Genomic DNA, 108,451 nt, shown 5'->3' on the forward strand with positions numbered 1-108,451 from the left:
AAATACAATGTATATTTATATTTTTGTCACAGGTTGTAGAGTTGAAAATATGAATCGAGGTAGAAGGTAGAACATTTTCACAATTAAAGGAAGGGATTTCAGAGCTGTGGAAAGAAGTCCATGCAACTGTAAGTTATGTCATAGTTATGTTGACATATCATATTTTTCACAATATTTAATTTATTGCATACGATAACCTCCTAATATTGTGTCCGGGCATATTCCAGAGACTTGCAGTTGAAGCGGCGGTCTCTCACACTGAGGAGGGGTTCCTTAAAAGAAACATCAGGATACCTTGAATCTTCATGAGGAAAACAAAGAGTATGAACTGGAGATTGAGGACTACAGCAAAAAGATCTAGTGAGAGGTTTATCACTTCGTTCATATCACAATATTTATATTTATCTAATACCAATCACTAAGGAAAGGAATCTGTAACACAATTATACATTGCAGTATCAAGAACTTGGTCAGTGTTGCTCTGATGGTGGGTCCCTCTGGTGTGTGTGTGTGTGTGTGTGTGTGTGTGTGTGTGTGTGTGTGTGTGTGTGTGTGTGTGTGTGTGTGTGTGTGTGTGTGTGTGTGTGTGTGTGTGTGTGTGTGTGTGTGTGTGTGTGTACCTACGTACGAGTGTGTGTCTCTGTATGTGTCATTCAGTGAACAGGCAGTGAAGCAGCTTCAGAAGAACAGGAAGCACATGCAGCAGAAGTTCAGTGTGAACGAGGACCGGAGAGCAGAGGCTAAGGAGGAGCTGTCCCAGATGGCTACGCTGCACCCCAATGCCAGGGTCAACTTGGAGGAGCTGGAGCAGAAGACCTTCATGGTGGAGCAGAGGATGCGAGTATGTGTGAGAAGAGCCATGCACTTAGCTAGACATCCATGCACTCTAACCTGTAGTAAATCCATCCTAGATATAGAGGTGGCATATCCTTATTGACACGTCTAATGTTTAGATTCAGCGCTTTGACCATTAGATATTGCCGATCACATAATCTGCACTAGTTGTCAGTGAAATAAGCACATACTTTTAGAGATTCATCCATGCATGGAGACTCACTAACAAGTTGGGTTTGTGAAAGGAAAGGAGCACTTGAAGATAGACGTTCAGATAGATCCATGTACAATGATGGAATGGGCTTCTTTACTAGTGTTACTGATGCAACACATCAGTATCTCCTCAGAAAGTGACTGAGAATCCTAAGAAAGACGAGCGAGATGAAAGCCCTGGCCATTCTGAAGGTAAATCTCTTCTGTCTGTTTTCTTTACAGTTTTGAGTTTCACAGGTTGGTTCTGTCGAGTATCTTTTTACTCTCAGGTGTGTTATAAAAACAGTGTGACAAGAGACTGATATGATTCGTGTAGAACAGTTTCTTCAGTTTTGAACTGTATTTCAGGATAAAAGAACAACTATTGAAGCAGAATTACACCAGGAGCAAACCAACACAGGAAACGCCAGATGGGAACTTCATAAGGAATTTGAGGTAGGCGTTATCAGCGACAAAACAACTGGAAATTGAAACGGAAAAACTGAGAAAGATTTACAATGATAAATCTGAGGTAATCTAACGTTTTATGTTCAGTTTACCGTATTTCTATTTTAGTGAGAGATGTTGAGTATTTCAAATTCAATTTCTTATTCATATCTCTGTTTCAGAAAGTGTGAAGTTTAAGGGAGCAACTCAGTGATTTTCCTACGGAACACAACAACACTTCAGTTTGTCTGTAAAAGGAACGGAGGCTAAAACTTGCCCATCTAAATACAGTCAAGGTATGATAAAGCAAGGGTTTACACAGAGTCACTTACCACTGTGTTTAATTTTCAAAATAGTGAGAAATGTAATGGATAGCACAACACATTCCATAACATCTATTACATCTAATAGACATGCATCATTTTCAAGTTATACGGTCATGTATTTTGAATCAGAAGGTGGGTGGGACTTGTTGAAAGTTATCGATGTTGAAATCAGGCTGCCAATTTTCTTTGTGGCTCATGGTTCGTTCCTTTCAATCTCATTTATCATTGATAGGAATTACACCAAGCTGTTACCGACGGGTGTAACCATGCCTTGAGTAGGATCGCAGACCTCCGTGCTAAGTCCAAAGAGTACAGAACAGGCCCTTACATGGTGGAGGAAACAGCAGCCGCTATGCCAGATGTCATTGAAGAACTACAGTAAGAATCTCTCCTCTCTTCACAACCACCCTCTGTTCTGCCAATATAATATAATAGGCCTTCTACCCTATCTAGAGTATTTGGAATTTATTATCATTGTAAGCCTGTTGCACCAGAGACCCTGGAAAGCTTGAATGTATTAGTTTGATTCATGCTGTTCTCAGAGCGTGAAGCGTCACTATTAACTTTGAAGTCTTGGCTTTTCCATCATTGATATCGCCACAGGAATCAGCTTGGCATTATTCCAAATCAATTGATTGCCGTTCACCTGTATTTCACATTTATCAGGTTCGTCTTTGATGCCGTAGAGTTTCAAAACCAAACAGCTATGTTGATCATGAACACCTTGGAACGTGATATCACCAACTGTCAACAACGGATGGAGCCAACAGTGGAAACTCATACTACTCTGTTCACAACCAGACAGGAGAAAATGGAGGAAACCAAGGTAACTAAACACTGGGTCATTTGGTTGAATACAAGGTGGTTTGGTTTATGTTGTACTCACTGTATTTGACTTTAGTATCACTGTTATTCCTAATACAGAGCATTTAGCTGGAATTGTGGATTTTATCTCTTGAGACCATGTACAATTCCGATTCCCCTGAAATGTTGACTTGCCACTTGTTTTAACGTCAGGTAGGCTGAGTGCTTGAAACTAACAATGTTTTGATTTCCAACATGCCCATTGGCATTTGTTTTCAGAGTGGTACTGTATATTGGTAGCAAACACAAGAGAAAGTCTGAAAGGGTCTTCAGCTTATTGTGTAGTTATTTGTGGATTAGCGTCAGTAGAATTACTCACCACAATCCGTTGTGAGAAGACAACAACAGCAATTAAAATTACAAGCCAAGGCCAATCATTTTATTTTATAGGAGTCACAAATAACTGATGAGTGGTTTTAGGTCTCTCCTGTATTGGTGAATCTTTCTTGGTTAGACATTTGCCGTTTCCAGTTACCTGTATGTTAAAACATCATATTCATTTCAACAAAAAGGCTATTATTTTCAACCTCACACCATTGACAGCACAGTGATAAAAACACCTTTTCATCATTCTAATATTTTTTGGTATTCACCTCAAAAAGAATATGAGTGGGGAAAAAAATACTAGATTTTCTGTCTTGTACATTATTGGATATTTAAATGCTTTGTTTTAAAGCCTTATACATTGTAAGGATTTCATCTACAGCATGCAGGATAGGATGATCAGCCCAGCCAGGGCCTCGTGGCTGATGGGAGTCTCACATGGCTTATCTAATGTGAAATCGCCATGTGGTATAGAGTTTCATTAAACGGTGATCAAGAATGCATTAGTTCAAAACAAGAAAAGGCAATGGAGCTTAGGCCGCCATGCATCCGCGAGCGCAGCAACTTTTAAAGAAGTTGTTGGCGTGAGACAATTTAAGAATTAGGAAGTCTTCCTTATAGATACAAGTCCCATTAGCCTGATAAAAGGCAGTCATGCAAAAAGAGCTTTATCCTTTTTCACTTGAAGAAATCAAATGGAAACAACAATAGACCTATAGTCCCTCTCACCAAATGAAAAGATCAAGAGTTAGAGAGAGTGCTACGTTATAAGGAAATGGGTTACTTTGATCATTAGGTTCAATATAAAGCACTCACATAATATCCACATTAGCGTAACATAATAAGCACACTAAGCATTTGGGAACCGCCGTGCGTGACTCAGAGAATGGCGCACACACTGTAATGGCTGGACACATTTGAGATATGAAATTACACAGGAGAAAGATACTGACCTCATATCATTGGAAGGCCCTGGAGGTCACTATGGATGTTGACTGTTGGGATGTTAACTGTCAGGTAGAGCCAATTAGCATGGCTATCAGCTCAGAGGAGGAGTGTGTGTGTGTGTATGTGTGTGTGTTTTTGATGGCATGCTCATCGGTTTACCTCAGCATCAACAAACATAATTCACCTCTGTTGCTTGTATATACTGTAGACACATTAACAAAGAGTAACACTGAGTCAGTTTAAATTAAATTAAATGGAATCAGCTTGTCTTGTTGTCCTGCAGGTAAGCTGGCTGCCATCTCCAGTCCCCAAACCCAAACATTTCCGAAGCGTTTCCACCATCAATACAGAGTCGTCCTTCGTTAATTTAATCAAGCGGTTAGCTGACGTTCGACGTAGTCACTGTGGATAAAGTAAACAATGCAAACAAACCGCAGACGCCATCAGTTTCTTATGGGCAATGAAGTGTAATTTGTTCAATTTACACTTCAGAAAACAGCACCCATCAGATGGGCTTTGTCAGTAGTGCTGCATGCCTTGCCTGCTGTAATTAAACCTGAAATCAATAGCAGGCATTTGTCATGTTTACGGCCCGTCTCTCTCCCTCTCTTTCTGCTGGGTTAAACTCATCACTTTAGTGCTGCTGCTGTTGTGTTTTACTGCAGAGACACACTTCATTATGTTCCTTCGTTCTGCAGGTACAGTATAGTACAGTGCAGTCGAGATAGGCACCAGGATACAGGGGGGGAGGAGCGGCGAGAAGAGGAGAGAGAGAGAGAGATTGTTATTTATTTGCTTGATTCCCCCAAATAGTGTCCAGTTTAATTGTCTGTGTTTGTCCCTGTGTGCCCTAGTTTGTAAGACTCACGCGTACACCGGTATACACTTACGAGCACATACAGAGACAGTCTTACAGACATGTACACGTTCCATCTCCTAAACAACCTATGACAAAATATGTTATTGGAAATCAATTGTAAGCTCGTCATAATGCTGAGTATTTCCTAAATACATAGATCTATGACTTCACTCCCAGGCCTATGGGATCATAAGAATGCGTATCTCTCCTGTCTGTAGGCCCAACCTGGGACAGTGATCCATATCTTTGATGACTTATATAGTATCTGACATCCAACGTGTACAGTATTAAGTACAGTATAACTTCTGCTTCAGCATGTGTTGTTCTTTGGTAGAACTGTAGCAGCTCTCCTCCACTAGGGCTTGATGGAACCAACCACCATGATGGAACTCCTCAGGCATACTGTACTCACTTAGAAAACTACAACCTGCCATGTCTCCCCATTACTCTCTGTGACCATTCTCATAAGCCCTGTCAACTGATGTGACAGGAAACCTTGTTATCAAGATATGTGAAACCTGGTTTAAAAAAAAGTATAACTGAACTTGTGTTTCTCTGTGTGTGTTGTAGGCTGACCTAAAGGTAGCCCTTAAAGAGAAGGTTGAGTTGGCCCATGAGTACAGAGAACTTAAGAATGCCTTCATGATCGCCAAGCGGGAGGCTGTGTGTGTGTTTGACAAAAGGAACCAAACAGAGGCTTTTTTTAATGACCATTGAATCATACATTTAAATCATGAAAAGATAAGATATGAAATTACACTCACCGGCCAGTTTATTAGGTACACTCATCTAGCACCAGGTCTGACCACTCTTTTGCCTGAATTCTTCGGGTCATAGATTCTACAAGTCGGAAATGGTCCACAGGGATGTTTTATCCATGCTGACGCGATGGCATCACACAGTTACTGCAAACTGGATGGCGGTACACCACCGCCACCAGCCTGTACGGTTGACACCAAGCAGGATGGGTCCATGATGCAACAGGAACCAGGATTCGTCCTACCAGGCAATGTTTTTCCACTCCTCAATGTCCACTGGAGCCGCTTCGTCTTGTTTTTATCTGATAGGAGTGGAACCTGGTATGGTCATCTGCTGCAATAGCCCATCCGTGACAAGGATCGAAGAGTTGTGCATTCCAAGATGCCGTATTGCACACCACATATGTACTGCGCCTTCATTTGTCTGTTTGTTAACTTGCACGATTCTTGCCATTCTCCTTCAACCTCTCTCATCAACGAGCTGTTTTCGCAGCCCTAGACAATGTCATGCGTGAAAAGCCCAGGAGGACTGCCGTTTATGAGATACTAGATCCGGCGTGCCTGGCACCGATGATCATACCATGCTCAAAGTCGCTTGGGTCACTTGTTTTGCCCATTCTAATGCTCAATCGATCAGTAACTGAATGCCTCAATGCCTGTCTGCCTGCATTATATAGCAAGCCAAGTGACTCACTGTCTGTAGGAGCGATCCATTTTTGTGATTGGGGTGGTATACCTAATTAACTGGGCGTTAAGTGTATATTATATTCAGTTTGCCAGTTGATTGGATTGTTTCTTTGCATGGTCAGTTATTTTTGGATGGTTTTAGTTGGGCAACCAATGAGGAGGTTACTGCAGTAATCTGATCTTAATGCGATAACTTTAGTGTAGGAGGATTATGGATGTGATATAGTAGTATTTCTGCCAAGGGGGAGTTGAGAGAAGCGATGGGTGGATGGAATTCATGCAAACGCATAAAGACTAAGTTCACTATGCAGTCTTGAATGGGTCTCTGAATAAGGATGCATCCGAAATCGCACCCTATTCCCTTTATAGTGCACTACTTTTTCACCAGGGCCCATAGGGCTCTAGTCTGAAGTAGTGCACTATAAAGGGAATATGGTGCTATTTCGGATGCATCCTTAGTCTTTATGCGTTTGCATGAATTGTCTTTCAAGGTGTTCCAAGGTGACATGTTTCATTATGTTTATGTTACACATTAGCTTCTGTTCACTAGGTGGTCAATGGGAGAGAGAACCATAGCAAGCACAGGTAAAGAATAGAAAAAGAGAATGCACTTGCAATGCTAATACTCCCAAAGGTTTTAAATGAGAAACTACAGAACAACTTATACTCCCAAAGGTATTGAATAGTTGTGAGACCACAGAATCGTTTTGGTCTTTATGGTCCGGGACGCAATTTAACTTGATCTTGAGAGGAATTGCAGATGACAACCATATTCTATAACCTAACCAGGAAATAAAACATGCACTGCCCGGCACTGCACTGGCAATAAGCAATAGACATGATTTGTTTCCCAAAATGACTAATACCTTTACTTGAGCAATTCGTCATCTGACTGCATGAATGTTATCAAGTGAGAAATGCATGCAGAAATAAAATCCTGTGGACAGGATTCTCCACGCTCATGATCAAAGCCTGATTTTCTTTTACTCTGGATTCAGCCTCCCTCAACCATTTCTGTTTGTTTCAAACTCTAGACAGGTTTAGAATAGCACCACCGTCCCAGCATTCACGTTCTCTACCCAAATTAAGCTTGATAATATGCCTGTAATTTACTTAAATTGACTATCATTATAGAATAGACAATGTTTCTCAGTGTTGTTTTTTAAAATCTCATCTAGACTTATTAATGTGTTTACCTAGGTAACCAAAATCTCAAATGTTCTCATTAAAAATACAAAACAGATTTAAGGTAATGTAGTGAATTGTTGGTTTTTGATTGATTTGCTGATTTTCATATCCCTCTGCTAATCTCATTTCTATCAGTTGCCATTCTCAATACACAATGTGACACGTTTTTTTTCTCCATAGTAGCTAGCTGGCTAACAGAGAAGAAAGACTAGTTGCCAAGGACACAGCACACTGGTGGGATCATATCATGGCAGACATTGTTTGACAGCCCATAGCAATACTGTGTACAGGAATGACATGGCTCCCTCCAAACATGTTACAAGTTCTCAGTTGTTTGAAGAGCCGGTAAAATGTTAGATATTCAGCAGAGGGAGCCAATAGAAGCTCTGACTCATCAAACCATGGTTTTACAGGCATTGGCCTGTTATAATACAAACACATGTAGCACCATGGTAATAAGACATTGTACTCACACAGATACCTCACCCATTGTTAAGACACCGTACACATTCTGAATGTAGGCATTTGTAATTAGTTGACATAAATAGTAAGTTCATGTTAGCGTTGGGTTTATTTTTTGAATCACCTGCAAATAGCTAAATGCTTCAATGCTCCAACCAAACACTTTTTCTCAAGTGTTAACCTAAAAATGGTTTGTGTTATTTCTCCTCCAATAGGATCAGTTACTTTATGGTTCATGTAAGTGTCCTCTTATCACTGCATTTAAGCATTGTTTTGTTTATGTGGATGGAGTTCTCTGCACAGGTTTTTAACAGGGTACGCCATAAAGAGCATTCCTGTTATTGTCTTTCCTTCAGCAGTTGATGGCTGAGCTAATTTGCTTTAGTTTCTCTATGCACTGGGGAACACATTGCCAAGCAATGATAAGCTTTGTAGGGAGAGAAGAGAAATGGAGGGAGGAAGAAAAAGCAATGGCATCTATCAGAATTGAAAGAAACCATTTTGCTTGAAACTGTGTTCAAATAATAAAGCGAGCAGCATGTCTTTCCAATAGACTAGGAATAATTTCTAGTTTCGGTGGGGGGTTCATGACTGTGTGTATGTGTAAAATATGTCTTGAGGGGATTGGTATAAAGTTAAACTGGGTGAAGTAGAAATATTTTACTCATCAGCTTTGCAGTCACAGAGTTTGCCTCGGCTAGAACAAAACTGCTGAAGCATTTAGAGAAAATTAACCCCCCATCCTGGCAGCCAGATGTGACTGGATTCTGATGACTGCACACGAGTGAGCAGAGAAACCAAGAGACTGTGAAATTCCTGTCAGGCCCGTGTACTGCAGAATGGGCTATTGACTGCGTTCTCTATTCCCCTCCATCATTCTTCTTGAACACTGCCATTAATTTCCTCTCCTGCCTTACCAATTCCTTTTTCTCTCTTTTCCTTTCCTTTCCCTTCCCTCTTTCCTTCTTTCTCCCTGTCTCCCCCACCCTCCTAGCTTTCTTTGTTGCAGAAGAGGATGCACAGAGCTGTGGTGAAATACTTCAGACAACGCAGCCTCTACAGCCTGGCTGAACTGGCCCGCTTCCAGAACCTCTCTAACGAGAACAACCAGAAAATAAAAACCATCCAGGTATGTATGTGTTCCATAGAACTTCTTTCCCGTGTGGATCCACACCCAGACAACATTATAACCATTCAGTTTAATGGGTTTTTCTTCCATTCTTCAATCTGCCTGCCTAGTCCTACAGTATATTTAAAGGGTTGGGAAGATCCATGGGTTGAGTAGATGTTTTAATTGAATGGGAGTATAATCATTTATAACGGTATAATAACTTCATATAATGCTGAGCATGTGTGGCCTCCCACATCTAAAACACGGCGAGCTGAGCGTCATGCCTTCATTTGCAAGGAACTAACCAGTGCACTAACCCACAGTAAAACATTCACCGGTCACCGTGACCCTCTGTGGTGTCATCACACTAGAGTTAAAGACGCCGCCGCCATACATCCAGTCGTCACAACGCCAGCACAGTGACGTGATTGATGATGTGTCGGCGAGAGCGCCAATGGCATGCGGTGACCCGGTGTCTGAGGCTAGCTCTTTCTCCTCTCCAGATAACTATATCTATACATTCACACCATTAGGTCACCTATTTATTCACTACATTACATTTGGCTGTGTAGCTAGCCTACCTTCTGTTTTTTTATTGTGTATAGGCTACGTTATGAGTTTACCTCATTTCTCATTCAGGCTTTGGCTGTGTTGGGTGTTACTGCTGGGATACCTATCTATGGTAATACCCCAAGCTACCTTTCTCAAAAAGAGTAGGCACGTATTCTGAATCTGCAGGGTTGCATGGAGAAGTGGAGATCTTCAATTACTGGATAATGGGTGGCTAATATGTGGTGGGACGTGAGAGGAGGTCAAAGCGGACAGAAGGAGAGTGATGAATCTCTATCAAATGTCCTGTCCTGTAGCACCCTCACCGACCGTCATACTGTAGCAGGTAGGTGCCATTCAACCATGGAACCATTCACATTTTCTCATAGCCATTATATATTTTATGCAGAGGTGTTTACAGTTAGCATTGTTTCCTTCCCCTTGCTCTCCCGGTGTGACAATCAGCCATGTCGATCGGCTGTTCCCAATCTAGTACTACTATTACCTAGGTCACAGTCCCACAGACCTAGACAATACAAGTATTGCGATTCAAATATAATTCAACTGATTTGATTCGATCAGACTTATTCCCAGATAGAATTGATCTCATTCAACATAATTTCAGACCCTCTGTCTCTGTTCTTCTCTACACAGTGAGCAATAACACGTTTAGTGATGATTTTCCTCTCCATCCATTCCTTCCCCATTTTTATTGCCAACATGCTTTTTGATGGGTCTTGTCCAGCCAGACATTACAGCCAGTCAGTCATTCAGAGAGGAAGGGTGCAGTCATGTCTCCCAGGCCTAGCCCCGAGGAGCAGAGGGGAGGCTGAGGGGAGGCCCAAGGCAGCTGAACACAGAGCAGAGCAGAGGGGAGAGCAGAGCAGGGAGGAGTGGAGCATGGAGGATGAGGAAAAGGAGGAGGGGGAGGAGGGAGGAGCTATCAGGGAGCTGCAGAGTGTGAAGGACAAAAGAGCTGGTGTATTGAAGCGCAGCGCACCGTCACCCGTCACAGCCCAGCACAGGGTCCCTCCGAGCAGAGCAGAGCAGCTCCTCACTTTAAACCCCCAACCCGGCTCCTCCAGACTAGAGCAGAGTTTTACTACGCACTACGCACAGCTTAGACTCAGGGTCCTTACTAAGAGTAATGCACAATTTAACAGAGTCCCCTTAGAATAGTCCACACTAACAAAGAGACATGCCGAGTTGTGCATGAGTAGTGGACACTTAAAAATAAAGGCCGTAAGCAATGCATACTTGTAACACAAAGACCCTCTGAGAAGTGTACACTTTAAAACCAAATCCCCTCAGAGAAGCACATGCTTTGTGCCCAAAACATCCTTCCACAGGAGTTTTCAAACTTTTCTTGCCCAGGGACCCCCCGCCCACGCATATCAGCGACCCAGGGACCCCCCGCCCACGCATATCAGCGACCCAGGGACCCCCCGCCCACGCATATCAGCGACCCAGGGACCTACATCGTTTGTTAGCTAACAATAAATAAATAATGTCTTGTCTTATCATCAGGTGAATAATAATGGCAAGTAAATTAATAGATTTTCTAGACAGTTTCATTATCCTGACCTCCCCACAGTCAATTGGAAGAGGAGTGTAAACTAACATAGAAAGGTCAAGGTATCTTGGTAGAGAAAATGTTGCTGTTCAACAAATGATTCAATTGAACTGAGAGAACATTTAGCCGTTTTGAAGCAAATTTCCGGCAATTCTACAGTTTGGCAATTTCCTGCAATTCTATGCATTGTGCTATCGCTAATGCTGTGTTTCTCTGCTCAAACTTTGAACAAAATCTATGGGCATGTGCCCTGTATGCTGTTTTCTTCTCTCTTCTCTCGATTCTCCCTGATTGTCAAGCTTTTATTTGATTGTTAGTTCTCAAAGATGATATTATTAAAAAATATACAGTGCCTTCGGAAAGTATTCACACCCCTTGACTTTTTCCACATTTTGTTACGTTACAGCCGTATTCTAAAATGGATTATATATACACTACCATTCAAAAGTTTGGGGTCACTTAGAAATGTCCTTGTTTTTTAAAAGAAAAACACATTTTATGTCCATTAAAATAACAACAAATTGATCAGAAATACAGTGTAGACATTGTTAATGTTGTAAATGACTATTGTAGCTGGAAACGGCTGATTTTCAGTGAAATTTCTACATAGGCATAAAGAGGCCCATTATCAGCAACCATCACTCCTGTGTTCCAATGGCATGTTGTGTTAGCTAATCCAAGTTGATCATTTTAAAAGGCTAATTGATCATTAGAAAACCCTTTTGAAATTATGTTAGCACAACTAGACACTCTAATGTAAATGTCTTCTTGCTCAGTAGTGCACCGGAGCCTTCCACTCCTCTTTCTATTCTGGTTATAGCCAGTTTGCGCTGTTCTGTGAAGGGAGTAGTACACAGCATTGTACGAGATCTTCAGTTTCTTGGCAATTTCTCGCATGGAATAGCCTTCATTTCTCAGAACAAGAATAGACTGACAAGTTTCATAAGAAAGTTCTTTGTTTCTGGCCATTTTGAGCCTGTAATCGAACCCACAAATGCTGATGCTCCAGATATTCAACTAGTCTAAAGAAGGCCAGTTTTATTGCTTCTTTAATCAGAACAACAGTTTTCAACTAAAGTAACAGATATGGACTCATGTAGTAACCCCCCCAAAAAATCTAAGTAGCCACCCTTTGCCTTGATTACAGCTTTGCACACGCTTGGCGTTCTCTCAACCAGCTTCATGCAGTAGTCACCTGGAATGCATTTCAATTAACAGTTGTGCCTTGTTAAAAGTTAATTTGTGGAATGTATTTCCTTCTTAATGCGTTTGAGCCAATCAGTTGTGTTGTGACAAGGTAAGGTAAAAGACAAAGTCCATATTATGGCAAGAACAGTTCAAATAAGTAAAGAGAAACGACAGTCCATCATTACGTCAAGACTTGGAAGGGCAGTCAATCCGGAAAGCAGGCTCAAAAACCATTAAGCGCTATGATGAAACTGGCTCTCATGAGGACCGCCACAGGAAAGAAAGACCCAGATTTACCTCTGCTGCAGAGGAAAAGTTCATTAGCATTAACTGCACCTCAGATTGCAGCCCAAATAAATGCTTCACAGAGTTCAAGTAACAGACACATCTCAACATACACTGCAAGAGGAGACTGCGTGAATCAGGCCTCCATGGTCGAATTGCTGCAAAGAAACCACTACTAAAGGACACTGATAATAAGAAGAGACTTGCTTGGGCCAAGAAACACAAGCAATGGACATTAAACTGGTGTAAATCTGTCCTTTGGTCTGATGAGTCCAAATTTGAGATTTTTACTTACTTACTTACTGACTTCATTGTCCCTGTGGGGAAATTCTGTTGCAGTGTCATGTACACATTCAAAGTGGCGTTTAAATACAAAACACGATTGACAAAACAACTTTCATAACAGTTACGCACCAATTAATATAATAATAGTAAGAAATAAGAAATAAAACATTTAAAAAAATATTAAACAATCTTTTTTTTTTTTAAGAAATAAAGACTAGCCTGCTGGCCTTACGGGGTCAATGGGAACATTCGCCCGAGCTATTTAGGAGGGATATCACACCTGGTACAAATGATTGTCTCGTTCTATTTTTCCTGCTGAGGGGTGCCCTATACCTGCGCCCAGAGGGGAGTAATTCAAAGTCCAGGTACAGGGGGTGGCTTGGGTCTAAAATTATTTTGTGAGCCCTACGGAGGGCCCTGACCTTAAAGATCTCACCCAGGCCTGTCTGTTTGACAGTGGCATTGCCAAACCAACAAACAATACGAAAAGTTAAAATATTCTCAATAAAGGATTTGTAAAACAGAGTCAATATAGTACAGTCTATATTAAAAGAACCCAACTTTTTTTGGTTCCATCCACCGTGTCTTAGTGAGATGCAGAGTAGGTGAGGGATGATGTCCGTATGTGTGGTTCCCACCATGAAGCATGGAGAAGGAGGTGTGATGCTGTGGGGGTGCTTGCGCTTAGTGGGACTATCATTTGTTTTTCAACAGGACAATGTCCCAAAACACACCTCCAGGGTATGTAAGGGCTATTTGACCAAGAAGGAGAGTGATGGAGCGCTGATGACCTGGCCTCCACAATCACCAGACCTCAACCCAAATGAGATGGTTTGGGATGAGTAAAGGAAAAGAAGCCAACAAGTGCTCAGCATATGTGGGAACTCCTTTAAGACTGTTGGAAAAGCTTTCCAGATGATGCTGGTTGAGAGAGTGCCAAATGTGTGCAAAGCTGTCACAAGGCAAAGGGTGACTACCATGAAGACTGTATAATATAAAATATATTTTGATTTGTTTAACACTTTTTTGGTTACTACATGATTCCATTTGTGTAATTTCATAGTTTTGATGTCTTCACTATTATTATACAGTGTAGAAAATAGTAGAAATAAAGAAAAAACCCTGAATGAGTAGTTACAGTTGAAGTCGGAAGTTTACATACACATACACCTTTAATACATTTAAACTATAAAAAAAATCCCTGTCTTAGGTCAGTTAAGATCACCACTTTATTTTAACAATGTGAAATGTCAGAATAATAGTAGAGAGAATGATTTATTTCAGCTTTTTTTTCTTCCATCACATTCCCAGTGGGTCAGAAGTTCACATACACTCAATTAGTATTTGGTAGCATTGCCTTTAAATTGTTTAACTTGGGTCAAACGTTTCAGGTAGCCTTCCACAAGCTTCCCACAATAAGTTGGGTGAATTTTGGCCCGTTCCTCCTGACAGAGCTGGTGTAACTGAATCAGGTTTGTAGGCGTCCTTGCACGCACACGCTTTTTCAGTTCTGCCCACAAGTTTTCTATAGGATTGAGATCTGGGCGTTGTGATGGCCACTCCAATACCTTGACTTTGTGGGCCTTAAGCGATTTCGCCACAGTTTTGGAAGTATGCTTGGGGTCATTGTCCATTTGGAAGACCCATTTGCGACCAAGCTTTAACTTCCTGACTGATGTCTTGAGATGTTGCTTCAATATATCCACATATTTTTCCCTCCCTCATGAAGCCATCTATTTTGTGAAGTGCACCAGTCCCTCCTGCAGCAAAGCACCCCCACAACATGATACTGCCACCCCTGTGCTTCACAGTTAGGATGGTGTTCTTCGGCTTGCAAGCCTCAGCCTTTTTCCTCCAAACATAACGATGGTCATTATGGCCAAACAGTTCTATTTTTGTTTCATCAGACCAGAGGACATTTCTCCAAAAAGTACGATCTTTGTCCACATATGCAGTTGCAAACCGTAGTCTGGCTTTTTTTATGGCAGTTTTGGAGCAGTGGCTTCTTCCTTGCTGAGCGACCTTTCAAGTTATGTCGATATAGGACTTGTTTTACTGTGGATATAGATACTTTTGTAACTGTTTTCTCCAGTGTCTTCACAAGGTCCTTTGCTGTTGTTCTGGGATTGATTTGCACTTTTCGCACCAAAGTACGTTCATCTCTAGGAAGACAGAATGCGTCTCCTTCCTGAGTGATATGACAGCTGCGTGGTCCAATGGTGTTTATACTTGCGTACAATTGTTTGTACAGATGAACGTGGTACCTTCAGGCATTTGGAAATAGCTCCCAAGGATGAACCAGACTTGTGGAGGTCTACAATTTATTTTCTGAGGTCTTGGCTGATATCTTTTTGATTTTCCCTGCATGCAAAAAGGCAGTGAGTTGGAAGGTAGGCCTTGAAATACATCCACAGGTACACCTCCAATTGACTCAAATTATCAGAAGCTTCTAAAGCCATGACATCATTTTCTGGAATTTTCCAAGCTGTTTAAAGGCACAGTCATCTTAGTGTATGTAAACCACTGACCCACTGGATTTGTGATACAGTGAATTATAAGTGAAATAATCTGTCTGTAAACAATTGTTGGAAAAATGTTTGTGTCATGCACAAAGTAGATGTCCTAACCAACTTGCCAAAACTATAGTTCGTTAAAACCTGTTAAGGCTAGGGCAGAATACCCCCGTTGGTGAAATGCGTGCCCATAGTAAACAGAAAAAAAATCTGTAAAAAATTGCTAATATATGCATATAATAAATATTATTGAATAGAAAACACTCTAAAGCTTCTAAAACCGTTTAAATTATGTCTGTAAGTAAAGCAGAACTCTCAGGGCACTCATTCTCCCAAACTCTCTCTTGTCATCCAAAAAGTTGGCCCAACTTTGACGTCATCGCCCCCACCCTTCCCAAGCACCTACGGTCCTGGGAACAGTTCCTATGCCTTCAGCGCGGTGTCCGCTTTCAATGGGGCTTCTCATTGTGTGAATCGCGAGCTCACGAGATTAATGACGGGCCGAATCCTTTCGGTCGCGCGAGAATACAGGTTACTCTCACGCGCAATCTGCGCCTGTGCTGTCTTTCTTTCAAGATTGATTAAACGATGCGTGTGTTTCTCTTTGTCCTGAGAATTGCGGTGAAGCTATATAGCATGCTAACGCTGTGTTCTGAACCAAGTTTGACAAGTTTAGTCGACATATAATATGTAATTTCGACGTTTTGGTGCGAACTAACTTTACTTTTTGGCTGCATTTCAACCGAAATATGTCGTGTTTGATAACCGAAAGACACAGACTTCAAAACTAAAGCTGTTTTTGGTAAGTATAAACCCTTCCAGGTCTTCTGATGGAAGAACAGCAAAGGTAAGGGAACATTTATGTGTTAAATTTGGGTTTCTGTGGAGGAGCCAAAATGCTAATTCCTGAGCGCCGACTCACATTATAGCCTAGTGAACGAAATCTGTAAAGTTAAAAATAAATGTAACACAGCTGTTTTATTAAGAAGAAGTGTATCTTTCTAAGTATATGTAGAACATGTATATTTAGTCAACGTTTATGATGTGTATTTCTGTTATCTGGCAGAGTTACCATAATTTCTCCAGGCATTGTTGTAGCATTTTTTAGCCATGACCTTCTATGTAAACCGTGATTTATGGATATAATTAGCATATTATTGAAAAAAACATAAATGTACTGTATAACATGTCCTATTCCTGTCATCTGATGAAGATTTTCAAAAGGTTAGTGAATTATTTTACTTTTAATCCTGCTTTTGTGATTGCATCTATTGTTCTACAAAATGGCTATGTAAATGAGCCTATCTTTGGTGGTGGTTTGACATAAATATGTGCTATGTTTTCGCCGTAAAACATTTTAGAAATCTGACTTGGTGGCTAGATGAACAAGGTGTTTATCTTTCATTTGAGCTATTGGACTTGTTAATGTGTGGAGGTTAAATATTTCTAAGAATATTTTTTGTGTTCTGTGTGCTACTGTGTCAGTTGAGCAGTGGGGGGAGGTGCCCTAGCGGGACGTGTGGTGCCAAGTAGTTTTAACAAGACATTTGTGAAGTGGTTGAAAAACGAGTTTTAATGACTCCAACCTAAGTGTATGTAAACTTCCGAGTTCAAATGTAGGTTAAAATAAGTTCAAATAAAGTAAAAATAAAAATGTATATATATATATATTCCGGACTCTGACATTGCTCGTTCTGATAGTCCTTCATTTTTATTTGATCTTTTTGGATTATGTGAGTATTGTTTAGTATTGCTATGTTTTATTACTGCACTGTTGGAGATTTTAAAAAATACAAGTATTTCGCTGCACCTGTGATAACATCTGCAAATCTGTGTATGCAACCAATAAACTTGGATTTTATTTTGATTCTCAACTGTATTTCAATTGCAAAAATTACCACTTAGGTGGCCTTCCACAAGAATTTTCTTCCCAGAAAAGAAAACCTCCAATGACTGTAATGTCCTCCATATTAAAGGGATTGTTCGAGATTTTGGCAATGAAGCCATTTATATACTTGCCAAGAGTTGAATGAACACGAACAGCTAGCATGCGAACAGTTCCTCTAGACCTCCAGTAATTGCGCTAACGCTAGTTAGCATTGGCTCATGAAACTACCTCTAACTTCCTTCATACTGGGCACAGAGACATAATAATGGTATCCACGATGATATTCTGTTGCAGCTAGCGATATTCCTAAAATTATTATTTTTAACAAGAAATATATATATTTATTTTGTATATATATTTTAATCGCAGGCCGGCCTTATGAACCATTATTGAAAACCGCATACTGTAAATACAGATTGTGATGGCCTCACAGACAAGGAGGCAGTGGACGGTGGGTTGGGGAACCCGGGGAGTGTGGGATGGTGGGCGTGTGGGTGCGTTTGTGTGTGGTGGAGGCTCTGTCATCCTGTAACACTGCTGCCAGAACTGGCAGTTGAATTTTTGTGTTCTGCCAGTTTTCACCAGGGATGGCATAATTGACAATGGTTAACAGCGGCAAGGCTCACAGTGCAGAGTGCTTGTTGAATGGCCAGTAATGATAGCAGCAGACGAGCACTAGCCCCGGTCTCCAGAGACAGTAATCCAAAAATCCTGTTTCTGATATAATTGTTAGTCAGAGAATGTCTGCATGGCTAGGCCGGTTCAGATTCCCAAGCTGGTTGACAGTGCCAGGCAGTTTAATAGACAAACTGGATTCTGAGGTTTTTAAAACAGAGGCGCACTGAACCTTTACCACGATTCAACCAGGAGCCTCTCTCTCTTGTTCTCATTATTGCTCTCTCCTTCAAGACGCTGGGTGTAACCTACTCTCACTATCTCTAGACAGCCTGATGAGCAAACAGCAAGTAGTGAAACAGATAGACCGAGAACCGAAAGAGTATCAAATCAACACTAGAGTTATCTGTATGTCTGTGTCTGTCGCCAAAACGTCTGCTTCTCTCCTCTCTAGCCTCCTCGACTCAACGTCATCCATCGACTGTCGTCACTCTGTTTTCTTAATTAGCTGGTATTCATTGACTCTGTTTGCTCCCTCATTCAAACAGGAGGAGTTGTCAGAAGCAATCCAGCGCATCTCTGCTTTCCTGCAGTCAGTGGCAGATGACTCAACTAGAGTAACAGTGATCATGCTGCGACAATAGAGACAGCAGCAGAGAACAAACAAGCGGGTCTGGATGCCATTGGATTGAACAAGAAGAAGATTCTTACAGTTCAGATAACAGTGTAATTGGACATTCACCTGGTCCCAGACAACTTACTTACCCCAGCACGCTTCACTAATTCACTATGCTCCCTCTCTCTCTCTTACCAGCAGCAGATCCATAACAATGAAACAGGTGACTTTCATGCTGCTGTCAGGACTGATCTAATTTTAGCTGGGTGAATGATTGCAATTGGCTTTGCCTCATCAGATAATTAATCTATGTCACCATTAATTGGAAAAGAGAATAATTACAGGCAGTGTTGACAGAAACTCTACGCTTCTCCAGATTTCGAGATCTAATTACGACTACTAAAACCCACCGTGACCTTAACTAGCACTTAGTACATCACCTCGACCACCCTGACCAATGCCGAAGCAAAAAAACTTCCTCTCAGTAGACATTAAGCCCTGTTTTTGTTGTTTCATTTTTTTCTCCCTCTCCCTTTTTCTCTCTCCCTCTGTGCTCTCCTAGAGAGCTGTCTCCCTCAATCACTTTTCAATGTTCAATCTTCATTTTGTGGAAGTTTAGCATTTTCAATGAGCTGGATATGAATGATTAATGAATAAATTTAAATGCTTCATTTTGTCCATGGATCATTAGTTAAGTCCTTTGTGTGAAGGACCTGAAAAAAGGAGTAAAAATTATTGAGACATTAGCCTGGAGCAATCTAGGGGTAAATAGTGTGCACATTATAAAATAATGTTGTGTAGCGGGTGCAGTATCCTACTGGCTTTCTAACTAACTGAAGAACCCCCAGGTAACGCTGCTTTCAGTTTAGGCTGAATCCCACATAGTATTTATTTGTAGGAGAAAATGTATTATTTTATCAAGCATGTTCCCATTGCTTTATAGGCCTACTAATGATGTGGCACATTAATATTTATTACATTTAGATTTTTCTGTTTGATAAAATTTGTGATACAAATATTGTACGACAACATTGTTTATATTAGATTATTGTGATGATGTATGATATTTTCTCACCAAGATGTTCTTGAACTCAACTCAAGAACTAGTGACAGTGTCACTCAGCCAGGTGATGGATACTGTTGGTCCATTCAGGTCTGCTGTCTTCTGGTTCGCTGTGTGGTTGATAGAGATGTTGTTTGTTTGTTGATGGCACCGAAGCCTCTCTCCCCTCCCTGCCTGCCAGCCAGGACAGAGGGGGGCAGTATGAAACAACAAGCTGAGAGGGAGACATTGACATCACCATTGACTTTAGCAAGACAAGCTCCATTTCCTCCTTAGCATGTCCACGTTCATGCTTTGTCATAGAATAGCATCTTAAAGTGTGTGTTCAATTTGATAATTTGGTCTTTTTAAATGTAAAAACAGATAAAGTTAAAGTTAAAGGCCCAGTGCAGTCAAAATGTGATTTTCCTGTGTTTTATTTATTTCCACACTGAGGTTGGAATAATACTGTGAAATTGTGAAAATTATGATAATGCCCTTTTTTTTTTTTTTTGAAAAGACTTCCTGAAATTTTTTGATGGGACGGAGTTCTGACCTGTCTGGTGACATCACCAGAAGGTAAATTAGTTAATAGACCAATAAGAAATGGAGTTCCAAACCTCTGCCAATAACAGCTAGTCTTCAGTTTCCTCTCCCCAATCAGACCACTCCCAGAAACCTCTGGCAAGATTCTTGCTTAAGAAATTGCTCTTTGCTCCTTTGTTACTTTTGACAATTTTAATTGAAAACAATCAAAGTAATGAGAATGGTGCCGGAGGAAATGGCTGCAGTTTTATGGGCTTCTAACCAATTATGCTATTTTGTGTGTTTCTTCACATTGTTTGTAACTTATTTTGTACATATTGTTTCTGCCACCGTCTCTTATGACCGAAAAGAGCTTCTGGATATCAGAACAGCGATTACTCACCTCGAACTGGACAAAGATTTTTCTTTAACGAGTCGGACGCGAAGGATTTACTGCTGTCACCGGACCAGGCCCAATTCCCCTTCATCGCATGAAGATGAGACGCCGATACAGGGGACACAGGTCCGGGTGCCTTGTAAGAATTAGTCGGCAAGCGGGTAACCCGCCTCTACCATCCGTCCTATTGGCCAACGTGCAATCATTGGAGAATAAACTGGATTAGCTCCATTCAAGACCATCCTACCAATGGGACATTAAAAACTGCAATATCTTATGTTTCCCTGAGTCGTGGCTGAACGACGACATGGATGATATACAGCCGGCTGGGTTTTCCGTGCATCAGCAAGATAGAACAATTACCACCGGTAAGACAAGGGGTGGAGGTCTGTGTCTATTTGTCAATAACAGCTGGTGTGCGAAATCTAATATTAAGGAAGTCTCAAGGTTTTTCTCACTTAAGGTAGAGTATCTCATGATAAGCTGTAGACCACAATATTTACCAAGAGAGTTTTCATCTATATTTTTCGTAGCTGTCTATTTACCACCACAAACTCCTGCTGGCACTAAGACCGCACTCAATGAGCTGTATAAGGCCATAAGCAAACAAAAATGCTCATTCAGAGGCAGCGCTCCTAGTGGCCGGGGACTTTAATGCAGGGAAACTTCAATCCGTTTTACTTTGTTTCTACCAGCATGTTACATGTGCAACCAGAGGGAAAAAACTAGACCACCTTTACTCCACACACAGAGATGGGTACAAAGCTCTCCCTCGACCTCCATTTGGCAAATCTGACCATAATTCTATCCTCCTGATTCATGCTTACAAACAAAAACGACAGCGGGAAGTACCAGTGACTCGCTTAATACAGATGTGGTCAGATGACGCAGATGCTAAGCTACAGGACTGTTTCGCTAGCAGAGACTAGAATATGTTTGGGTATTAATCCAATGGCATTGGGGAGTTTACCACATCAGTCGCCGGCTTTATCAATAAGTGCATCGATGACGTCGTCCCACAGTGACTGTACGTACATACCCAAACCAGAAGCCATGATTTACAGGCAACATCCGCACTGAGCTAAAGGTTAGAGCTGCCACTTTCAAGGAGCAGGATTCTAACCCAGACACTTCTAAGAACTCCCGCTATGGTCACCGACAAACCATCAAACAGACAAAGTGTCAATACAGGACAAAGATTGAATCCTACTACACTGGCTCTGACTCTCATCGGATGTGACAGGGCTTACAAATGATTACAGACTACAAAGGGAAGCCCAGCTGCGAGCTGCCCAGTGACACAAGCCTAACAGATTAGTTAAATTACTTCTATGTGTGCTTCGAGGCAAGGAACACTGAAGCATGGATGAGAGCAACAGCTGTTCCGGATGACTGTGTGATCATGCTCTCCGTAGCCAATGTGAGTAAGACCTTCAAACAGGTCAACATTCACAAGGCCGCAGGGCCAGACGGATTACCAGGACGTGTACGCCGAGCATGCGTTGACCAATTGGCAAGTATCTGCACTGACATTTTCAACCTGTCCCTGACTGAGTCTGTAATACCTACATGTTTCAGGCAGACCACCATTGTCCCTGTGCCCAAGAACACCAAGGCAACCTGCCTAAATGACTACTGACCCATAGCACTTACGTCTGTAGACATGAAGTGCTTTGAAAGGCTGGTGATGATTCACATCAACACCATCATCCCTAAAACCCTAAACCCACTCTAATTTGCATACCGCCCCAACAGATCCACAGATGATGCAACCTCTATTGCACTCCACACTGCCCTTTCTCACCTGGACAAAAGGAACACCTATGTGAGAATGCTATTCATTGACTACAGCTCAGCGTTCAACATCATAGTGCCCTCAAAGCTTGTCACTAAGCTACGGACCCTGGGACTAAACATTTCCCTCTGCAATTGGATCCTGGACTTCCTGACGGTCCACCCCCAATTGGTAAGGGTAGGCAACAACACATCTGCCACATCATCAACATGGGGGCCCCTCAGGGGTGCGTGCTTTGTCCCATCCTGTACTCCCTGTTCACCCATGACTCCAGCACCATCATTAAGTTTGCAGACAACACAACGGTGATAGGCTGATCACCAACAACGATGAAACAGCCTATAGGGAGGAGGTCAGAGACCTGGCAGTTTGGTGCCAGGACAACAACCTTTCCCTCAACGTGATCAAGAGAAAGGAGATGATTGTGAACTACAGGAAAAAGAAGGCATCATCGATGGGGCTGTAGTGGAGCACGTTGAGAGCTTGAAGTTCCTTGGTGTCCACATCACAAACAAACTAACATGGTCCATACACACAAACACAATCGTGAAGAGGGCACAATAACACCTATTCCACCTCAGGAGACTGAAAAGATTTGGCATGGGTCCTCAGATCCTCAAAAATGTATACAGCTGCACCATTGAGAGCATCCTGACTGGTTCTACTGGGCCGTAGTGTGTACGGCCCAGTACATCACTGATGCCAAGCTTCCTGCCATCCAGAGCCTCTATACCAGGCGGTGTCAGAGGAAGGCACTAAAAATTGCCAAAGACTCTAGCCACCCTAGTCATAGACTGTTCTCTTTGCTATCGCACGGCAAGCGGTACCGGAGCACCAAGTCTTGTTCCAAAAGGCTTCTTTAACAGCTTCTTTTTAGACTTCTGCTACTCGCTGTTTATTATCTATGCATAGTCATTTTACCCCTACCTACATGTACATATTACCTCGACTAACCTGTACCCCCGCACATTGACTCGGTACCGGTACCCCCTGTATATAGCCTCGTTATTTTATTTTTTAAAACTGCATTGTTGGTTAAGGGCTTGTAAGTAAGCATTTCACGTTAAGGTCTACACTTGCTGTATTCTGCGCATGTGACAAATACTATTTTATTTTGAATTGTTACCCAGAAATGATTTAATATTGAGTTAAAAACGGCTGCGTTGGACCTTTAAAGATGTTCCTGTTCGGGGAAGGAGGCAGCCTAGGTGCAATACTACTAAGTTGTGTTATTTTCATCACATGTAAAGGGTAACAATTAAATTTACTATAGATCAGGGATCATCATCTAGATTCAGCCAAGGGCCGTTTTTTCTTTCTTGAGCAGATAGTCAGGTGGCCGTAAACACAATGACAAATCATTTGTAGACATGCAAATTGACCGCAAGAAGCCCCAACAGATATAATACTGTATTTGACAAAAAATATATTTTTATTAATTAAAAACAATACAATAAATACAGACAATACAATAAATACAGACAATACAGACAACACAAATGGCCGCTCCCACAGCAGGTGTACTGGTCAGAGGGTGCGCTCGCCCCACCCTTCTGAGACGCCGGCAAGGCTCCGCTCATGGGCCAAAGGGATTTTCCACAGCCGGGAAAAACCAAGCCCTGCCCGACGCCCGCGCAGGGGTGGAAGCGAGCGCACCCATAACTACCAGGACCAGTACAGCATGAAGCCAAAACACAAAACATAAATAACGAAAAGCAAAACATACAATAATCACATCCCCACCCTCGACATGATTGGAGGACCTCAAACACTTACACTGTGCATTTGCGTATATAATTATTCCAACACACATCAATTCCACCCTTCAGACAGCCACAGATCAACCTATCTTCCCCAGTAAATCATCATTCTTCCATTTCCTCTTGCCATACTCCATTGTCCATTGGTGTCTCACAAAGGACTTGAACCTTCCGATCTGCAACATTTCTGCTGAAATTGCCCCCAAAATAAAAAATGTACCCAAGAGCACAATGATATTTCAAACCTTGCTTACATTTGTATACGATCACTTATATCTCTTTATTAGGCTTTGTAACAGATTTCGAAAATGTAAATCACTTGGAGCGGATTTGCCGGTATTTTTGGTGTTTTATGTGCCCCCCCTCAAAATAGATTTTTTTGGTCAAAGAAAAACACCCACGGGACAAATTCGGTTGAGGAACCTTGCTATTTTGTTGTATTGTATCATCCGATTCCTCAACAGACATGTCTAAGACACTCACAAAGGTTAATGGTGCTAAGACCGTGTTTCAGATCAGCGTCTTACTAAGGTGGGAACCGGTTCACTCTCTAAAAGCACCTTGAGGACATGGGAGTGTTTTGAAAAATGCACTGACTGTCTGCTATCTCTTAAATATTATATGGCAATATATCAAATGAAGGCACCGCCCCAACACATTCATCTCCTCTCCTCGCATCTAATCAATCCCCCAAATAAATGACACTGAACCGGCGCCGGCTGTCATCACATTTGTCTGGAGGCTAGACTCAAGGTACACACACCTGAATGTTGCTACATTTTAGTGGGTGTACTGATGTATACTTGTGTGTGCACAACTGTAGTGTGTGGAGATATTGATGGAAAAAATGCTTGACAACTGAGATATACACATGTAGGCCTACTGTACAATAGTTGACATTTATTACATGTTATATACACACTGGTATTATTATGTAAAGTCTATGATGAGCAAACAAAATTAAGAGCATGTCTTGCAAACATAACACAGCACATGCACTTTATGGTACCTGTGGCATTTTTATTGTTGCCATAATTTGTGACATGTCACAGTCAGTGAAGGGGCTTTCACTATTTCAAACAGACGGGTTGTAAAGATATGGTGGGAGGAACTGATTTACAGGTAGTCTAATACTGTCTGTCTGGGATCATGGAAAATGGGGGTCAGTTTGCTCCTTGTCCCATAAAGCCTTCCTCTCTGGTTGTTCATGAGAGACCATCACTTAAAAAGAGTTGTTTCGGTGTGTGCCATTAGGCTTTTTACTAAGTTTTACAGGAAGAAAAAGTGTTTTTCAACAACCTGGATTTAGGGGTAGACGTAACATAGTAAATGTATATCCGGGCCTCTCTAACTAGTATAATATGTTACATTTAGTATTGCATGTATTAATTTGTCGATGTACATCATCCATTTCCATATGATATGTTACGAATTACAATTCGTATGATATGTTTTGAATTGCAATTCGTACAATTTTGCCTCAACTTACTGTAAGTGACCTTCTGTCTTATGTAACCACACCAAACGTAACATATCCTACTCATTTGAGTGTCCCTGAATGACTTTACTAATGTTATGTCTTGTCTATGAGACCAGGCTAGTTTCAAAATGGCTGGAGTTGAGAGCAGTAGAGAGCTCATGGAGGCAAGGAAATAATAGACTGGAGATGCAGCTGTGTCTAACATATCAATGAGGGAGATGCTGCCAAGTTTTAGTAGACACAACAGGAATAAGGTCTGTGCTTAACAAAGAAAGGACCAATTGCTACTGTAGGTTCCTAGATGAACCTTTTTAGACTTGTAATTGTGTAGACAGTGCAGCCAAGCAGAGTTCTCAAGCTTTCGGGAGATATACAAGTAGGGTTGTGGTAATTTACCAAAGTTACCGGAATCTTCAGTAATTTTGGTAATTAACAGAAAATCTATGGCAATCTATCGTAACTTTGGTAATTTATGCTTGACTAACTGTAAAAGTATATATTCTTATCGTATTCATTTATTATATCTGTATTCATATTGTCCATGAGTTTCTAGTAGGTAGAAAATAGCCTAATTAATGAAAAAAGCAGCTAATCAACAATGCCACTATTTTCAATTAACTCTGCAACTCTTCCAACTATTGACTTCTTTCACTACTTCAACCAGTTTGATGGCAAAATATCGACAAGAAATACATATTGACATAGTCAAATAAAATATATATAGATAAATAAAGGATATTTCTTGCTGAAACCCTCATATTAAACACCAATGGTATTTTACAGCTTTGTCATTCTATTCTTTATTTTAAAATCATCTTGTTCAAGGCCTCACAGAGGGCCAGAGACTATTACAGACACCTGTGATAATCTGAAGTACCCAAAAGGGACACTAGATGTCTTGAGATTGATTACATAAAATCCTTGAAAGATAGCAAAATTCTGGTAGTTTACTGGTAAACTTCAAAAGTTTCCAATAACATATATTTCCTCTGCAACATTATGTCTAAGAGGGTTCTCTAAAAGGGTGGCATGTAGACTAGTGGTTGGAGCATAGGGCCAGTAACCGAAACCGAAAATCTGTCGACGTTCCCTTGAGCAAGGCACTTAACCCTAATTAGCTCCAGGGGTGCCGTACTACTGTGGCTGACCCTTTAAAACGGCACCTAACTACTGTATGTGACAATAAAACATCTAAAGTAACTAACACGCCTCTATTTTCTGTCTTTCCACCATCTCAGTGGAAGACCATTTATGAGTTGTCATTTGTTTTGTTTTTTAGAGTAGACAACGGAAGTTTGGATAGTACATAACTTTCCATTCATTGATAACAATACCAATCTTGCAGGCCTATCAATATATTAATGTTGTTAATTCTCAGTCAGACTTTTGAGAGGAAATTAGAAATCTGCACATAAGGTTTCCAGGCTACTTTTGCAACCTGTGACCAACACGTAAAAAACATGCCAAAAAAAATGTATCACACAAATAATACTACATGTTAATAATAATAATACTACATGTTGATAATAATAATACTACATGTTAATAATAATAATACTACATGTTGATAATAATAATACTACATGTTGATAATAATAATACTACATGTTGATAATAATAATACTACATGTTGATAATAATAATACTACATGTTGATAATAATAATACTACATGTTAATAATAATACTACATGTTGATAATAATAATACTACATGTTAATAATAATAATACTACATGTTGATAATAATAATACTACATGTTGATAATAATAATACTACATGTTAATAATAATACTACATGTTAATAATAATAATACTACATGTTCCCTGTGTTTCCACACTCCCTTGATGTCCAATACATTCATCTTAACAGGATAATCATTTGTGAAAGTCTGTGACATTTGTGGCTAGCTAGCATGATAATAAATCCATGGCTCTCAATTTTGTTGTTGTTAATTAGAGTCAATCAATCCAAACTTTGCTCACTTACCGGTGTGAAACCAAAGTATAATGAGCAGAAATCAACATGGCGATTGGGAAACAACAAATTACAGCTGTTAATGAAAAAGCATCCACTCCTCTTTCTGTTGATGTCAAATCCGGCTGTGGGGATTTAAACATGGTGTGACATTATTTTAATGGATGTTAGAAGGGAGGGAAAAAGTGATCCACAATTATTTCAAAGCCTTTCATATCCCATGGTAAAACTGCCTGCCAATACAGTCAAATCATCAAATCAAAATGTATTTGTCATATGCGCCGAATACAACAGGTGTAGACTTTACCATGAAATGCTTTACTTTCGAGCCCTTTCTCAAAAAATGCAGAGGTAAAAAGTCAAAACATTTGCAAATTAAAGTAGAAAATACTAACACAATAAATAACAATAATGAGGCTATAACCAAGGAGTCAGAGTCAAAGTGCAGGGGTACGACGTAGTTGAGGTAATATGTACATGTACAGTACCAGTCAAAAGTTTGGACACACCTACTCATTCAAGGGTTTTTCTTTATTTTTACTATTTTCTACATTGTAGAATAATAGTGAAGAGATCAAAACTATGAAATAACACATATGGAATCATGTAGTAAAACAAAGTGTTAAAGAAATTTAAATATATTTTACATTTGAGATTCTTCATATAACCACCCTTTGCCTTGATGACAGCTTTGCACACTCTTGGCATTCTCTCAGCCAGCTTCATGAGGTAGTCACCTGGAATGAATTTCAATTAACAGGTGGACCTTGTTAAAAAATGTTTTGCTTCTTATTGCGTTTGAGCCAATCAGTTGTGTTGTGACAAGGTAGGGGTGGTATACAGAAGATAGCCCTATTTTGTAAAAGACCAAGTCCATATTATGGCAAGAACAGCTCAAATAAGCAAGGAGAAATGACAGTCCAACATTACTTCAAGACGTGAAGGTCAGTCAATCTGGAAAATTCCAAGAACTTTTTGAACTTTTCTTCAAGTGCAGGCGCAAAAACCATTAAGCGCTATGATGAAACTGGCTCTCATGGGGACGCCACAGGAAAGGAAGACCCAAAGTTACCTCTGGTGCAGAGGATAAGTTCATTAGCGTTAACTGCACCTCAGATTGCAGCCCAAATAAATGCTTCACAGAGTTCAAGTTACAAACACATCTCAACATCAAGTGTTAAGAGGAGACTGTGTGAATCAGGCCTTCATGGTAGAATTGCTGCAAAGAAACCGCTACTGAAGGACACCAATAAGAAGAGGAGACTTGCTTGGGGCAAAAAATATGAGCAATGGACATTAGACAGGTGGAGATCTGTCCTTTGGTCTGATAGGTCCAAATTTGAGATTTCTGGTTCCAACCACCGTGTCTTTGTGAGACGCAGAGTAGGTTAACGGATGATCTCCATATGTGTGGTTCCCACTGTGAAGCATGGAGGAGGAGGCGTGATGGTGCTTTGCTGGTGAAACTGTCTGATTTATTTAGAATTCAAGGCACACTTAACCAGCATGGCTACCACAGCATTCTGCAGCAATACGTCATCCCATTCTGGTTTGCGCTTAGTGGGACTATAATTTGTTTTTCAACCACACAATAACCCAAAACACACCTCCAGGCTGTGAAAGGGTATTTGATCAAGAAGGAGAGTGATGGAGTGCTGCATCAGATGACCTGGCCTTCACAATCACCCGACCTCAACCCAATTGAGATTGTTTTTAGATGAGTTGGACCACAGAGGGAAGGAAAAGCAGCCAACAAGTGCTCAGCACAAGTGGTAACTCCTTCAAGACTGTTGGAAAAGCATTCCTCATGAAGCTGGTTGAGAGAATGCCAAGAGTGTGCAAAGCTGTCATCAAGGCAAAGGGTGGCTACTTTGAAGAATCTCAAATATGAAATATATTTTGATTTGTTTAACACTTTTTTGGTACTACATGATTCCATATGTGTTATTTCATAGTTTTGATGTCTTCATTATTATTCTACAATGTAGAAAATAGTCAAAATAAAGAAAAACTATTGAATGTGTAGGTGTGTCCAAACTTTTGACTGTTACTATAGGTAGGGGTAAAAGTGAATAGGCAATCAGGATATGCCTGTATAATAAACACAGTAGCAGCAGGATATGTGGAGAGTGTGAAAGTGTGTGTATGTGCCTGCGTGTGACATCGATATGTGTGTGTGTGTGTGTGTGTGTGTGTGTGTGTGTGTGTGTGTTGGACACTGATGGAAAAAGTACCCAATTGTCATACTTCAGTAAAAGTAAAGATGGCTTGATAGAAAATGACTCAAGTAAAAGTGAAAGTCACCCGGGAAAATACTACTTGAGTAAAAGTCAAAGAGTATTTGTTTTTAAATATACTTAAGTATCAAAAGTAAATGTAATTGCTAAAATATACATAAGATCAAAAGTAAAAGTATAAATCATTACACATTCTTTATATTAAGAAAACCAGACGGCACAACTTTCTTGTTATTTTTATTTAGCCAGGGGCACACTCCAGCAACATAATTTACAAACGAGGCATTTGTGTTTAGTGAGTACACCAGATCAAAGGTAGTAGGATGACCAGAGATGTTCTCTTGATAAGTACATGAAATGGACTATTCAACTGTCCTGCTAAGCATTTAAAATCATTTGGTACATTTGGGTCTCAGGGAAAATGTATGGAGTAAGTATGTGTGAGTGTGTGGGGTAGAGTTCAGTGAGTGTGCATGGAGTCAGTGTAAGAGAGTCACTGCGTATTTTGGTTGATCTAAGAATTCAACACGTTACAAGTATTCCTTTTATAAAGGTAAAACTTGATCTGCATGATGTGTATTGTCGACTCTTACCAAAACCCCTCAAACTTTGTCTTGTGTGTTGGTATTGTGATTGTGTGCTTGTACCTTTAGCCTGGGTTATATTTATGTTATGTGTGTTCGTGTTGTGTCTGTGTATGCTGTGCTCTTTATGTGGGATTGTGCTACCTATGCGCCTGTATGTACAGTACCATGCCTCTGTGCTGGTCAGTGATGACCTTGCCTGAGTTGCTGGACATCGATGCATGTCCATGATGTACAGGACAGGACAGTCTGTGCTATGAAGGGCACTGTATGTACTGTACTGTATATTTACGGTCAGGTTGTATTCATATTGTTCCTGCCATCCACCAGAGCGTTATCAATGTAATGGTGTGAGCAATAACCTGGTAATAACCTGATGATATTAATAAGGTCTTGTAATGGGACCTATATCCATTCTAAGGTCGGAAACCAGACTGAGCATGTCTGTCCATCCATGCTGTGGACTGTGGTGACTACATCATCAGCTAGGATGACCTCACGGACTGTGTGGTGACTACATCATTCGCTATAACCTCTCATTTAGCAGGAAGTAGTATTTTCCTCTCAATCAAAGAGCTCTTCTAAATGGGAGAGCTTATGTTTAGTTTTGTCCCCGGGGTTGGTCATAGCAGCTTGCCATTGTATTAATCATTGTTGGGGAATCCAAGGGGTGTGGATAATACAGAATGCACTGGTTGGTCCCCATTTGTTTTACTTGTCAGTGGAGTGAATAATTGGGAGTGCTGACAATATTAGCCACAAAGAATATTCTAAAAGATACAACTGCGAGAGTAAAAAAATTAAAACGCATAATGTCTGAGAATTTTTCGAATCAATATGACATCGTGTGTAAGGTCCTCGGTGCCAAGAGCATTTACTATGTCTGTTATATATTATATAATTATATATCAGTTCTGTCCTGTATCACAGCCAAACTCTGCTTTATGATAGAAAATTATGCTTTACATCCCCTTTCATACTACTATGGTTTTAATCAGTGTCGTAAAGTACTTAAGTAAAAAATACTTTAAAGTACTACTTAAGTTGTTTTTGGGGTATCTGTACATTACTTTACTATTTATTTTTTCCAACATTTACTTTACTTCACTATACATTCCTAAAGAAAATAATGTACTTATTACTCCTTACATTTTCCCTGACACCCAAAAGTGCTCGTTACCTTTTGACAGGAAAATGGTCAGACTCACACACTTATCAAGAGAACATCCCTAGTCATCCCAACTGCCTCTGATCTGGTTGACTCACCAAACACAAATGCTGTGATTGTAAATAATGTTTGAGTGTGCCCCTGGCTATCCATCAACAAAAATGTAAAAAATAAAATTGTGATGTCTGGTTTGCTTAATATAAGGAATTTTAAATGGTTTATACTTTTTCTTTTCTTTTTGATACTTAAGTATATTTGAGCAATTCCATTTACTTTTGATCCTTAAGTATATTTAAAACCAAATACCAGTATTTTACTGGGTGACTTTCACTTTTACTTGAGTCATTTTCTATTAAGGTATCTTTACTTTGCTTTTCCACCACTGGTTTTAATTGACATGAATACTATAGGGACTGGACTGTATGTTCCATTTAAATGATTGATTCTATAATTTGGTATAAAAAAAACATTGTACTAAAACTGGAAATACAGCATTTGTTTTGCAGATACCACATTTTCTTTGCATCCCTTAAAAAAAAGACATTCGTGGCTCAACAGCATTGATACAATTTGGGGTGGGGTAGTGAGGGGTTTGCTAATACAATGGGGCTCATCTTACAATTCTCCCAAGGAATAACTATCAGTCGTGCAACAGCAGCTCCAGCGTCCCTAGGTGACCGCGCCACTGAGCCCGTGCTTGCTCCACCGCACCCCACTCCACGTCTGCTGCCACCCTGAAGGTAGATGCATCACGCGGGGGAGACTGCACATTGGCACCCCCTTTCTCCCCCCAGCCTCCAGCCCTCACACACCACTCTAGTCTACACCACCGTGGCTTTGGTTGGCCCCTTTTGTCCTCCACACCTTGATGTCCTCTCCAGTCTCCACCACACCTCTTCCTGTCCCAGTAGCCTCTCCCGAGGTGAGTCTTTCCTCCCTCCGTGTCACTTCCCGGTCCCCTCTGTCTTTCCCTCCTCTATCGCTCATCCACTCTCCTTTTGTCATTTAAGAATGCCTCGCTCCCTCTCTCACACACACACACGCACACACACACCTACACACACACACACACACGTACGCTCCTGTGTTCACTCTGGAGGGGACACCGCCTGTTCTTCTCTCTGCTCACCTCCCGGCTGCTGGCTGACTCTGTGAGCCGTGTCTGTGTCTATGGTGCCTACACTCCACCATGTGTGAGGATCTGGGGGTTTCAAAAATCAGCAGCAGGCCCTCTCCATGGTCCCAGAGTTACCAACGGCAGCAGTAGAATTAATACACGGTAGACTTTAGATGAGTACTAACACTAACTTTTCACTGACATGAAACCTGTACTGTAGTCGTCCACATGTTAGAGGAGTTGATCATTTTATATACATCACAGCTTTACTTCTCCTTACAGTGATGTATTAGCAGCTGGTGAAACTGGCGTCGGAGACAGTTAACAATGCTTAAGGTTCTCATTATTCAACAATAATGATGCTATATACAGGGACTAGCCGGTACCGAGTCAATGTGCGGGGGTACAGGTTAGTCAAGGTAATTTGTACATAGGGGTAAGGAGTAAAGTGACTATGCATAGATAATAAACAGCGAGTAGCAGCAGTGTAAAAACAAAGGGAGAGGGGTGTGGTCAATGTAAATAGTCCGGGTGGCCATTTTATTAATTGTTCAGCAGTCTTATGGCTTGGGGGTAGAAGCTGTTAAGGAGCCTTTTGGTCCTAGACTTGGCGCTCTGGTACCGATTGCCGTGTGGTAACAGAAAGAACAGTCTATGACTTGGGTGACTGGGCCTTCCTCTGACACTGCCTAGTATATAGGTCTTGGACATCAGGAAGCTTGGCCCCAGTGATGTACTGGGCTGTAGCACCTTACGGTCGGATGCCGAGCAGTTGCCATACCAGGAGGTGATGCAACCGGTCAGGATGCTCTCGATGGTGCAGCTGTAGAACTTTTTGAGGATCTGGCGACTCATGACAAATCTTTTCAGTCTCCTGAGGGGGAAAAGGCGTTGTCGTGCCCTCTTCACAACTGTCTTGGTGTGTTTGGACGATGATAGTTTGTTGGTGATGTGGACACCGAGGACAACTTGAAACTCTCGACCTGCTCCACTACAGCCCCATCGATGTGAATGGGGATGTGTTTGGGCCTCCTTACCATGAACTGTATTTGTCCCCCACTTTATCTTGAACTGCCTTTACTCACACTAATAATATCCCTCCAACAGGAGTGAAACTCTTATCAAATACAATGAAAGCCTGCAGTGATTAAATAAAGAGGAAAGTGTTTGAGTTTACAGTAGACATCAGATGCAGAGGTAATTTGAAGTTACACCTGGGAAAAACTGCAGTTGCTCTCATATTGTCAATGAAAGCTGTTAAATCAATAGTAACTGATCATAAAACATGAATTGTACACATGTTATGTACAACAGACATTCTGTATGGAATTACTATTTGATGTGTATAATTTATGCACATTAAAATGGATAGCGTTGGTGATCAAACACAAAAAAAATTGGTGTACATACATTTTGCCACATAATGAGATTTTAGAAATGTGCTTCGCATCGCAATATCTTCATATTTTATTCATTTTCCAAAGATTTTTGGAGAAAGGAATATAAAGTCTTTAACCTAGAACACTTACATCGAAAATCTCTAAATTAGAACTTTCCCTCTGATCCAAGGTTGCCATACCACCACACTTAGTTAACAAAATATTTTTTACAAACAAGATGATATCACCCTCTCCATGATATTAATATGATATGTTCTGTGATCTGTAAACAGCTGGTTATCTTGCTTTTCCATGATAAGAGAAAGTGCTGAGGATTTCCGGTTTGTGAGCACATTTGGGCTGAATCTTTCACACGTCACAAATTGCAGATGGGAAGCAGTGATCTTGAACAGCCGATCACATTTCCGTGACCATCTGACACCTTCCATTTAGGAAAATAATACTTTCTATCTTAGCATACCCTCTGCTGCTGTTGCAGCAGCCAGCAAAATGAATTATGCCTGGTAGACTTTGTTATGCTTTAACTTCCAGATAGATTCTCCATGTTTTGTTTCATTGGATTGATTAGATGGAATGCTTTAATCTTTTATCTGTTCATTCTGGGCGGTAATCATTTTAGCAGTTTTGTATTATTTCTGTATTTCTATGTATTGCTGTTGATATGCCTATCGTCACAATGTTTTTTCCATTATTGACATTGTAAGAGCGTCGATATATTTTGTGATATCTTTCACAAAAGTAAACAGCTTAGTTCACATTTTGTTGAGACGCACAAAGCGTATCGCATTCACATTTCTTAACCATTCCTACATATTTCACACAAAATATGTTTTCTTTCTCTGCATATCCTCTATGTAGAGGGCAGTGGGCAGCAACCCTAGTCTTTGACAGCTACAGGGTGTCAGCTTTTCTTTCAGCCTACCACAAACAGAATTGATTCTGCAAATCAAGGTCCTAATAATTAGTTGATTATTTCAATCAGGTGAGCTGAGCTGGAACAAAAGCCTGCATACCCTGTGGTTCTCAATGACCAGGACTGAAAACCACTACTAGGGTTAGCCCCAGCCTTACAGCTCACACTAAAGCTCAAAACACATTCATATATTCCATACATAAGCAGTACATCAATAAGTCAACTCTGGTCAACAGAAGTAAGTTGATATTCTGGCCAACAGAAGGTCAGCAGAACTCCGGTCAACAGAAGTAAGTTGATATTCCGGCCAACAGAAGGTCAGTTGATATTCCGGTCAACAGAAGGTCAGTTGATATTCCGGTCAACAGAACTCCGGTCAACAGAAGGTCAACAGAAGTAAGTTGATATCCGGTCAACAGAAGTAAGTTGATATTCCGGTCAACAGAAGGTCAACAGAAGTAAGTTGATATTCCGGTCAACAGAAGGTCAGTTGATATTCCGGTCAACAGAAGGTCAGTTGATATTCCGGTCAACAGAAGGTCAACAGAACTCTGGTCAATAGAAGGTCAACAGAAGTAAATTGATATCCCGTTCAACAGGAGGTCAACAGAAGGTCAACAGAAGTAAGTTGATATTGGAATTATGTCTTGAGGTGGTTGTAAAAGCATTTTGCTTCTGTTTGATAACAGAGTGGATATAGTGTTCAATCTTATTTTTCAATTACCTTCCATAAAATAGATTGTAATTCCCTCTTCAAGGAATACATACGGTACAGTGTATGTAATATGAATGTGACAGATAAATATGAGTTGGGTTAACTGGTATAGAGAGAGTTGTAAATCACTGTACTGTGATTCTCTGTCTCAACGGGTTTAATTAGTCCAGAAACTCTTCTCTTGTCTGATGACTGACCCCCCCCCCACACACACACACTTCCTCCCTCCCCCTCTCCTCACTGTAACAACCTACCACCATATAAATGCCCTGCAATTTGAAGACCAGTGGCCTCAGGAGACTGAGTTGCTACAAATAGCTGAAAGAGTTGGAAATTGTCATTTCATAGCACTAGAATGGCTCGCCTGAGACTTGCGTAATGCCATCCTAATTGACTGTTGTATTTTCTTTGGCAAATATTATAGTCCCAGACATACCACAAAATGGGTTATAGCCAGGCACTAGAATGTGATTATACTGTATGTTGAGTCCTTTGGAAGGATTGAAGTATAACCAAAATGATTGTGTTTTAACATGATAAAACACTAATTCATTTAACAATATCTTGTGATGGACATTGCTTGAAACATGTACAGCCAAAGCACCAGATGAGTACGCAGGATGCTCAGATGGCCTGGTTCCACTGTACAAGAACAAATGGCTCTGGTAACAACATGATCTTATACTCACCACTGAGTTGAGAAGTGGTCCTGTCCTGTTGTCAAAGATTCAACCATCAAAAGGCATCAAAAAGGATTATCTTTGAACAACGTTATAAACCCACTGTTTGCGTGGCCTGCTATTATCTGATGGTTGCCTGTGGTGTTCCTCTATTTCATAGTACGTGAACAAGCCCATTTATCCCTATCTGTCATTTTCGAACTTGTGAGGAGGTATCTGTCAGTTTTCGTCCCAGGGGACAACTGGATGTGCAGGTTTTTGCTCCAATTGAGCTCTTCATTTAATTGACAGTTCAGTCCAACCTAATAAGTGCTTTAACAGATTTGAAATTGATTTGCTTGAAGACTTTGTTTTCACCGTTTACTTTGTGTGAAATACATGTTTGATTGACTTGCTTCGTTACACATGGCCCCTCGATATGACAATTGTGATGAGGCATCCATTTTAATGCAGCATATAGTCAATTAAGAATGACAATTGAATTGTAAGTGATAAGATACGGTACTACATAGTGGAAACACCAAAAAGTTGAACCAGACAGTTCTGGACATAAGATGTTACCTCCCAAGATGCATGTAGTGTTACAACAAAACTTTTAGAAACAGAATTATGTATGGCTTTTTAACATATGTAACATGCTCATAACAGTGGATGTGTTCAAGAGCTCCTTCATTGAGGCCTTGAAGATGGCTGACTTATTGACCCACCTGAATATGAGTTATAAAAGACTAAATATCAGACAAATATGTGGTGTGTCTTTATTCAAGTTGACAGTGCATCTGTACACCAACTATAAGGTGAAATGACTTACAAATGCTGTCAAAATAGGTTGAGGCCTATTTTGTATGGGCTCATTTGTAGTGATGTGTAGGCGGAATATATAGAAAGAGTATCTACTTACATCAAACCTATCCACGCAGGATGGATCATGTGAGTCCGGTTCATATTACACTCATTCCTTCTATTGTGTAGGCTCTACAGCAGGACTATATCCATGCAGGACTATATCCATGCCACAATAATTAGTCTATCAAGCTACAAGTATCTGAAAGTTAACTTCTGCTTTTAGATAATAATATAATGGATGTTTTTATGCATAGGAATTTAAGTTGATACAATGTGGCTGGTTACTGGAATGATGGCCTTATGATTTGTCAAACATAGAAAAATATGTTTCATAATTCAATTTTGACAAGTATTATACATGTAATACGATACTCTATGTTCAAATGTGATGCATATAAAGCACTAAAGTTTGTATAGAGCATCTTTTGAAGGACTAGCAGGAGCAGAATGAGATGAGGGGTTATTTTGGTGATGGAGATTAAGGCAGCCTTTTTGTCATTTGTGCGAGACAAGCCATTCATCCATCCAGTTCACAGCCAAAAAAAGGCTGGTCCCAGAAATTAGCAGTTTCAGCTCAGCAGCAAAGTCGTCGGGTTGTGAAGGCAGAGAGAAATTGACTAATTAGCAATGCGCACTAAAACTTGACGGTTCTCTCTATAACAGCGAGGGAAAGACTCGGTTTTTCTCCCCCTTTCTCTTTTCTTTCTTCCATAGATGTTTGAAATCGCAGTCATTTACGCTCGACAGTTTTTACAATAGCCTTGAGCCATAATTTTGCGAGTCTCTTCAGCATCCATACCCCTGCATGGTCTCTCTCCACCGGCCATGCACGACCGTTTCTCTCCCCAACCGTGGATTTCCTATTACTCTCGTTACGACTCACTGAGCCCCAGGCCCAAGGATAATGATGTGTTGTTTCTTGGTAGCATAATTTGTCACACGTATATTTCTTCTTCTTCTTCTCTTGCAGAAAGCACAGCTCCCTCTCACACACTCACACACTTCTTGTTAATTCAGAAGAACAAATTGCCAACGTCAACAAATAACCTGAAATAGTGACTTTATGAGTTGAAATCAATCATTATTTTGAGGCACCGACCATAGACTTTTAAAGGAAAGGAATACAGCAAAAGAAAAAGGAGAACAAAGGAAAGCCAAGTGAGAATATTGGGAACCTAAAGCTTTACTTTCTTTTTTTGTCAAGATCGTAAGTCAGGTAAGTTTGGCTTGTTCTCAAGCAAGCTGCTCACATCATTTAGTTGTGACAGGCGCTTTAGAAAATGTGGCGACTATGAAACGAGGTAGTACAGGACGCTTATATCAAGTTTACAAACATATTTCATACAGTAAATGCATGTTTGGCGTTATACAGCAACATACCCATGTGCGTGTTTCATTTATATTTGAGGGATAGCTGCATTGAATTCATAATTTCGGATACTCACGTCTGAATAGTCGTAACTCAGGTATAAGGGAAAACGCACACGCACAGTGATGATGTCGGCTGTGTGAGGGACAAACTAATTGCTTTTGTATCACTCCGTGCGTGCATTTGTGGATGTGTAAATTTCCTCATTGTGGGAGTGCAGCAAGATAAGAGGAGAACGATAAGTGTTAGCTGAATGCTGCATAGTATCCGTGCACGGCACCGTAGGGGTTGCCTTTTCCTCTGATCCAACAACTTAAATTGCGTTATCGAAGATAAATAAGGCGATGCAGCATCTCCTATAATATTTTGTTTTGACAGTGCGCTTCAAACAACAGCGTCCATTTAAAATGATCTTGTCTTGAACGACTGACAATATCAAGGGAATAGCACATTATTGGGACTATACGTTTTTGGTTTCTCTTCCGACCTGAGCCAAAGTTCAAATGATACCGGACTGAACGATATTGTTCACTGTAGAATAATATCGGAGGGAGCAGCATGACGGTTTACAAGTTCAGTCGTGTGTATATCCACCATTTAACCATTTTGCTCGGTATAACGTGAAGGTATTAGAGACCATTCCATCCTGACTGTAATGATGATATCATGTTATTCACAAATAAATGGGCTAGCGGTAGGCTAAATGGCTTGCATGGTGTATTTGTTGCCTAGGTGGCGTTAACAGTCAGGAAGTCATGTCCAGATCCGGTGATAGAACCTCCACCTTTGACCCTACACACAGTGACACCCTGCTGCACGGGCTCAACCTGCTATGGAGGAAACAGCTTTTCTGTGATGTGACTCTCACTGCCCAGGGACAGCAGTTCCACTGCCACAAAGCCGTGCTGGCATCCTGCTCACAGTATTTCAGGTCTCTCTTCTCCAGCAGTCATATGCTCAACAACGAGGGGAACAACAACAACAAAGACCAGGGGAGCAGTGGTACCCCGTCTTCCTCCCCAGATGACAAGCTGATGGCCAGCCCCCGGTCCATCAACAACTTGGTCCTTCAGGGCTGCTCCTCCATCGGACTACGGCTAGTGCTGGAGTACCTGTACACTGCCAATGTCACGCTCTCCCTGGACACTGTGGAAGAGGTGCTCTCGGTCAGCAAGATCCTCAACGTACCTCAGATCACCAAGCTCAGCGTGCAGTTCCTCAACGACCAGATCTCTGTGCAGAACTACAAGCAGATCTGCAAGATCGCGGCACTGCACGGCTTGGATGAGACCAAGAAGCTGGCCAACAAATACCTGGTGGAAGATGTGCTGCTGCTGAACTTTGAGGAGATGTGCGCCATGCTGGATGCTCTGCCGCCCCCGGTGGAGTCGGAGCTGGCCCTCTTCCAGATGTCAGTCCTCTGGCTGGAGCATGACCGGGAGACTCGCATGCACTACGCCCCGGACCTGATGAAGAGGCTGCGCTTCGCCCTCATCCCGGCCCCAGAGCTGGTGGAGAGGGTGCAGTCGGTTGACTTCATGAGGAGTGACCCTGTATGCCAGAAGCTGCTGATGGACGCCATGAACTACCACCTGATGCCCTTCAGACAGCACTGCAGGCAGACCACAGCCAGCAGGTGAGGACAGATACACACACACACACACACACACACACACACACACACACACACACACACACACACACACACACACACACACACACACACACACACACACACACACACACACACACACACACACACACACACAAATACGGGTTAGGAGTGGTGTGTAAGATGTTGTTAGCAATGGTTAGTAAAGGTACTAATATTGCATACTTGCATATGGTTAGGGTTAGTGAGGATGCTTTAGAATGGTCTACCTTATTTTGCATACCATCTCAATTCCAACGCTACACTATATAACTTAGTTAACTTTTGGTAAAATAGTTTTTTCTCTGTAAAGGTTTTAATTGCAGAACATATGGAGGAACATACATTCAGTCAATAGTTGTACAGTACATTCAGGCATTTCTTCTGAAATAAGAAATTATTCTTATTTCCTATATATTCCAAAAATATATAGGTCACTTATAACTTAACGTAGGCACACATGTAAAAATATGACATAAGAGCACATGAACATTTGTGTTGACATAACCTGGGTAGATATCACCTATATATATAACCTATTTATACACAACCAGTAGGTATATTTCTTTATTAGCAAGGCATGGAAAACAACTCATGGGTTATAGAGTTATAGGTCTGAGTGATCCATACTTAGGAAAGTTGCTTGGTCTGCCTCACCTACAGTACACAACCATGGGAGATACAGTACTGCATGGCCAGCTATGCTTGTCATGGTCTGTTTGTCATGATGAGCATTTTCAGAGATAATTAATGGACAGGATGTTGACAGGAAGATGATTGATTGGCAGTGCTTTATGATGCCGTTGTTTATAGAACACAATTTAGTTATTATAAGTCTCAAGTATTATGGAGCAATTTTGACTTTTATATTTGTCTATCGTTATCTGCTTCAGAAACAGTAGACTATATGATTGGAAAAATATTCGCACAGTATTGTAGAAAATAGTCATCAACAATTATCTTGCAGATGTGGGGTACTATTTATGTACCAGGGTAATTTCACTATTTCTTTCTCACAATATCTTTATAGAGCACATAAGTGGAAATCCAATAAACAGTATCATAAATTCAGAGAGGAAACAGCTGTGATATTACAAAGCTGATTTTCTGTATTCAGAGGTAACACTATTATTAGGAAGTATTATCATGTACATTCACATGATTGTTAAGATGTTACAGCTATGATCTACTGGATATAGCTCATATAGCGTTGGCCAATATGGACTTTTCTCCATGATAGGGAACATTATTTTGTTATCTAAGTCTTCCATATAGAAAATGGTTACTGTGCATTCGGAAAGTACTCCAAAAAAATACATCCAATAAAAAGTTGTGTGGAACTTGGAGAGGGCCTGCATGTGCTGTAGCATGTAGCCATTGCCTCGTAGTCTCAGTGAGATACCCATAGATGGGTCCAGTGAGATACCCATAGATGGGTCCAGACACAGCACAGATCTAGGGTCTAGACTGCTCATATTCATATCACAATCCACTGTTTCTCTCCCCTCAATGAATTAGCCTTATCTATGTTTAGTGGCCATTTGCAGGTGAGAATAACCCCCCAAAACACGAGTCGGCCAGTATCCAAGTGGGTGCATGAGAGGGCGGTCATTTAGTCAATCGTAAAACGAGAACGGATGCAAATGCCTGGAATTAATGGCCAATGTTGTTTAAACGACTGTTACTTTGTGGTTAGTTGTTTAATTGCATTGCACTTAATTAGATGACTGGACTCAATGTACAGTAAAGTATGTGGCCCTGAAATTGTGTTTCACAAACCAACCCCACAGCTCAAGAATACGCTGCACAATTGGCTCAGAACTATCACATGGAGAGTCTTTGCCAATGGAATAGCATGATTTTATGTAGTAGTTGATCTACTGTGTATTGTCCAGTCATAATATTATTTGCCTCACTGTATGGAACCCTGGCACCCTGTAGAAAAGTTCTGATGAGTTCACACCTAATTGAACAGATATCTTTAGGCTGTAAACCCTCTTTAGACCGAAACCGAATGAAAAACAAGCTTTATTGAAAGCTTTATCATAAATTCAGAGAAAAAACAGCTGTGATATTACAAAGCTGATTTTCTGTATTTAGAGGTTACAATATTATTAACATGTTGAGACCAAATACATAGGAAGTATTATCATGTACATACGCGTGATTGTTAAGATGTTACAGCTGTGATCTACTGTATATAGCTCATTTAGGCCAATATGGATTTTCCACCATGATGGGAAACATTATTTTGTTATCTAAATCTTCCATATAGAATACAGTTACAGTGCATTCGGAAAGTATTCAGATCCCTTGACTTTTTCCACGTTTTGTTACTTTACAGTTTTATTCTACATTTTTATTCAATAATTTTCTTCCCTTGTCAATTTACACACAATACCCCATAATGACAATGCAAAAACAGAATTTTTGCAAATGTATTAAAAATAAAAAACAGTTGCTTAAGTATTCAGACCCTTTACTCAGTACTTTGTTGAAGCACCTTTGGCAGCGATTACAGCCACGAATTTTCTTGGGTGTGACGCTACAAGCTTGGCACACCTGTATTTAGGGAGTTTCTCCCATTCTTCTCTGCAGATCCTCTCAAGATTTTCAGGTTGGATGGGAAGCGTTGCTGCACAGCTGTTTTCAGGTCTCTCCAGAGATGTTCCATCGGTTTCAAGTTTGGGATGTGGTTGGGCCACTCAAGGACATTCAGAGTCTTGGGCCTCCCGGGTGGCGCAGTGGTTAAGGGCGCTGTATTGCAGCGCCAGCTGTGCCATCAGAGACTCTGGGTTCGCGCCCAGGCTCTGTCGTAACCGGCCGTGACTGGGAGGTCCGTGGGGCGACGCACAATTGGCCTAGGGAGGGCTTGGCCGGTAGGGATGTCCTTGTCTCATCGCCCACCAGCGACTCCTGTGGCGGGCCGGGTGCAGTGCGCGCTACTAGTCCCCTAGTCCCTACCACTGAAAAACATCTCCACAGCATGATGCTGCCACCACCATGCTTCATCGTAGGGATGGTGCCAGGTTTCCTCCAGATGTGACGCTTGGCATTCAAACCAAAGAGTTCAATCTTGATTTCATCAGACCAGAGAATCTTGTTTGTCATGGTCTGAGAGTCCTTTAGGTGCCTTTTGGAAAACTCCAAGTGGGCTGTCATGTGCCTTTTACTGAGGAGTGGCTTCCGTCTGGCCACACTACCATAAAGGCCTGATTGGTGGAGTGCTGCAAAGATGATTGTCCTTTTGGAAGGTTCTCCCATCTCCACTGAGGAACTCTGGATCTCTATCAAAGTGACCATCTGGTTCATGGTCATCTCCCTGACCCTTCTCCCCCGATTGCTCAGTTTGGCCAGGCGGCCAGCTCTAGGAAGAGTCTTTGTGGTTCCAAACGTATTCCGTTTAAGAATGATGAAGGCCACTGTGTTCTTGGGGACCTTCAATGCTGCAGAAATGTTTTTGGTTCCCTTCCCCAGATCTGTGCCTCGACACAATCCTGTCTCTGAGCTCTACGGACAATTCTTTTGACCTCATGGCTTGGTTTTTGCTCTGTCAACTGTGAGACCTTATATAGGTGACAGGTGTGTGCCTTTCCAAATCATGTCCAATCAATTGAATTTACCACAGGTGGACTCCATGAAAGCTGTTGAAACATCTCAAGGATGATCAATGGAAACAGGATACACCTGAGCTCAATTTAGAGTCTCCTAGCAAACAGTCTGAATAATTATGTAAATAATGTATTTCTGTTTTTATTTGAATACATTCGCAAAAATGTCTAAAAACCTGTTTTCACTTTGTAATTACCGGGTATTGTGTGTAGATTAGTGAGGAAAACATTTAATTTCATACATTTTAGAATAAGGCTGTAATGTAACAAAATGTGGAAAAAGGAAAGGGGTCTGACTACTTTCCAAATGCACTGTCCCTGGTGTCATGACTGTCCAGAGAATCCAAATAGATCAGGTTTGCAATGAATAACTTCAATCAGACCCCCTCTCACCTGCAGAGGGGGGAGAAAATAACTAGTGGGGTTTGACATTCACGTCCTGTTGTACATGAAGGGAGAAGATCCAGGCCTGCGCTCTCAAGATTCACCAAAGGAATGTGCTTTGTTTCAACAGACCCTTTTTCCTGCTGAAACTCGCGAATAGTGGAACAATATTTCTAACGTAGAACGTGGGAAATGGTCAGAGGCGAACTATAGAACACTAATGTAATTTTGTTTGTTATTTTGTGATGTCATTAAAATGTTATGAAGGAAATACTATACTGAAATACTAACTTGGAAAGTATACACACTACATATATGAAGTTTCCACACTATGCGCTGTGCATGTAATATGAAAATGATAAAAGTGTTTTCCATAACTTTGCACAGTGAGTAGTCACCGCCCCGGAGTGAGGTCAGGGAGCGTGCCAGCCTGCCGGAACCGCCCCTTTCGAGCAAAGGGTATAAAGGATGGGTTAAGAAGTTAACACGGGACCAGAAAAGTGTGAAGCTTCAGCTACATGTTTAAAATGGTTTGAACTTTGAATCTCAACACGAGGTGGAGACGATAAACTCACCTCCCGGACAATCACTGGTATGGCGGATTAGCTGTCCTAAGTAAAGTTACTTCGAAAGTGAATTTAACCTCAAACCATCGTATTACGCTACTCTCATCACCACACTGGGGAACCATCGATATGGCTGGCCATTATTTCTTCAAAGAAGCATCTTCAAGAGAAAATGGAAGGAACATCAACTCTGTAGTTCTGTTCAGGACCCAATGACAAGTCACCGGATACCGGATAACTACGAAGAGGGACAACAGTAGAAGACTTGTTGGAACCCATTTCGGATTATCAGAGCCTTACAAGCATGCCGCGAAAATTCCCTGCCCCCTTTCCAAGGCTGCCCGGTTCACTGAGAGACCCCCGGCGAACCCAGGAATTTCACGTAAATACATTCATGATTTTTTTCACAAAGCGGGCGGCGGTTCGTGTGCAAAGTATATGGTTACTTTAGGTGGTAGTAGTTTCTGAATGTTGCAATGTTAAGTGTCTTTGTCTCTCTATCTTTTCTTTAACAAGAAGCCATGTTGTTGTCATTCCGCTAGGGACCTGTTTTCAGCGTGTTAAGTCTCCAGTCAATAACCGGTGCAGAGTGTGTATGTTTATCTGTATTCCCATTTAAGTAGCTAGTAAATAAATAATTCAACCAATTTGTGTAGTACTGAATCATAATTAAGGCTCAGGTTTTTGCAGATGCAAGGTTACGACTGTTCAGAATGACATGATATGAGGTTCTGATTAATACATTGACTGGTTATAGATGTGACTGGGAAAGACCTTTTAGAGTTTAATTCGGGAGATAGTAACTCTTTAAAGAACCGCTCTCGTGGTGCCCCAGATCCTAATGAGTTAGTTACATGATTAATTGAATTGGGCAACAATTAAACATAGTTAGTTAATTAGATAAATAACAGTCTTCAGATTAATGTTAAAGTCAAGTCACGACAATGGGCTACAATTCAATGACTACCAACACAATGACGTTGTTGGGATTAGTTACAATTGGCTTTCTACTCAACAAAAACGGTTCTCTGTATGTTTATGTGTGCAACTGGTTGTTTTATTTAATTTATATCTGTTATGTAATCTATGTTTCCCGGCTCTTGTCCCCCCCAACCCACTCCATACCCTAACCCACCTCCACACCCCATCGCCTCCACCCGAATCGCTCCAAATCCCAACCCCCTCTACACCCCGAAACCCTCAACACCTCCTCACCCACACTACTCCAGGATTCGTTCCAATAAGAGGATGCTGTTGTTGGTGGGTGGCTTGCCCCCTGGACCCGATCGACTCCCCAGTAATCTGGTCCAGTACTACGATGACGAGAAGAAGACATGGAAGATCCTCACTAGTGAGTAGAAACCTGATCTTTTACCGATATGCTCTTTCTGTTATAAGCTTATTTAATAAAGAGGAATCAACGTGTCAACGTACACATTTTTCTACTTCATATTCATCATCTCCAGCAACACCCCAACTTCAACCTATGTGATAATGGAGTGTTTCTATGTTTTGTGGTCAGAAAGATAGAGGAAGATAAGTGTTTACAAACCTTTGCCTACTTATAGTTGGTTAGAATCACATAATGCATATTTTTTACTACAAAACATAAAAATACACCGTATTCACATTTGTTGATGTTGTGGTAGGGCTAGAGATAATGAACCTTAAATTGAACAATTGTGAAATGTCCCTTCAATCGATTTTTGGGTTGAATTCACAAAAAGTAATTAACATAATAATTTAACCAGATTTCAACCACAAATCAATGACAGGATTTTAAGAAGTGGTTTATTTCAAGTTGAACATTCCTAAGGTTTTGTCTTGAGCACAGGTTCATTTCCAGGTAAAATGAAGGGAAGAACAAAAGGAGTTCCTTAAATCCTAGAGATAATGATGTATCACTATCACTTTTAATGTACGTTTTTTAAACTGAGCGTGGTTTTACAGTAACAGCCCTGTGGCATGGAGCTTTCTGCCTGGTTTCCCTTGTTTTTGCTGAAATCTCTTGGCAAAGATGCATGGCCAGATTTATAATAATCTAATAATCTTGTGAAGTGTAGATCTAACATTATATAATTACATGTTACTGTCCAGCTGCTTTAAAATACAATAATATTAAGGTATAATATATTATTATAAAATATTGAATATACCAGATAGATAGCAGAGCGAGGGAAGGAGAAAAAATCCCTCCAAGATGATAAAACCATTTGGTAATTGGACATGCATGGACGTCTTGATAAACCTTGCAAAGCCAAAAGATAATTGTGTAGGTCTTTTTTTGCCCAATAATGTTGACAATGAATTGAATAATTCTAAAATTCATAATTATATTGATTTTATGGTACAGTTGAAGTCGGAAGTTTACATACACCTTAGCCAACTACATTTAAACTCAGTTTTCACAATTCCTGACATTTAATCCCAGTAAAAATTCCCTGTTTTAGGTCAGTTAGGATCACCACTTTATTTAAAGAATGTGAAATGTCAGAATAATTGTAGATAGAATGATTCATCTCAGCTTTTATTTCTTTCATCACATTCCCAGTGGGTCAGAAGTGTATATATACTTAATTAGTATTTGGTAGAATTGCCTTTAAATTGTTTAACTTGGGTCAAACGTTTCGGGGAGCCTTCCACAAGCTTCCCAGAATAAGTTGGGTGAATTTTGGCCCATTCCTCCTGACAGAGCTGGTGTAACTGAGTCAGGTATGTTGGCCTCCTTGCTCGCACACGCTTTTTCAGTTCTGCCCACAAGTTTTCTATAGGATTGAGGTCAGGGCTTTGTGATGGCCACTCCAATACCTTGACTTTGTTGTCCTTAAGCCATTTTGCCACAACTTTGGAAGTATGCTTGGGGTCATTGTCCGTTTGGAAGACCCAGTTGCGACCAAGCTTTAACTTCCCGATTGATGTCTTGAGATGTTGCTTCAATATATCCACATAATTTTCCTACCTCATGATGCCATCCATTTTGTGAAGTGCACCAGTCCTTCCTGCAGCAAAGCATCCCCACAACATGATGCTGGCACCCCTGTGCTTCACGGAAGGGATGGTGTTCTTCGGCTTGCAAGCTTCCCCCCTTTTCCTCCAAACATAACGATGGTCATTATGGCCAAACAGTTCTATTTTTGTTTCATCAGACCAGAGGACATTTTTCCAAAAAGTACGATCTTTGTCCCCATGTGCAGTTGCAAACCGTAATCTGGCTTTTTTATGGTGGTTTTTGGAGCAGTGGCTTCTTTCTTACTGAGCGGTCATTCAGGTTTTGTCGATATAGGACTGGTTTTTACTGTGCATATCGATACCTTTGTACCTGTTTCCTGCAGCATCTTCACAAGGTCATTTGCTGTTGTTCTGGGATTGAGTTGCTCTTTTCGCACCAAAGTACGTCATCTCTAGGAGACAGAACGCATCTCCTTCCTGAGCGGTATGACGGCTGCTTGGTCTCATGGTGTTTATACTTGCGTACTATTGTTTGTACAGATGAACGTGGTGCCTTCAGGCTTTTGGAAATTGCTCCCAAAGATGAACCAGACTTGTGGAGGTCTACAATTTTTTGGGGGGTCTTGGCTGATTTCTTTTGATTTTCCCATGATGTCAAGCAAGGAGGCACTGAGTTTGAAGGTAGGCCTTCAAATACATCCACAGGTACACCTCCAATTGACTGAAATGATGTCAATTAGCCTATCAAAAGCTTCTAGAGGCATGACATCATTTTCTGGAATTTTCCAAGCTGTTTAAAGGCACAGTCAACTTAGTGTATGTAAACTTCTGATCCACTGGAATTGTGATACAGTGAAATAATCGGTCTGTAAACAATTGTTGGAAAAATGTCCTAACCTACTTGCCAAAACTATAGTTTGTTAACAAGAAATTTGTGGAGTGGTTGAAAAACGAGTTTTAATTACTTCAACCTAAGTGTATGTAAACTTCCGACGTCAACTGTATATAGTTGATGGTAGAACTCCAGAGTATATAATGTGCACAGAACACAAACAAATGATCTAATGGCTTCTGCAAATACAAAGAACAAGCTTTCTATTATAGTACTATCCCATAATGAACAAGCAAAAACAGGCTTTTAGAAATGTTTGCAAATTATTTAAAAAAACAACTGAAATATAACATTTACATAACAATTCAGACCCTTTAATCGGTACTTTGTTAAAGCACCTTTGGCAGCGATTACAGCCTCCAGTCTTTTTGGGTATGACGCTACAAGCTTGGCACACCTGTATTTGGCGAGTTTCTCCCATCCTTCTCTCCAGATCCTCTCAAGCTCTGTCAGGTTAGATGTAGAGCATCGCTACACAGCTGTTTTCAGGTCTGTTTTCAGATGTTCGATCGGGTTCAAATCCGGGCTCTGGCTGGGCCATTCAAGGACATTCAGAGACTTGTCCCGAAGCCACTCTAGCGTTGTCTTGGCCGTGTGCTTATGGTCTTTGTCCTGTTGGAAGGTGAACTTTCAACCCAGTCTGAGGTCCTTAGCACTCTGGAGCAGGTTTTCATCAAGGATCTCTCTGTACTTTGCTCCGTTCATCTTACCCTCAATCCTGACTAGTCTCCCAGTCCCTGCAGCTGAAAAACATCCCCACAGCATGATGCTGCCACCACCATGCTTAACCGTAGTGATGGTGCCAGGTTTCCTCCAGATGTGACGCTTGGCATTCAGTTCAAAGAGTTAAATCTTGGTTTCATCAGACCAGAGAATCTTGTTTGTCATGGTCTCAGTCCAAGCGGGCTGTCTTCTGCCTTTTACTGAGGAGTGGCTACCGTCTGGCCACTCTACCATAAAGGCCTGATTGGTAGAGTGCTGCAAAGATGGTTTTCCTTCTGGAAGGTTCTCCCATCTCCACAGAGGAACTCTGGAGTTCTGTCAGTGTAAGCATTGGGTTCTTGGTCACCTCCCTGACCAATACCCTTCTCCCCCAATTGCTCAGTTTGGCCAGGCGGCCAGTTCTAGGAAGAGTCTTTGTGGTTCCAAAATTCTTCCATTTAAGATTGGTGGAGGCCACTGTGTTCTTGGGGACCTTCGATGTAGAAATGTTTTGGTACCTTTCCCCAGATCTGTGTCTCGACACAATCATGTCTCGGAGCTCTACTGACAATTACTTTGACCTCATGGCTTGGTTTTTGCTCTGACATGCACTGTCAACTGTGGGCCCTTATATAGACAGGTGTGTGCCTTTCCAAATCATGTCCAATCAATTGAATTTACCACAGGTGGACTCCAATCAAGTTGTAGAAACATCTCAAGGATGATAAATGGAAACAGGATGCACCTGAGCTCAATTTCGAGTCTCATTGCAAAGTGTCTGAATAGTTATGTAAATAATGTGTTTCTGTTTTTTATTCTTAATACATTTGCAAAAATGTCTAAAAACCTGCTTTCACTTTGTAATTACGAGGTACTGTGTAGATTGATGAGTAAACTTTTAATTTTATCAATTTGAGAACAAGGCTGTAAGTCAAGGGGTATGAATACTTTACAAATACACTGTATAGCTTTTTATTCAACCTTTATTTTACTAGACAAGTCAGTTTAGAACAAATTCTTATTTATAATGACGGTCTACTTGTAACCCTCCCCTAACCCAATGCTGGGCCAATTTTGCACTGTTCTATGGGACTCCCGATCGCAGCCGTTTAGGATCGAACCCGGGTCTGTAGTGAAGCCTCTAGCACGGCGATGCAGTGCCTTAGACTGCTGTGCCAGTTTAGTGTCCTATGCTCAGTCTCAGTTGAGTATGTTGACCCTTTGAGATACACCATTATATTCTTGCCACGTTCCAAAGATCAAACAGGTGCTAATGGGAAACCTTATCTGTCCTTTGCATCATCATCTTCTGTCTCTCAGTTGAGTTGTTGTCCTCTTGTCTGGCGGGGAGCATCTCTCACTAATGTCTCTCCATTCATCGGTATTAACCACTGGCCGATGCTGTCAAAGACCCTGTATACTCTCTCACAATACAATACAACTGTCTAGTCCATTTGTCACAACTGCTCTCAATCCCACCCCAGACAACACACAAACAACACTCACTTTGTGGCCATAGTTATTTCGGGTCCTGGTCTGGTGGTGCGAGTATCATGTACCATGATGTCATTTTAACACATTCCATCTGTAGCTAGATAGAATTGTTGTAGTGTTCCCAAATATTACCCACCTGTTTAATATCTGTCAATACTCAACATGTTAATCGTCTGCTCTATTTGGTGTTACATTAATGGTATTTTAACATTTGCCTCAGATTTTTTCATACATGTACCTGTTTTTGAAAAACATTGATATTTCACTGTTGACATTTTTTTCCATTAAAACTCATCGATATGTGTAACCGTGTAAAACAACTAAAAGGTCAATGGGGATTACCATTATTCAAAACTAAAAGTTAACGCTCAAATGGTCCGTGTCTGAGTGGGAGGACAAAACTGCAAAATCATCCCCTTTAACGTAACACATCGATCGCCACCTGATGGAGCTGCTACAATGTGGATGTGGAATAGAGCATGATTAACATTCAATCATAACTTTTCAATAAGGCAAAGCCTGAGATGGACAACGTTTGATTAAGGAAAATCTGATCCATCTCGTCGCGTCAGATCACTGCAGCTCGTCTGTTCTACAAACTAGAGGAACACTTGCTTGCCATCTAGTGTACCTATAGCACCGTGAAGAAGCAGGGGAGGAAAGTAAGACAAAGACAGTGGCTCATTTAAAGTAGTGACTGTCTGTCTGTCCACAGGCTGATTCTACAGTATCTGAGTCAACATTGCATTAACACCTCATGGTTTCAAAAATAAATCGTTATCCCAAGCACAGTACTGAACAAAAGAATGCAGTGCGGTGGGATGCAACACTAATGACGTTAGATGGTAACGCAACGTTGGTTGGTCCAGTTGCCGTTGAGTTATTCTGTCGACCCCGACCAAACGTGTTGTAATGCGAGGTATCTAACTCCCTCTAGTGAGCCTGAGAGCGTACTGTAAAGCTACGACAAGTCCAATTCTAAGGGGCTGGGTTTGTGCCCCATAGTGGTCTTACTGTTTGGGCTCCAGTGGTAAGTTAGGGGACAATTCATTGACAAACATGTTTGATATCAACATCATTCAACACCCTGATCAAATGAATTAGCCAACATGAACGTGTGTTATGGATAGTAAAACTGCTGTTTTGAGTCATGTTATTACCTTTACCCCTTAATGGAGGCAAAGTGTCTGGTTACCTATGTAAATAAGTTATCTGTTTTGTATTTTTAAATAAATTAGCAACAATTTCTAAAAACCTGTTTTTGTTTTTATGTTATGGGTTATTGTGTGTAGATTGATTGAGGGGAGAAAATGATGTAATCCATTGTAGAATAAGGCTGTAACGTAACAAAATGTTTAAAAATGACGGGGTCTGAATACTTTCCGAATGCACTGTTCTAAAAAATATATATGTTTCTTCATTATATATTTTACTCCCCTAATTGGAGTAAACTAATGGGCAACAACATTTAGGCTACTACTTCCAGCTTATACATACTCTGTACATTTTACGGACACAGTATTCTTTACATTAGTTATCTTGTTGTTTTTTGTCCCACCCTTCAACTGAACCCCTCCCATCTATCTCTGAACAACATCCAGTTTTGATTTCTGTTTTCCATGTATTTTCCAACTGTGCTGAGATGTTTCACAAGTTCTGAACCTTTCTATCCTCATAGTTTTTCAAGTTTGTAACTTTTGGTTAAGAGCATTATTATATTATTGATCGATTGACTATGACTTTTTACATCACCCATTAGTGCTATTTGCAGAGTTAGGTAAATGTTTACAATTCTTTAGCCAACTGCCTGTTCAGGGGCAGAACGACAGATTTGTACCTTGTCAGCTCGGGGAATTGTACTTGCAACCTTTCAGTTACTAGTCCAATGCTAGGCTACCCTGCCGCCCTATTGGTTCCAAGGATTTTGTATAATCATTTAAATTGAAAAAATGTAAGTTTTGAATCAAGTGTTTTTCATAAATCATGTGTCATGGAATCGGTACAAAGAAAATCTCTTCCCAACTATTTTGCAATCTAATGGCACAGTCGTCAAACCTTAAAATAAACTGGTATCATTTTCTATTATTCACAATTTTCTTTAACCAATTTTGGTCTTTAATGCAGAAAAGTTCCTTACTTGCTCCCCCTTCCACTTGCTCTCTTCCATTTTTTGCCGTAATGCTGCAATTAGTTGGCTGTAATTTTGAGTAGAGCAGACATTTCCTACCCTAACCAGAAACCGTGGATGGATGGCGGCATTCGCACGAAACTTAAAGCGCGTTCCACTGCATTTAACCATGGAAAGAGGTCTGGGAATATGACTGAATATAAACAGTGTAGTTATTCCCTCCGCAAGGCAATCTAACAAATGCCAGTACAGGGACAAGGTGGAGTTGCAATTCAACGGCTCAAACACGAGATGTATTTTGCATGGTCTACAGGAAATCATGGACTACAAAAAAGAAAACCAGCCACGTCACGGACACCGACGTCACGCTTCCAGACAAACTAAACACCTTCTTTGCCCACTTTGAGGATAATACAGTGCCACCGTCGCGGCCCGCTAACAAGGACTGCGCCTCCCCCACTCCTTCTCAGTGGCATTTAAACGTGTTAACCCTCGCAAGGCTGCTGGCCCAGCCGCATCGTCAGATCATGCGCAGACCAGCTGTCTGCTGTTTACAGACAAATTCAATCGCTCCCTATCCCAGTCTGTTGTCCCCACATGCTTAAAGATGGCTATCATTGTTTCTGTACCCAAGAAGGCAAAGATAACTTAACTAAATGACTACCTCCCTGTAGCACTCACTTTTGTCATCATGAAGTGATTTGACAGACTTGTCAAGGATCATATCACGTCCACCTTACCGGCCACCCTAGACACACTTCAGTTTGCATATCACCCAAACAGGTCCACAGACGACGCAATCGCCATCACACTGCACACTGCCCTATCCCATCTGGACAAAAGGAATACCTATGTAAGAATGCTGTTCATTGACTACAGGTCAGCATTCAACACCATAGTACCCTCCAAGCTCATAATCAAGCTGGAGGCCCTGGGTCTCAAGCCCGCCCTGTGCAATTGTGTCCTGGACTTTCTGACGGGCCACCCTCAGGTGGTGAAGGCAGGAAACAACATCTCCACTTCGCTGACCCTCAACACTGGGGCCCCACAAAGGTGCATGCTCAGCCCCCTCCTGTACACCCTGTTCACCCACGACTGCGTGGCTATGCACGCCTCCAACTCAATCATCAATTTTGCAGACGACACAACAGTAGTGGACTTGATTACCAGCAACGACGAGACAGCCTACAGGGAGTACGTGAGGGCACCACACGTGTGGTGTCAGGAAAACAACCTCTCACTCAACGTGATCGTGGACTTCAGGAAACAGAAGATGGAGCACCCCCCTATCCACATTGAAGGGACCTCGGTGGAGAAGGAGGAACGTTTTAAGTTTCTCTGTGTACATATCACAGACAAACTGAAATGGTCCACTCACACAGACAGTGTGGTGAAGAAGGCGCAATAGCGCCTCTTCAACCTCAGGAGGCTGAAGAAATTAGGCTTGTCACCTAAAAGCCTGACAAACTTTTACAGATGCACAATCGAGAGCATCCTGTCGGGCTGTATCACAGCCTGGTACGGCAACTGCACCACCCTCGCAAGGCTCTCCAGAGGGTGGTGCGGTCTGCACAATGCATCACCGGGGGCAAACTACCTGCCCTCCATGACACCTACAGCACTCGATGTCACAGGAAGGCCAAAAAAGATAATCAAGGACATCAACCACCCGAGCCACTGCCTGTTCACACAATGCCACTCTAAATAATGCCAGTTTAATAATGTTTACATATCTTACATTATTTATATCACATGTATATATTTTGTACCATCTATTGCACCTTGCCTATGCGGCTCAGCCATTGCTCATCCGTATACTTACATGTACATATTATCATTCACCCCTTTAGATTTGTGTGTATTAGGTAGTTGTTGGGGAGTTGTTAGATTACTTGTTAGCTTTTACTGCACGGAACTCGATGCACAAGCATTTCGCTACACTCACGTTAACATCTGCTAATGTATGTGACAAATAACATTTGATTTGATTTGATTTCAATATATATTTGCTAGCTGCATGTGTGACATAACTCCACCAGTCAAATATTTATAATATAATTTACAAAGATTATTATTATTCTTTTTTTTATATCAATTAGTATATTTGAATTTAACCATCATGTTTGTTGTCATATTTGTTCAGTATTTTCTGGTGGATTAAACTGAAATTGCAACCTTCAATGGCTTGTTTTTAAAATAGCGATATTATTTTTAGATTATTTCATTTTAAAATAACCTAAAGTGAGAGGTTGTAATCTGAATAATGGGAAAAAAGCCATTATTGAATATGGGGTGAGACATCCCTCCTAATGTGCTAGAAAACCAGTTCGGATTTAAGTATTGTTTTTGTATGATTGAAGCCTTTAGTGATAGGTCTAAATGCTTAATATTTAATAAGTGCTGCCCTCCGAGTTCATATTCATTATATAAATAGGCCTGCTTAATTTTGTCTGGCTTGCCGTTCCAAGTAAAATGTCATATGTTTTGCTCATTTAAAAAACAAGTAGGCCACAAAAGGTAAATTGGGATATGACTAAGGAGTTAATCAGGGAGATTTTTCCACAAATGGTATTTTCCTTTCCATGGTCACAAGAGCTTATCTCTTTTTGCTAACTTTCTTTAAAACAAATTGTAGTGAGATAATTTATTTCTTCAGGATATGAATACCGAGTATGTTCACTTCACCATCAGACCATTTTATTGGTAAACTACACAGTAATGTAAAAGTTGTATTTTTTTGTGATCCAATACGTAATATAGTAAGTACGTATCATAATTTGGTTGTCATCCAGAGATGTTAGACAAATTGTATAGATCCTCTATGAGGCTGTGGAGGGATCCAAATTGTGGATTTCAAAGGAAACATGAATCATCAGTGTACAATGACACCGTTGTTTTTAAGCCCTGGATTTCCAGTCCCTTGATATTATTGTTATGTCTGATTTTAATAGCTAACATTTTGATGGCCATAATAAATAGATATGCCGATAGTGGACAACCTTGTATTACTCCTCTTGACAGTTTAATACTTTCTGAGAAGTAGCCATTATTTACTCTTTTACACCTAGGGTAACGATACATACAACTTTAATCCATTGAAGAAGAGATTCTCCAAAATTGAAATATTCCAGGCATTTATATATAAATTCCAGTCGTACTTTATCAAAACCATTTTCAAAGTCAGCTATGAATACCAGACCTGGTGTCCCAGATTTTTCATAGTGTTCTATCGTTTCCAGTACTTGTCTTACATTATCTCCAATGTATCGTCCATGTAAAAACATGTCTGATTAGGACATGTTATTCAGGACCTGCTATCCATTTTTCTAGAATTTCTGCATCACAACAGTGAAGTGTAAGGGGCCTCCAATTGTTTTTATGGACTGGATCTTTTTTTCTATCACTTGGGTCCTGTTTCAGAACTTATTGTTGGGAATCTGATAATCTATCATTTTTAGGGTTAAAACATGCTAATAATGGTCCTCTGGTATATTATTATTATTTTTAAAGCGTTGATCATCATTATTTGGACCGTAATTTAAAAAGAATCCATCTACTAAGTCATATCATCAACCCTTTTGAAATACTTTGCCCATGGGAGAACTATATTCGATTCCTCATCAATCTACACACAATACCCCATAATCACAAAGCAAAAACAGGTTTTTAGAAATTTTCGAAATGTATAAAAAAAACTGAAATAACTTATTTACATAAGTATTCAGACCCTTTGCTAAGAGTCTCGAAATTGAGCTGTTTCCATAGATCATCCTTGAGATGTTTCTACAACTTGATTTGAGTCCACCTGTAGTAAATTCTATTGATTGGACATGATTTGGAAAGGCACACACCTGTCTATATAAGGTACCACAGTTGACAGTGCATGTCAGAGCGAAACCAAGCCACGAGGTTGAAGGAAATGTCTGTAGCGCTCCAAGACAGGATTGTGTCGAGGCACAGCTCTGGGGACGGGTACCAAAACATTTCTGCAGCATTGAAGGTCCCCAAGAACACAGTGGCCTCCATCATTCTTAATTCCTAAGTCTAGGCGTCCCGCTAGCGGGAGGGTCGCAATTCAAATAAATAATCATAAAAACTATGGATATTAAACATTTAGGTACATATAAGTGTCTTATATCGGTTGAAAGCTTAAATTCTTGTTAAACGAACTGCACTTTCTGATTTACAGTAGCTATTACGGCGAAAGCATGCCATGCGATTGTTTGAGGATGGCGGCCCAAATCAAAATATTTTTCCACCGGCACAGGTTTCATAAATTCACAAATAGCGATTAAATATTCACTTACTTTTTGAAAATCTTCCTCTGATTTGTCATCCAAAGGGTCCCAGCTATAACATGTAGTGTTGTTTTATTAGATAAAATCCTTCTTTGTATCCCAAAAAGTCTGTTTAGTTTCTATTTACTCCTCAGATACCCTAAAATGTAATCAAACTATAATATTTCTTACGGAAGGAAGTATGTTCAATAGGAAACCGATTTTTTTAACAGGTGCGTCCTGTCTACATAGCGCGTGCAAACACACATTTCCAAGACAGTGTCCCTGTACTAAAAGTGATATTTCTTATTCATTTTTTGAAGTTACCAGCTTGAAACCTTGAACATACCTTGAACCCTGTGGAAGCCATAGGAATTGCATCCAGGGAGCTAATTATCAGCATGACCTTATACTTTCCATTGTAAGAGGATGGTCACTCAAAAAAAATCCCTACGGTAAAGCATGATGCTACCACCAACGGTAGCATCATGCTGTGGGGATGTTTTTCAGAGCTCTTTGATGAAAACCTGCTCCAGAGTGCTCAGGACCTCAGACTGGGGCAAAAGTTCACCTTCCAACAGGACAACAACCCTAAGCACACAGCCAAGACAATGCAATGCAATGCTTCAGGACAAGTCTCTGATTGTCCTTGAGTGGCCCAGCCAGAGCCCGGACTTGAACCCCATCGAACATCTCTGGAGAGACCTAAAAATAGCTGTGCAGCGACACTACCCATTCAATCTGACAGAGCTTGAGAGGATCTGCAGAGAAGGATGGGAAAAACTCCTCAAATACAGGTGTACCCAACAAGACTCAAGGCTGTTATCGCTGCCATAGGTGCTTCAACAAAGTACTGAGTAAGGGGTCTGAATACTTATGTAAATGAGACATTTCAGTTTTTATTTTGAATAAATTTGCTAAAATATCTTTTAAAACAGATTTTGCTTTATAATTATGGGGTATTGTGTGTAGATTGATGAGGGAATTGTATTTTTATAATCCATTTTAACGAAACAAAAAGTGGAAAAGTCAAGGGGTCTGAATACTTTACAAATGCGCTGTATATTTGAAAATCTAACTTAATTTATTTCCACAATTAACAAGTAATATGTGTAATAATGTAATTTCATACAAAGGATTGTTACCTATAATCAGGATTGGCATTACAAAAATTACATTTTTGGCAAGCAATTATTGTGATTCATCCTATATTGTCCCTAACATTATTACCCTGTGGGTTACAGATGTGGGGGATACACAGACACACACACACACACACACACACACACACACACACACACACACACACACACACACACACACACACACACACACACACACACACACACACACACACACTCCCCACCCTTCCCCCACAAACAACCCCACAAGATCAGATGTTCAACAGTTCAAATCAAATGTTGTTGTTCACATACACGTGTTTAGCAGATGTTATTGCAGGTGTAGCGAAATGCTTGTGCTTCTAGCTTCGACAGTGCAATAATATCTAACAATTACACAACATACAGTGACTTGCGAAAGTATTCACCCCCCTTGGCATTTTTCCTATTTTGTTGCCTTACAACCTGGAATTAAAATAGATTTTTGGGGGGGTTGTATCATTTGATTTATACAACAAGCTTACTACTTTGAAGATGCAAAATATTTTTTATTGTGAAACATTGAAAAACTGGGGAAAAAAACTGAAAACTTGAGCGTGCATAACTATTCACCCCCCCAAAGTCAATACTTTGTAGAGACACCTTTTGCAGCAATTACAGCTGCAAGTCTCTTGGGGTATGTCTAGCCACTGGGATTTTTGCCCATTCTTCAAGGCAAAACTGCTCCAGCTCCTTCAAGTTGGATGTGTTCTGCTGGTGTACAGCAATCCTTAAGTCATACAACAGTTTCTCAATTGGATTGAGGTCTGGGCTTTGACTAGGTCATTCCAAGACATTTTCCCTTAAACCACTCAAGCGCTGCTTTATCAGTATGCTTAGTGTCATTGTCCTGCTGGTAGGTGAACCTCCGTCCCAGTCTCAAACTGACTGAAAAAGGTTTCTCTCAAGAATTTCCCTGTATTTAGCGTCATCCATCACCATCTATCATTCCTTCACACCAGTTTCCAAGTCCCTGCTGATGAAAAACATCCCCACAGCATGATGCTGCCACCACCATGCTTCACTGTGGGTGTGGTGTTCTTGGGGTGATGAGAGGTGTTGGGTTTGATCCAGACATAGCATTTTTCTTGATGGCCGAAAAGCTCAATTTTAGTCTCATCTGCCCAGAGTACCTTCTGGTCAGAAGTTTGGGGAGTCTCCCACATGCCTTATGGCGAACACCAAACATGTTTGTTTATTTCTTTCTTTATGCAATGGCTTTTTTCTGGTCACTCCCGTAAAGCCCAGCTCTGATACCCCAATCACTGCTGTGGAGCTTTGCAACTCCTTCAGGGTTATCTTTGGTCTCTTTGTTGCCTCTCTGATTAATGCCCTCCTTGCCTGGAGGTTTGGTGGGCGGCCCTCTCTTGGCAGGTTTGTTGTGGTGCCATATTCTTTCCATTTTTTTATAATAGATTTAATGGTGCTCTGTGGGATGTTCAAAGTTTTGGGTGTTTTGTTATAATCCAACCCTGATCTGTAGTTCTCCACAAGTTTGTCCCTGACTTGTATGGAGAGCTCCTTGGTCTTCATGGTGCCGCATGCTTGGTGGTGCCCTTTGCTTAGTGGTGTTGCAGACTCTGGGGCCTTTCAGAACATGTGTATATATACTGAGATCATGTGACAGATCATGTGACACTTAGATTGCACACAGGTGGACTTTATTTATCTAATTATGTTACTTCTGAAGGTAATTGGTTGCACCAGATCTTATTTAGGGGCTTCATAGCAAAGGGGGTGAATAGATATGCACTTACCACTTTTCCGTTTTTTATTAACTTTTTATAAAATACATTTGGGGACTATTTTGTGTATGTCCACTACATGAAATCCAAATAAATTACAGGTTGTATTGCAACAAAATTCAAAAATCGCTAAGGGGGATGACTACTTTTGCACGGACCTGGATACCCAAATACACACAAATCTAAGTTAAGGAATGGAATTAAGAATATAAAAATATATGGACCAGCAATATCAGATCGGCATAGAATAAGATACAGTAGAATAGTATAGGATACAGTATACACATACAGTTTAAGTCAGAAGTTTACATCATTTGAGTCAATTGGAGGTGTAACTGTGGATGTATTTCAAGGCCTACCTTCAAACTCAGTGGCTCTTTGCTTGACATCATGGGAAAATCAAAAGAAATCAGCCAAGACCTCAGAATTCTTTTTTAGACCTCCACAAGTCAGATTCATCCTTGGGAGCAATTTCAAAATGCCTGAAGGTACCACATTCATCTGTACAAACAATAGTACGCAAGTATAAACACCATGGGCCCAACAGCAAAGGACCTTGTGAAGATGCTGGAGAAAACAAAAGTACAAAAGTACAAAAAAAAGTGCAAAAGTATCTATATCCACAGTTAAACAAGTCCAATATTGACAAAACCTGAAATGCCGCTCAGCAAGGAAAAAGCCACTGCTCCAAAACCGCCATAAAAAAGCCAGACTACAGTTTGCAACTGCATATGGGGACAAAGATCGTACTTTTTGAGAAATGTCCTCTGGTCTGGTGAAACAAAAATAGAACTGTTTGGCCATAATGACCATCGTTATGTTTGGAGGAAAAAGGAGGAGGCTTGCAAGCCGAAGAACACCATCCCAACAGTGAAGCATGGGGGTGGCAGTATCATGTTGTGGGGGTGCTTTACTGTAGGAAGGACTGGTGCACTTCACAAAATAGATGGCATTATGAGGTAGGAAAATTATGTGGATATATTGAAGCAAGACATCAGTCAGGAAGTTAAAGCTTGGTCGCAAATGGGTCTTCCAAATTGTCAATGACCCCAAGCATACTACCAAAGTTGTGGCAAAATGGCTTAAAGACAACAAAGTCAAGGTATTGGAGTGGCCATCACAAAGCCCTGACCTCAATCCTATAGAAAATGTGTGGGCAGAACTGAAAAAGCGTGTGCGAGCAAGGAGGCCTACAAATCTGACTCAGTTATGACTAATTTATCGGCCATGGAGAATGAGAGCCCACTGTTCTTGGTAGCGGGCTGCGTCGGTGGCACGGTGTTATCCTCAAAGCGGGACTGGGCGTTATTTTCTCATGTTTTGACCCAGTCGTTAATTCGAATCATTCTATTCATTTGACGCTGCTATGCCAAACAAATTATTGGCATGTAGCTAGCTAGCAGAGATTCAACGATGATGAGAGATAGAAACTCCAATAAATAATGATTGAATAAATATCCAATAGGCCTACATAGGCCGCACTGCACTGGTTAATGAATGAATGGAATTCTAATGGTTTCCGGTTTCCGTGGTGAATTATTAGCTAGCTAGCCTACTGGCATGGGAGAGATCGCGTTTGGAAAATGATACATGTTTGCACAGGCCGTAGAGGCATACAGGTAGGTTTATACAACCCCCAACTGTTGTGAACCAAATAGTAATAAGGAAAAAATAATGTGTAGGTGCTTTTTTCCCGAGCGAGATTACGTTTATGAATTTCTTGCATGGGCTGCGGGACAGTGGAATGATGACATTTCCCAAACCAGAGACCGAGAAACAGCTTTCTATATCCAGGCCATCAGACTGATTAACAGCCACCACTAGATGACCTCTGCTCAGTTCCCTGCCCTCTGCCAAGTACCCTACTCTGCCCCTCAGTCACTGTCACTAGCCAGATAGCTCCGGGCACTGTACCCTGCACCTTAGGGACTTCTGCCCTATGTACATAGTCATTGAACACTAGCCACTTGAATTATGTTAACATACTATTTATATCTCTTCTGCTGTAAAATGTTGGATTATTGTGTGCTTGTTGACATTTACTGCATTGATTGATAGGAACTAGGAACATAAGCATTTCGCTGCACCCGCCATAACACCTACTCAACGGTGCACGCGATCAATAACATTTGATTTAACTAAAAGATCCACTCGTTCAAATCTTTAAACATCAACTGAATGTTAAATATGAAGGCATTTAAGGAAATCTGACACCTACACGCTCCTTTCATTGTGATGCACTGAAGTCAGGGACTATAATCCCCTTTCCTCATTCAAGATAAAGCTGTGTTAGTTCCCCTATCTGTCTAAGGCTCAATGGAAGACCTCCGCGTGTCAGCCACACACACACACACACACACACACACACACACACACACACACACACACACACACACACACACACACACACACACACACACACACACACACACACACACACACACACACACACACACACACACACACACACACACAGAAGATATAGCGGTGTTAGTCAGTCCCTATCTGTCTGAGCTAGACTCCCCTCAATGAATGGAAGACTTTCGCATGTCAGCTAGCCACAGCGATTGAGATTGCAGCTGAGGAGTGAAGAAAATAAATTAGATTCAAGGCTGTCTAATTTTACAGCAACTGTGATCCATCAGACTAGCGGGAGGTGACAGTGGAAATGACGGATGGAGACAGACAGGTGGCCTTACCATTTCACTGATTTACGCTCAAAAGCACGGCACGGGCCCCTAGATTTATTGAGTGAACATGATCCTGTTCATTATGACTGTCACCTAAGACCATTTCTCTCCATCTCAACGGGGGTCACTTTAGCAGGAAAGATGGAAAGGAGAACATGAGAGGGATAGGAGGACAACTTTAACATATAGACAGTGTACAGGCAGGGAGGTTGGGGGGAGTTTTTTTGGCCCTGTGAGCTGCCGAGTGTTGTCAAATATAAAACAACAATCAATGAAATGTATTTTTTAAAGTCCTTTTTACATCAGCAGTTGTCACAAAGTGCTTTACAGATACCCAGCCTAAACCCCCAAATGAACAAGCAATGCGGATGCAAAAGCAGAAGCACAATGGCTAGGAAAAACTCCCTATAAGTCAGGAACCTAGTCATAATAATAATAATAGATTTTATTTGCACCTTTCAAGATATACAAGGACACTTACAGAGTAAAACATAAAATAGCAAATATAAACATGGCAATACTAAAAGCAAAGGACCTGACTCCGACCCGAGCTAAGTGCGCATAAATGGAACGTAATTAGATTTTTATGCACTTTTCTCTCTACGCGTATTCTGACCTTGAACTTAAACTCGAGAACAGCATGCTATTCACCCGCTATTCGTTTGGGGTAGAGATCAAAGAACTGAAGGTGCTGTGGAGATATTCTGATCTTGACTCAATTCCCACATAATTCAACCGCCTTTACGCACAATGAAATGATGAAGGTCGAGCAACCTGTCGGTTCCAAGTGGAACAACATCTACTTTCTTTTTTTTCAGATAGAAATAACACCATTCTTCATGCAATGTCATTTTTTAATTGATAAGAGCTAGGTAAATGAGTAAGACGTTTGGATGAGGGGATTGTAAATATAAATGACAATGGTTTTAGATCTATTTTACCTTACGATCACTGGAGACAGATGGGAAACCTGTCATATGGCAGCAAACTGAAGCATATCAACATATCACCTTTTCCACAGTGAAGTTTATGACTTTGGATGAAATTTGGAGACCCAACTTATAGGCTTCTGTAGCCATGCACAAATGACAGTATAGTACCAAACCTACCGAGTTGACTTATGATTTCTAGAATGTTTAAATCATAGGTCCGGACTTTTCACTGTTTTTTTTATTTATTTATTTATCGGTAGCCACCGTCAGTAATACCCACAGAAAATACGAAGGCACGGTCCCCCATGGAGAGTAGTCTGGTGAGTGGGGTGACCAGTAGGCCAGAGTCAGAGGATTGATTACTGTGGGTGGGGGTGTAGCATGTTGGAGAGATAGGAGGGAGCCAAGCCTTGCAGGGATTTGTCAGTGAGGAGAAGGATTTTGATTGGAAACCATTGGAGGAGTGTGGGTGTGATGTGCTCCCAGAGTTTGGTGCGGGTGAGGAGTCTCGCAGCTGAGTTTTGGACATACTGAAGTTTGTTGAGGGAGTTGGCAGGGAGTCCATACAGAAGAGCATTGCAATAGTCCAGGCAAGAGGTAATGAAGGGATGTATACATGTTTCAGCAGCTGAGTCTGTAAGGGAGGGGCGAAGGCTGGCAATGTTCTTGAGATGGAAGAAGGCAGATTTAGTGAAGGTTTTAATGTGGGCATCAAAGTAGTGTTGAATCGAGGATGACCCCGAGATAGGGCAGGCGTCGATGTTGAGGTCAAACTCCTCCACCTTCTTTAAGAGAGATCTGGGGGCCACCAACATGGCCTGTGTCTTATTGCCATTGATCTTCAGAAAGTTTGACCTCATCCATCATTTTTATTTTAGGCAGTTGATGAGTGATGATGGTGGAGGTCAGAGGTGAGTTTGGAGTGAACATAGATCTCTGTGTCATCAGGAATGGACTTGGAGACTGTGTTGACGGATGATTTCTCAGAGGGGTATGATGTAGATAATGAAGGAGAGGCCCTAGGACTGAGTCTTGGGGGACCCTCTGGTGGACAGGTGCGTGGGCGGATTTGAAGTACCCCAGGGTCACAAACTGCTGCCTGTCGGGCAGGTAGGACCTTAACCAAGCCAGGGCTGATCGAGTGATTTCCAGAAGAGTCCTCTCCATTCTTTCAAGGAGGATGAAATGGCAAACAGTGTCAAAGGCAGCTGATACAGTAGGTCCAGAGGGATGAGGAGGTTGAGATTGCCTAAGTCAGCCGCTAGAAGTAGTTCATTGACCACTTTGGCGAGAGTTGTTTCCATGGGTAGACTTGGCCTTGTGGAGAGCATCTTCGTAGTTTGAGACATGATCCTTATATGCCTCAGCATGTACTGTGAGCCCTGTTTTCTTACACAGCGGCCGGCAGCCTTTATAGTACGTAGTTTGGGTGTATACTGGGGTGAAGACGCAGGGGTTAACAGGGGCCAGTAGATCCATATTTGAGGATACCACTTTGTTGTTGTTGGAAACCAGGTCACCAACAGGGGTCAGGAGAGGTTCAGGGCAGGGAGGGTGGGGGTTGACAGGTTTGATGTTTCTGAGGGTGATGGTGTTAAGGGTCTTGGGGAGGGGGATGGAAAGATTAAATAGGATGGCTATGTGGTCAGAAATGGTGCGTTCCAGGCCGTACAGATTGTCGGGAGCTATGCCAGTGGAGCACACCAGGTCGAGGGTGATGCCTTGGACTGAGTTGGAAAATTCACATGCTGTGTGAAATTGAAACAGTCCAACAGGGAAAGGAAATCCACGGCAAACTCACAAGTGCTGGAGTCCACATGAATGTTTAAAGTGGAACTTACATCGTTTTAGCAACATGAAACCAACATAAAAAAATCTGTTCATATACACCCCCAGGAAGAATATGACACAATGTTTTACATTTTCTGTTATGGTCATTTGGTCATTTTCACCTTTTCATCAATTCATGGAATGTTTGGGAATGATTTATATTTAACGATTTGTGAAAGTTCTATAGCAATACAGGGTGGGAAAGCCACTGCAGTAAATAAAACCAACAACAAAAACATTTGTCTTGTCTAGGACCGGAGTCTACGCAGACCGTACAGTAGGCCTATATGCAAACAAGCCATTTGCCACACGGGCCTGCCATCATTCACTTTGAACTGGACTGTGTGGCTGTACAACAGGCTGTAGCAACAGCACAACTTTAGATCGTTAGAACGCATTCGCCAAAAGCCACAAAATACACCTGAATGGATTTCTGCAAATAAGTTTTTCCTAGCCATCGTGCTTCTACACCTGCATTGCTTGTTGTTTGGGGTTTTATACTGGGTTTCTGTACAGCACTTTGTGGCATCAGCTGATGTAAGAAGGGCTTTATAAATACATTTGATTGATGTAAATACCACGGGAGTCCTCTTAGATTTGGGAACTTCACAGTCCTATTGAGCAAACAACCAGGTAGGCTCTCTCTCCCTCAGTTGCCTATGAACATCAACAACAACAAGATCAACAACTAATGCTAGCTAGAGCAAGATGAGCTAAATTCTAACAAGGGAACATTAGATAAACCCTCTCAAACTTTTTCAGCTAGTTGGCCATCAAAATTGCACTGATAAATGATGGGGAATAGCCTGCTCCTACTTCTGCAGCTTGCTTGCCATGCTTGTCCCAAACCACACTTTGACAACTGAATTGGAACTTGCCTCCCTCCCCGCCCATTTGATCGATGCCAGATACATTTGGTTGACAACTAAGAGATATGGATAGCAGTTGTTCAAGTTCAGCCTAGCTAGCAAAGTGATTCACCTTTCTTGCTAGCTAACCAAAAGACATCTGCATCTCTAGCTGTAGCCAGTTCCCACCGAAAATTACAGTATGATGGAAAAGGTCGGTCACTCACCCACTCCTCCAATGACATAACATCTTCCCAGAAGCAAGTTAGCTAGCTAACGTTAGGCTTCATGTTTTTAGCTTGCTAAATAAATAGATAAGCTAGCCCAGGGGTGTCAAACTCAATCAGAGCATGGGCTTTATTGAAAAAATAAGGAATTTGCAAGCTAGACATACAGTAGATGATTCTTATTTTTTCTCAACCTGCAACTGTGACCCAAACTGGCCATTGTTTGAAAACATATGGCCCTTAATAATGTCTGCTTACAACAGTGTTTCTCAATTATTTTCTGTTACGCCCCCCTAGGAAGAAGTAAACATTTTGCGCCCCCCAACTCTCCGCCGCGACTGTAAATAGTATCATTTGTCTATACATTTTTTATAAGTACACCTCTGCATAACATTGTATCCTTATTAACGTTAAAGAAAACAAAAAAAGAAATAAATATAGATCAACTTACAACAAAGAATAACTTTATTAACATAGTTTTTTAGTCTATAACAGAAAAGACTTAAAGTGCATTAATTTGCCTGAAATTAAATTTTAAAATGCCATCCTTATTTAAACTGTAAACATTTTTTGACCATTTGATACTGAAAAATAAAATTAAATATAATCAGCTCCTGCTCAATGTTTAGCTGGGACCTGTCTTCAGTGCAGCAACAGCAGAGAAGCCAGTCTCACAAAGATAAGATGTTGCAAAAGGAAGAATAATGCCCATGGCCCTCTGCCCTAAGAGTGGATACTGCCTCTCTACACTCAGCCAGAATTCACTCAGTGTCTGTGATGTGAACCTCAGTCTCAATGTGGAGTCAGACGTCATATCAATGAACTGGTCCTCCTCTGCAGAGCTGAAACCAGTTGGAGCTGGTGCATTGAAACGATCTCTCACCCAGTTATATTGGGAACTGTTTTCAGGGAAGTACTTTTTAAAGAATCCCATCAGTGATGAAATATGCTCCTTAATATATGGAATCACTGAGGTGGCATCATAGTCAGTAGTATCAACAAATTCATGCAGGTTCTCGAATGAATCAGTATTTCCTTCATCAAGTCGCCTGCCCCACATTGCAAGCTTTCGAGTGAAAGAGCTGATCTTGTCTGTGACCTAAGGGAAGTGTTTATCTTTCCCTTGAAGCTGGAGATTTAGTTAATTTAGCTTTCCAAATATGTCACTCAGGTAGGCCAGTTTTGCCAGGAAGTTCTCATCACTACATTTTTCTGCGAGATCATACTTGTGCTCCTGCTCCGAAAACATTCTTATCTGCTCTCTGAGCTCAAAAACTCAGGACAAGACTTTCCTCGTGACAGCCACCTTGCTTCACTGTGAAACAGCACAACTTGATGTTCAGCTCCCATCTCCTCACAAATAGCAGAGAAGACTCTTGTTTTTAGTGGTCTGGTCTTTATAAAATTGACTACACCTACAATGTCAGTCATAACCTCACTTAATTCAGAGGAAAGGTGCCTTGATGCCAGTGCTTCTCTGTGTATAACACAGTGTGTCCACTCAGCATTAGGTGAGGCCTTCTTGATGAGTGCCCGAAGTCCTTTTCTCGTCCCTGCCATGTCTGTGCACCATCACTGCAAACACCAATGCAGTTCTCCCACTTTAACCCATTCTCAGCAGTCCAGCATTTTGAATAGCCCTTCAGCTGTGGCTCTGTCTCTGACATATTTACAAAACAGTAGATCCTCACACAGGGAGTTTGTCATGTCAAAACATACATAAGCGATAAACAAACAGTCTTTGTTGCTGTCAGTTGCTTCATCAAACTGTAAGGCAAAACTTTTGTCTTTGAGTTTATCTACCAGCTGTTCTTTAAGACCGTTAGCAATGTCATTTATACGTTTGGCGACAGTGTCATTGGACAGAGGGATAGTTTTTATTTTTGCAGCACTTGCGTCATCCAGCAGGACAGAGACCATGTCTAATGCTGCAGGCAGTATCAGCTCCTCTGCTATGGAGTGGGGGTTGTTGCACTGAGCAATTTGGTACGCCACCTTATATGATGCTAACAGTGCTCGCTGGTTTACTGAAGTAGCATTCACAAAGCGGGACGATTGTTGGTAATATTCGGCATGTTTTCGCTGAAAAAACTCAAGCGGCTTATCAGCGTGATTGGGGTGTAATGTCTTTAAGTGATGCCTTAATTTATTTGGCTTCATGCTGTCCACTGCCAACATTTTTAGACACAGTAAACATACCGGTCTTTCCTCGTCTCCCACCGTAGTCACAGTGAGGCCAAGCTGTCTTAGGTCAGTTAGGATCACCACTTTATTTTAAGAATGTGAAATGTCAAAATAATAGTAGAGAATTATTTATTTCAGCTTTTATTTCTTTCATCACATTCCCAGTGGATCAGAAGTTTACATACACTCAATTAGTATTTGGTAGCATTGCCTTTAAATAGTTTAACTTGGGTCAAACGTTTCAGGTAGCCTTCCACAAGCTTCCCACAATAAGTTGGGTGAATTTTGGCACATTCCTCCTGACAGTGCTGGTGTAACTGAGTCAGGTTTGCAGGCCTCCTTGCTCGCACACGCTTTTTCAGTTCTGCCCACAAATTTTCTATAGGCTTGAGGTCAGTGCTTTGTGATGGCCACTCCAATACCTTGACTTTGTTGTCCTTAAGCCATTTTGCCACAACTTTGGAAGTATGCTTGGGGTCATTGTCCATTTAGAAGACCCATTTGCGACCAAGCTTTAACTTCCTGACTGATGTCTTCAGATGTTGCTTCAATATATCCACATATTTTCCCACCTCATGATGCCATCTATTTTGTGAAGTGCACCAGACCCTCCTGCAGCAAAGCACCCCCACAACAAGATGCTGCCAGCCCCGTGCTTCACGGTTGGGATGGTGTTCCTCGGCTTGCAAGCGTCCCCCTTTTCCCTCCAAGCATAACGATGGTCATTATGACCAAACACTTATATTTTTGTTTCATCAGACCAGAGGACATTTCTCCAAAAAGTGCAATCTTTGTCCCCATGTGCAGTTCCAAACCATAGTCTGGCTTTCTTTTATGGCGGTTCTGGAGCAGTGGCTTCTTCCTTGCTGAGCGGCATTTCAGGATATGTCGATATAGGACTTGTTTTACTGTGGATATAAATACTTTTGGACCTGTTTCCTCCAGCATCTTCACAAGGTCCTTTGCTGTTGCGATTGATTTGCACTTTTCGCACCAAAGTACGTTCATCTCCAGGAGACAGAACGTGTCTCCTTGCTGAGCAGTATGGCGGCTGCATGGTCCCATGGTGTTTATACTTGCGTACTATTGTTTGTACAGATTAACGTGGTACCTTCAGGCATTTGGAAATTGCTTCCAAGGGTGAACCAGACTTGTGGAGGTCTCCAATTTTTTTTCTGAGGTCTTGGCTGATTTCTTTTGATTTTCCCATGATGTCAAGCAAAGAGGCACTCTGTTTGAAGGTAGGCCTTGAAATACATCCACAGGTACACCTCCAATTGACTCAAATGATGCCAATTAGCCTATCAGAAGCCATAAAATTATTTTCTGGAATTTTCCAAGCTGTTTAAAGGCACAGTCAACTTCGTGTATGTAAACGTCTCACCACTGGAATTGTGATAGTGAATTTTAAGTGAAATAATCTGTCTGTAAACAATTGTTGGAAAAATTGCTTGTGTCGTGCACAAAGTAGATGTCCTAACCGACTTGCCAAAACTATAGTTTGTTAACAAGCAATTTGTGGAGTGGTTGAAAAACAAGTTTTAATTACTCCAACCTAAGTGTATATAAACTTCCGACTTCAACTGTATATATATATATAGCATTTTACGTATTAAATCAAAAGAAGAGATAAATAATATTTGTCCAGCCTTTGCTGCTATGCTTGAGATGTGCATAATATAATGCAACCCTAATCAAAAATAACTAACACTGAGCTATACTGTGGGTTGTTGTAACATTTAAACTTAAAACATGTTTAAATTTTTTTGCACAGCATGGATCACAGGTGTGGTTGAATGCAGCATTACTGTATGGTGCACTCAAAATGTATTGTTGTTGAGTAGCCAGCAGTGGTATAAAGTACTTAATTAAAAATACTTTAAAGTACTACTTAAGTCATTTTTTTGGTATCTGTACTTTACTTTTACTTTTACTTCACTACATTCCTAAAGAAAATAACGTACTTTTTACTGTATACATTTTTCCTGACACTGAAAAGTTACATTTTGACAGGAAAATTGTCCAATTCACACACTAATCAAGAGAACATCCCTGGTCATCCCTACTGCCTCTGATCTGGTGGACTCACTAAACACAAATGCTTCATTTGTAAATGATGTCTAAGTCTTGGTGTGTGTCTCTGGCTATTCGTAAATGAAATTTAAAAAATGGAAATTGTGCCGTTTGGTTGACTTAATAGAAGGAATTGGAAAGATTCATACTTTTACTTTATATTAAAGCAATTCTATTTACTTTTGAGACTTAAGTATATTTAAAACCAAATCCTTTTAGATTTTTACTCAAGTAGTATTTTACTGGGTGACTTTAACTTGAGTCGTTTTCTATTAAGGCAGCGTTACCCAAGCGTTACTCAAGTATGTCAATTGGATACTTTTTCCACGAGTGGTAGCCAGCCTAGGCTACCTGCTCTAATGTTGCTGTAATATACCTACATGTTTCTCCTTTGCATGGTGTTTTGTTCCAGGTTTTGTTTTTTGGTTATTCATGGTCAAGCTTTAAAAACCAAAGCCAGACTGCAACAGTTTGGTAGCCTAGCTAGGACTCTGGCATGTGTCTGTACACTTTCCCTGTAAACGGGACACACAAAAGCAGCGCAATTGAAGTTGAATTCACTGGTGCATCAGGCTGTAATTTCATAAAGTAGATGACAACTGTTGACTCATTTATGGTCCCTTGTGTGTCCTAGCCTATTAGCCACGTTATGACTGACTTTTGATCAATGCCCTTGCTAGATTGATTGCATTGACATTCCCAGCCGTAAGTACAGTCGTCCGTTTTTTCTCAAAATATTGCGTCATTTAAATTTGAACAGTGCATCCCGAATGGGTGGAGGCAGCAAACAATGTACCAGGTCAGCTGTGATTTGCAATGCAGACGTTTTAATCTAAAAATCTAATAATTTCTGGGTAACATTTACCTTACTGTGATTGTTTTCAATTAAAATGGTCAAAAAGAAACTTCTTAGCAAAAAGCAATTTCTCAAGAAAGAATTTTGCTAGGACTGTCTGGGAGTGGCTTGAGTGGGGAGGGGATAACTGAAAACGAGCTGTTATTGGCAGAGAGGTTTGGAACTGTCTTTCTAATTGGTCTAATTTACCACCTTGTGGCCAAAACTACTTCCCACCAAGACTATTTCCCACGAAAACAAGCTGATAATTCAAACAGCACTTACAATAAAAGAGCATCATAATTTTCACAATTTCACAGTATTATTCCAACCTCATAATGTGGATATACAGTACCAGTCAAAAGTTTGGACACACTAAAAAACATGTTATATTTGAAATTCTTCAAAGTAGCCACCCTTTGGCTTTATAACAACTTTGCACAGTCTTGGCATTCTCTCAACCAGATTTATGAGGTAGTCACCTGGAATGAATTTCCATTAACAAGTGTGCCGTGTTAAAAGTTCATTTGTGGAATTTCTTTCCTTCTTAATGCGTTTGAGCCATTCAGTTGTGTTGTGACAAGATGGGTTTGGTATACAGAAGAAAGCCCTATTTGGTAAAATACCAAGTCCATATTATGACAAGAACAGCTCAAATAAGAAAAGAGAAATGACAGTCCATCATTACTTTAAAGAAATGAAGGTCAGTGAATCCGGAAAATTTCAAGAACTAGTTGTCACACCCTGACCTTAGAGATCATTTTTATTCTCTATGTTTGGTTAGGTCAGGGTGTGACTCAGGTGGGAATGTTTTAATTTTTTTTGTTTTTGGCCGTGTGTGTGGTTCCCAATCAGAGGCAGCTGTCTATCGTTGTCTCTGATTGGGGATCACATATAAGTTGTCATTTTCCTTTTGGGTTTTGTGGGATCTTGTTTTCTGTTCAGTATCTGTACCTGACAGAACTGTGTGCTTTCGTTTTCACGTTTGTTATTTTGTTTGAGTGTTTTTTGAAAATAAAAATCATGAACACTTTCCACACTGCGCTTTGGTCCACTCCTTTTGACGAGAGCCGTTGCAAAAGTGCAGTTGCAATAGCCTTCGAGCGCCATGATGAAACTGGCTCTCATGAGGACCACCACCGGAAAGGAAGACCCAGAGCTACCTCTGCTGCAGAGGATAAGTTCATTAGAGTTACCAGCCTCAGAAATGGGCAATTAACTGCACCTCAGATTGCAGCTCAAATAAATACTTCACAGAGTTCAAGTAACAGACACATCTCAACATCAACTGTTCAGAGAAGACTGCGTGAATCATGCCTTCATGGTTGAATTGCTGTAAAGCAACCACTACGAAAGGACACCAATTATAAGAAGAGACTTGCTTGGGCCAAGAAACAGGAGCAATGGACATTAGACCAGTGGAAATCTGTCCTTTGGTCTGATGAGTCCAAATTTGAGATTGTTGGTTCTATCCGCCGTGTGTTTGTGAGACGCAGAGTAGGTGAACGGATTATCTCCGCATGCGTGGTTCCCACTGTGAAGCATGGAGGAGGAGGTGGGATTGTGTGGGTGTGCTTTTGCTGCTTACACTTTTAGGGATTTATTTAGAAATCAAGGCACACTTAAGCAGCATGGCTAACACTGCATTCTGCAGCGATACGCCATCCCATCATACCATAATTTGCGCTTAGTGGGACTATCATTTGTTTTTCAACACGACCATGATCCAAAACACACCTCCAGGCTGTGTAAGTGCTATTTGACCAAGAAGGAGAGTGATGGAGCGCTGCATCAGATGACCTGTCCTCCACAATCACCCGTCCTCAACCCAATTGAGATGGTTTGGGATGAGTTTGTTTAACAATTTTTTGGGTTGCTACATGTTTCCATAAGTGTTATTTCATAGTTTTGATGCCGTCTTCACTATTATTCTACAATGTAAAAAATAAAATAAAAACTTGAATGAGTAGGTGTCCAAACTTTTGACTGGTAGTGTATATATAAAACACCTTTAAGTCCCCAAGCAGCACTGTGGCAGGGCATGTGGAGCAGGAAGATGTTAATACCGTAGATCCTTCAGAGACTAAGACAGGGGAGGATTTGGCAGGCCTTTATATCAGAATGAGGAGCAGTGGTTTTGGGCCAGACAGTTTGAGCGCTAGGCATTCAAATAAGGTCAGATTCTGTACCTGCGTTAATGACATATGTAGGTCTGATCGGCGGAGAACAGCAATACCCCCTGCAGGGCCTGTGGAGCGATGTTTCCCTGTGTAGACGTAGCCAGGAGAGGCAGAAATGTTGAGAGACAGAAATTCTTTGGGTTTAGTACAAAGGTTTCATTCAGACAACGATTGCATTTTCTGTGATGACATTGATAATTAGGTTTTTGTTATTGAGGGATTATGTGTTAAATGGAGCAAACTTGCGTTTGACAGAGGGGGCTGGTTCAATGTGGAATAGTCAGATTTTGTAGCTTAAAACTCATTGCGCTAAACTCAAACAGCAGCCTACAGCAGTAAAAAATCGATAATCCCCAAAGAAACGCTAAAAGGATCTGCAGTTTCTATATTTCTATGACTTATGACAGGGTGGCAGGTAGCCTGGTGGTTAGAGCATTGGGCCAGTAGCTGAAAAGTTTCTGGATCGAATCCCTTCGCTGCCAAGATAAAACATCTACCCCTGTTCTACCCCTGAGCAAGGCAGTTAACCCACTGTTCCCCGGGTGCTGAAGACATGGATGTCAATTAAGGCAGCTCCTTGCACCTTTTTGATTCAGAGGGGTTGGGTTAAATGCAGAACACACATTTCAGTTGTACAGCTGACTTTAGTTAATTACAATATGAGTGAAATAGTTTTCCTTCCCAAAAATTGTAATTAAGTATTTTAAAAAGCAGCTTTTCTGTGTTGGAATGGTGTGAGCATTAAAAATATTCACGCGAATAGACCGCTTATTGGCCAGCTCATTGTCCACAGGAGGAGGACATCATCCTGTATAAGGAAATAGCAAGCATTTTTTAAACAATCTGTTGAGATACAAGTTTGAGGTGGTTTTTTTAAGGGTTTTTCTCAAATGTATGCTTTGGCCTCAAATACGAGTATAGGATTAGTCAACAACTTTATTTGGGTATAAATTAAAATAATAATATCTTTTAAAAACAAGATTTTAACTGGACAGTTACTTTAATAGTCCATGCAAAAGGTGATACAAATTAAAATGAGAAACAGTCTGAGAGAAGCTCGCAAGAATCTAGGAAGACACCTACAGAGAAGAAACCTAGAGAGGAAGAAACCTAGAGGGGAACCGGTCTCTGAGGGGTTGGACAGTCCTCTTCTGGCTGTACCAGACAGAGATTTAAGAGTACATGTGGCGTTTCAAGACGTTCAGATGTTCATAGATGACCAGCAGAGACCAGCAACACTCAATGCTTCAAGATTCTATGTCAGTTGACTTTTCATAAGAACCCCAACACACCAATGTCTGAATAAGTTACAACAATGAATTGTTTTGAATCTTTTGGTTGATTTTGAGCTAATGTTCATATTTGATGGATTTCTAGCATTTAAACTGCAAGAGCATGCTCAGTTTATGAACATATGATTTATCAATTATCCCAGGTTTTCTTATTACGTTTCTGACTTACAGTTGAAGTCAGAAGTTTATATACACTGAGGTTGGAGTTATGAAAACTCGTTTTTCAACCACTCCACAAAATACTTGTTAACGAACTATAGTTTTGGCAAGTTGGTTAGAACATCTACTTCAAATCAAATCAAATCAAATGTTATTTGTCACATACACATGGTTAGCAGATGTTAATGCGAGTGTAGCGAAATGCTTGTGCTTCTAGTTCCCGACAATGCAGTAATAACCAACGAGTAATCTAACTAACAATTCCAAAACTACTACCTTATACACACAAGTGTAAAGGGATAAAGAATATGTACATAAAGATATGTGAATGAGTGATGGTACAGAACGGCATAGGCAAGATGCAGTAGATGGTATCGAGTACAGTATATACATATGAGATGAGAATGTAAACAAAGTGGCACAGTTTAAAGTGGCTAGTGATACATGTATTACATAAAGATGCAGTAGATGATATAGAGTGCAGTATATACGTAGACATATGAGATGAATAATGTAGGGTATGTAAACATTATATTAAGTAGCATTGTTTAAAGTGGCTAGTATTATATTTTACATCAATTCCCATTATTAAAGTGGCTGGAGTTGAGTCAGTGTGTTGGCAGCAGCCACTCAATGTTAGTGGTGGCTGTTTAACAGTCTGATGGCCTTGAGATAGAAGCTGTTTTTCAGTCTCTCGGTCCCAGCTTTGATGCACCTGTACTGACCTCGCCTTCTGGATGATAGCGGGGTGAACAGGCAGTGGCTCGGGTGGTTGTTGTTCTTGATGGTCTTTATGGCCTTCCTGTGATATCGGGTGGTGTAGGTGTCCTGGAGGGCAGGTAGTTTGCTCCCAGTGATGCGTTGTGCGGACCTCACTACCCTCTGGAGAGCCTTACGGTTGTGGGCGGAGCAGTTGCCGTACCAGGTGGTGATACAGCCCAACAGGATGCTTTTGATTGTGCATCTGTAGAAGTTTGTGAGTGCTTTTGGTGACAAGCCAAATTTCTTCAGCCTCCTGAGGTTGAAGAGGCGCTGCTGCGCCTTCTTCACGATGCTGTCTGTGTGGGTGGACCAATTCAGTTTGTCTGTGATGTGTACGCCGAGGAACTTAAAACTTACTACCCTCTCCACTGCTGTTCCATCGATGTGGATAGGGGGGTGTTCCCTCTGCTGTTTCCTGAAGTCCACAATCATCTCCTTAGTTTTGTTGACGTTGAGTGTGAGGTTATTTTCCTGACACCACACTCCGAGGGCCCTCACCTCCTCCCTGTAGGCCGTCTCGTCGTTGTTGGTAATCAAGCCTACCACTGTTGTGTCGTCCGCAAACTTGATGATTGAGTTGGAGGCGTGCGTGGCCACGCATTCGTGGGTGAACAGGGAGTACAGGAGAGGGCTCAGAACGCACCCTTGTGGGGCCCCAGTGTTGAGGATCAGTGGGGTCGAGATGTTGTTACCTACCCTCACCACCTGGGGGCGGCCCGTCAGGAAGTCCAGTACCCAGTTGCACAGGGCGGGGTCGAGACCCAGGGTCTCGAGCTTGATGACGAGTTTGGAGGGTACTATGGTGTTAAATGCTGAGCTGTAGTCGATGAACAGCATTCTCACATAGGTATTCCTCTTGTCCAGATGGGTTAGGGCAGTGTGCAGTGTGGTTGAGATTGCATCGTCTGTGGACCTATTTGGGCGGTAAGCAAATTGGAGTGGGTCTAGGGTGTCAGGTAGGGTGGAGGTGATATGGTCCTTGACTAGTCTCTCAAAGCACTTCATGATGACGGAAGTGAGTGCTACGGGGCGGTAGTCGTTTAGCTCAGTTACCTTAGCTTTCTTGGGAACAGGAACAATGGTGGCCCTATTGAAGCATGTGGGAACAGCAGACTGGGATAGGGATTGATTGAATATGTCTGTAAACACACCAGCCAGCTGGTCTGCGCATGCTCTGAGGGCGCAGCTGGGGATGCCGTCTGGGCCTGCAGCCTTGCGAGGGTTAACACGTTTAAATGTTTTACTCACCTCTACTTTGTGCATTACACGTTACAAGTAATTTTTTCAACAATTGCTTACAGACAGATTATTTCACTTATAATTCACTGTATCACAATTCCAGTGGCTCAGAAGTTTACATACACTAAGTTGACTGTGCCTTTAAACAGCTTGGAAAATTCCAGGAAAATTATGTCATAGGCTAATTGACATCATTTGGGTCAATTGGAGGTGTACCTGTGGATGTATTTCAAGGCCTACCTTCATACTCAGTGCCTCTTTGCTTGACATGATGGGAAAATCAAAATAAATCAGCCAAGACCTCAGAAAAAAAATTGTAGACCTCCACAAGTCTGGTACATACTTGGGAGCAATTTTCAAACACCTGAAGGTACCACATTCATCTGTACAAACAATAGTATGCAAGTATAAACACCATGGGACCACGCAGCAGTCATACCGCTCAGGAAGGAGACACGTTCTGTCTCCTGGAGATGAATGTACTTTGGTACGAAAAGTGCAAATCAATCCCAGAACAACAGCAAAGGACCTTGTGAAGATGCTGGAGGAAACCGGTACAAAAGTATCTATATCCACAGTAAAACAAGTCCTATATCGACATAACCTGAAATGTGGCTCAGCAAGGAAGAAGCCACTGCTCCAGAACCGCCATAAAAAAGCCAGACTACGGCACATTGGGGCAAAGATTGTACTTTTTGAAGAAATGTCCTCTGGTCTGATGAAACAAAAATAGAACTGTTTGGCCATAATGACAATCATTATGTTTGGAGGAAAAGGGGGAAGCTTGCAAGCCGACGAACACAATCCCAACCGTGAAGCACAGCATCATGTTGTGGGGGTGCTTTGCTGCAGTAGTGACTGGTACACTTCACAAAATAGATGGCATCATGAGGTAGGAAAATGATGTGGCTATATTGAAGCAACATCTCAAGACATCAGTCAGGAAGTTAAAGCTTGGTCGGAAATGGGTCTTCTAAATGGACAATGACCCCAAGCATACTTCCAAAGTTGTGGCAAAATGGCTTAAGGACAACGAAGTCAAGGTATTCGAGTGGCCATCACAAAGCCCTGACCTCAATCCTATAGAAAATGTGTGGGTAGAACAGAAAAAGCGTGTACGAGCAAGGAGGCCTAAAAACCTGACTCAGTTACATCGGCTCTGTCAGGAGGAATGGGCCAAAATTCACACAACTTATTGTGGGAAGCTTGTGGAAGGCTACCTGAAATGTTTGACCCAAGTTAAACAATTTAAAGGCAATGCTACCAAATACTAATTGAGTGTATGTAAACTTCTGATCCATTGGGAATGTGATGAAAGAAATAAAAGCTGAAAGAAATCACTCTACTATTTGTCTGACATTTCACATTCTTAAAATAAAGTGGTGATCCTAACTGACCTAAAACAGATATTTTTGGGGGATTAAATGTCAGGAATTGTGATAAACTTAGTTTAAATGTATTTGGCTAAGGTATATGTAAACTTCTGACTTCAGCTCTATGTCCTGCACCATTCTGTGTCCTTTTATAACCCGTTTCTGACATCCTCCACTATGGTGTGTTGTGTCTTCCAGTAATGCCTTACAACAGTGCCCATCACTGTGTGGTGGAGGTGGAAAACTTCATACTACTTCTGGGTGGAGAGGACCAGTGGAACCCCAATGGTAACATCACTACGGATACTACTACTAATACCAGTAGTAATACAAATTAATATATATAAATGTTTAGTATTTATATTCAGAATTTGCACTTTATTTCCCATCAACATTGTTTGATTAGATAAGTGTGGCCATATTAACTATTTATGGATCTTGATTATGTCGTGTATTTTGCAGGAAAGCACAGCACCAATCATGTCAGCCGTTATGATCCACGATTCAACAGTTGGATACAACTTCCCCCGATGCAGGAAAGGTAAGTGAATGCGAACAAGATTGACAAAGTAATGCAATACAATAGATGTGTGCATTATTGCACTGATTATTAACACTGTATGATTACAGTGTGTGTGTGTGACATTACACTTTTAAGGAGAGGAAATCTGAACTTTTCTGGAGTATAGAAAGACTTCATCCTGGGATGTTTTGAAACATTACATGGTGTCTTGTAACACCACTTTAATCAAGTGTCGTGCAACACCTTGCCAGGGACTGGGAGCATTACTGCGAAAGGCAGAAAACACTATTTTGGTGTTTCGAGTTCTGTTTAGTGCAGAATTGGATACCTTCTTTTGTGTTGGTTCCTCTCTAAAGCTCCTAAATACTATTATGCTGTTTCAAATCCTGTCTCGTGCAGAATTGGATCCCTTGTTCTGGTGTATTTTCATATTTAAAAACGATATACATGTATCGGATTATTTGACCAGTTTAACGCATTTTGGCAGGCATTGGTGATCACAGTGCTCAATCCACAGCAAGCATAGCAGGATACTGTATTTGCTTCTACCATTAGATGTTGGGTTTGTGGGAATGGGTCGTCTCATCATTGACCGTTCATCATGATCCATTACACCTCATGGCAAGCTGCTCAATACTAATATAGAAGTACCCTTTTTTTTTTAAAACATGCATACATTGTGTTACCCACAATCCTCTAAAAACCTAGCCACGTGGCAAGATATTATAAAGGAGCATTTTTATGGTGAAAATGGTCTTCCCCAAACTTGAAACTCACGTGCTGAGTATATATGCCAGTTAAAAAAACATGCGCTGTTTGCCTTAAACTGTGCATCATTCACAAGTGATAATATATCATTAATATATCATTATTGTCACCCATCAGACAACTCTTGATTTAATCTTGGCTTGTACTCAACATGTGCTCAACAATGTATGTGTGAAATTAGTTTTGATTTAGAATGGACCATTATCATGCACCTGTCTCGAAACAGGGTCAGCGAGAAAAAAAATACATGTCATCTATGCACTTAAATAGCAAATGGAGGACTCTCTTACCCGTGGTTCATTTTCATGCCAGCCAGGTAGGCTATACTCCTGCTGTAAAGCAAAGCAATGTGCTTAATATTAGGAAAGTTGATAAATAACTATAGCAGGCCTAGCTTATAGAAAGCTGATGGAATAATCCACTTTTTAGTGTTTTAGTGTTTTTTTTTTTCTTGTGCGATTGCATAGCCAAAATGGCGCCGGAAGAAATGGCAGCAGTTTTACGGGCGCCCAACCAATTGTGCTATAATTTTTTTGCGTTATTTGTAACTTATTTTGTACATAATGTTTCTGCAACCGTATCCTATGGCAAAAAAGAGCTTCTGGATATCAGGACAGCGATCACTCACCTCAGATTAGACAAAGATTTTTTCTCCAAACACCCGACAGGGCCAACATCCCCGTTATTTGCAAGAGGAAGCGACGCAGGTAAAGAGGACAAAGAGCCGGATGCCTGGTCAGGACCCAGAAAAGGCAAGTGGGAAAGCTGCCATTACCGTCAATACTACTCGCCAAGGTGCAATCATTGGACAATAAACTAGACGAGGTACGATCACGAATATCCTATCAACGGGACATCAAAAACTGTAATATCCTATGTTTCACGGAATTGTGGCTGAATGACGACATGGTTATTCAGCTAGCGGGATATTCAGCTAGCAGGATATACGCTGCACTGGCAAGATAGAACAGCACACTCCAGTAAGACGGGGGGGGGGGGGGGGGGGGGGGGCGGTCTGTGCATATTTGTAAACAGCAGCTGGTGCACGAAATCTAAGGAAGTCTCTAGATTTTGCTTGCCTGAAGTAGAGTATATTGTGATAAATTGCAGGCCAAACTACTTGCCTAGAGAGTTTTCAGCTATACTTTTCGTGGCTGTTTATTTACCACCACAGACAGATGCTGGCACTAAGACCGCACTCAGTCGACTGTATAAGGAAAAAAAGCAAACAGGAAACCCAGAGGTGGCACTCCTGGTGGCCAGAGACTTTAATGCAGGGAAACTTAAATCAGTTCTACCAAACTTCCATCAACATGTTAAATGTACAACCAGAGGGAAAACTATTCTAGATCACCTGTACTCTACACACAGAGACGCGTACAAAGCTCTCCCTCGCCCTCCATTTGGTAAATCCGACCACAACTCTATCTTCCTGATTCCTGCTTACAAGCTAAAATTAAAGCAGGAAGCACCAGTGACTCGGTCTATAAAAAAGTAGTCAGATGAAGCAGATGCAAAACTACAAGACTGTTTTGCTATCACAGACTGGAACATGTTCCGGGATTCTTCCAATGGCATTGAGGAGTACACCACATCAGTCACTGGCTTTATCAATAAGCGCATCGAGGACGTCTTCCCCACAGTGACTGTACGTACATACCCCAACCAGAAGCCATGGGTTACAGGCAACATTCGCACAAAGCTAAAGGGTAGAGCTGCCGCTTTCAAGGTGTGGGACTCTAACCCGGAAGCTTATAAGAAATCCTGCAATGCCCTGCGACGAACCATCAAACAGGCAAAGCGTCAATACAGGGCTAAAATTGAATCATACTACACTGGCTCCGATGCTCGTCTTATGTGGCAGGGCTTGCAAACTATTACAGACTACAAAGGGAAGCACAGCGGCAAGCTGCCCAATGACACGAGCCTACCAGACGAGCTAAATCACTTCTATGCTCACTTCGAGGCAAGCAACACTGAGGCATGCATGAGAGCATCAGCTGTTCCAGACGACTGTGTGATCACGCTCTCCGTAGCCAACGTGAGTAAGACCTTTAAACAGGTCAACATACACAAGGCTGCGGGGCCAGACGGATTACCAGGATGTGTGCCCCGGGCATGTGCTGAACAACTGGCAGGTATCTTCACTGATATTTTCAACATGTCCCTGATTGAGTCTGCAATACCAACATGCTTCAAGCAGACGCCCATACTCCCTGTGCCCAAGAACACAAAGGCAACCTGCCTAAATGACTACAGACCCGTAGCACTCAACGTCCGTAGCCATGAAGTGCTTGAAAGGTTGGTAATGGCTCACATCAACACCATTATCCCAGAAACGCCCAAACAGATCCACAGATGATGCAATCTCTATTGCATTCCACACTGCCCTTTCCCACCTGGACAAAAGGAACACTTATGTGAGAATGATATTCATTGACGACAGCTCAGCGTTCAACACCATAGTACCCTCAAAGCTCATCACTGAGCTAAGGATCCTGGGACTGAACACCTCCCTCCGCAACTGGATCCTGGACTTTCTGATGGCCCGCCCCCAGGTGGTGAGGGTAGATAGCAACACATCTGCCACGCTTATCCTCAACACGAGCTCCCCAGGGGTACATGCTCAATCCCCTCCTGTACTCCCTGTTCACCCACGACTGCATGGCCAGGCATGACTCCAACACCATTATTAAGTTTGCATACTACACAACAGTGGTAGGCCTGATCACCAACAACGACGAGACAGCCTTTAGGGAGGATGTTAGAAATCTGTCCGGGTCGTGCCAGAATAACAACCTATCCCTCAACGTAACCAAGACTAAGGAGATGATTGTGAACTACAGGAAAAGGAGGACCGAGCACGCCCCCCGAGCAATTAAAACATTTGGCATGGGTCCTGAGATCCTCAAAAGTTTCTACAGCTGCAACATCGAGAGCATCTTGACTGGTTGCATCACTGCCTGGTACGGCATTGCTCAGCCTCTGACCGCAAGGCACTACAGAGGGTAGTGTGTATGGCCCAGTACATCACTGGGGCTAAGCTGCCTGCCATCCAGGACCTCTACTCCAGGCGGTGTCAGAGAAAGGCCCTACAAATTGTCAAAAACCCCAGCCATCCCAGTCATAAACTGTTCTCTCTACTACCACATGGCAAGATGTACCGGAGTGCCAAGTTTAGGACAAAAAGGCTTCTCAACAGTTTTTACCCCCAAGTCATAAGACTCCTGAACAGGTAATGAAATGGCTACCTGGACTATTTGCATTGTGTGTGTCCCCAACCCCTCTTTTTACGCTGCTGCTACTCTGTTTATCATATATGCATAGTCACTTTAACTATACATTCATGTACATACTACCTCAATTGGGCCGACCAACCAGTGCTCCCGCACATTGGCTAACCGGGCTATCTGCAATGTGTCCCACACACCACCCGCCAACCCCTTTTACTATACTGCTACTCTCTGTTCATCGTATATGCATAGTCACTTTAACCATATCTACATGTACATACTTCCTCAATCAGCCCGACTAACCGGTGTCTGTATGTAGCCTCGCTACTGTATATAGCCTGTTGTTTCTTTACCTACCTATTGTTCACCAAATACTATATTTTTTGCACTATTGGTTAGAGCCTGTAAGTAAGCATTTCACTGTAAGGTCTACACCTGTTTGTATTCGGTGCACGTGACAAAGAAACTTTGATTTGATTTTGATTTGATTTTGAAATGTTGATCAACATAAGCTTATAGGTTCTTATGGAGTTTTTGATTAGATTTTCGATTACATTTGCATTGATGTCAGAGTGATTAGAGGGGCAATAGTGTGGAGTTAGCAAGTTTGATAGGCTACTAACTTGCAGAATCCTACAGTAATTACCGTGACTAAATGGTCACGTGGAATTTGACTGCTGTCACGACTGGTGATTGCCGTTGTGGTGTTAATACGGTCACCGTAACAGCCGTACACACACACACACACACATTAGTGTTAATATCGTCAACAATACCTATGATGAAAAATACTTTTCAACAAACCGTTTTTCCTGATGAAAACTAATGACAATAACGAGATGCCCTGAAAGAAGGAGAACTATTACCAATGGCTTTTCATTTTAGTTTACGAAAAGGTAACGAGATGAGAATTCCATGTGAGACTAATGGTCATTCCATTTGACATGAAACGCCTTTTCATCTGTTTTGTCCAATCATAAGCATGCATCCCTTTGCATAATATATAACGCAATCCTCTCATTGGCTGCTAAAGTCTTTCTGTTGTGTGGGCTGATTGCATTGATCTGGCTCCCCACACGCTCACAGCTCCCGGTCACTTCAATCACTCGTCTCTGTTTTGAACGGATGCACTTGTAACAAACTAACCTAAATTAGAAACAATAATGTCTTTCATCATCTTTGCTTTTTCACATCAGAAGCTCTGTTTTGCCATGTGCGCTGTTATTCATCTGTTTTGACAATAATGAGTTTTGCTGAATATTAGGACTGCAGTAATACTTCTGACATTGTTGCAAAGCTCATGTTCTCCACTTTTCAAGGACATCACTGTTATTTAACCCCTTCGATGGTTATGATGCTGAAAAAATCGGAACCTAAATTGTTTAACCTGTTGGATTTATATCCTATAGTCTATGGTAAATTATGGCTGGCATTGGTTACTAGCTAAGGTATACATGGTGATAGTGGCGCCTCTATTTGGACAAGGCTATCTGAGTGTGCACATGGTGCAAGTAAGAGCTAAGAAATGCACCAACTAATATGTGACTAAAATGACTGACTAAACCAGACTAAAATTGTCCAGCGTTTTCAGCGACTGATAATAAAATGAACGAAGGATGAAAAGAAAAATATATATATATTTGTGTTGTTACTTTTTACCCCTTTTTCTCCACAATTTCATGATATCTAATTGGTAGTTAGTCATCCCATTGCTGCAATTCCCGTACGGGTTCAGGAGAGGCGGAGGTCGAGAGCCATGCGTCCCCCGAAACACGGCCCCGTCAAGCCGCACTGCTTCTTGACACACTGCTCGCTAAACCCGGAAGCCAGCCTCACCAATGTGTCGGAGGAAACACTTTACAGCTGGCGTCCGAAGTCAGCGTACATGCCACCGGCCCGCCACTAGGAGTCGCTAGAGCGCGATGGGACAAGGACATCCCGGGCCGGCTAAACCCTCCCCTAACCCGGACGTCACTGGGCCAATTGTGCCTCATGGGTCTCCCGGTCGCGGAAGGCTGCAGATCGAAACCGGGACTATAGTGACACCTCTAGCACTGCGATGCAGTGCCTTAGACCAAAACTCAATCTAAAATAGCTGCAGAAGTTAACACTGACACACACACACCACTGGCATAGCACACACCCCCACAGTCCCTGGGGGGGCCCAATAGCTATATATATTTGTTTTTAATTACAAGAAATGTGCTTTAAAACTGCAAAATGTTACCTCACCCTTATGGCAAAATGTGTAGAATAGCAGGAAATTTGCCCTATAACAGCAGCATTTTCTCTCAGCCTCATGGCAAAATGTGTAAAATAGCATGAGATTAGCTATAAAACTGCACATTTTTCTCTCTGCCCCATGGCAACAACAAAAAAGATGTGACCCTTGCTCGAACCTTGTGGGTGGGCCCTGCAAAACTGTGCATACACACACACACTGACACACACGCGCGCGCACACGCACACGCACACACACACACTCACACACTGTCCTGCTTGTTTTAATTATGTTGTCTGGTTGACACCTCCTGCTCAGGAGAGCCAGTTTCTTCGCCTGCTGCCTGGATAAGCACCTGTATGTGATTGGCGGGAGGAACGAGTCAGGCTACCTCTCCAGTGTGGAGTCCTACAAGCTAGAGACTAACGAGTGGAACTACGTGTCCTCCCTGCCCCAGCCTTTAGCCGCACACGCTGGAGCAGTGCACAATGGGAAAATATACATCTCAGGTCAGACCTCACTCATTTTATAGAACCTTTATTTTACAAGGTTGTCCCATTTTTCCAAATACCTATTTTTCAAGGGACACCCACTGATCATCTTATTCATGAGAAATTAGTTCATGTTGGAAAATAAAAGCTGAAAAATTATTCACTCAGACACAGTCAAAATGAGAGTACAAAGTCTACTGATCTGTAGTATTGTGATGAGTGCAGGACTGCTAAATATCACCTATCAATGCATACAGACTTTCCAAAAGCAGAGTGATGTGTCCATGGATCCTGATCCTGCCATTCGCAGCTAATAGGTCTTTATGTATGTATCTGCCATACCACTATAGGAGGAGTCCACAATGGAGAGTATGTATCCTGGCTGTATTGCTACGATCCCATCATGGATGTGTGGGCCAGGAAACAGGATATGAACACAAAGAGAGCTATTCATGCCCTGGCTGGGATGAACGACCGCCTCTACGCTATCGGGGGCAACCATCTGAAAGGTAAGGACTGGCATGTCTCAGCTACTGTACTGTGCAGAATAGACTATGTGGAATACAAGATGGATTTTTTTGAATAGTTGTACTTAGGGTTGTTGAGGTGAGCATATTACAACACCGGGAGTCATGACTGTATTAAAATTCTACATGACCGTTGAGTCACGATAATCTCCTCTTATGCACTCTGGACCTGCGTGCCCTTAGTACCCAACTCGCTAACGGCCATCAGGTCGCTGATGGCTTGGTACTCAGCACTCTTATTGTCCCTCTAACCACTCTGACATCAATGCAAATACAATCGAAAATCACATCAAACACTTATCATCAAAACAGTATGTGCTTTTAAAACTCACCTCAATGTGGTTGATCAATTTGACGAAAGAAGTTCCAACAACAGGTTGAAACTGAGTGGAAAACAAAGTAGTTGTGGACGTTGTTTCAAAGCCTAACACAACGAAATGGACAGAGCTTTCTAAAGTCATTATTAATTCTAAACACCTGTAGGCATATTATGCAAATGCATAGGCCTATGAACCCAAGCCCGTAAAAAAAATATGGAATTAACATAATGCTGTTATACATTATATAGCCTACCACATATGCACGCAAGAAAAACATTTACGTGTTTTTATTTATTTAAGATATCTTTCGTACATAATTGGTTTAGCCTATACTTCAAAATTCAATCAATTCTAGTAATCGCCTTTGAATGTGTAGTGTATCATGCATACTGGATGGACTTGTTACCTTATGCTACGCTCTAAACTTTCTATCCATGAGTCTGGGAGATAATGTATAGGCCTAGGCGATGCTGTTTGTTCATTGATTGTGCAGAGTGGCTTACAGAGTTAGCCTAAAATTATAGTGAATTTCTATTTGAATAATTAATGGTAAAAACAGTAGGAGTCTATTCCATTCCAACTTTGATGTTGAAGTATAGACACCTGAGTTGCCTAACCCGTTCACAGGATTGGTTAACTTTTGAAGTTCCTAGGGTCTCTCCACCGAGTTTGGTATATCTGGTTTTAGTTTTAATGTGCCGTATTGCTGGAATAAACTCAAAATACATTTCATATTCATGTTCTGGTGTCGTTCGGGCAGTTCAGAGTATTGATTGGGGACTTGTGGAGGAATGAAACTGTTTTTCTGGGGGACGTGTGATGTTTTATTTGTGCTTCCCATGATTGTGTTTTTGTATTTTGAAGGAAACTTCCACCCAAAAAACAAGTCCCAAAATGTTTTTCTTGTCAGTGATCAAGTTTTCAAGATATGTAACTATCAAAAAAACATTCATCATACCCGTTTGATGCATTTTACATCATATGATACTTTGTTTTACATCATATGATACTTTGTTTTGCATCATATGTATAATTTCTGTATTTTGAAAGTTTTATATCTTGAAAACTTCATTGCCGGCAAGCAAAGCATTTTGGGACTGTCAACAACGGACCAATGAAACAAATACCAAGAGATCGTTTTTGGGTGGAATTTTCCTTATGTATATATTACAGTACCAGTCAAAAGTTTGGACACACCTACTCATTCAAGGGTTTTTCTTTATTTTGACTATTTTCTACATTGCAGAAAAATAGTGAAGTCATCAAAACTATGAAATAACACATATGGAATCATGTAGTGCGATAAAAGTGTGAAACAAATCAAAATACATTTTATATTTGAGATTCTTCAAAGTCGCCACCCTTTGCCTTGATGTGACACTGTGATTCTGTAGCAGCTGATGTTGTGACTTCTTACAAGGGTCTCGGGCAGGCGTTTACAGAACATTAAGGCCTGTGTGATTAATAAGTTCTTCCTCAGAGAAGGCCCGTTAGACATTTCTGTGCTGAGGCTGCAACTTGTATTAAACCAAATAGATTTTGATTGACTTTATCTGCGATCGCTCTTCTTTTTTTATTCACCTGTAAAATCCCATTTACAATCGCATGTATCATTAACTGTTATTTTGTGCTCAGGGTTCTCTCACCTGGATGTGATGCTGGTGGAGTGTTACGACCCCAAAGCAGACCAGTGGAACATCCTCCAGACGCCCATCCTGGAGGGCCGCAGTGGCCCCGGCTGTTGCATACTGGACGACAGCATCTTCCTAGTGGGCGGATACAGCTGGAGCATGGTAAAGACCCATCTCACTCTCAACTTGATATCATTCATTCACGGCAAACCTAGGTAGGTCGTTTCACAAAAAGAGTGCCTTTTGCGTCCCTTTGATATTTTAAGTAGAAATTGTGCATCAATATTGAATTTTAAAAACCTGTTATATTAAAGGGATACTTCGGAATGTTGGTAATGAGGACCTTTATCTACTTCCCTAATGTTAGCACAATGACTGGAAGTCCATGGTTATCCGCTAGCATGTTGGTAGATAGCCTTAGACTTCCAGTCATTCATTCCGCGAATGCTAGTTAGCATTGGCTTGAGAAACTACCTTTAACTTCCTTCATACTGGACACAGAGACATAAAAATGGTATCCACAAATTAATCTGGCTCTGGGGAAGTATATAAAGGGCGTCATTGCCAAAATCCCAAAGTATCCCTTTAAATTAAATTCCCTTTAATATAGACCAAATGGATAATTCAGTAAATCAGATAAATGTCCCTCCATCAACTCTGTATCAATTAAAGGGAAGTTTTCAACCCACAATCCAAAAATTCCAAGTTTCACCATCATTATAAAGCCTTAGTTATTTTGTTGCTTTGGCAAAGTCATTTTTTGAAGATTAAATTAATAACAATGTGATTAGTGATTCATTTATGTCTGTCCCTCATTTGAAGGTCAACCCTGGTATGTGAACTGAACTCTCGTTTTAATATGGTGAATTCTTTTTGTTTTTGTGGTGGTGGTGGTGGAAAACTGAGCGGGTCTGGAATAACACATCAACCCCGTTACCCATAGATAGACAGGCTAGAAATGTTTTATAAATGTCATAACATTTTTTGTGAAGGTTACATTCAATTGCCACTCACTGTTGTACATAACAAGCTTCCATTCCCTCTGTCACAAGGGGATTTATGGTTGATTTAAGAAAATCGGCAACCCTATTTCGGTCATCGCTATTATTATTATTATTATTATTATTATTATTATTATTATTATGTTGCAGGGAGCCTACAAGTCTTCCACCATATGCTACAGCCCAGAGAAGGGGACCTGGACAGAGCTAGAGGGAGAGGTGGCTGAGCCCCTAGCAGGCCCATCCTGCTCCACTGTCACACTGCCTGCCTGTCTGCCCTTCAACAAATAACACATCACTAGGTACAGAGCAGGATGAGGAGGGAAATAGGTGAGGAAGAGGATGGGGGATGGAGAAAAGGACCATCGATAAACGAACATTTGTAAACAAATTTTGTGATGAAGTACTCCAATCAGCCAATGGGATGTGTGTAAATTATTTTTTTACAGGTTTGACAAAAGAGCACTTTCGTTATTATTGCCTACTGAAGGTTTGAAAAAGTAAGTAATCATCTATTTCATGTATTTAAATCCCCATCTGTGTTGAACATTTTCCAGACAATAGTCACATTTCATGTCAGACTATTTCTTTAATCGATAGTAAGTGTTTTTGGCTTATCCTGATATAGCACGCATAGTGTTTAACTGAATTGTTATAGCTTTAAAAAATCAATTTGTATCTTGTTATTAGTAGGAGACATAAATCCAAAAACAGAATGCAGTGTTGTTAAAAAGAATAGACACTGGAAACAAACTGTCTGTCGACCAAATCACACTGAAACTGAGTTCTGGTTAATATGCTCTTTTTTCCCCAACCAAAATCATGATTCTGTGTACAGTATATTGTAAACCAGAGACTAACTAACAGTTCATCTGCAGCAAATGAATCATTCTTTAAGCTGCAAGCGAGAACAATTTTTACATTCAACATCGATTCTGACCTTTGTAAAAACGGCACTAAAAAACTAATATGGTTATTTAAGGATGTTACAATCAAATGATTATTATTCATTGCTAGCCATTGGTATACACGGGTAGCAAGTTTAACTGAGTGATAAGGTAGGTTTTATGTTTTATGTTCAATGTTACCTGTTAATGTTTAACAGAGCCTATTTCCAGAGAGCACACAATAAATTCCTCAAAAAAGGGTACATCCCATTTACGATTATGATAAAGCACAGAGTGGTCCTCAAATGCACCAATGGTGAACCTTAAAAACAGTTGTGTGTAAGAATGGTTCACAAAACTAAAAGTTGAATTGTTGTTACCTTTAGTATACTCTGTTCAGAAACATGATGAAAAGTGAATTCAACTGTCATGTCCGCGTTCTACTATTTTGTCTAAGTAAGTGTGCAAGGTCCACACTGAATATTGGTACCTGTTGAATTACATATAGATACGGTATGTTCCTTTTTTCTTGTAAATAATAGCTTGCAGTGGAACATTTTTGTGCACTCAACCTGGGATTTATTCTCAAATCCTGTTATGTCCTTTGCATTTTAGAATATGAAAATAAAAAGGAAACGTGACAATTACAACAGTCTCTGCAGCTTGTTTCAGGGACTGCAAATATCTCCAGTCAACAGACACTCACTTCACATTGAACTTCCAGTATACAAGGACATTCACAGATCCATTCAAACAAAGTAACCATTCAGACATTTCTTGAATGTAATAACTGTCAAGCAGGGTTGGGTAGGTTACTTTCTTAATGTAATCCATTACAGTCACTAGTAACCTGTCCAAGATTGTAATCAGTAATGTAACTTTCGGATTACCCAAATTTGGTAATGTAATCTGAATTCATTCTGTTACTTTTAGATTACTTTCCCTTTAAGAGGCATTAGATGAAGACAAAAATGTATGTTACCATTTGAATGACATCTATTGCAGGATAAATCAATGTTAAAGCTTATATAGCTGGCATATATGGATGTTACATTTTACCCTATGGGCTGGTTATGTAGGCTTCTTCTAACCCATTCCTTTCTATTACAGATAATAATACGATTAAATTATATCTTTACATTAAAAATCTATCAGAATTCTAGTCATTCCAATAAATGTTACACCCCTTAGGACTTGGAAATATTGTATAGATTAGCCAAATTGTTTTACCTGAGCATGACCCCAAAACGAAGGACTTATTAGCCAGCCCTATTCTGTTTATGATTTTGTTGTCATGGAGGACTGATTGGGCTCATTGATTCGAGTTGAAAAATAAATGCTACGCTCATGGAATGACATGCTTTGAGCACTACTGAAAAGTGCTATTTACATGTGAAGAATGAATGCCATATGCTGCATTTGCTATAGGCCTATTGTTTACATTCTTTGTTGGTGACACTTTGATATCTTCATAATATGCAGCTGTTAAAGGGCAAGAAATTGCCAAGAAACTGAAGCTCTCGTACAACGCTGTGTACTATTCCCTTCACAGAACAGCACAAACCGGCCCTAACCAGAATAGAAAGAGGAGTGGGCACAACTGAGCAAGAGGACAAGTACATTAGACTGTCTAGTTTGAGAAACAGACACCTCACAAGTCCTCAACTGGCAGCTTCATTACATAGTACCCGCAAAACACCAGTCTCAATGTCAACAGTGAAGAGGCGACTCCGGATGCTGGCCTTCTTGACTCAAATGAGGTCAGTTAGCCCATCAGAAGCTTCTAAAGCCATGACATAATTTTCTGGAATTTTCCAAGCTGTTTAAAGGCACAGTCAACTTAGTGTATGTAAACTTCTGACCCACTGGAATTGTGATACAGTGAATTATAAGTGAAATAATCTGTCTGTAAACAATTATTGGAAAAATTACTTGTGTCATGCACAAAGTAGATGTCCTAACTGACTTACCAAAACTATAGTTTGTTAACAAGACATTTGGTTGGTTGAAAAACGAGTTTTAATGACTCCAACCTAAGTGTATGTTAACTTCCGACTTCAACTGTATATATATCATTTATAAGTCCAAAAATGGATGTAGCAACTATAGATTGCCCATTTAAGTCTCTCAAAAGTGTGCATGTTTGAGCATGTCTCCATTAGTCATATATATATATATATATATATATATATTATCAGCATGAATTAGATTGAGCAATAAAAGCCCCGCTTTTATTCCATAGGCTTGGATCTGCACTATGCAGCTGTTGTTCCATAGGCTTGGATCTGCACTATGCAGCTGTTGTTCCATAGGCTTGGATCTGCACTATGCAGCTGTTGTTCCATAGGCTTGGATCTGCACTATGCAGCTGTTGTTCCATAGGCTTGGATCTGCACTATGCAGCTGTTGTTCCATAGGCTTGGATCCGCACTATGAAGCTGTTGTTCCATAGGCTTGGATCCACACTATTCAGCTGTTGTTCCATAGGCTTGGATCTGCACTATGCAGCTGTTGTTCCATAGGCTTGGATCGGCACTATGCAGCTGTTGTTCCATAGGCTTGGATCTGCACTATGAAGCTGTTGTTCCATAGGCTTGGATCCACACTATTCAGCTGTTGTTCCATAGGCTTGGATCTGCACTATGTAGCTGTTGTTCCATAGGCTTGGATCTGCACTATGCAGCTGTTGTTCCATAGGCTTGGATCGGCACTATGCAGCTGTTGTTCCATAGGCTTGGATCTGCACTATGAAGCTGTTGTTCCATAGGCTTGGATCCACACTATTCAGCTGTTGTTCCATAGGCTTGGATCTGCACTATGCAGCTGTTGTTCCATAGGCTTGGATCTGCACTATGCAGCTGTTGTTCCATAGGCTTGGATCCACACTATGCAGCTGTTGTTCCATAGGCTTGGATCTGCACTATGCAACTGTTGTTCCATAGGCTTGGATCTGCACTATGCAGCTGTTGTTCCATAGGCTTGGATCTGCACTATGCAGCTGTTGTTCCATAGGCTTGGATCTGCACTATGCAGCTGTTGTTCCATAGGCTTGGATCCGCACTATGCAGCTGTTGTTCCATAGGCTTGGATCTGCACTATGCAGCTGTTGTTCCATAGGCTTGGATCTGCACTATGCAGCTGTTGTTCCATAGGCTTGGATCCACACTATGCAGCTGTTGTTCCATAGGCTTGGATCTGCACTATGCAGCTGTTGTTCCATAGGCTTGGATCTGCGCTATGCAGCTGTTGCAAGAGCGCAATTTTCACTGGCTGTCCACTGGTTTAAAAAACAATGAGCTTAAACTTATTAAATTCAACCATTGTGTTCAAAAACACATTTAGATTTGTGAACAGCCATCCACAACAACCATGATCCGTGAGACGCTAAATGAGAGAGCAGAGGTGTGATTCACGTATCGCCGTAGACTACACCACTGCTTTCATCCTTACCGCCAAGCGTTTATTCAAGTTGGATAATCTTTGGATGCCAACAGCAGTCGCACCATTGGAAGACATAGCTTTGACTGTAGCCTTCAAAAGCCTATTCTTGCTCTTTTCCTGCGATCCAAACACATTTGGTGTGTCATCATAGCGGTCTCTGATTGGTGGTCAGATACGCTCAGGTGGAACAAACTTAAACTTGCACCTTTTTTTCAATGCTGATTTGAATGTCATTGAGAATACAGAGAAGTGTCCAAGATTTTTTCCTGCTAATATCATTAAATTTAAAAGTAATCCTTGAAGTAATCATCTAGTTTTTCCAAAAGTACCTGTAATCTGATTACAATATTTTTTACTGGTAACGTAACAGATTACAGTTAGATTACATGTAATCCGTTACTCCCCAACCCTGCAATTAAGTAGTACTGCATCTTCTTGAGAGATGATATAGATACATCTGCATTACAGGGGTGAATTGAGTTTGGATGATGCAGAGTGAAAGCCTGTGGATTTAAATAACCACTGTAAAAAACTGCAGACAAGAGTTTGGAAAGACTACTGACAACCTTAATTTCTCCTACACTAAGCAACAATGAGCAGCAGTAAAACAACAATGGAGGGAGGGGGCACAATGCAAATAGTCGGGGAGGTCAATGCAAATAGTCTGGATAGCCATTTGATTAGGAGTTCAGGAGGCTTATGGCTTGGGGGTAGAAGCTATTTAGAGGCCTCTTGGACCTAGACTTGGCGCTCCAGTACCGCTTGCCGTGCGGTAACAGAGAGAACAGTCTATGACTAGGGGGGGCTGGAGTCTTTGACAATATTTAGGGCCTTCCTCTGACACCGCCTGGTATAGAGGTCCTAGATGGCAGGACGCTTGGTGATGTACTGGGCCGTTCGCACTACCCTCTGTAGTACCTTGCGGTCAGAAGCCGAGCAGTTGCCATACCAGGCAGTGATGCAACCAGTCATGCTCTCGATGGTGCAGCTTTTGAGGATCTGTGGACCCATGCCAAATCTTTTCAGTCTCCTGAGGGGGAATAGGTTTTGTCGTGCCCTCTTCACAACTGTCTTGGTGTGTTTGGACCATGTTAGTTGGTGATGTGGACACCGAGGAACTTGAAGCTCTCAACCTGTCCCCTGCAGCCCCCTTGATGAGAATGGTCCTCTTTTTCCTGTAGTCCACAATAATCTCCTTTGTCTTGATCACATTGAGGTTGTTGTCTTGGCACCACACGGCCAGGTTTCTGACCTCCTCCCTATAGGCTGTCTCGTTGTTGTCGGTATGTATCAAGTTTGAGGGATCATGCAATTGGCATGCTGACTGCAGGAATGTCAACCAGCACTGTTGCCAGAAAATGTCATGTTTATTTCTCTACCATAAGCCACCTTCAACGTCATTTTAGAGAATTTGGCAGTACGTCCAACCAGCCTCGCAACCGCAGACCACATGTATGGCGTCGTATAGGCTGATTTAAACTTTGAACAGAGTGCTCCATGGTGGCTGTGGTGTTATGGTATGGGCAGACATAATCTACGGGCAACGAACACAATTGTATTTTATTGATGGCAATTGGAATGCACAGAGATACCGTGACGCGATCCTGAGGCTGGGCGATTGTCGTGCCATTCATCCCCCGCCATTGCCTCATGTTTCAGCATGATAATGCACACCTCATGTCACAAGGATCTGTACACAATTCCTGGAAGCTTAACATGTCCCAGTTCTTCCATGGCCTGCATACTCACCAGACATGTCACCCATTGAGTATGTTTGGGATGCTCTGGATCGACGTGTATGACAGCATGTTCCAGTTCCAGCCAATATCCAACAACTTTGCACAGCCATTGAAGAGGAGTGGGGCAACATTCCACAGGCCACAATCAACAGCCTGATCAACTGGTGGTCATAACAGATACTGATTGGTTTTCTGATCCACGCCTCTACATGTTTTTGAGGTATCTGTGACCAACAGATGCATATCTGTATTTCCTGTCATGTGAAATCCATATATTTGGGCCTAATTAATTCATTTAAATTGACTGACATCCTTATATGAACTATAACTCAGTAAAATATTTTAAATTGCTGCGTGTTGCATTTATATTTTTGTTCAGTATATGTAAGAAGTTGTTGGGTTGTTCTGCTGGTTAACTTTCCTCTCGTTGATCTGGTTGTCTTATTTAAGACTTAATTATTGGCAGTGTACAAGATTTTCTTTCAATGCATCACACAACAGAACAATTAAACTGGATCAGTTCCTGGATGGGAGACCAGATGCTGCTGGAAGTGGTGTTGGAGGGCCAATAGGAGGCACTCTTTCCTCTGGTCTAAAAAAATATCCCATTGCCCCAGGGCAGTGATTGACACTGCCCTGTGTAGGGTGCCGTCTTTTCTAATGGGATGTTAAACGGGTGTCCTGACTCTCTGAGGTCATTAAAGATCCCATGGCACTTATCGTAAGAGTAGGGGTGTTAACCCCGGTGTCCTGGCTAAATTCCCAATCTGGCCCTCAAACCATCACGGTCACCTAATAATCCCCAGTTTACAATTGGCTCATTCATCCCCCTCCTCTCCCCTGTAACTATTCCTCAGGTCGTTGGTGCAAATGAGAATGTGTTCTCAGTCAACTTACCTGGTAAAATAAATAAATAAATAGTGTCCTCCAGCAGGTATTCAAAGAAGCTGTTGCCCATCCTAATTTTTATGGCCAACTCCTCTTGCATCTCCTGATGCAGAAAGAGGCCAACAGGCTACGTTAGGTCCAGCAGTGTGTGTCAATTTTGGACAATGATTGTCACGGTTCATGAATCCACTGCCTCCCTCTTTCTCTTTCTCTTTCTCTTTCTCTTTCTCTTTCTCTTTCTCTTTCTCTTTCTCTTTCTCTCTCTCTCTCTCTCTCTCTCTCTCTCTCTCTCTCTCTCTCTCTCTCTCTCTCTCTCTCCCTCTCTCCCGTGTTTGTGTGGGCGTGGTTCCCAATCTCGGCCTGATTGTCTGTGCCAGCTGGAATCACTTATCTTCCCTTTATATGTTCTGTAACCAGTGTTTCTTGTTGTCAGATCGTTGTTACTTCTCTGAGTTTGTGTCGTGTGTCCATGCTCATCTCTCACCGCCCTTGTGTGGATTATCTGCTGTGCTCCCTCCTACCCATCCGGACACACTCCCCTGGATTTCTCAGCACGCTATCATCAGAAGACGCGCCCTAGTCCCTGGGTCGGATTCCGTCTGAGTACAGTCTGTCTGTCCTGTTGCTGCTGTAACTGTATTCATTAAACCATCGTTGCTTGCATCTTGCATCCGCCTCTGTATTGTCACAATGATAACACACTTGTAAAAAGCTTACCAGAATGTGGTCCACGCTGTCCAGTTTCCTCTGGCTTGAGGCTTGTTGCGAAGGTCTGGCCAAACGTATTGGTTAGGTCCACCTCTACCTTCTTGCAGTCATAGGCCTTTAAAACCTCACAAGCAGTGTTAATAAACATGCACAGATGCACAACCACACAGAAACACACCCAAACACGGGAAGACTTGACTCCACAAATCCTGCTTCTGTTTCACCTGAACCTAGGTGTGGTGTCTGTGGTGTCTGTCCTCAGGCTTCTCCCATGGAAGCCTCTTAACTTTTCCTTCTGGGGAGATGTCCTTTAGGATCTCCCAGCTGAGGTCAACAACAGAGACATACGAGGGTCACTCCAAACCACACAAACAATGAGCAACCACCTGTAAAAAGAACGTGTCAGGTCAGGAGATTCCCATTCCCTAGTGTTCCATATCATGTTAGCTAATTCACACTTGTTGGGTGAAATAGCTGATTGCGTGAATCGATGTGTGAAAAGTGGTAATCTATGCATTTATGCCAAGGTTTACCATCCTGTAGCTATACTTGCTGTGGGTATCCAGATCACATCCCTCTGCATATATCCCCAGAGGGATGTCTGGTGTGTCCTTGTCAGCCAGGATGCGTGGCCCGTGCCAGCTTGCAGTGGGTCCAAATGTGCCCAGTGGCCAGATACACCAGCCTGGTCACCCCAGGCACTGTGTGGGCCACCGCCATAGGGATCTTAGCCTTCTTTGGCTTAGGCTTTGGCTTGTTTGGTTCTTTGGCAGGCTGTTTTGCCACCTGCTTCAGCCTGGAGCTGTTGGTTTCTACCTGCCATTGCCAGTGGCTGCTGCAGCTTACTGGGCTGCTTCATCTTTCCCCCACTGAGGCCAAAATCATCATCGAACCCATCATCCCCGAGTTAGTCCAGAAGCTCATCTTGAGGTTTGGTCTTTTTCACCTCTTTGTCTGGACTGACTTCGGCGACAGTGGTGCGGCTGGCCTGTGTCTGGACAGAGTCTGGGGAATAGTTCTAGTAGGACAGTACTGGACACTTCAAAAAGGAACTTTTCAAGACACGGACAATACAAAAGCATCCAAAAACATCAACCAATATGAAGGGATAACTCACCTGGCTTTTGCTCTGCTCAGGAGGAGATGGTAAGTGCTTGCCAGTGCTGTTGGTGCTGCTGCTTTAGCCACTGCTGGAGCTGTGGCTGAACCTGGAATTGCTCTCCTTACTCACGCTCTCCCCAGAGGACTGAAAGTCCTCCTCCTAGTCAGCCTCAGCTTGGTGACAGACACATTCAGTTACCCACAGTAACAGGACATTACCTATGGCCAATAACTAGGTACTACATGTATATTCCAAGTAAATAATAAAAGTTACTCTGTTACCTCATCCGACAACACCTTCTCCTCCTTCTTCTCTCCACCTTCCGTCAGTAGAGGATGCCTGGATATTTTTTAAAAATGCCTTCCTAACCATCTTAAATAAACATGCCCCATTTAAGAAATTTAGAACCAGGAACAGATATAGCCCTTGGTTCTCCCCAGACCTGACTGCCCTTAACCAACACAAAAACATCCTATGGCGTTCTGCATTAGCATCGAACAGCCCCCGTGATATGCAGCTGTTCAGGGAAGCTAGAAATCATTATACACAGGCAGTTAGAAAAGCCAAGGCTAGCTTTTTCAAGCAGAAATTTGCTTCCTGCAACACTAACTCAAAAAAGTTATGGGACACTGTAAAGTCCATGGAGAATAAGAACACCTCCTCCCAGCTGCCCACTGCACTGAAGATAGGAAACACTGTCACCACTGATAAATCCACCATAATTGAGAATTTCAATAAGCATTTTTCTACGGCTGGCCATGCTTTCCACCTGGCTACTCCTACCCCGGACAACAGCACTGCACCCCCAACAGCAACTCGCCCAAGCCTTACCCATTTCTCCTTCTCCCAAATCCATTCAGCTGATGTTCTGAAAGAGCTGCAAAATCTGGACCCCTACAAATCAGCCGGGCTAGACAATCTGGACCCTTTCTTTCTAAAATTATCTGCCGAAATTGTTGCCACCCCTATTACTAGCCTGTTCAACCTCTCTTTCGTGTCGTCTGAGATTCCCAAAGATTGGAAAGCAGCTGCGGTCATCCCCCTCTTCAAAGGGGGGGACACTCTTGACCCAAACTGCTACAGACCTATATCTATCCTACCGTGCCTTTCTAAGGTCTTCGAAAGCCAAGTCAACAAACAGATTACCGACCATTTCGAATCTCACCATACCTTCTCTGCTATGCAATCCGGTTTCAGAGCTGGTCATGGGTGCACCTCAGCCACGCTCAAGGTCCTAAACGATATCTTAACCGCCATCGATAAGAAACATTACTGTGCAGCCGTATTCATTGATCTGGCCAAGGCTTTTGACTCTGTCAATCACCATATCCTCATCGGCAGACTCGACAGCCTTGGTTTCTCAAATGATTGCCTCGCCTGGTTCACCAACTACTTCTCTGATAGAGTTCAGTGTGTCAAATCGGAGGGTCTGCTGTCCGGACCTCTGGCAGTCTCTATGGGGGTGCCACAGGGTTCAATTCTTGGACCGACTCTCTTCTCTGTATACATCAATGAGGTCGCTCTTGCTGCTGGTGAGTCCCTGATCCACCTCTACGCAGACGACACCATTCTGTATACTTCCGGCCCTTCTTTGGACACTGTGTTAACAACCCTCCAGGCAAGCTTCAATGCCATACAACTCTCCTTCCGTGGCCTCCAATTGCTCTTAAATACAAGTAAAACTAAATGCATGCTCTTCAACCGATCGCTACCTGCACCTACCCGCCTGTCCAACATCACTACTCTGGACGGCTCTGACTTAGAATACGTGGACAACTACAAATACTTAGGTGTCTGGTTAGACTGTAAACTCTCCTTCCAGACCCATATCAAACATCTCCAATCCAAAGTTAAATCTAGAATTGGCTTCCTATTTCGCAACAAAGCATCCTTCACTCATGCTGCCAAACATACCCTTGTAAAACTGACCATCCTACCAATCCTCGACTTTGGCGATGTCATTTACAAAATAGCCTCCAATACCCTACTCAACAAATTGGATGCAGTCTATCACAGTGCAATCCGTTTTATCACCAAAGCCCCATATACTACCCACCATTGCGACCTGTACGCTCTCGTTGGCTGGCCCTCGCTTCATACTCGTCGCCAAACCCACTGGCTCCATGTCATCTACAAGACCCTGCTAGGTAAAGTCCCCCCTTATCTCAGCTCGCTGGTCACCATAGCATCTCCCACCTGTAGCACACGCTCCAGCAGGTATATCTCTCTAGTCACCCCCAAAACCAATTCTTTCTTTGGCCGCCTCTCCTTCCAGTTCTCTGCTGCCAATGACTGGAACGAACTACAAAAATCTCTGAAACTGGAAACACTTATCTCCCTCACTAGCTTTAAGCACCAACTGTCAGAGCAGCTCACAGATTACTGCACCTGTACATAGCCCACCTATAATTTAGCCCAAACAACTACCTCTTTCCCAACTGTATTTAATTTTTATTTATTTATTTATTTTGCTCCTTTGCACCCCATTATTTTTTATTTCTACTTTGCACATTCTTCCATTGCAAAACTACCATTCCAGTATTTTACTTGCTATATTGTATTTACTTTGCCATCGTGGCCTTTTTTGCCTTTACCTCCCTTCTCACCTCATTTGCTCACATTGTATATAGACTTGTTTATACTGCATTATTGACTGTATGTTTGTTTTTACTCCATGTGTAACTCTGTGTCGTTTTATCTGTCGAACTGCTTTGCTTTATCTTGGCCAGGTCGCAATTGTAAATGAGAACTTGTTCTCAACTTGCCTACCTGGTTAAATAAAGGTAAAATAAAAAAATAAAAAAATAAACCTCACTAACAGCATCTGTACTCGCCTGAGAGTGAATGTGAAACCCATGAGAGAACTTCTAAGCTAACTACACGTTTACACAGAACAAGAGATAGCTGAGATGTGTTTGCAGTGTGGTCCAACTCAGTTTACCTGCAGCTGCTCCTCATAGCTGACTATCATGGCCTCAGTGGTGGAGTGTGTGTCCTGCGCCTTGTCGTCAACCAAGGACACTCCAACACAGAAAGTAACAGTCTTCAAGCAAACACAATAAAGTGGGAATGAACCCTACAGAGAACTTCAACCGACTAGAGCAGTGGTTCCCAAACTTGTTATGTCCCGTACCCCTTCAAAGATTCAACCTTCACCTGCGTACCCCCTCTAGCACCAGGGTCAGCACACTCTCAAATGTTGTTTTGTTGCCATCATTGTAAGCCTGCCACACACACACACTATACGATGCATTTAAACATAAGAATGAGTATGAGTTGTTGTCACAACCCTGCTCGTAGGCAGTGACAAAGACCTCTTATAGGACCAGGGCACAAATAATAATATAATATAATAATAATCAATAATTTGGCTTTTTATTGAACCATTTTACATATTAAACCTTATTTGTTAATTGAAAATGGTCAATTACTCACCACAGGTTTATGAGAAGGTTATACTTGAAAGGATGCACATAACTCTGCAATGTTGAGTTGTAGTGGAGAGTCTCAGTCTTAAATCATTTTCCACACACAGTCTGTGCCTGTATTTAGTTTTCATGCTAGTGAGGGCCAAGAATCCACTCTCACATAGGTACGTGGTTGCAAAGGGCATCAGTGTCTTAACAATGCGATTTGCCAAGGCAGGATACTCTAAGCGCAGCCCAATCCAGAAATATGGCAGTGGCTTCTGATTAAATTCTGATTAAATTGTTCACCCAACTCACTCAGGTGCTTCGCTATATCACATTTGACATTGTCCGTAGCTTGAGTTCATTAGCACACAAAAAAATCATACAATGATGTGTGTTGTCCTTGTTAATGCAGACAGAGAAGAGCTCCAACTTCTTAATCATAGCCTCAATTTTGTCCCACACATTGAATATAGTTGTCCCTGTAATCCTATATTCAGATCATTCAGGCGAGAACAAAACAGGCCAGTTGTGGCCAGTTGTGTGGGAAACTCATCTTCATGCAAGCGGTCAGACAAGTTAAAATTAAGAAAACTATAAGCTTGTGTCAATACTTTGCCCCTTGATATGTTGTAAAAGCGTTACATGGTCCCTGCCTATAACATTGCATAGTGCGGAAAATATACAGGTGTTCAGGGGCCTTGCTTTCACAAAGTTTACCATTTTCATTGTAGTGTCCAAAACATCTTTCAAGCTGTCAGACATTCCCTTGGCAGCAAATGCCTCTTGGTGGATGCTGCAGTGTACCTAACTGCTTGCATGCACGTTACCACTTGACTATGTCTCCCTGTCATGAGTTTTGCGCCATCAGTACAGATACCAACACATCTTGACCACCAAAGTCCATTTGATGTCACAAAGCTGTCCAGTTTGTAAAAATGTCCTCTCCTGTTGTCCTGTTTTCCAGTGGTTTGCAGAAGAGGATGTCTTCCTCCTCCACAATAGTATTGGGCTTGCCTGCCCTAGTTACTTTTTAGCTCACCATATAAGACGCTTCATTAATGGTATCGGTTGCTTTTATACATGTCTTACTAATCGAAAGTCGTCTTAATTCAAAAAACTCACGTGGCTTATTTTTCAAATGGGCATGTTTTGTTTCTAAATGTCTGTGCAAGAGTGAATGTTTAATAGAGTTGTGAGATAGTACTTTTGCACATATAACACACTGTGGCTGAGGAAAGGCACTACTCCCAATATAAGTGAACCCCAATTCAATGTAGTTCTCATCATATTTGCGCATCTTCGATGGTCCAACGTCCCTGTCTGTTGTTCGGTGCTATCCCTGGAAAGGGGGCATTTGCTCTTCAGATTCACAACTGTCATTGTACATTCTAGCTGGGCTAACAACAAATGTAGAATTACTGATGTTAGCATTGCATGTGTCCCGTTGTCCTGTTGGAAGGTGAACCTTCCCCCCCAGTCTGAGGTCCTGAGTGCTCTGGAGCAGGTTTTCATCAAGGATCTCTCTGTACTTTGCTCCGTTCTTTCCCTTGATCCTGACTAGTCTCCCAGTCCCTGCCACTGAAAAACATCCCCACAGCATGATGCTGCCACCACAATATTTTAAATTATATTTAAAAAAAAATGTATTTCATCTTTGTTTAACCAGGTAGGCCAGTTGAGAACAAGTTCTCATTTACAACTGCGCCCTGGCCAAGATAAAGCAAAGCGACAAAAACAACAACACAGAGTTATACAAAAACAAACGTAGTCAAAAACACAATGTACAGTGTGTGCAATGTAGAAGAGTTGGGAGGTAGGCAATAAATATGCCATAGAGGTGAAATAATTACAATTTAGCATTAACACTGGAGTGATAGATGTGCAGATGATGTTGTGCAAGTAGAGATACTAGGGTGCAAAAGAGCAAGAGGGCAAGTAATATTATGGGGATGAGGTAGTTGGGTGTGCTATTTACAGATTGGCTGTGTACAGGTACAGTGATCGGTAAGCTTCTCTGACATCTGATTCTTAAAGTTAGAGAGGGAGATATAAGACTCCAGCTTCAGTGATTGTTGCAATTCGTTCCAGTCATTGGCAGCAGAGACCTGGAAGGAAAGGCGTCCAAAGGAAGTGTTGGCTTTGGGAATGACCAGTGAAATATACCTGCTGGAGCGCGTGCTACAGGTGGGTGTTGCTATGGTGACCAGTGAGCTGATATAAGGAGGGGATTTACCTAGGCGGGGATTTACCGAACCAGTGGGTTTGGTTATGAATATGTAGTGAGGGCCAGCCAACGAGAGCATACAGGTAGCAGTGGTGAGTAGAGTGTTGGAGGCTTTTTTGTAAATGACATCCCCGAAGTCAAAGATGGGTAGGATAGTCAGTTTTACGAGGGTATGTTTGGCAGCAACAGTGAAGGAGGCTTTGTTGCGAAATAGGAAGCCCGATTCTATATTTAATTTTGGATTGGAGATGCTTGATGTGAGTCTGGAAGGAGAGTTTACAGTCTAACCAGACACCTAGGTATTTATTTTTATTTCACCTTTATTTAACTAGGTAGGCTAGTTGAGAACAAGTTCTCATTTACAACTGCGACCTGGCCAAGATAAAGCAAAGCAGTGCGACACAAACAACAACACAAAGTTACACATTGAGTAAACAAGCGTACAGTCAATAACACAATAGAATTTTTTTTATTCTATATACAGTGTGTGCAAATGGCAGGAGGTAAGGCAATAAATAATAAATAGCAAATTAACACTGGAGTGATAGATGTGCAGATGATGATGTGCAAGTAGAAATACTGGTGTGCAAAAGAGCAGAAAAGTAAATAAAAACAATATGGGGACGAGGTAGGTAGATTGGACGGGCTATTTACAGATGAACTATGTACGGCTGCAGTGATCAGTTTGCTGCTCAGATAGCTGATGTTTAAAGTTAGTGAGGGAAATATGTCTCCAGCTTCAGCTATTTTTGCAATTCATTCCAGTCATTGGCAGAAGAGAACTGGAAGGAAAGGCGGCCAAAGGAGGTGTTGGCTTTGGGGATGACCAGTGAGATATACCTGCTGGAGCGTGTGCTATGTGTGGGTCTTGTTATCGTGACCAGTGAGCTGAGATAAGGCGGAGCTTTACCTAGCATAGACTTATAGATGACCTGGAGCCAGTGGGTTTGGCGACGAATAGGTAGCGAGGGCCAGCTGACTAGAGCACACAGGTCGCAGTAGTGGGTCGTATATGGGGCTTTGGTTACAAAACAGATGGCACTGTGATAGACTGCATCCAGTTTGCTGAGTAGAGTGTTGGAGGTTATTTTGTAAATGACATCGCCGAAGTCGAGGATTGGTAGGTTAGTCCGTTTTTCTAGGGTATGTTTGGCGGCGTGTGCAAAGGAGGCTTTGTTGCGAAATAGGAAACCGATTCTAGATTTATTTTGGATTGGAGATGTTTAATATGAGTCTGGAAGGAAAGTTTACAGTCTAGCCAGACACCTAGGTATTTGTAGTTGTCCACATATTCTGTCAGAACCGTCCAGAGTAGTGATGCTAGTGGGCGGGCGGGTGCGGGCAGCGAATGGTTGAAAAGCATGTATTTAGTTTTACTAGCGTTTAAGAGCAGTTGGAGGCCATGGAAGGAGTGTTGTATGGCATTGAAGCTTGTTTGGGGGTTTGATAACACACTGTCCAAAGAAGGGCCAGATGTATATAGAATAGTGTAATCTGCGTAGAGGTGGATCAGGGAATCACCCGCAGCAAGAGCGACATCGTTGATATATACAGAGAAAAGAGTTGGCCTGAGAATTGAACCCTGTGGCACCTCCATAGAGACTGCCAGAGGTCCGGACAACAGGCCCTCCGATTTGACACACTGAACTCTGTCTGAGAAGCAGACAGCGAACCAGACAGTCATTTGAGAAACCAAGGCTGTTGAGTCTGCCGATAAGAATACAGTGATTGACAGAGTCGAAAGCCTTGGCCAGGTCGATGAAGATAGCTGCACAGTACTGTCTTTTATCAATGCAATGGTGGTTATGATATTGTTTAGTACCTTGAGTGTGGCTGAGGTGCACCCGTGACCAGCTCGGAAACCGGATTACACAGCGGAGAAGGTACGGTGGGATTCGAAATGGTCAGTGATCTATTTATTAACTTTGCTTTCGAACACTTTAGAAAGGCAGGGCAGGATGGATATAGGTCGATAACAGTCTGGGTCTAGAGTGTCACCCCCTTTGAAGAGGGGGATGACCGAGGCAGCTTTCCAATCTTTAGGGATCTCAGACTATACGATTGAGAGGTTGAACAGACTGGTATTAGGGGTTGCAACAATGGCGGCGGATCATTTTAGAAAGAGAGGGTCCAGGTTGTCCAGCCCAGCTGATTTGCATGGGTCAAGGTTGTGCAGTTCTTTCAGAACATATGCTATCTGGATTTGGGTGAAGGAGAAGCTGGAGAGCTTGGGCAAGTAGTTGCGGGGGGTGCGGAGCTGTTGGCTGGGGTTGGGGTAGCAAGGAGGAACGCATGGCCAGCTGTAGAGAAATGCTTATTGGAATTCTCGATTATTGTGGATTTAATGGTGGTGACAGTGGTACCTAGCCTGAGAGCAGTGGGCAGCTGGGAGGAGGTGCTCTTATTCTCCATGGACTTTGCAGTGTACCAAGACTTTTTGGAGTTAGAGCTCTACAGGATAAAAATTTCTGTTTGAAATGCTAGCCTTTGCTTTCCTGACTGACTGCGTGTATTGGTTCCTGACTTCCCTGAAAAGTTGCCTATCGCGGAGACTATTCGATGCTAGTGCAGTCTGCCACAGGATATTTTTGTGCTGGTCGAGGGCAGTCAGGTCTGGAGTGAACCAAGGGCTATATCTGTTCTTAGTTCTCAATTTTTTTGAACGGGGCATGCTTATTTAAGTTGGTGAGGAAATTACTTTTAAAGAGCGACGAGGTATCCTTGACTGACAGGATGAGGTCAATATCCTTCCAGGTTACCCGGGCCAGGTCGATTAGAAAAGCCTGCTCGCAGAAGTGTTTTAGGGAGCGTTTGACAGTGATGAGGGGTGGTCGTTTGAACGCGGACCCATAGCGGATGCAGGCAATTAGACAGTGATTGCTGAGATCCTGATTGAAAACAGCAGAGGTGTATTTTGAGGCCAAGTTGGTCCAGATAATATCTATGAGGGTGCCCATGTTTACGGATTTAGGGTTGTACCTGGTGGGTTCCTTGATAGTGTGTGTGAGATTGAGGGCATCTAGCTTAGATTGTAGGACTACCGGGGTGTTAACTTCTTGGTGACAGGGGGCAGTATTTTCACATCCGGATTAAATGCATGCCCAAATTCAACTGCCTGCTACTCATCCACAGAAGATAAGAAATGCATATTATTAGTAGGTTTGGATAAACACTCTGAAGTTTCTAAAACTGTTTGAATCATGTCTGTGAGTATAACATAACTTAGGACAAACACAGAGGACAAACCATTCAGAATCTTTTTTTTTGTTGAGGTCGCTCTCTTTTCAATTTCATTGGGAATCCAGATTTCCAAGGGACCTTCTTGCAGTTCCTACCATTTCCACTGGATGTCACCAGTCTTTAGAAATTGGTTGAGGTTTTTCCTTTGTGTAATGAAGAAGTAGCCCTGTTCAGAACGAGGGTCACTTGAAGTGTACTGTTAGATAGAGGCGCATGACCAGAAAACTAGCTTCAGTTTGTTTTCCTCCTGTATTGAACACAGATCATCCCGTCTTCAATTTTATCAAACATTTATATTACAAAATACTGAAAGTTGTATGACAAAAGTAGTTTGAATTGTTTTGACAAAGTTTACAGGTAACTTTTGAGATATTTTGTAGTCACGTTGCGAAAGTTGGAACCTGTATTTTTCTGGATCAAACGCGCCAAATAAATTGACATTTTGGATATATATCGACGGAATTAATCGAACAAAAGGACCATTCGTGATGTTTATGGGACATACTGGAGTGCCAACAAAAGAAGCTCGTCAAAGGTAAGGCATGAATTATATTTTTATTTCTGCGTTTTGTGTCACGCCTGCAGGGTTGAAATATGCTTTTCTCCCTTTGTTTACGGAGGTGCTATCCTCAGATTATAGCATTGTTTGCTTTCGCTGAAAAGCCTTTTTGAAATCTGACATGTTGGCTGGATTCACAAGTGTAGCTTTAATTTGCATGTGTGATTTAATGAAAGTTAGATTTTTATAGTAATTTATTTGAATTTAGCGCTCTGCATTTTCCCTGGCTTTTGGCCAGGTGGGACGCTAGAGTACCACATATCCCAGAGAGGTTATTAAGCATATCCCAGTTTAGGTCACCTAACAGAACAAACTCTGAAGATAGCTGGGAGGCAATCAATTCACATATGGTGTTCAGGGCACAGCTGGGAGCTGAGGGGGGTCTATAACAGGCGGCAACAGTGAGAGACTTATTTCTGGAGAGATTAATGTAAAGAATTTGAAGCTTGAACTGTTTGGGCATAGACCTGGAAAGTATGACAGAACTTTGTAGGCTATCTCTGCAGTAGATTGCAACTCCTCCCCCTTTGGCAGTTCTATCTTGATGGAAAATGTTGTAGTTGGGGATGGAAATCTCAGAATTTTGGTGGTCTTCCTAAGCCAGGATTCAGACACGGCAAGGACATCAGGGTTGGCGAAGTGTGCTAAAGCACTGAATAAAACGAACTTAGGGAAGAGGCTTCTAATGTTAACATGCACGAAACCAAGGCTTTTATGGTTACAGAAGTCAACAAATGAGAGCTCCTGGAGAATGAGTGTGATGGTGGGGGCTCCAGGGCCTGGGTTAACCTCTACTTCACCAGAGAAACAGAGGAGGAGTAGGATAAGGGTAAAG

The 108,451-nt window shown here is 41.6% G+C and overlaps 1 protein-coding gene and 1 long non-coding RNA gene across 2 annotated transcripts; both read left to right on the forward strand.

The window, feature by feature from the left end:
- Positions 1–631: 631 nt before the first annotated feature.
- Positions 632–19,448, forward strand: LOC116357817 (uncharacterized). The gene is made up of 8 exons (XR_004205834.1): positions 632–1,239; positions 1,396–1,482; positions 1,656–1,769; positions 2,032–2,177; positions 2,466–2,625; positions 8,884–9,018; positions 9,739–9,895; positions 18,445–19,448. It is a non-coding gene; the product is annotated as an uncharacterized LOC116357817 (long non-coding RNA).
- Positions 19,449–37,829: 18,381 nt separating this feature from the next.
- Positions 37,830–90,949, forward strand: klhl14 (kelch-like family member 14). The gene is made up of 9 exons (XM_020462486.2): positions 37,830–38,364; positions 39,250–40,153; positions 45,959–46,080; positions 78,899–78,988; positions 79,163–79,241; positions 85,764–85,954; positions 86,287–86,445; positions 88,419–88,576; positions 89,566–90,949. Exons 2-9 carry the CDS (start codon positions 39,273–39,275, stop codon positions 89,704–89,706), a joined length of 1,821 nt encoding a protein of 606 aa, XP_020318075.2. The 5' UTR covers positions 37,830–38,364; positions 39,250–39,272; the 3' UTR covers positions 89,707–90,949.
- The last annotated feature ends 17,502 nt before the right edge of the window (positions 90,950–108,451 follow it).

The sequence above is a fragment of the Oncorhynchus kisutch genome, linkage group LG27 (assembly GCF_002021735.2).
Source record: "Oncorhynchus kisutch isolate 150728-3 linkage group LG27, Okis_V2, whole genome shotgun sequence".
NCBI classification, from domain to species: Eukaryota; Metazoa; Chordata; class Actinopteri; order Salmoniformes; family Salmonidae; genus Oncorhynchus; species Oncorhynchus kisutch.

Excerpts from the sequence above, each read along its gene's own strand:
- klhl14 (XM_020462486.2), top strand. The coding sequence starts at position 39,273 with ATGTCCAGATCCGGTGATAGAACCTCCACCTTTGACCCTACACACAGT. Across the intron at positions 86,446-88,418 it reads CGGGGGCAACCATCTGAAAG|GGTTCTCTCACCTGGATGTG; the intron begins GTAAGGACTGGC and ends TTTTGTGCTCAG. Across the intron at positions 88,577-89,565 it reads GCGGATACAGCTGGAGCATG|GGAGCCTACAAGTCTTCCAC; the intron begins GTAAAGACCCAT and ends ATTATGTTGCAG.